Genomic DNA, 144,179 nt, shown 5'->3' with positions numbered 1-144,179 from the left:
CGTGTACATCTATGACCATGCTCGTATTTTGACCATAGACTGTAAAAAAATTTGGATGTAGTGTCCGTGACGTCACCCATAGGATTCTGATGAGCAGTTTTGAAGCGTAAAGTCTGGTCGAGCTGGCCATTGCCATCTTGGTAGCGCGTCATCGCGCGTCACTCCCGGATAATAGAAAATGGGCAAAAAGGCAGGACGTGGGCGGAGCTGAAGTGACGCGATGACTAACAGACAGCAGATAAATGGCTATCCACCTGCCACTCAAAGTGGCCACGCCCTTAATTATGCAGAACTTTAATGCTTTGTATAATGTAAATGAATGAGTTATAAAAAAAATTCACCCCCTCACAGTTGTCATGAAGGGCAAAATTAGCTGTATAAACCAAAACCACAATTTTGTACCAGGCTGTAAACATGTTTTATTCTGCTGTAAAGTTGGGCATTTTAACATGGGGCTCAATGAGATTCTGCTCCCTTCTGGAGCCTGTCCCTAGTGGCCAGTCGATAAATTGGAGTATATGTCCCTTCCGTATTGGCTTCAAGAGAAACTGCGGGAGGTTGCCACTTGATTTTGACCTCACTTAGCGAAAGTTATGGCGGAGCATCAGAGATGATCATGTTCGTCTGATAAGAGGTAAAATAATAGCATAAATACTGCTCGGTTTCTAGCAGAAACTGATCGTTTCGCTAGATAAGACCCTTATTCATCGTCTGGTATCGTTTAAAGCCCTTTGAAGCTGCACTGAAACTGTCATTTGGACCTTGAACCGTTTGGAGCCCATTGAAGTCCATTATATGGAGAAAAATCCTGGAATGTTTTCATCAAAAACCTTAATTTCTTTTTGACTGCAGAAAGAAAAACATGGACATCTTGGATGAGATGGGGATGAGTAAATTATCAGCAAAAGTTTATTTAAAAGTGAAGTAATCCTTTAAAATATGATGAAGGACTTAATGACTTTTACTTTAGGGTGATCTATCTCTTAAATGGTTTGAGAATAAGTGCAGATTCAGAAGTTTCTTTGAAGACGGAAAGGGCATCAGCTCACGGAGTTAGGAAGATTATTTACATTTACAGTAACTTGATGGTGAAAAGTTCAATAAAGTGAATTATTATAATTTTTTTTGCCTCTTTGTGTTAGTAGTACCATGAGCGCTGGTCCTGAGGACAGTTGAGATTGAATGAAAAGTGGAGGGAAAGAGAAAGTGAAATGGGATCAGGATATTATGCAGGCTGGATGAACATGTGAGCATGTTTAATCAAATCTGAGAGAACTGCATGAGAAGAGCATATGTAAAATTGAAAATGAGAAGTGAATATAAAAAAAACAAGGAGAAAGAGATGAGCCATATTCACACTCTAAACCACAAGCCATGGCGAGACCTACCGCTAGAAACGGCCCGAGGTGTGTTAGTCCACAGTCTGAGTGATGTGAGCTGATGTCCCTGTCTTGTAGAAGTACTGCATGAGTAATGGGGTGTGCAGTTTCCCCTTGCTGCAGTAAAAAGAAATGGCAGACCAATCCCACTCTAAACACTGTGGTTTAGCTACCTTATTCTGCAGTTACATCCATATGAATTAGATATTAGCAAGGAAATACACGTCAATATAGTTAACCATTTAAACAGACTTAATGTTTGCATTTAAGATTTCATCCATCATAGATGCCAGTATAGCTAGTTTACAATCACCTGTGGCAACAACACCAACACCAACACCAGCAGATGGATTAGTGTGTTAAGTTAACCCTGTTAAATGGAGAACAGGTAAGGACTTTATTTGCATCGGTTACATGAACAAATCTAATGGAATAAACTAGCTCTAGTTCACATGTTTATGGTGTTAAATTGTTGAGTTAACTGCAATAATGAAATTTGTACCTTTGGCTTTTGGGATTTAATTATTGACCCCTGGACTTTAAAGATATTTCATAATGTACTTGGAATGAAATTGTTGCACATAATCAGGACTTCCACAATGGTCATTTATAGGTACATTATGAAATATATGGTTGACATATAGGGCCCTATCATACACCCGGTGCAATGCAACGTCAGATGCGCCGCAAGTGTTTTTTGCTAGTTTCAGCTGGACGCAGTTATCATTTTCACATTTAGCGCCACATTGTAATTTAATGGGAATGGGAGATGAGATTAGATTGGTTTACTGTACATTACACCCAAAACACACCCATGACTCATTAAGAGTCTACACTCTAAAAAATAAAAGGTTCTATATGGCACAAAAAATGATTCTTCGTCGTCATCATAGATTACTTGAAAAAATTTTTTATTAATGGGATATTAAACCATTTACAATTTTTCGTTGTTCATCGCATTCATCATCAGGTAACTTACCATTAACCTAGTGACCAATTTAACCCACTGTTTTTTTACTGTAGCATTTTTACTGTAAGCAACAACAACAACAAAAATTCTGTGTACTGGCTCTACATTTCTATCAAAAAAAGCTCTGTACTTTTAATAACATCATAATTAACTAAATATACCAGCATATAGCAAGATGAAAAGTCTATCTCCTGCAAAATGATCAATGATCCACCCCCACACCCCCACCCTCTTTATATCTCCAGGATCAGGACGTTTTTGTAAATGACCACAGAAGCGAGTCCACATTAATTTCAGTCTGTCATAACACCATGGGTTTGTTCAGTTCAACAACCTCCTGCTGGGACTGCAGATTCCCCACAGTTTACAGATTTTTGCCACAGAATGACACACTAGTAGACAGACTGACAAAGTGAAGACACAGATACACACTCTTGCTTATGAACGGCTTGCTTATGAATTTCATAAAAATTTTCATTTCAGTATTGCTCCTCTTCAAGAGTGCTTTACTCCACTAGTTGAGATCTTATTCCAGACTGGTTCATGGGTTGGAGAATGTGAGGGAGGAGATGCAGGCATTTGAGTTGCAATTTTCACACCCAATTATGCTAATGTTTTGCACACGTGTCTCTGTGAGCAGGGCTGATGGAGCTGTGTCCTTGAAGTACGGTCCACCGGGAGACACGGAGGGCTAGAACAGACGTGACATGGTGTGCATACTTTACCCAAGGGAATACAACCTCCGGCTCCAAACAATCTGTAAACATGAGGGTTATTCCATGCACAACCTAGGAAGGAGTCTGACGAGACCTTGTCAAATAGCTAAGAAAATGTGTTCTGAAATCAGCTAATTGTAATATTTTATGTAAAATTATAGAATTATTTTATTTTATATATTTGAAATTTGCCTCTTTTTTAAAAAAAATAACACTCTTTGACTCAATGATGAGAGAGAGAGAGAGAGAGAGAGAGAGAGAGAGAGAGAGAGAGAGAGAGAGAGAGAGGGCGAGCTCCAATCAGCTTAGCTGCATCCTAAAGTTCATAAAATATATCTCAACCCATTCAGGTCCACACAACATCTTCACTACATGACGGATATAAGTCTGCTGTTTTTTCCCACCTAAAGGATCCATTAACATAGATGTAGAGAAATAACTCATTCAGCAGGAAAAATCACTATCCCTCCTCCCTGAAAGGGACTGGCAGTGGCATTTATCATTTGAGTTCAATATATTTGTCTTTCAGCAAGCAATTAGAGAAATCTCTCATATAGATGAGAACCTCTGAATTCTTTAATGGAGTTTCTCCTGGGTGAGATCATCTCCCCTAATAATAGGTAATTAGAAAAAAAAAAGAAGTAATTAATTGTCTTAATTTCTTAATATTTTTTTGTCTTGTCTAAATTAATCCAGATACATTTGAAAACTACATTTTCGTTTCAAAACCCTCCCCGTCCACACTAGCGTTTTCAAGCATTTGGTGTTTTGCATCCACACTGAAACATTGGAAAACACTAGATTTACCTTTGCGTAATTTCTCATAAAAGCTCTCTGAGATGATACAGGCGGAACAGACAAACCTCATAAAAGCTTACTTAGATGATACAGATGGAACAGACATATTAAAGTTCTCATGCTATACTTCTAACAGGATCATTTTATTTAGCAAAATATCTCACCATTCACTGATGCGTCCAGGTCGCACTCAGTCACCATTATGTTTGGTCTAAAACACAACTGCCGCAGGACAGCAATTGCAAGTACATTTTCTGTCATCTTTGCTGGACTGCGATATGAAGAGTGTACAAAGTAACATATCTTTAGCAACAAAGGCACAATAGCGGCATAAACACAGGCCTCCATATCTATGGGAACAATATGGGTCAAATGACTACACACGTCATCGTTTTCCAATAGGCATACCTCCGTTTTCATAGTCCACAACACAAAAACGTTGTTTTAAATTTATCCATTTGGGAAAGAGTTTTCAAAAAGCTCAGTTTTCGCAGGACAAAAAAACACTGTCTTAGTGTATGTTTAGATGAAAACAGATGACAACGTTATCAAAACGGTCCCCGTTCACACAAATTTGCGAGAATGACTAAAAAGGCTGTATTATGCATGACAGGCCAGAAGTTGGAGATGTCCAACACCCTGCAAACATGTAATACCAACCCGATCGCATGGCAATTCATTCGTATTTTACGAGGTGGCTAATTCGTACATATCTTGGCTAAATCGTACATATTTGACAAGTTGAACAATTCGTATGATTTCGTACAAATTACCTAACCTCAAACCCTGCCCCTAAACCTAACCATCTCTGCAGTATAGCCACCTCGTACAAATACGTACAAATTGGTTGTGAGATAGCGTTCGTAATACACATGCGCATCATCGTTTTCACAGACTCACTTTTTTGTTGTTTACATGGAGACGGTAAAGGTATGGTTTTCAAAACCTTGCACTTTGAAACCCATTTTCAAAGGCTTGCGTTTTCAGGCCCCCAAAACGCTTATGTCATGTAAATGAACAGCCAAAACTTATAAAAAGTTTTTGTGTTGAAAACTGTGTTGTGTAAATATAATAGTCAAACTGTCAAAACGGAGAGAAAAAGATCTGTTTTCAAACGAAAACTTATCATGCAAAGTTATACCTAGACATCCATTAATGAGAATATCACAAATATATGGAAGAAAATATAATCTTTAGATTAACTTTGTCACAATTGCGACTTTTTATCGCACAATGTAACTTTAGGCCTATATCTTGCAATGTGACTTTATAATAGTTTAAATTCTCATAACAAATTTTATTTTATTTTTACTATGAGATGGAAACTGGCTTTCAAACCAATTTGAGAATTTTGTGTTTTTATGCTGCGTATAGTCTATTTTCCGTTTATTTTTCACACTTAGATTTAAATTTTTTTATAGTTACATTATACATATTCTTATTCTTATTTTTATTATTATTATGAGAGGAGTCCGATTATGCTTTTTCACCCTTTGAAAGAGTCCAACATGGACCGCCCAGTCAAGAAAATATGGATCGCACCAGAAAGAGGCAATGAAATCTGTTACTGAAACCGAGCCACTGACAGTTATGGCTTGTAAAATTTGAACAAGCCTGAAACGTTGCGCATCTGGGAGGCTTTTAACATTTACAGACACAGCAAAAGCCAAACCATAAATGGCTAAAATGCATTGTAAGTGATCTGAATGGGGGAAAGCATTGTTGAGAATTCAAAACAGATGCAGCATACCATTAAACTAGTATTATATGCTAACATTGCTAACATTGTTCACATTTTGTTTATATGAGAGAGACCCACACTGAATCTGCACGCAGATGTAAAGTCTGTCATTCATAAAGTTCTCCTCTCTTGCTAAGGGGCATATATAGTAGATGCTCTTGAACAAGCAAGTGCCATTTAGAATAAGCAGGCTGGAAGGTTGTGAACACTGTTTTTATATGCCCCAGAGCTTACACATACTGTAACACAAGTGATTTAGAAAATGCCAAACTCAGGAGCTGAAAGGTCAAGGTCAGGAGAGGATAACTCATAAGTATTGTACTAATGAAGTACATTTTGCCAGTGGCATGGTTTTCTCAATTTCCCCCCATCAGAATCAGACAAAATTTTCGATATTTAGATACTGAAATATAATTATGCATGCACATTTCTCTTTAATATTAAGTGAGCGTTAGATGACAGCACAGTTAATCTTAAATGAATAAATAATGACTAACAGCCTTTAATGCAATCTGTAAAAAGAAAAAAATAATTTCCATTTTTCATTCTACAATGTTGTGATGCCTAAATTCACTTGATTGATTTTAGTTTTTAGTGTCATTGGGTATTTTAGACAAATTAGTTAGTAATTGGCCATTTATAGCCATAACAAGAAAATAGTTATTGAATTGAATTTAACATTGATGCATCCTTAATCATCTTTTCCCTTGTATACTTTATGATTCACCCAAGTAGGACACATTCCTGGGTCAACATCCCATTTCTCTTAGCTAATCATAGCAGGAAAAACAAAAGCTGTTCATGTTAGAACATGTCCCTTAACAGTGTAAATCACATTATGCCTGTAGAGACTATGTCCTATATCCCTCAGCTACTGTTTATTTTCATAGGCCTCAAAAAAGTTTTTAATTCCTTTTTAAATTAATTTCAATTATACATAATTAATAAATCAAATTAAATTTGATCTAAAATTTGGAATTCGACTTTGTGACCTCCTAGACCTAGAGGATGTGTTGAGCCGGGGCAGAACAGCAGGTGGTTAGAGGACTTACAGCCAAATCTGCAGCCGAGCAGAGATCGATGGTCCTGGTGTGGACGGTGCTTAGGTCAGCAGGATGGACACCTCCCTGCTGCTCCAACCACTCCAATCATTCTCATTGATCCATGTGCAGGCTTGCTTCGCTTTCTCTCTGAAGAGCTCCGCTGTGAGTTTTTCTTCTTTATTTAATGAGATGTCTCCGTAAATGATTTTCACATGCACACAAATAAATGATGATTTAGTCGATATAGAAAGAGAAAGATGATGTAGTGTTGTTTATTTGTTAAATATAAGGAGGATTGCTTGAGGTTCAGTTCTTTTAAAATTATTATTTTAAGACTGCAAATAGATGAATAGGCTTTTTTTCATCTCTGTAATACGGTGTACCGATATCCCATAACAAAATCTGATGTGATACAAATGTGATACAGTCAAAGATTTATTCATTTTTTTCAAAACACCCTGGCCATAACATTTCTGCGGGGTTTTTGTTAGCATAGGCATTTCTTATTTATCATACATTCATTCAGTCCTCTTGGATATTGTGTATGCTTTCTCATCACGCTTGGATTTTTGTTCAGTGTGAATAACATAGCAAATCTATTTCTAAGCTTAACGGTTGATAAAAACAGTATCAACAATACTAAATGCAAACAGATCAACTTAGAGTCTTTTTACCACTAGGCAGATTATTACTAACATTTGCATTAATAATAAAAGCTCAAAAAGGTATACCTGCCTCAAGCTCAGCTACAGACTTGACATCCACAGGCGTCAAATCAACATTTTAATGCATCCACTCCAAATCCAGTTGTCTGTACTTTATAGGGACTAGTCCTTGGGGCTGTCAAAGGGCAGCCATCTGCAGAAAGAGGTTTGTAGATGTAGGTTTCCTCTTTGAGAGCATTCTGCTGATGGAAGACCCTCATGTCACACCGGGCTTCGCTTAATCTTTTATGTTCTCATGTTCTTCTGAAAGACATGACATTACATGCTGGTATCAAGTCTCAAAGCTTATTCATACTGTATATTGTCCAAATTTCAGCATAAATCTTTTTCAAGGTGAAACAATCTAACTCTTTCACTTAAGTTTCAGATATGGTAATGAAATGTTTGTTTGTTTGTTTTTTTCTTATTGATTACCATTTTCCTTTTTATTTATTTACACAATGCCAATCATTTCTTCAATTGTTTGAATGCTGAAAAATTCCTTCAGGTATACAGAGTTAAATTTTGTAATTTTACTATATAAGTATAAATAAGTATATGTATAACATTAATTTTGAACACAAAGAAGTAAAAATATTTGTTCATATTTGTTTATATTTTACTTTTGCAATAAACTTAAAATATTTAATATTTTAATTATTTGTAGTAAGTGTCAATAAATCGATGGTTTCATTTTGTTCAACCATTTTTTTATATTCAAAATATGTAATTCACAATGTTTCATGGGCTTTAAGATGTAATTGTCATAGTCACGTTAGTTTGAACTTGTTATGCTTTGTCATCACTCATTTGTTGTCACAGACACTATTTATGTTCAGCTGTGCACATTATCACATGTAATATGTTTGGTTCTGTTTTCAGTTCAGGGTCCAGTGTCGTCGTGTAAGGATGTGTTGTATGTTGCTCTGTTTGTGTTGATTGTGGATTTATTAAATATTAAAGTTATCTTCATCCTCATGTATGTTTATACAACCAGACCCTGACACTAATGTTCAGTGTGTCTTGTAAAGTCTTGTACTGGTTTTCTTTTTCTTTCCTTTTTTTCGTGTTTGTAATGTTTAAGGAGCTGGTTGGTTTGACTCATGGCTTAGTGTTACAATTCACCAGTGTGAGTGCCCGTGATCACCACCAGAGGGCCCTCCAACCCGGACTGTAATTCCATCAAAGACTACATTACCCATAATCAGTGACGGCGCTACACCGGGGCTAGGGGGGGCTAAAGCCCCGTCAGAATTTTGAATAGCCCCGGTTTAGCCCCCCCAAGCAGTTGAGAATCAAATGGACCGTTTTTTGATAAAGAATACAGAGTGCAGGCCGAAACCCTGTCTCTGATGGGGTCCAAAAGGAGAAAAGAAAGAGGAGTCAGAGAGAGAAATGCCCTTATCGAAGGCCATTAGGCTACAGAAAATACACACAGTGCTGCCGCTCCCACCATGCAACACACGCGATGCGTAGGGCACCACAAGAAAATGCTCTCTCTACCTAAATGACTCTAAGTGATCACGCTTAGGGCATCAAAACGGCCAGCGGCGGGACTGTGTACACACTTTAATCTAACTACCGGTAAATCTAATCTAATCCGTTAATACGACGACGAAGTGACTCCGCAGGATTTGTGACATACAATGCGCATTAATGGCACTTACTGACGACCACTGTCGTTATTGTGAGCATGTATACAAATAAAAGTAGACAATCTAGCCTATAATTTATAATTATGTCTTAAGCACAGTATGGCCAAAAATTATGCAGTAGGCTAAAGTGAGTTTTTCCCGCTGTCATGAGGAAAAAAATCCATCAGAACGTGCCGCCGCTTTCGTCGACCAGAGGGTTAAAGAAAACGTAGGCCTATAGCCTATTTAGTTTCATATTTATGTTTAAATAGTAGCCTATATTATAGAGCCCTGCATTTCTGCCCAAGCCCGACGGTCCCGACTTTTTTACACCCCTATAGGGCCGGGCTTCGGGCCAATTGTCCCGTCATACCTCAAACGCGGGCCGGGCTTCGGGCCTTTTTAGGCTTCTCCTTCATTTTATATTTTAGACATTCAAGAATTAAAAGAAACAATGAGATATGCTGCGCTGGTGGAAACAACATGAGACCATGATATCGCGAGTCCGCAACTGTCAAGACTGACTCGCGCATTAGAGGACGGTGCTATGCCTACACGAGCCCACAAATGAGTAAAGCAAGCCAACACGCAAACTGCCGCAAGTGATAGGCTACTGAAAATAAGCCAAGTCTGAGATGTTCAAAAACACAACCATCTTCATTAAAACTAATGCGACTAAAGGCTCTTACCAGTGTTCAGGTCGCTCTTTCCCATAATGCGGTCTTTGATGTTGAAATGAGCTGATGAATAAAATGCTCATATCTGTTGCTTTCGTTGACATGAACTCCGTTAAATGTGCATATAGCGCTGGAATTGAAGATCGGATTTATATTCATTTCACGGAGAGGTAGGCAAGACAACCATGTTTTTTTTATTTATTATTTGTTTAGATTGTGTAGCCCGTTTCATTTGCGCCCGCCGTTGCGATCTGCCTGCCTCATCTTGTCAAAAAATATTTTTATTGTGATGGTGGTGATAATAGGCTAAACGTTTAAACGATGCTTTAAGTGTTTATATGGATTTTATAAGCAAGAGAAGTCAAGTGTTGATTTGAGAGGCTAAAGTGTTGGGTTAACTCACTGTCGGCCAGGGCCGCTTGGTCGTCACTTTAAATAACAAAAACTTTAATTTAACAAGCAACAAAATGCTTCAAATATTTTTCTAAATAAACTTAATAAAGAAACAAAACGAAATATAACTACTTTGACATTAATAACAAAACTGAAATATTTTAATGGCTGCAACTAATGTGTAATAGGGAGGATAAAAAAAACACGGGATCCAGTCGGGCTGATCATTTTGATGAGCTGTCGGACACGGGCCGGGCTAGGGCTTAGTTTTGAGGCCCGTGCAGGGCTCTACTATATTAAAAAAAAAATATTATTTCATCTATGTTAAAAAAGTGAACAGCTTGAGCAAGATCACTACATCATAAGACTAAGATGCCCAATATGTCGGGGGACATGCGGATCAGACATGATTTTGACTTCATTACGTTTTGTTATGCAGAAAGCCATTTTTTTAAAGTGAATTTCGTTTTGTTTAAATTGTATCTTTACTTGAATCAATAAAGAAGCAAACCAACCAAGAATGTTCGGAATGGATTGACATGCTTAACGAAACCTGCCTGTTTCCGCGGCCTTTAAGACTGAAACAATATGTCTTTCTGTTTTTAATAGCCTACATTTCTTATATAGGCTATTCATCTAAACGCAATCGTACTGCAAAAAATGTTCTTCTTAGTATTTTTGTCTTTTTTCCTAATCTAAATATCTAAACATTCTTAAATCAAGATGCATTTACTAGATAAGTAAAATGACAATATATTTTTTCTTCTTTTCAAAATTTTGTCACCTTTGCATGTAAAAGGTTTTTGTCGTTGTCTTGTGGTCACCTAAATAAAAAATCTATTTTGTTGAATATGCCTATTCTTTGACCATATATAATTTTAAACTACACTTCTGATGAATGTGGTGTGTACCATAGCTGCTTTTATTTAAAAAAAGAAAACGACAATTTCTTTATGAAGTAACTATGACATCATGAATACTGATTATTTTCTTAGCACCCCCACATATTGGTCTAGCCCCCCCTTAGCACCGGTAGAGAAAATATTCTGGCGCCGTGCATGCCCATAATCCTTTGCCCGGACTCATCATCACTCATTGTTTGCACCTGTGTCTCATCACCTCATTACCCCATTACTCCAGCCAATATAAACCATGTTCACTCTGTCATTCACGGCGAAGTCTTGTTAGTTGTATCACTGCATTTCTGAGTTTTACCCTGTTTCTTGTCTCTGGGTTTTGGATTACTTGCCTGTTCCGTGGATTGCCCTGTTGCCTGTCTCTCCTGTCTTGTTTGCTTGTTTGGACTGCTTTCCTGTGTATGACCTGTTGCCTGTTTTTGACTACGATTGTGGATTACCCTTTAATAAAGCTGCATTTGGATCTTCTACCTTCTGTCTCAGAGCTGTACTTTACACTTAGAATGCATTAGTTAGGATTTTGTTGAAATCACAATTGACAGTCATTGTTGTTGTCTATTTTTTCCCCCAGCAAATTTCTTACATATTTGTATGAACATAAAACGATTCAACAACTGAGACATAAACTGAACAAAGATACAGAAGTTTCACAGATATTTGACGAACAGAAATGGAGTAATGAGTCCCTGAACAAAGGTAGGGGGTCAATACCAAAAGTATCCAATGTGGCATCAAGCTGCTTTAAGTACTATAGTGCATTTCCTTCTCATGGACTGTGACAGATTTGCCAGTTCTAGCTGTGAGACGTTTCTCCACTTCCACAAAGGCATTTTTCCCTCAAACATGGGGTACATAATAGTTACTCGTTTGGCATGGCAAGGACGATCAGCTGTTCTCCCTGTAGCACTGTCTTAAGCATCTTAAAATACGGATATTGCTTTAGCCACATCTGCAGTCCTTGTGCCTCCCTGCTGCAGGATTATGGCATTTTCACACAGGTGATCAGAGATCCTTCACATCTTTCACCTATTGAGTCAGTTGACCTTATTTGTCTACCATATGTAAACTGTTTTAAGGACTGTTCCTCAGGTTCATATGCAATAATTGTTTATGTAAGGGATAATTCACGGCTATAGCTGTGCATTAGTGAAGTTATTAAACGTAATTTCGGGAGGAGTACGCCCATCTAATCTTCCAATTAATACCAAGGTATAAAACCAGCAGCTTACCTCTTCCCATTTTTAGTTCCTGCAGCATCCCTCCTCCTCCCCTGCTCCTCCTTTTGTACAATTTTGCCTGTTATAGGGGGGCAATCGGAGCTCGGGTAGAATATCCTCTCCAAGCCCCTCTATAGCAGACAGCAAGCCAAATCTGTTTACCACTTTCACTAAGATTATATGGGCACACAAACTCGTGAAAAAGGTTTTAATGCATGACGTGGAGGCAAAGAACCGCCTGACACGAAGCAATTGAACAATCATTGAACATGCATGAAAAGATCTATAACGATCTATAAAGCTTTTTTTTGGATTTAACAAAATTCTTTAAAACACAGTATCCTGAAAAGTTGACGTTTCTTTTTTGCTGAGTTTAGTTGTATTTTACATATGATGCTGTAGCATCAATTACTGCATACTTCATGTGAACACTCTGTCATGCCCACATTCGAGCCTTCAATGAATCTGTTGTTTTACATCACAAATGCAATCGCTTAAAGGGTTAGTTCACCCAAAAATGAAAATTCTGTCATTAATTACTTACCCTCATGTCATGACACCCGTAAGACCTCTGTTCATCTTCAGAACACAAATGAAGATATTTTAGTTGAAATCTGATGGCTCTGAAAGGCCTCCATTGGCACAATGCACGGTACACTCTCAAGACCCTTAAAAGGTACTAAAGACGTCGTTACAAAGTCCATCTCACTACAGTGGTTCTACAATAACTTTATGGAGTGACGAGAATAGTTTTTGTGCGCAAAAAAACCCTAAATAACAACTTATACAGTATAGTGATGACGATTTCAAAACACGGCATCATGAAGCCGTCGAATCATGATTCGGATCGCGTGTCAAACCGCCAAACTGCTGAAATTTGGCGATCCAAACTGCTGAATCGACTCACTGATTCATAACGATGTCTTTAGTACCTTTTAAGGGTCTTGAGAGTGTACCGTGCATTGTGCCAATGGAGGCCTTTCAGAGCCATCAGATTTCAACTAAAATATCTTCATTTGTGTTCTGAAGATGAGCGGAGGGCTTACAGGTGTCGTGCGACATGAGGGTAAGTAATTAATGACAGAATTTTCATTTTTGGGTGAACTAACCCTTTAAAGCATCTGTATAAGAATGCATCTCTATTTTATATTCTAACCCTGCAAGTTGACGATTAGGCTACAATACAACCTGAAAGATCATTGAAATCCCCTTTCTTTTCAGTTTCTCAAGTATTCATCAGGCAGTCAGATCTTGTGCCATGACTGCTCATTCTTTCAGTACGTGAATCATCTGAAGTGCTCCCACACAACATTTTACTAAAATGATAACCGTTTTGCATTATTCATGTTGCAAGCAGTAAGTGCCCACAAATGCAAAGCACCTTACAGCTGCAATAAAGTTGATCGGTCCATTGCCAATGTTAAAACATTACTCACCTGCCTCAATGGGAACCAGGGGGCCAATATCTACATGTAACGTATACATAAGAGAATAGTCCAGGAAAATTACACCATACGGTGTTCACACTTGTGCAAAAGTACACATACAAACAAATGCACATACTGTGATTTATTTTATTTTTCATTTATTTGTAACCATTAATCCAGACCCAAGATGAAGCATTCTGGGTAACAATTAAGAATGAAAAACACAACATTTTGTTTTATGGAGTAGTTTAGGTTTTCCAGGCTCAGAGCACTAAATATTTAATATCCTTCACCAGAACAAGCTTTTCATCCATAACCTTCTCAATAACTGTTTCCAGCGCAGATGATTATCAGTGCAGATCATTTCTATCTGGCCCTCACAGATGAGGTTTCTCTTATCTTTTTCTCACTGAAAATTACTTAGCACTTATATCTTTACAGGTTATATAAGCACATTTGAGGGAACAGTTATGGAGTCGACTTATAAATAAATCAAGCTCTCCTGGTGCTGTAATGTTTTTTTAAGCATTATTAGTATACTGAAGGCAAAGTAATGAACAATACCAATTCTTAACATATTAAGTTTACATTTAGGAAGCCAAGTTTGTGTTATGATAATTACGTTCATGCAATGAAATTACTTAAAGGGTTAGTTCACCGTGGCATTACCCCGTAACACTGGCATTCATCTTAAACTGACTGACTGACTCTGATCACGACCGTGTGTTCTCCGATCAACTCATGTATTACACACAATATTAAACAGACCCGGGACAAAGTAATTGAAACAGCTGACCATTCCGGGTCAGGTCCCGGGTCCACCGTGAAGATCTCTAAATGGAAGCTCAAGCATGCTTGCTTGACATGCAAGAACCAATGAGGTTAATTCTCGTGTTATGCAGCACATTTGAACTTCTGGATAACTTTCTATTCAATATACTGTACATTCGTGTTGTTTACATTATATGCACTTACGCGCCAATTGCCAACAAAACACAGATGTTTCATGCAGTTTCACTCACTGCCTGGGGTTTCAACTCAGGACCGGAAACAAACAAACACACTTGCAGAACTCCATTGCTGCTCCAGAAAAACAAACTGCATCCACTGTTTAATGCTGAGTTATTTGGGAAGCTGAACAAGGTTATATTTCCCTCACAACCAGAAATACACTTAGTGACATTGTTGATTTCATTGTTGATTTCAACAAAATGCCCGTGATGCCAACGGCTTCAGTAACCTGAATGAAGCTCGTTGATGTGCGTGCTCCCGCATGAGCACATCCGGGAGGAGTGCCCATACAAGCAATTCAGCCTATTTTGACCTCATACAGGCCCATACTCGAAAAAAGATTTCCGAAACTCATTCGAATCCAGAGGGAGTGTTGGCACAGAATACTCCATCATACGTCCAACTAAATTTTTGACATTCTGGCCATGTTTAGCATGAGAATCCAACTTATTTAATAGTATAAATAAGTCGGAATACATGAAATAGCATTAAACATACCCTTTAAAAATATCTTAATTTGTGTTCCGAAGATGAACGGAAGTCTTACAGGTTTGGAACGACATGAGGGTGAGTAAATGATTACAGAATTAAAAAAAATTGTGTGAACTAACCCTTAAAAATTTCCATACTCTATTACAGTTAAATCAACAAAGTGAGTGGCACCCCTGATCTACATCTTATTTAGCAAACTTGCTCTGGAAATAACATCAATAATATGAATGCATTAAAATGATGAAAAAGTATCAGCCTAATGTTTCTGCAGGGGATCTGTCATTAGGGCGGAAAGACATCCATCACAGCTGTCGAAGCAGAACACACTCTGCCGCCCACATGATTGTGTTTTTATCAAGCACTTGCTAAATCAATATGTACCAGATTACTCTAGGATTATCTGCGGCATCAACTCCATCATTACTTCACATTATGGATGTCTGAACAAGTTGGTAATGGATTCATTTGGCATATTGCATGGACTATGGTTTTCTGTTCCAAGATACGTTTGTTGAATCACTGGATCAATTAATCAAGTAGATTAACGTACAAAATCGCACCGACCCCAAATTTATACACAAATGTGTAATACATATATGATTTTATACAAGCTTTTGAAAGTCTCTTATGACTGCATTTGTGACCCTGGACCAGAAAACATAAGGGTAATTTTTTAAAATTGAAATGTATACATCATCTGAAAGCTGAATAATAAGCTTTCCATTGGCATAAAAGAAATATGGATAATTTTGACCCATACAATGTATTGTTTGCTATTGCCACAAATATACCTGTGCGACTTACCGGTCACATTTATTTGATCCTTTCTATTTTAATATATTTTTAAACGTAATTTATTTCTAAGAGCAAAACATAATTTTCAGTATCATTACTCCAGTTTTCAGTGTCACATCTTTCAGAAATCATTCTATAATGCTGATATTTTTGCTGAAATATATTTTTGGTAACGATGTAAAAGTCTTTCTGTCAGGTCCACTAAAGTCAAAAAACACAATAGACAAACATTTAGTAAAAATTTTTAATTGCATATTTTGTAAAGATTTAGATTTGGCGGTATGGCTCTGTTCTAAATTCCCCATCCTTTCATGAGCTCCATGAAAAGCCAAGACAGGGAACAGCAGCAGATTCTGGGGACGACCTCCCATTTAACTGGGAGGGCAGAGCAAATCCCCCAACAGACCATACCAGGCAATCCTCCCTGGCTCTTCCAGCTGATTGAAGAGACAGCAGAGGATACGAAGATGAGAAAATGTAATCTATGTGAAGCTAGCACGAGGAATGTAGCTACAGTTAATGATACGAGTAAATAAATAGTAAATAGGTGATATGGCGCTGTTCTTAGTTTCCCTTCGTTATCATGGTGAGCTCCATAAAATCAAAAACAGGGAACAGCAGCAGCTTCTAGGGGCAATCCTCCTATTTAATAGACTGGAAAGTAGCGAAAATCCCCCCAACAGACCATACCGGGCAATCCTCCCTGGCTCTTCCTTCTAATCGAAGAGCCACGGAGGATCCAAGAAATAAAAAAGCGTTCCGAGAAGGTCGTTTAACTGATTTTAATTGTAAGATCTAATCGATCTACGTGAAGCTAGCATGATGAATGTAACCAGCTAATAATATAAGTAATTTAAATTTATATATGGAGTAGCACTCATAGGTTTCTAATGGATGGCTCACGCGTCGGGCCAAATGTAACGATCATAAGCGGCTGAAGACACATCGCCTCATGGCCTCAATGTAGAGACTGGAGTTGCAGTTGCAGTTGCAGGAAGCTGCAGTTGTAGCAGCCTCTATGCACAGAGAATGAGCTGTATAATGCTCTGAGGGAAGCTTGCGGTAGGCATAGCAGGCGGAGACAAGCAAACCAGACTCTGGGCACAAGCTTTCCCTCCTCCAAGACAAATAATGGATCCTGTTGAACAGCTTGTGGATGGCTCCTCAGGTAGGCTAACATAGATGACAAAGCGGAGTCAGATTCAGAGATAAAACGCCGTTCATCCCCTTATCCTATCGGTTTAGTGTGCTTAGGATTATGCTGAAGTGCTAGGAATAAATTGATACATAAGAAATGTGAGGTCATGTGACCGCGAGTAAAATGTATTAGCAATATATCAGGTTTAAACTACCGCTTTAATAATATCAAATTCCCATAGTGCCTATAGCTTTGAGGAAAAGCTTATTATTTAGGGTGAGTCTAAGGGTGAAAGAGTAATCGGTGCAAGTTGATACACTAGAAAAATAGTGTTGTGGTAATCTTAATCAAATCTGAAAAGTACCTCCAAAGTTCTACTCTAAAGTTAGTTATAACTTTAAGAACAAGTGTGTTTCCAATAGCACCTACAGTTTTAAAACGAGCACGTTTCCAAACTCTACTATAGCTAACGATATCGCTTTAAGACAAGCCCATTTCCAACATCTATAGCTTGAGAAAACGTAGTTTTCCAGTAGCTATATCGCTTTAAGACAAGCATGTTCCTGACACCATAGCTTTAACAACAAGCTATTTCCAATATACTTATAGTTTTACCAAGCATGTTCCCAATATCACTATAGCTATAACAACAAGCACTTCCAATATTACAGCTTTAAGAACACGCATTTCCAATATTAATTATAGCTTTAAGAACAAGCATTTCCAATATTAATTATAGATTTAATAACAAGCACTTCCGACATTACCGTAGCTTCAAGAACAAGCATTTCCGATATTAATTATAGCTTCAAGAACAAGCACTTCCAATATTAATTATAACCTTAATAAGAAGCACTTCCAGTTTTAATTATAGCTTTAAGAACAAGCACTTCCGATATTAACTATAGCTTTAAGAACAAGTATTTCCAATATTAATTATAGCTTTAATAACAAGCACTTCCGATATTAACTATAGCTTTAAGAACAAGTATTTCCAATATTAATTATAGCTTTAAATGACAAGCACTTCTGATATAAACTATAGCTTTAAGACAAGCTTTTCCCATATTAATTATAGCTTCAAGAACAAGCATTCCCAATATTAATTATAGCTTTAATAACAAGCATTCCCAATATTAATTATAACTTTAATAACAAGCATTCCCAATATTAATTATAGCTTTAATAACAGGCACTTCCGATATTAATTATAGCTTTAATAACAAGCATTCCCAATATTAATTATAGCTTTAATGACAAGCATTCCCAATATTAATTATAGCTTTAATAACAGGCACTTCCGATATTAATTATAGCTTTAATAACGAGCATTCCCAATATTAATTATAGCTTTAATAACAGGCACTTCCGATGTTAACTATAGCTTTAAGACAAGCATTCCCAATATTAATTATAGCTTTAAGAACGAGCATTCCCAATATTAATTATAGCTTTAATACAAGCATTCCCAATATTAATTATAGCTTTAAGAACAAGCACTTCCGATAGTAACTGTAGCTTTAAGAACAAGCATTTCCAATATTAATTATAGCTTTTAAGAATGAGCACTTCGAAAATTAATATAGCTTTAAGACAAGCACTTCCGATATTAATTATAGCTCTAAGGACAAGCACTCCCGATATTAATTATAGCTTTACAAATGAGCACTTTCAATATTATATTAATTATAGCTTTAAGAATGAGCACTTCCAATATTAATTATAGCTTTGAGACCAAGCACTTCTGATATTAATTATAGCTTTAATAACAGCATATCCGACATTATAGCTTTAAGAACAAGCATTTCCAATATTAACTATAGCTTTAAGAATGAGCACTTCCAATATTATAGCTTTAAGAACGAGTGCGTTCCCGATTTCAACTATAGCTTAAGACAATATTTCTAATAGCAACTTTAGCTTTAAGAATGAGCACTTTCAATATTATAGCTTTAAGACAAGCACTTCCGATATTAGCTATAACTTTAATAACAAGCATTTCCAATATAAGTATAGCTTTAAGGCAAGCACTCAATATTAGATATAGCTTTAAGAACGAGCACTTCCAATATTAATAATAGCTTTAAGACAAATGTGTTCCCAATCTCAACTATAGTTTAGACAAAATTTCCCATATCAACTTTAGCTTAAAATGAGTTACAATTTACAAATACCAACTATAGAGACAAGAACAATATCCATAACAATATCCATAAGCCTAGCATTTTACTGAAAACGACTAAGCTTAAGCAATGCAGATACCATTGTCAATTACGTTGCCAATGACCTGATAGTTTTAACAGAGTTAAAAATAAACTTAGCTTTGTGAAGACAGATGAATGAGTGTGAAATTGCCAGCTGAGACATAGGCTTGATATACTTAATTTGTGGAGTGCAGATTTCTTTGAAATTGTTCTTGAGTCAGTCACATAACATTAGTATACCTTCAGAGAGTCCATGAAAATAATGCAGCGACGCAAACTCCAAATTAGACAGTTTGTGAACCATGCTACGAAAACGCGAGTTCACGTTTACTACCTGAATGAATGTGAGGTGAACCGTGTGGGGGCGAATTGCTCTCGCTATGTTTCGCACTGCACAATTCCTTGTGATATGATTCTGTTTTGCTTGCCGAATTCCACATTTAATTAGCTCCTGACAAATCTTGTTTTAAAGCAAAACATGCATTTGAGCAGTGAATGATTTTAACTAATAAATACCTCTCTGACGACCACCTCTCAGGATCACGTTCATGACGATCGGCCGCCACCCATCGCTGCAAACACGCTGCAATGGAGCACGTATCCCAGAGCCCGAGACACAAAACCCAGTAAAACGTTTGCCAAATGATAAAATAACAGGCTCAGCAAGTGGGGTTGCTTTCGTTGAGGAAATAGCTTGTAACGTTAGACTTGAACCGCCATACTCGGGTAAGCTGGGAAAAATAAATAAATAAATCATTTGTACGAGACAGCAGTTAGTCTAGTAATAAGCTGACGAAAGTATCCAACACATGGTCATAATTGTTACTGCTCCCATAGTTATGAAATAGTACATGTCCTGGTATAATTCTGATGAAAATGCAGCTGCAGCTCACGTTCATCTTACGCAAGTATGTAAATATTGAATACATATTTGCCAAAATAATGCTCACATTGCGTGATTGAATCATTAGCCAACACGTAGCCTACTTATCTCACTCAAAACGAACATAGAATTGCTGTAGCTCCGTTTGATACATGAATACAACGTGAAAGGCAATTGCACTTTAAAAAGCCTTGTGTATGGTTTGGTGATTTGATAAAGCAGACTGCACAAAATGCATAGATGATAAAGCACAGGAAAACCATAAATTCTTATCCTGGTTGCAAAGCAGCGTGCAGCAGAAGCGTCCAAGCAGGCAGATTGAAGTGAAGCTATGCTTAAGTAAGCCGCCCTGTTTGAGAGAAGCCAAGTGAGAGCATAGGATCAGCTGAAACAGATCAGCTGAAAGAGGGGCGGAGTTAGAATTTCCCAATCAGCTGATAGCGGAGCTTGACTACGTGGCCTGCCAGAACTAACGCTGGCGCTTGATTTACCGACACTTTTGACAATTTAAAGGTGAACTATGTAGGATTTTTGCAGTAAAACATCCAGAAACCACTAGGCCAGTGTTATATATTTTGTTCAGTTGAGTACTTAGAATATCCCAAATGTTTTCAACTATTTGTAAATCGTGAGAAAATTGCTATTTTAACCAAGGAGCCGGGACGTGTGAGCTATGCGTGTGAGGGAGTCGCCTGTCGATTGCGTCATATCTGCGTCACCCTCGGTCTCCGGTTTTATTCAGTGAAACACTTTACTCTCACTGCAGTGTGAACAAGTGTCATAGCAGCCGCCGAGCGAACGTCATAACTTCCTTTTCAACACACTCAGATATATCTAATACGATAAACAGAGCTGCGTTAACTCACACTCAGCACTGGAGAAGAGGAAGTTGCGCCGGCAACCGTGTCATAATAAAAGTCCCGCCAGCGACTATGCCATAATAACAGTCCCGCTCTTCAATCGCTCCTGCGGCCTTGCTCAGCTCCACAACACTCACTCCTGCTCTGCTTCAGACTACAGTAATGTTAATAATCGCATCCATGAACATGATTTCTGCCCGAGTCCTATCCTGACTGTTTTCCACCGGCTGTGAGGTGAAGACCACATGTCCCGAGATTCTGCGCTCAAACGTGGCGTCATCAAACTACGCCTTTGTTTTGAACAGGCGACCTCTAGTGGACGGAAAAGTTACATAGTGTAGCTTTAATGCATCCTTGCTGAATAAAAGTATTAATTTCTCGAAAAAAATCTTACTGAGCCAAAACTTTTAAAATATATATATATTTAAATAGACTATCAATAACAGAAATATTATGGTGTGTGATACACAGAAAAGTGTAAACGTTAATTCAGGATAATTGTCTGTCATCTCAATGGCAAAAAGTGTCCTGAATTCATCCTACCTGACAGATTGTATGGAAGGATAAAAATTCAAGTTAAATCAAATAAAGGATGCAAAACAAACACAGCACCACTGATTCTCCAGTGCAGACTTAAATGGTCCAAAACAGGGGTCAGCACTCATCTACAGAGCTTAACGAGTTGAAACATAGTAACTAATTAAAATGCTATCAGCAATAACATTAGAGATTTAAGCTTTTATCCATTTCAAAAGTAAATTAGCTCTAATTGCATCAGCACTTTTTATTTTTTTTATTATGTGAAGAGACTTGCTGGTCAAAATTACTCTTTAGTTGTTTTTTGTGCGTGCGTGCGTGCGTGTGTGTGTGTGTGTTCTGCATAAATATGGCACTGTATGAAAGAAATGGCAGTCTGGATCTCAATAGAACACTGAGTGTAAAGAAGATCAGTTAGCAGGAATCATGTTATGCATGAAAGCAGCAATTGTGACAGAAATAGAGCATTGTGGGAAAGAGGCTGAAGCCATGTCAGCCACTATTAATACAGCAGGACCACTGGTCAGAACACAGTAGCTATAAAGTGGGATTGAGAGAGACAATAGAGAAAAAGAAGGTATCTGGTACAGAATGAGCTCATTTGAACTTGTGAGTGAAGGAAATGATGAAACTGAAGACCGAAAATTGTTGTATTGTAACGTGTCTATGTTGCTTGCACCCTGAGTGACCTCATAAATGTATAGCCACTGCCTCTGAAAACCTTTTGCACTTTAGCAATGTCATCGAGGACAAGAATCAGATACACTTTGTACCCTTGATTTGCATCCTTCTGCAGTTTATGCACCAGAGAGCCATTGTGAGAATATACAGTGTAAAAGTGGTCTCATACATGGTGTAATGATATGGATGCCTGATGCCCTTCTGGGATGAGACACACACTAGGATGAGAGGCACTGTCTCGCCCCTGCATACAATTTAAAACCTGAGGGAGGCTCGAAAAGAGAAGCACTACAGGAATGGGACGTGGCTTCAGTTATTCATAGAGAGGAAAAAAGTACCAATAAAAGGTTATGCATGAAGTCCATGAAAATCTGTAATTTCTATTCATGGAAGACTGCAGTGGAAACAAACAGGGGCGTCATATTGATATAGACAGTTTGCTAAGAGGCTCTAACACTAGACTGGAGTCCCTGGAGTGGCTGTATCGCTTCAAAAGATAATTGTGTCTGGTAGTTTCTCCTTTTTCCCTGATATTTGTGTATGGTCACATTATTTCCTCAAAGCTGAGATGACTGCTAAATAGGCACTAGAGGTGCACTGTTAGTAAGAAACATTCTTCATCTCTACAGTTTTCAATCTCTTTCTGTTATTAATATATGTATATTTCATGGCTATAAGGAAGGAGTATGTTGTATTATATCCTTCAAAGCTTCTAAATGGTTGAACATTAGATTTTTTTCTTTCTTCCATCTTTCCAGGATAGAGCTAGTTCATACAAAGAATGATGATTATAACTAATTAGCATCCACAGCATCCATTCTATTATCATAGCATTAGAATGATTATTAAAACTTTATAGTTATAGTTATCATTATAGTTTGTGTCCTTGGTGTGAACTGTTATTAGCTTAATGACTCTCGAGTAACATTATGGACTAGTTCTCTCTTGTAGTGTAAATGACAGCTGAGGACTTGTACACCAATCAAACGTAACATTATTTCCTAATATTGTGTTGGTCCCCGTTTTGCTGCCAAAACAGCCCTGACCAGTCGAGGCATGGACTCCACTAGACCCCAGAAGGTGTGCTGTGGTATTTGGCACCAAGATGTTAGCAGCAGATCCATTACGTCCAGTAAGTTGTGAGGTGGGGCCTCCAAGGATCGGACTTGTTTGTTCAGCACATCCCACAGATGCTCGATTGGATTGAGATCTGGGGAATTTGGATGCCAATTCAACACCTTAAACTCTTCCTGAACCATTTTTGCATTGTGGCAGGGCACATTATCCTGCTGAAAAAGGCCACAGCCACCAGGGAATACCGTTTCCATGAAAGGGTGTACATGGTCTGCAACAATGCTTAGGTAGGTGGTACGTGTCAAAGTAACATCCACATGGATGGCAGGACCCAAGGTTTCCCAACAGAACATTGCCCAAAGCATCACACTGCCTCTGCCGGCTTGCCTTCTTACCATAGTGCATCCTGGTGCCATGTGTTCCTCCAGGTAAGCGATGCACACCCACCCGGCCATCCACGTGATGTAAAAGGAAACATGATTCATCAGACCACTTTCTTCTATTGCTCTGTGGTCCAGTTCTGATGCTCACATGCCCACTGTTGGCGCTTTTGGCGGTGGACAGGGGTCAGCATGGCAGCCCCCTACACAACAAACTGCAATGCACTGTGTATTCTGACACTCAGAACCAGCATTAACTTCTTGAGCAATTTGAGCTACAGTAGCTCGTCTGTTTGATTGGACCACACAGGCCACATGCATCAATGAGCCGTGGCCGGCCATGACCCTGTCGCTGGTTCACCCCTGTCCCTTCCTTGGACCACTTTTGATAGATACTGACCACTGGAGACCGGGAACACCCCACAAGAACTGCAGTTTTGAAGATTCTCCAACGCAGTCGTCTAGCCATCACAGTTTGGCCCTTGTCAAACTTACTCAAATTCTTATGCTTGCCCATTTTTCCTGCTTCTAAACACATCAACTTTGAGGACAAAATGTTCACTTGCTGCCTAATATATCCCACCCACTAACAGGTGCCGTGATGAAGAGATAATCAGTGTTATTCACTTCACCTGTCATAATGTTATGCCTGATCAGTGTATCGGTGTTAGGCTACTGTGTTGCAGTTTTGTCTTGTTGCCAGGCTGGTTTTTACAGGTAAAATTATTTAAAAATGTCATGTCTACATATTTATTTATTAGGTTAGCCAGTCATTATCGCAAAATGGTCTACAATATATATTGATGTTGCAAAATGTTGCAATGGGCAGGGGATATAATACAAAGCCACTGAATGTCATGATTGACCAATCAGAATAAGGTACTCCAGAGAGCCCTGTATTTTGCTATGACACTTGGAAAAACAAATTTTCTTATCTTTTCCACTCATGATAGCTTCTGAAGTCATTTATAAACATAAGGGGATTTTTGACATTAAAGGAAAATCCTCTTTTTTTTCAAAGATTCATTGAAAAATCTAGAAAATTAGAGAGACTGTAAATGATAAAGTAACCTGTAATGGATTAATACAAAGCATAGATATTGAAAGCCTGAGAGGGGGGAAATGTTAGTTCCTCACTCTGTGATTCAAGAGAGAGATTATGCGCTTGTGCCAGGTGCGTTAGAATAAAATGTTATTTCCAGCCTTCCAGAGAAAGCTTTAATCATTTTCAGATTGGGTCCAGGAGATCTAATTCAATTTTGTGTTGCTATGGAACGGGGCCATGTGTATAAGTGTGTGTGATAGGGAGTGAGTGAGTGAGAGGATATGAAGAGACAAAGAGGGATTTAATCACACATCATACAAAGCCAGAGAGACAGAACGCGAGGCTGTTTGCCACTATCTCAACAGTTTCTTTGCCAATTACTGCTTCCCCTTTTGTTGTGTCCCGTCACAACGAACTTGTGTCCAAAAACGAGAGATTAATGACAGCCTGTAATTATTTTTATGCAGTTGTCTTGAACAAACTATCATTAGAGCCAAATATAGTAAAGCAACATGAAATGTCTAAAATAATAATTTGTGAGCCAACTATATACAATAGTATTTTAGTATTTTATTAGTGATCAAAAGTATTTTGTATGTATTTTTGTATTTCATATTTTATATTAGTGATTTACTATTCATTATTGGAAACCTGAAGCTGATTATTTTTCTGAAAATGATTTGCAATTCCATTTGATGACACTCAGAAATGTGTGACAGACAAAATGACAGAAATTACACCATACTTCCACTTTAACCTTAATATGATTGTTGAAAGTAATTAATTTAATCTTTTGCAGGTGGGACAGTATTTCCAACTTTTGAAATTCACTGCTTGGTTTTTCATGAGCAAAATATTGTTCTCAAGGTACTGTTATTTTATTTTGTATATACTATTATTATGAATAATCTGAATTAGCATTTTGTATTTATATTTTCATATATATATATATATATATATATATTTGACTTCAGCTTTCAATTAGCCTAACAACATTTTTTTAAATAGTTTTAGTTTACCTTAAAGGGGTACTTCAGGCTAGAGAAAAAAAAGGGCTAAAAGGCCTTCCCTTTTGCCAAATAGATAGGAAAACTTCAACACCCATAATGCACTGGGCATGTCACTGTCCAAGGCCACTCCCACCAGCCTGCTATGGATATGCCTACCAGAGTCAAATACTGCCTTGCTTTAGTAGGAAATACTTCTTAGCAAACTTTTAGTCATAATGGTTTCGACTTGTAGACCTATTGTAGTGCAAGAATTCAAAGAGTAAACGTTTAGTGAGAGTACTACAAACACAGTGTTTTAGGTCAAACTAAGGGAAAACGGAAAGAAACTGCCATTTTGTCAGTTCCTCCCAACTCCCCCGAAGCAAAACGCTGTCAAAGCTGCTTTAAGCAAGCCTTCAACCAAGGTTAGCAAAAAATTGCGTAGCGCTAAGGTATACAGGGAAGGAGACCAGAGGCCATTTTTTGAATGGATGCCAACAGAGGATAGGCTTTGCTCCGCTGAATAAACTGCTTTTGAGGGAAAACGGCTTATAATGTAATGAATCGACAACTTATTGTCCAACCTTCAACATGTTTGCTCTAAAACATTAATTTTGGATTGATATCAAGTGTTGCGTTAGTTCTGGCAGGTCACATTAGTCAAGCTCACTCCTACCTATAGGAATACGACACCTATCACAACATATTTATAGATTGGGTCCATTCAGTATTATCAGCATCTTTATCGCATTGCTAAGTAACGACGAATTTGGCAGGTGAACCGCATAGGAATTGTGAAATCTGGAATTTAGCGAGAGGGATTCGTTCCCCACGCGGATTTCACCTCAGATTCATGTTAGTGAACAGGAATGCGCAAATTCGCTGCATTGATGATAAGCTGGCTGATTGGTGTCCCAGAGTTAGCATTGTTTCTTGCATCACTGCATTATTGACATGGACTCTTTGCCCGCAATCTCACTGAAGTTATACTAACGTGACTGCCTCAAGAACAAAGTTCATGAGATCTGCACTCCTCGCACGAAGAAGAGCAAGTGTCACAGCTGGCTATAGTTACCCTCCATTAAAATCAACGTTTTATCGTGCAGTGATAAACAGGAAAATAACGATTCAAAGATGCAAACAGAATTCAATTCTTCTGTAAAGCAGCTAAAAGACAATTGACCCTTTTCTTATTCTGGATTTCTCAGAAGTGGAAGTCATCACAGTTGGGTAAACTCTATAGTGTTGAACAAAAGACTACATTAAATATATTTTTCGTGTTCCCATTTTCTCAAATAGCAAAGAAAAACAACACAATAGTGTTTTCACAACTTTCAAAAAGAAAAAAAATACAGAGAGATTGATAACAGCAGACGGAAGAGAGAATAAGTTGTCAATGGGACCATGCTTTTCACTTAGGCTTCTGGTGTCATTGCCAACATGCGGTGCTAAGCTTATCCAGGTATCAGCAAATGCTATCGTTGTTATTGGTACCATATTTGTTACTCAAGATATTTATTATTTGCTTGTTACTTTAGGCTTCCTAGTATTACCAACACACTGTACTAAGCTCAGCTCATGTTCGGGTATTGGCAACATGCTTGTTGCTTTGAGCTCGTTCGGGTAACTGCATTTAAAGGGGCATGCTGCTCTTCTCAGCTGCTTGTAACAAATGAGCACCCCTTCTCTGCTACTGCTCCCAGTCTGCTATTTCAGAGGGTCATGCTGCTCCTTCCCAGACGTCTTACTTTTCCAGTACATTGTGTAAAATAATAAAATAAAATAAAATAAAGCCTTTCAGTTTTCACAGTCGTTTTGTGGTTGGGGGTTGTCAGCATATGGTTTTGTTTTGGGGGGGTTATCACTGCTTTCCCTGCTCTTATCCATGCTAGGCTGCATGGGCAGGGAGTTCTTGCCCAGAACAAAACCATACCGTCAATCCAAACTGTATGCTAATTGTCAATCATCTTGGCAATACTGGTCCGAACAGAAATCAAGCATAGCGTTAGTTCTGGCAGGTCACGTCAGTCAAGCTCACATCAGCTGACTGTCATCTGATCATGTCTACCTATAGGAATTCGACACATATCACAGCATATCTATATATAGGGTCCATTCAATATATTCAGCATCTCTATCGCGTTGCTCAGGAGCTAATTACCCTCCTCCAACCAGCTCCTCCTGTCGTCCAGTCAGGATTTGGCCTTCTGATATTCCTCTGGAAATAAGACTCGTTTCTCGAATTATGTTGTTACATTAAATTTTTGTCATTAAGAACATTAAGGACATTGCAATATCTTATTGGTTCTGTTCTGTTCTGTTTATCTTAAGAGGGGTTAGGATAACCTGCTTTCTCTGTATGGGCAGGGAGTATTGTCATCTTGACAATAGTGGTCCTGACAGAACTATTTTTAGAGTTTACACCCAAAAAAATGCTATATAAATGCCATTTTATAAGAGAAGTCACGGACAATTCCGTGAGAGGTATGATTCAGTATACGGCACTTCTCATTCATTATCCGCTAACAGTGTTGACTGTCGCACAACTCTGAACGAAATTCAGTGAAGTCAAGGCTGTAATGTGATCCAAGTTGCCCATTACGCTTTGTCCAATGGTAGAGCCACGGTCCCTTGTATCTCCCAATAATAAGGCCATCTCTGACGCCGTCGCATACAGGGAAGAAAGCTGTTGCCATAGAGTTCAATTTTTACCATAATACTGTTTAGAGTAGACAAAGTACAATTAAATTTTCAGTGATAAATCTACTGTCAATCTACTGTCTGTGTCCGCATACAAAAATGCAAAAGTATAATCAGTCAAAAGTATCAAAACGCATGATCCAGCTGACTTTTGATGACAAATAAACGTGGATTTCTCTATCCAGGTAACACGAAGAAGGAGTAAAAATTGTTCATTTACATATACTACCAACATTGTAACAATACAAAGCAGGTTGAAAATGGGTGAAGTTACACTTGCAATGGTACTGTCATATGTTCTCTGTTTGTCCCTGAACATTTGTTATACTTCCTGTTCTGTCTGCCATCTATTGTTACCTTGTTATCTTGCTAAGCTTGATACCCCCTGTGTATATAGAGCCCTTGTGTTTCTCTTGTTGCTCTGTCGATTGTTGATAGTAATGGTTGCTCCTTTGTTCCCTGTGTTCCTGGTTATGTGTTTATTTTGTTGCTCTCATTAAGACCCCTGTAGTTAGTTCCTCGCCTCTGCCTGCCTTCTCTTCCTCCCACAGGTTACAGGTATGGCTGTGTATAGGATTTTTTCATTTCCTGTAGTGATGTAAAGTCTGATTCATTTCTGCGAACCGACAGTTTGTTTCAATGAACCGCTTCAAAAAAGTATTAATCGGTTCCTTATCCGTCATCACGCAATGAGGTTGCTATGACTATGCATTTCTTTTCTAACAACTCATATTATCAATTAAACATTCAAATAAAGTAATTTGTGTCAATGCACATTGCTGATTATTAATTCACATAAGTTAATGTTGTTTGTGGTCACGGTTAAATTTGCTGATCCTTCATGTCAGACTGACCAATATTGAGTAACCTACATCATCTCAAGTTTCCTAAAAAAAATTCCACCCATAGCACACATTACAGACATTGTTGTACAAACGCAGATATGTTCTACATGTAACTCCTTGATTTAGCTTAATAACTTAAAATATAATCTGCATGCAATAAATCATGGCTTAGTAAAATTCAGGTTTTCCCATGTTTTAATTTAAAAAAAAATTAGGCCTATTTAATAAAACTAGTCATAAGCATATTTCCGGTATGTTTTGTTTGCTATTAAAGAAACTTACATTGCGCACTAGGCTCGTTCAAGTCCTCAGTGATTTGTCAGAATCCTTGGTAATCCTCTGCAAACTTAATATAAAAGACCGGTACCTTCAAAATTCAAAAGTAACGCAGAAACAAGTTTTTTGTAAATGTGTTATTAACTACTGTAACGTAAAAATCAATGCAAGTCCTCTGTAATCCTCGGCAGAAAATATTACAGTACACAATATATTTGAACAAAGTTTTTGGTTTCCAGATTTATTTTGCAGATAGCATTAATGTCAATATTAAAATGTACAACCTAATTCGGGAATTTAGTCTGATTCAGGAGGAATCAGAATGCCAAATCCTGACTGACGAGAGGAGGAGCTGGGGATGGAGGAGGGTAATTAGCTCCGGAAAACGCGATAGCAGCTGATAATACTAAAGGAGCTTATATATGCACGCTGTGATAGGCATCATATTCCTACAAGTAGACGTGATCCTACAACTGACAGGCAGCTGATGCAAGCTTGACTAACGTGCCTTGCCAGACCTAACGCTCTATGCTGGAGAGAGTTTTGTGATCGGGAACGCGCTGCTCACGTGGTCCATAACATGATTGTATGCTGTAAATAAAATGTCATATGCTTGGTATGATAAGAATACATTTTGCCGTAAATAACGGGCCAATTGAAATATTTATGTGCTTTTCTTCTTTTTATTTTTTGAGCGGTGATGAAATATATTGCTCTTGTAAATACTTGCCAGCATTTAAAGAAATACAAGTCTAGAAATGCATCCAAATTACAGCGAAGCGCAACCGCACGGTGCTCTGCAGGGGTCAAAAAGGATATAAACAGTGAATTTTGAAGTGATATATTCTTGAAAACTCAGAGATGTGGATTCGGAAAGCAATTAAATTACCACACGACCTTGGGGTTTGTCAAAAGCAGTAGGTCATTCGGCCGGGGATTTTTACGGGGGGGTTCAGCCAACTCCTTCACCACTAACAGAGCAAGCTGGAAAATCAAACTTTTCCCAAACCCAGTGGGGAGGAGGGCCACAACATCCTGGCCACCAACAAAACTCAGCAAAGATTGTTCTTGCTCCGGCTTTAACTTCTGGATATTCAGCAGCGGTGCCACAACGGAATGAATGGCTTCGCTCGCATCTTTCTCCGCCGCCATTACTGAACTACAACTCAAACTAGCGCACAACATCAACGTCATCGTTCTCAGCCACTCCCTCTGTTCGCTGATTGGACCGGTTAAAATTTGATCTGAGAAAACCTAAGAATATACTGCAGTCCTAGACAGAGTACTGAAGGAAAATTAAAATTGAGCGGAAGTACGTAGGAGGGCGGAGCCAGGCTAGAAATCGCCCCCTATACCCTCGAATAAGGCATTATTTGAAGGGGACAGCCATTTGTAGTGGTTATCCGAAACCATAGTGGACGTTATCGAGTGCACTTATTCTATGACACATTGCACCATAATAACATTTACATTTACATTTATGCATTTGGCAGACGCTTTTATCCAAAACGACTTACATTGTATTCAAGGTACACATTTTACATTTTGTCAATTCTTATATACGAGTGTACCGCCGATGTACACTGAACTACTGAATTCACTCACTCTTTTTCATTCACTCCTTCAAGTGAACCGTATTAGTGGACTAACATAGGGCATAGTGATTGATGGTTTAGGGGGCAGTTGAGGGTTTAGTCAGTGATTCGCTCAAGAATTGGACTTCACTAATTTCCTGAACCCCATGCACTTGTCTATACAACCATTCAGGTGTGTGTGTGAGAGGCGTGTTTATTGTACTTTTTTTTTTGTATTGTACATAGGCTAATTGGCTTTTCCCATACACTGGGGGGGGTGGAATTAATTGAGAGAAAAAAGACTCACAGACTGTAAGCCATATTTTGTCTAAAGAACTTATCTTTCCATCTGCTTCTCAAAACCATATAAGCCCCATTTTCTCATCAACATGTTATTGGCTTTGTTTTCATGAACACACACTTGCAGGCCGTCATAGGACTTGTGCACTGTATTTGAGGTGATCAATGGGGAACGGTAAACAGAATGTCGGCTCAACATATGTATGAAACACCATATGGTTGATTAATCTCACTAATCGCTTCCCTTCACCCAGTCATTGACGAATAGCACCAGCAAATAAAGCAACTGGCCTTGGGTGATTACAATGAATCATCTGAATTATGGCAATGGAAGTTAAGCGTTATGGAATTACAAAATGTAGGGCTTATAATTTGTTGATGTAGTTGTGTATAAACCCGATGAATTGTGAATTTTAATTATATTATTGTAAAAAAAATCATGCAGTATAACTTAAATTCAGCAAGGCCTTAGAGGACTCCAGTCAACAAAGTCCATTCATTATCATTGTGAATGTGTGTGAACAGGAGGCAGAAAATTGCATGCTTTTGTGAAGAAAGCCAATGCTTATTTAATAGTCCAAGATCTAATTATAACAGATCTCTCCACAGAAGCCTGCTTTAAAACATCATAATTGCTCATGGCTTCAGGATAACTAAACACCTTTGGCTATGACTACAGAATTATTCTTCTTCATTATTACAGGTCACTTAGGATAATTTTCACTTCTAACTCGTCAGATCAAAGTACAGTTGAGTCAGCAGTTATGACCTCAGCAGGTCAGCGAAACCGGTAACATATTGTATCGGTACACACTTTATTAGATATGAGACACAGAGACTGAACATTTGCAGACTAATAGAGGAAAACATTGTAAGAGTTTGTCCTGAATCACCTTCAGTCTCAAGCTGGGGAGAAAATTGAGAAAATCAAAGCTGTCTTGTGTCCTTGCTTAATCTTTTTTGGTGCTAATTTATCTTTTTTATTTGTATCAAAATATCCATATAATGATAATAATAATAATTACAAAATTATAAAATCATTGTTTATTTTATAAAATGATTGATAATATAGGCCTATCATATTTGTTATTCTTTATAATTCAGCTTTAATAAATATAATTATGATAATGTCAATCACAACAATATCTTTTTAATTAGCTTATTATTCAATATTATGAATGATAAAATATAATTAATTATAGCTTATTAAATCTAAAGTAAAACATAAATATGATACATGATTGAATTATTTTATAATGTTATATTAATCATATAATTTATTGAATTAATCATTCATCATTTATTAATTAAGAATTTGTTTAATACAATGAGAAAAAAGGAGCTTTTAGGAAAATTAATTGTTACTGCACTGGCATTCGCACAGCTATTGCTCATTGAGTGAAGCAACATACATTATAGTCTTATACATCCTAATACATTCAGCCATCCGCAACCTAACCATAAGCTCTACTCTTCAGCCATATGCAAAGCATGCTGGGAACTAACAATGCATCTCTCAGTTCCAGAGAGGTGATTTCAAAATCATTCATGTACTCCTAACACAAATGGATTAAGTAAACTTCAATTTACCAACATTTTTAAGTGGATCACCCAAAAATTTAAATTCTGTTATTAGTTACTCAACCTCATGTCTTTCCAATATATTTTTGATGAAATCTGAGAGGTTTCTGAACCATCCATAGGCAGCAACGTCATTGCAACTTTTAAGGCCCATAAAGGTGGTAAATACATAATTAAAATAGTCCATGTGGCTCCAGTGGTTCAACCATAATGTTATGAAGTGACGAGAGTAGCCTACTTTTTTGTTCAAAACAAAGAAAAATAACAACTTTATTCACTAATTTCTTCTCGTCTGTGTCAGTCTCCTACTCTGTTGATGTAGTAAACACAGTACAGCACTTTCAGGTTCTACGTCAGAACGCTGATTCACCATTGGCTGATGCTGTTCATGTGAGCACCACGATGCATGGATGTGATGCTGATGCAGGAGCTGGCCAATAATGAGGTGGCGTTCTGACATAGAACCTGGAAGCGCTGTACTGTTTTTATATGTGATTAACTTAGGAGAATGCCGTTGAAGAGAAGAGATTGTTGAATAAAGTCATTATTTTTGTTTAGTTTTTTTGCACACAAAAAGTATTCTCGTCGCTTCATAACATTAAGGTTGAGCCACTGTAGTCACATGGACTATTTCAACGACGTCTTTACCTTTCTGGGCCTTGAAATTTGCAATGACATTGCTGCCTATGGATGGTTCAGAAACCTCTCAGATTTCATCAAAAATATCATTTGTGTTCTGAAGATGAATGAAGGTCTTACAATGACACAGTAATTAATAAATTTTTTAAACTAACACTTTAAATTAGGACAATTGTGTTGGTTTAGCTAATTTTAATTAAGTAATTTGAACAAGCAGCAAATACATATTTTTAGTGTATTTTAGTCATTTATCATTTATTTTTAAAAATCTGAAAATAATGCAGGATTTGAATATAGATTTTTTTTCCCGTCTTGCCTTCTCACTCGCCATGTCTGTACTAAACATGTATCTACCAGAATAGGGAGCCTTTCAGCCTTCATAAAATGTAATAGCTCTGATTAAAATCAAGTCAGAGCAACCATGGATTTACAATCAGCCTTCAATTGTGTGACTACAATAGCCCTTTCTCCTCTGACCCTCTCAGCTCTGTACCTGTTTAAAATTAGCCCCAAACAAATATGACAAAGCATCACAGATGAACGTGGATAGGCTATTGATAAAGTCACATCACATCCCTCCTGCAGCTCTGTCAGTAATGAGTGCCTCAGTGTATGTATGTATCTCTCTCTTCTAGGTCAAAAGAGATTCTCATGATAGCTTTGCACATTAGTAACACTCTGTCAGAACAAAGCCTCTGTAAATCTGAATAACCCAACCCCCTCACCAAACATTTCCACTGCCTTTAATTGTGCTGTTCAGCAAGCTTCATAGGTGCCGCCCATGATTACCACCTGTTTTGCATTCTCAAACACGTGAATCACTGGAGGAGATATTGATCTGCCGGCCTTACCAGCGCATTGGCCTTTATCTATTGTTGACACTCTCCAAACCATTTGCAATGCTGATTGCCCTGGGGTATAGTAACAAACCCTGGGCTTCTGTGCACCCGGGGAAAAGGTCCTAGTTGTTTCTTTCCTACAGTTGTGTATGTATATATGCATGGGCAGCTGTTTATGGGCATCTTGATTGTCAGGATGGTGTTGCAGTCGCTTTAAGGGAATGAATAATGAGAACGGCCTGCAAATTTTTGGTTATAGGCCTGCCATCCTACAAGCGAACACATGATGAAAGCTGACATTGAATGGAATAGAAGGGAATAAGCAGCTCTCCTGGGGTTTCTTAGACTGAACATGAAACCTAAGACATTCATAAGCATCAGTGTGGTTTGCACTGAAAAATATAATAGTTTTGTCATTGAAGTGAGCTAATGTGATTATCTGTGTCAAGTAAGGGCCATATTATGAGAATCAGCTGTGAAAAGCAATTGTTTTGTGTTTGGCCTCTTAAACTCTTTATAAAGCCCCATGTTAGTAAGCAGATGCATCGTCATGCTAGTCAGGTAAACGCAGACGCAGTCCAAATACCAAACAACAGCATGGCATTAATCCCTGCAGCTCCGAGATGAGAGCGAGAGCGATAGAAAGAGCGCGGGAGAATACATATGCTTCGTCCTTACTCATCAAGGTGTAACTATAATAATAGCCCCATTTTCTCTAATTACCGAGTGCAACCACCCCATGGATAGAATGAAATGGGGATGAAGAAGAGTAAGGTCATAGAGGCAAAGTGGTTCATTACTTATGACTGAAGTAAGTAAATTGTGTGTCAATCAGTGTTTCTATGAAAATCAATCTAGTTATAAGTCTTGAAAATTAAACAGTTCATTGCTAGGAATAATCTAAATATGGAAAATGGAAAGTGTCAACCAGGCAATATGTGAGTGTTTTTGTACCAAACTATTTTAAATTGGATTCAAAAGTAAGATAAACTATTAAATAATATGATTGACTAAATAACAACATAACCTATAGCATTCGTAGACAAACTGTATAGTACAATTTCAAAGCCTTAATTCATTTCCTGAAATATAGAATTTCACTACCATTATTCTGATTGACAATTACCATCACACACCTAGGTAGGCCTAATAGATAGGTGTGTAGCAAGGAGGAAAACAAGTTAAAGGAAATCCCGAACACAATCGATACTTGCAAAAGATATCAAAACGTTTTATTTCCAACGTTTCGGTCTCATGACCTTGATCATGACCTTCATCAGGCATATACAAATGTACATAATGAGACTGAAACATTGCCAATAAAAAGTTTTTACTATCATTATTCTGAAAATGAATAATGATACAGAATACTGCGAAAAGATCCAATTAAAAATGGTAACTGTGTTTTGGAACAACATTGTAGCTGGTCTAAACTGGTCTTTAGAAGGTCTATGGTAGTCATAAAGTGGTCCAAGATGGTTATTAGCTGCTACAAGGGGGTCATTAACTGGCAGATCACCTTGGACCAACAAACGACTGGTCAGGCTTTTTTTTTAGAACATGGTGGCAGCCAATGACCAGTTTAGACTGCTTACCAAGTCACCACGTTTTAAAAGACAGCTTGACTACCTTAAATTGGTAATAGTTGCTTTATTTCTGGTCTAACATGATCTAATAATCAGCTAATGACCAGTTTAGACCAATAATGACCAGCTTGGACCAAGCAATCACCAGTTTAGACTAGCCAACAATGTCTGAAAACGCAGCTACCAGCTTAAAGTGGATTTTCCAGCAGGGATGGCAGGTTTGTGGGAGGAGACTCCACCTACTTACTAATATCCTCATTAAAATTGATCATAGGTTCAGAGGTTCAACTATTCCCTCAGCTGCTATATACAGGGTGACACCCCCCAAACCCCCCCCCCCCCCCCACCACCACCACCCCACACACACACACACCTTATGTTTCATGTCCCGCCTGTATTATAATGACGTGTCCCCAAAGGACAGGGCTCATCGCAGCATGGGCTTAAAGCCTCAAAGTGTCAATCAGTTCAGTGTGCTTCTGAGCTCTGACACTGGTAATTGTGCTCATCACATGGGCTCATTAGTCATGACTGGTTTGGGATATTCAGGCATGTCAAACGGCTTCTCTAAATCACTGACAGAACGGGCACTGAGAGACATTAGTATCATGTGATGGAGAAAATGTACATTTGGTCTTACATTTGCGAATATGCATGGCTGAATGAAAGCAGTATTCAGCATACATTTGATGTCAGTGTATATGAATTAAACACATACACAGGCCGAGATTAAACATCTCACATATCAAGTCTCCTTATTCTCCAGAAATCGTCAAAACGTCCTGGGTGAGCCCTTCATAAGTCTTCTAAGGAGGCATTCAACTTTTTGTTAAATTATTTTATTATAATTTTAATATTTGCAAGATACTTTAGCTTTAGGTTTATTCATGTATTAATTATTATTTTCATCATAATGAATACATTTGGTTTATCATTGATAATATTTAATACATTTATATTATGCAACAAACAAAAGACGTATACCTTCTAAGGGCCTTGTCAATCTAAGAACAATGTGACCAACTTGACCCTCCAGGTCAATAATCCAACCTGGCACAGCACAACAACATTCAGCTCTCATCAAAAACAAAAAAAATTGGTGGGATTTTTCTCACATCTGTCTGTCTATGACTGCTGTGGATGTCTGCGGTCTATCTATGTAGCTCTAAATATAGCTGACATAAGTACCTGCAGTCATCAGAGACCACACTTTCACGAAAGTGAGGATGGGCATAAAAGTGCCAACATTGCCTCATTTTTCAGTGTTTATCAGCCTTGACAGAGTAACAGAGAGATGGAGGCTAAATAACTTGGGTGCTATGCGAGCTGTGTGAAGCTGCCTCAGGCGGTGAGAGTTTCACATTCGGGAGAGATTTTCTGCCTGTTAGTCAGACAACAATTAGACGAACGCTGCGTTTTTTTCAGGCTGAATGAAAACGCCTTGAGTTTGTGTAGTTTGCTTCAATTTCCAGTGGAAAAGGGAATGAGGATTGTAAAATGCCATGCTGGAACTGTCTATAAACAGAAATTTCTTTCTCACAGCCATGTTGTTTTACTTACTTGAAGAGCAATACATTATCACACACAGCTATTGATGTGCACTATGCCATGTCCAACACATGATTTCATAGGAACATTGATTATGTGTCCTTTTTTTATGTCGCACATGCTTTGAAATTCCCAATGAAATGAGCTGAATCCAAGAAGGATGGAAATAAATGAGAAAGGCACACTGTATGAAAGTGATATTTCCATTGACCATTGCGAATGAGCTTTTGAGTAATGACAATTGGATATTTGCAGAAAATACATGTTACTGCATGAGTGTGCAGAGATAGATGATTCGAACAGCCTTTGTTGACCTGATCATGTCTGGTTTATTCTTTTGCGCTTTGCATGCTGTCTCTCTTGCTATTATTTACAAGCTGATATTTGACAGCCAATGGGTTTGCAGAAACATCTATTGATTCCTCTGTTGGCACTCTTATAACATGCAAATATTAATAGGTTTATTATGAATGTACTGTAACCCACATATTCCGTATTTAGCAATAACATCTCACTATAATTACACAAGGATGGATTATTTTCTGAGTGTATGAACTTAAAGACAAAGGGTCAATAGATGGTTAATGTGGACACGATTGAACTATGTAAGCCATTACAAGGCTCACTTGCTGTGTGGTTGATTGTGTGCATTTTATTACTTTAAATGTCAGCATATATGCAAGATGGGTCAATGATATGATGTATTTTTTTAAGATTATATCTATTAAAATGCATGCATTCTGAAAATTCATTCATTTAATGACTTGAATACATTTCTTCTCTTTTTTGAAATGTAAGGTTAGTTCAAGATGTAAAATGCCATGTGGTAAACGCAATTGTTGTGTAACAGAGGGACAGACAACATGAATGCAGGTAACGGATGTTTATTGAACAGAGAAAGCAGATGGCAGGCAAGATGGCAGACTTAACTTATAGAGTTTTTGGTATTGTAGGTACACGATGGCTTGAGGAGAAGATAGTGTGATGAAGATGAGTCAGGTAAGTCAATATGCATGCATGAATGACAAAACCAGACAAACTGAGGGTGGCATGGCCATTAGAGGGCAAGCCAGCCACCTTTAGCCAAAAAAGCTAATGCTAACACTGCGGTATGCAGGGAAGGAGACCATAGGCCTTTTTTTTAATGGAAGTAAAATAATAATAAACTGCTTTTATGAGAAAATCTTATCATTATCATAGCTTATCTTGTAATGAATCGACTGCCTGTCCACTAATCTTTAACATGTTTTACACTAAACAATACTTTTGTTGGGAATGATATGTAGATTTTACTATGATAAAAAGGTTATTATAAGAGAAGGGAATGTCGCAACAGGTAATTTACGGCATTACATACCATAGTATTTAATAGATATTTGAGTGATATTGTATAATGTCTAAAGTAAAATACCAATGTACGAAATGATTTATGACAGCTGTGCCTAATGATGATGATGATGATATAATGCTTTTTAAAGAATGAAGATAAAGAAATACATATAATTTTAATGACTTAAATATGTATTAAATTACAATTCGATTTTTAGTGTAATCTTAGATGTAGTTTTATGCGCCCTGCAGTGACTAGTAACATGTAAGAAAACTTGTTATTGCTTTCTACTTGATAGACCATATGACATTTTAAATTTTAGACCTTGGTAACACTTTATTTTGATGGTCCACTTCGACTAACTATAAGTAACTTTGCACCTACATGTCAACTAATTCAGTATGAGTAAGACTGTCTGCTTAATATATGCTAACATTTTATTTTGATGGTCCCCCAACAGACATTCTACTGACTATAAGTAACTTTGCAACTACATGTCAACTTATTCTATTAACCCGAACCATAACACCCTAGCACTTCTAATATGAGTGTTAGTATATATGTAGTTGCAAAATTACTTACAGTATATTTAGTAGAATTTTTAAAGTGGACCATCAAAATAAATGTGTAACCTAATCTTTTATTGAAAATGATATAAAGTTATTTCAAAGGCATATGAAATCAACATGAACACAAATAATATATTTCTGAGAAATTCACACGTGTTTTAAACTAAAAGATTTCAATTAAAATATTTTTTTTCTTTATCGTGGACACTGTCACTGACCCATGTGTGTGTGTTTTATTTTTTTCTGTAGCCCTTGAAGTTGAATAGATTAGCTGCATTTTTCTCAGCACTGAAATAATAACCATTATCAGACTCCAACAGACTTCCCAGGAGCTGTAAGAAAAAGGTGTGAACTGGACTTAAAATAACAGCAAAATATCAAGGTCTCCTAGTCCGCGTATGGCAAGGTATTGATTTTGAAGACAGAGGGGTAAGTGAACATGAAACTGTGAAAACCGTAATGGATGTGTCTGTACCATAGTGTACGTGGCAGGGGCCATTACAGAATCACAGTAAAATTGTGAGCTGCCTTTTGAGTACTGACACCTTTAAAAGCAATTTTCTACCAAATAGCCGTAGTTCTCCCACAAATGGAGGAATTGTGGAAATAGAGTGAGTATTTCTGACAGTCTTTATCCAAGGCATGACATGAGAAAGCAGGAGAGATCAAAAAGAGGGATATCACAAATACACATGAGCAAATAAACACCATCAGGTCTGAAGATGTTGAGGTAATATAACAGTCTCTAGGTCAAAGTATGTGTCCACCTCTGCTTATAACTAGAAGAACCACCTGCATTATTCAGAGGGGTCAAAGCCATACGAGATAAGGAACTTGAGCTCGATAGAAAGTAGATCAGACCCCATGTGTGATAATAGACCGAGAATATTAAGTGCTCAGCCTCTGAAATGGCAGTAGTATTATGTGTTCTTACACTTGACTTCTGTCCTGCTCCAATGGGCACATTCATGAATTCTTCATTAGGTGCAGAAATCTAAGGATCGAGGTTTTCATAGGCTGTTCTTACCCGCAGTCCCAAGCCGTGCTATTTGCTGCAACACAGATCACAACAGTCAATAATTTCCTTCAGGGGACCCTTCACAAACAACCACTTTGTCTTATTCTATTTCTAAAATTATTATTATTTGTACTATGTGAATTCATATAAAAATAAGGATCCTGCTCTTCTGGTTGAAATTAATCTCACTATTAAAACACTTTCATTCAATGCAATTTCATTCAATGAACGAGTGTGAAAGTCTGAAAATATATCAGAGCTGATTAATACATATAAACTAATATATTTCCACATATTTACAGTAGTATTCAAACACTAAATAGAAGTATGTTTTGACTGATTCTTTACACGTCTACTTGCCAAATGAATACATGGACATTAAATATTGATTGGAGGTAAAAATTTTATAATTTTACATGAATATTGTCTTATAGCTTCTGTTAAGAAAAAAAAGTCAATTACAAAGTACAAAACAATCAATGTAGGAACAAGATGAACATTGCAACAATATTACAGTAATAATAACCTTATAATAATAATATAACAGACGAGTGATTGACCAATGAGTATCAAGGATTCCAGACGTGTGAGATGCAGGTAATTATATGCATGGGCGGAATCCACTGTTTGTCAAGATATTAAAATGGAGACTTGTAATGTTCTAGTTTAAATTATAGATGTTAAGGCTCTGTTGTCTGTAATCATGCAATAATTAATTTCAGCGCTGTACTAATTAGTGGATTTCATTCATTGTAACTCCGCCCAGAGCAAAACTGTTGTTTTATCCTTGTTTAATCATGTTCACCTATGGCATTTTATTAATGAGTATGTCTAGCACACAGCACCTAAAGCATGATTCATTGTGCATTGTAAGTATTGTTCACTTTTTAAAATGTTGAATAGAAGTACTTTGCTAAATCAGATCATTTACTGTATGTTCTATGTCCCTATCATATAGAGGTTGTGAAGGGCTCCGTCACTTGTTCCCTAATTTCATTGAGTTTCTTTCCATTCTTTTAACCTCTTGAGACCTGCCATGCAATATTGACGAAATCCTTTCACAATTTCGCTCCAATGCAAGCTCACCTTCACCAAAATGATATTAACAATTCATATCCAATTAAATGAGAACAGACTTGCCAGTGCTTCAGGATAGCCTCCACTGATGTCAGTGATCTTCTTTTCATGCTTATGGTTATGAATAGTCTTTATTTTCAATATTCTCTGTTCCTGAATTTTGCAGTACATAGGCTCAAAGGGAAAACCATTACTGGGCTCTGGAGCTCACATTGTCACGCTGCATCTCTATGTTATAGATTCAATCTTTGAACTTAATGCTGCCTCTTTTGCTACTTGACACATTTTCAAGAATTCAGAAACACAGCGAGCTGCATGAGGTGTTCATTATTTTTAGAGCTAAACTTAAAATTAACCTGCTTCCAGAATAGAAACTTCATTGGAATAAGCTAGTGTAGAAAACATTCATCCTCTCTTTGTATATGGATATATATTCATAGAATTTAGGGGACCAAAATTGCTGTACTGTTTATTCCTGCATAATGCATTGAGAACTTGATAGCTGAATCATTAGGAATTACATCCATTTTTAGTCAATAACCTTTGCAATCTTTCCAGATGAGGATACTGGGGTAAAGTAAAGTGCATGTCCATTAGCAAGGGAATCCTTAATAATCGCATTGGAATAGATGTGAGAACTTCATGCATCTGTGAGAAGATTCATCCATTTATAGCGCAGTGTCAGTAAGAGGATATTTGGTTATATTATGTGTAATTTTGTCTCGGTTATGGGCAAAAATACCTGTTTATTCAGTAGCAGGGTATCTAAAAAATAGGCATTTCCTTTTCCCTCTGAGATAGTCAGGGGCATTGCATCTAAAGGAAGCTTCACTCAATATAGCCATATTATCTGATATAGACACTGCAGACACTAAAGGCTAATTTGATCATCTTTATGAAAAATAAACTATATATATATATATATATATATATATATATATATATATATATATATATATATATATATATATATATATATATATATATATATATATATATATATATATATATATATATATATATATATATATATATATATACCATCAGGTGTTTCAAAGCGTGCTTAAATGTTTGTTCTTTTTTAAATCTTCCAGATTTACACAAGTATTACAGAAAAGGCTTCAGTCTGTCTATGATATTATCAGGTAATGCTAAAGGGATTGTGAAATAGCCTGATAAGTAATGGGATTTTGCTCTGACACCATAGTATTAAGCAGGTTCTTTTTCTTGGTCTCTGTGGAAAATCCGGTTTATAAAAATGATTCTCTATAGTCAAAAGCAGTACAAACACAATTTTGTTTAAAGGAAAAACTACACAGAAATTGCTGTTAGTCATAACCCAATATCATAAATATACAAATCTTGTCCAAATTTGGATTATATGAACGTCAGACTAAGTCTCACAAAAGTTAAAGTATGAATTTTTACATACTTGTTACACCCCAACAAAATTGAGAATTTTGGAACGGGAAGTCTGGTTGAATCTCAACAGTGCGTTTGACCAATTGAAAGCTAATTTGCATTATTTCCACTATGATTTGAGCATACCTGGCGCGTTTGGTACTGGTGCATCTACATTGCGAACAGCTTTCCAATAATTTTGTCTGGAGTTATAAGCCAAGTCTGATATTGGGTGTTTTTAAAGTTAAAATTGCATTCTTTACTACTATTACTAGTGAGGGCCTAGTATGCTTACTAGTATGCTTTGCCCTGTTTATCAGGCTACATGCAATTCATTATATTGACTTTTTGGCTCTAACATGAGAACTTGTTTTGTGTCTTAAATGTGACATTAGCAAAAATTAATCAGTCCAAATTGTTTGTTTTGTCCCGTCAGACGTTCATTATGTGTTTAGTGTTGTATGTCTTTTTCTACTACTCTACATTATTGGCCTCTGGATAGCCCTGACTTGTATCTGACCTGCATATCTGATGCTCTTCTGCTTGCCTACACAGAGATTATCCCTCATGCAGTGAGTGCTGTCTCTAAGCAAAAAATAAATAAATAAATAAATACAAAGACACTGAGCTGATGGAAATCAGACCTCATCATATTCGTCTCGCTTCACTCAGTAAGATCTGAACAGCAAGCCGCTTTTTCTTAGATTGTCAATTAATTAATTCAGTGCTAATGGTAAAGGACCACCCCATGACCCTCTTCTCCACTGGGTTTCAAAAGCTCCTCTGCATCAAGGGATTATCAAGTAAAAGATGTCATTAAAGAAGAAAGGAAAAAGCACATTACCCCTTCCCCCACCAAAAAAAAAAAAATTGGTAGAAAATTTACAGAGAGGTGCATAAGTGTCCTAAATGTATTCAGGGATTTTATCCCACTCCTCACAAACTGAAGCTCTTATTAAAAACGGCAGGAAGACCTTTAAGGTTTTAAAGTGCAATGGCTTCAAACAGGCTTTGGGCAATTCTTTTAGGCTTTGTCTATCTCCCCAGTGCCTCTTGAGCCTCTACTTTTTATATTTTTGAAGAAAATGCAAAAATAACAAAGTTTCGCTGGTTTAATAAAAGAATTGTGGCTGTATTTGATAAAGGCGATTCCATGATGTGATTCAGTAATGCGTTACCACTCCATGATTCCCCACTGATTTCTCTCATAGCAGTCACTCTATAAGTGAAATAACATCAAGTAGCTTTATATGATCAGATTTTATTTTATTGTCTTCATCTTCTATCTAGTTTGTAGGATACCTTTGTTTTTTTAACCCTCTGGTGCTCTTCGTTTAGGGGTTGCATTGGTTGTCTTCCCGGACACCTACTTCCTCCACCTCAGTAAAACCAATGCAATTTATTGTTCTTCAATAATATTTTTTCTTTTTAATTTTGTACTTTGAGATGATTTGATGGTATTTTTTTAATATTTATGCAATAATTATGGTCTATTTTTGCCATTGAAAATCATACAACAATTTTTTTTTGTAATTTTTTTATTATTATTGCAGTATTTCAGGTTAAAATAGAGACTAAGCCTTCAAAATATATTTTTTTAAGGCAGATTAGCGCCCTCTTTTGGAATTATGTAAGAAATCATGCAACCTAGTTGTTTTGAACACATTTCATGATTTTTTTAAATGGATTTGAATATATATTTTAAAAATCTCAAAGACTATTTATTATAAAGTTTTAGATATTTTTTTTGTTAGAAACATGGATTTTTTTTTTCTTTGAATTTGTGTTTTTGCTGATTTCCCATTCATTTCCTATGGTGTTATTTTTGACCGAAGAGCACAAGTGGGAGTATTTTTTTTACAACCACTTAGCATGCTCGAATCATGCCCTAAATTTTTGTGTGTGTTTACATACCTAATGCTAGAAAAGTCCAAAATTCCAAATGTGGTTCATAGATTCAGATTTTCATAGGTGTGTGTGTGTGTGTGTGTGTGAGTGTGTGTGTGTGTGTGTGTGTGTGTGTGTGTGTGTGTGTGTGTGTGTGTGTGTGTGTGTGTGTGTGTGTGTGTGTGTGTGTGTGTGTGTGTGTGTGTGTGTGTGTGTGTGTGTGTGTGTGTGTGTGTGTGTGTGTGTGTGTGTGTGTGTGTGTGTGTGTGTGTGTGTGTGTGTGTGTGTGTGTGTGTGTGTGTGGATGTGTCAATATCACACTCTTGATGTTTTAGAGTGTCACCCCTTTACTGCTGTGTACTTTTTTCAGCATTGTGGCCGATTTGTAGATTGTACACACAAATATTCAGTGAATTTTTGTGTTTTTGCCAATTTCCCATTAATTTCCTATGGGGGTCATTTATGACAGAAGACAATGAACGCTACTTTTTTTTTTACGACCAATTAGCATGCTCGAATCATGACCCCAATTTTTTTGTGTGTTTACCAAATGCTAGAAAAGTCACCAAGTTTCATATCATTCCGATGAAGCTGTGATTTTTAACATTTCAAAACAGAACATTTTCCGGTCAGAAATGACCGAAGAGCACCAGAGGGTTAAATACAGTTTAGCAACACTCCTTTTTCATTTTAAAAGAGTATAAATAGCTCAAATAAACCAAGCATTAATTAATGCAGGGTATCAAATTAGTTGGTCTCACCTGCAAAGATTACAAATAAATAGCTAATGCAGCAACATAATTCTACCCATTCATTTACAGGCTTAACCATATTGTAGTTGGAAATCTGAAAGAAATTGTAATCAGCAGACACAGTACTGTCCGCTAAAATGAACATTCCTATGTTTCGCAGTGCTCAGTGGGTGATTTATTCACACACAGTGTGAGTCAGGCCTCAAATGTTTTTCTGCCCATTTACTGTTTGCCAATGGTGGCTTGTTACACTTCAAGGGGGTTGAGGGGGATTTGAGTGTATCCTTGGTTATACAGTTTTAGTGCAATATCTCATTTTGTATTGTCACATTAAAGCCTGTTGATGGAAACCTGTGGTGCTCGACGTTTTCTTTTTTATGGAGCTTGCTAGACTTTCCATAGCTCACTAATGTAATTAACTTTACCGCCATCTGCTGGACAAGCAATCAAAATTGGAGTTTAATGACTATTACAGTACTTAATGACCATGAAATCAAAATTGAGAGTTCTTATTTTTATGGAATATTACAGAGTTTACAAATAAATTATTTATCCGTATTCATAATTATTGTTTCAAAAATCAGCATGCCCTCATAATCTTTCATTAAAAACGTAATCTCCTCCCACTCGCAATAACCTGTCTTCTGACTACGTGTACATTGGTGTGATGCTGCCTTCACGTGCTATCGGAATTATCGTAAATAGTGTCCTAGTTAAAAAATTGGACATGAACAGCCTCTCAAGTCAAAATTTTAATGCGAAGTGGGAAGAACCAAACTTCCGATAGCACATTATGGGCCCCATCATACACCCGGCGCAATGCGACAGGTGTTCACAGGTGTTTTTTGCTTTCAGCCTGACGCAGTTATAATTTTAACGTCCACGCCATGTTGTTTAAATAGAAAATGCACTCGCGCCCATGCTGGTCTTAAAACGGGTGTTCAGGCTCATTGTTGGCGTTGCAATTTTGAGGCAACTGAAAATGACTGCGCCATTGACCAACAAAAACCTGGTCTAAAGTCAATAGCACAGTATTTTTTGTGCTATTTAAAGGGCACATTAGCAATATGCGCCTATAGGCGGGTACATACCGTGCGTACACTCTGCTTATTACACACACAGGGATGCGCAGCAGCACACACACTTTTTAAATATTAAAAATAAAAGGATTTCTCTCTGGAGAAGCGTTCAGTCTTTCTGCTCAAAAAATCTGCCATGTAAATAGCGAATCTGCCATGGTGCAAGCCCAACTGGCTTTTAAAGGGATGAGACTTTTATTGAGAGATGAGATTTATTGCACGTTACGCCCAAAACACACCCATGACTAATTAAGAGACTACGTACAACCCTTTTGGACCATGCGCCTGGCACGCCGACCGTTTTGTCCACCGTTAAACTAGCAAGAGTGTATTCGGACACACCCTAAGTGCACCTGCGCCCTGTGCTTCAGACCATGTGCTCAAATCGTTAAAATAGGGCCCGAAGGCAGCATAAGGACAGGACAATAATCTCACCTCTCCAGCAACCTATCACTCTCGAGAGATCGCACAATTAGTAAATTACAACAATTTAACCAGTTCCTATGGAAAAAAACAAGCTCCACATTTTTTTCTGCTTAGAGAAGCCGCTTCACTCATATACGTTACAGTAGGGAAGAAAAGACAAATACAGTTTCCGTTTCTTGCCAACACTTTCCCGGCCATTGATGGAAATATAAGTCTTTCCGTGTTTTCACTATTATACAGTAGGGGGCGCTATTATGCATCTTCAAGTGTAGAGAATCTCCGAATCAAAACACATGCAAAAAATGGAGCAGAAACAAGCGATAAAAGCATTACTTATGCACGTTGTAGTCTTTTTTTAAAAAAAAAGCACAAATTGTTCTGCTTTTTGTTTAACACTAGAACCGCAACGGGGTAAAATTTACCCATGGCTGTTTTTCAAATGTACATAACAGATTTCCAATAAAATATCCAAGTCTCCCAGTCACTGACTTTTACTAAAACTGTGTTATTTTCAATCCCCTGTTGTTAAAAATGTATTAGATAAAACCAGATTTAAAAACGGGGCATTTATACCTATAAGCGCCAGCGGGTCAAATTTACCCCTATATAATTCCTCTATTTTAGAGGAATTATACATTACAGTCGGCTTAGTGTAAACAGTCACACAACGCACGGTCAAATAAAGATGTTTTAGCCTATTTATAAATGTTCAAACTTTGGATCAATTATACATTTTTGTTTTGCAATTTTGTATTGAGTATTGTTTGCTACTGTGTTATTTATTCAAGTCTGCCCGTTTCCTGAAAGAAAAAGAAAAAATCCGATATGATGGAATGAATAAAACAATTTTATGATTATCCCAAGTTTATTGGTGTTGTTCTCTTATTCAAATTATAAATGATATAACTATACAAATTAATAATTAATTAGGTCAAACTGTGCGCTTGAATTCGTAAGTTATCCTTATCGTAAGTTGTCATACATCTGATCCAGTGCTGTGAATTATTATTGCTCTTCATTGTCTATTTAGGGTATTTTAGAAATTTAAATAAACATGGGTTATCTTAATATGGGATTAATTATAATATTACACCACCCAAATATGTATTTATTTCCATCTAATTCTCGTCGTCATTGCAGGCTGGTTTAGCTAGTCACCAAAAAGGGATTAGTGTAGCCTGCTTAAAATAGCATAAAACAACAGGACAAAAACATAGTTGATGACTAAAATTAATCATTTCATGACTCTATACATTACTTTGTGAAGACAGTGGCAAAATACAGTGACATATTGCGTTTTTGTAGCCGTATCAATACAGTAATAATCTGCATGGGTAAATTTTACCTGCTGGCGGTTTGAGGTATACAGCGACCCCTGGCGGTTATAGTGTTAAAATGTTGCTTTTTTTTTGCCTGACAAGCCAGACCCACATCAAGATTTTGGGTCTGGGAACACATCATTGGCAGGGCTCAATCTGAGGGGCGGGATAAACGGTTGTCTTTCAAATTCCCTCTGCACGCAATAGGATTCAGCGCTACAACCAACCAGAGCAACGAAGGAGGTGAAGCGGAGCTTGATAGATTAAACTTTTTTCCGTATCCGGTCAGAAAAACTCAGAACATAACTCAGAATCTTCCTTTGATCTTTTCTCAAAGAAAAGCTTAACTCCAAGTCTTCCAGTGTCGCGACCAAAAGCATATTCGAAAGACCGCTGTTCGCCAGCTTCTTTGTTTACGAGTAGCACGCGGAACCAACGCAACTCTGCCGTCATTATGTTAAGCCCGCCCACCGACTCTATACACGATGTGATTGGCCTGACCAGAATTAGTTTTTTCCAGCTCGCAAGCCAACGGAGAGTTGCTAGACTACCCTACCTGCAAATTAGATTTGCTGCCTCTAGGGTGCATCTAGATTTCTAGGCTAGCTTTTTTTATGAATCTCACCCACATTCAAATGTTGATAAAAAGAATGCATGAAACTAGAATAAATCTGTTTTTGTTTGTTTAAAAGCAGAGGCTCTGTTCTTTCTTTTGATATATTGTTCAGATATTAAATATATATATATATATATATATATTCTGGGGGCCATGACATTTTTTCCTGGTGGTGGCTGGCAACTTAAAAAAAAAACGCTGGCAGGGAAAGAGTTAATGTAGAGCGCATATGCTATTACACTGAGAAAGTTGATAAAACACACCATTATCAGATAAATGGATTTAATACAGAATTTCTCCAGGCAAATAATCCAATACATTTATTATTCATCTTTAAACTCAATGCAACTGGCACCATCTTGTGCCTCTCTGTTATTAAAATAAGCTTGAACGACTTCAGAATTAATTTTGCTGTAATTTTGTTCCTGATCACTCTGTCGCTGTTTATTTAGCGATAATGATCGCTGTTGCTGTACAATAACTTTTACTTAAGCTATTGCACTGACTGTAAAACTTGTTGACTGTAAACATTTGATGATTCATGCAACTTTTTAAGCACAGTAGGATCAACAATAAAAGCACTATGTTGATTTTGTACCACAACAACCAAACAGTTTACACCCCAAACTATTAAGCCTCTCATAAGCATAAGTCTAACTTGCATGAATTTACATTTAGGTTGATCTCGAATGCAATTTTTTTTTCCACCCTGCAAATATTACACACTGTCCCAGTTCAATGACCCATTTAGGGATGTGCCATCCTACCTTTACTTGCGTTTTGACACAAGTGAGTCCAGGCTGGCATCCAGGGAGAAAAAAAGCACAGCGCTGCCCCTAAATCACCATCATGTCTCATCTCTTGATTTCCACTAGTGATCACCATAGCTGATTTATCGCACTGTGTCTTGCTTACTCTGCTTTATGAAGATTAAGGCTGCTGTATGACATAAGTGGGACAGAGGTGACTGTCTGCACTTGTTCAGGAATTAATGTGATTTTCACTTCCCCAGAAACAAGCACAAAGTAAATTTGCTTTCACAACCCTATTAACAATCTGAGTCACAAAATGTTCTGTCCTTAGTGAGTTAAAATGTAAAAGCAGAGTGCAAATAGAGCATTTGATTTTCAGTCCATTACTTTAGAGGGGAAAAAAAATGTTACGAAAGGCCAAAAGAACTCAGAAAAGGAGAGATAATTGGACTATCTTTGCATATTGCATATGTGAATGTCTCTGTGTCTCCAAGCATTAACACACATTAACTACATTAACTACTTATATATATGTGTGCCAAACATACCAATCTCTTTTACTTTTCTCTGTTTGTTTTGGCTAGCTCATGTTTCTCCAGGGAATGCATCACCTCTGATAAGGACATCAATTTCATACAGGCCAATCTGTTTAACAAGCGAGCCGCCCACACATACGCCCAAATAGTTCTTATTAGTCTCATGTCATATGCAAGTTTGAGCTTGTCAGCAAAGGTGTGTAAGAGGGTACACTCTATAAAAAAGGCTCGTAATCATAGGGGAACCTTTTTTAGTGCTATATAGCACCAATTTTGGTGCTTCAGTGGTTCTTCAGCGGTTCTTCAGAGGTGCTATATAGCACCTTAGTCAAAGAACCGGTGAAGAACCTCTGAAGAACCACTAAAGAACCACTGAAGCACCAAAATTGGTGCTATATAGTACTAAAAAAGGTTCCCCTATGATTACGAGCCAAGAACCATTTTTGGTGCCATATAGAACCTTTTTTTTTTAGAGTGTATTTTAAGGCGGTGGAGGTGGAGGTGGAGGTGGAGGTGGAGGAGGAGGAGGAGGAGGAGGAGGAGGAGGAGGAGGAGTTTTCACAAAACTATGACAATATCCATCATCACATGCAAAGGAAGTCCCATTGTAAATCAAGATTACATGCTGTGCCTTCAGATTTCATGTTGTGCATCAGGAAATTTTGATGTATAATTATATAGAGCAATTTATTTCAGCTGTTAACTTAATAAATGTCGGTAGGGCCATGTGGAAAATCCATATTTTTAACTTATTTTTTTGCATGTTTCCTGGGGAAATGTATCAAATGGATTTAGGCTATGTATGTTAAAAACAAAAGCATTGAGTACACTTTTATTGTTAGCTAAAAGTGTGTAATGCAAACTCATAAAGGGCTGAACATTTCCAGAAACTCAAGAAATGATTATTCTTAATGTGCTGTATTTTTGTGCTACTTGATTATTTTCTGAATTCTCAAATGAATGGAAGTTCAAAAGAACATTCACTTTAGATTGTGGATAGTTAAGAAGTGTAAAGCTCACAGAGTCAGTCAGACATGATAAAAGTTCAATGTACTTTTCCTAAACAAGAGCAAAAGCAACATGGTTTGTTGCATTGAGAAATTAGTTGTCATCAGATACACACGACAGTGTGAACGGCCAGTGATAAAAGAGGGGTTTCATGACACTTTAAAAAGGAAGCTGTGTATACAACTTGTGGCTGCAAGACATATTTTGTACTTTTATAAACTGTAAGAGAGTATGTGTGAGTCTTTAGGGATTTGAGAAGGCTGTTCAGCAGGTTTTGAAGACAAGCAAAAATCAATACAAACCATTTCAATGAGTTCTATTACCAACTAGCCAATGCAAAGGTATTTGATATACACCAGTTATTGAAGATCCAAACAGATCCAAACACAGGGCAGAGAAAGCTCTGGGTCTGTGGCGTCTCAGTGACTCATGTGGCACGATGTAATGGACCTCTGGCAATGTGTGTAAATGTAAAATCACTCTTCAAATATTTTCTCCTCAGCACCAGAAGGAAGTCAGGCTTATATTATTTAGCTAACAAGATCAGTCAGACCAGAGCAATTACACTCTAATGTCCCTTAAGCAGGAAATAATCCTAATGATTTTAATGCTTATAGGACACTAATGGTGTTCTGGAGAGCCTGGTGGATCTGCATGGTGAATAGCCAGACTGTTCATTTGTGGGAATTCACCAGAGATTGGACTGTATATGAGAAAAGCACAGTTGTGGTTTAAAAGATGAATATTCATCAGCCTGATTTTGTTTGTCAGTCTTTCATTGCTGACTATTTTATTAAACTTCTTACAAGACTGTATCTAGCATCTACTGAAGTATGTTTGGTAAAGTACACATTTTAGGAGGCAATACACCTGCATATTTTCTGTTAAAGAATATAACAGAATTTAGGCTATATATAAAAAAGTAAGTATAAAATATAAAATATAAAGTGGGTTTATATTGCATCACTATTGCCCAGTTTCACAGACAAGCCTAGTCCTAGACTAAAATGTTTGGGCTGTTTTAACTGAAAGCAATTTGCACTGACAGGCCTATATCTGGATTCTGGAGCTTGACTCGTTTGTGAGGTCACTTTCATTGAAAGCTAACACGATATTGCCCCCTAGTGGTCATATAAATTTTAGTTTTAGTAGTGGTCTTCCGTGTCACGTGATCCTTCAGAACTCGTTCTAATATATTGATTTGGTGCTCAAGAAACGTTTCTTCTATTTCTTCTTCTTCTTCTTCTTCTTCTTCTTCTTCTTCTTCTTCTTCTTCTTCTTCTTCTTCTTCTTATTATTATTATTATTATTATTATTATCAGTGTTAAATAAAAAACAGCAGTGCTGCTTATTTTGGTGGAAAATGTGATACTTTTTTATGATTCTTTGAGTAGACAGTTCAAAATGTATTTTGCAGGGGATTTTAAAAAAACAACTTTATTATAAGTACATTAAAACACAGGATGAGAGCCATTTATGTCAAATTCGTTTATTTTTTTATGTATTAGAGATAAAATTGTTGGTTGTCGTAACAATTACACCACATCTGGGCAACAGACACAATTAAAAAAAAATTAAATGATGTATTTGTTACTTGTTCAGTATGAAGGCATGTGTAAAAAAGAGTGACCCCCCCCCCCCCCATATACAAATAATATAAACAAATAATTTGCCAGAAATGTCTTGAATAAACACCCACATTATGATTAAATTAGGCTTAGACTAAATTACTTTGCTAAAAACTAGAACTAAAAAAGAAATGGTCAAATCTACAGAGGACATTTCTCAAAGTTGTTATGCAACCATTTCTCACTAGAGGGCGCTAAAGTTAACAGCAACAAACCGTTTCGTTTCTTTTTTGAGTCAAGTTTTCTGTTGACATTTTCTTTCGAACAACTTATGTGAGATATGTGATATTATGCATATCTATTAAATCAATGTATTTCTTACATTTAGTTAGGCGATGTCATAAATGCATTATTAAAGACTGAAATCTTTAATACTTCAAACTTGCAAAGTGAAAGTTTAAGACACCTCACCTAGCCGATATCATTTCAGCATCATGGCAGAAATGCCTTAAAACAAACAAATACTTATATGACTTTGCTGGCAGCACAAACTGTAAACACAAAAATCAAGTGTTTACTTCTCTGCACTCGACTCCTCCCAGAGACTGTATGATTGACAGCTGTTTTGAAGACTTTAGTGTCGGCTGCTTACAGAGACGTGAGAAGGAGGGTCTCATTTGGAGATCACATGCTGGAGTTCTTTCGCAGGCTCAGAGTCCCAAGAATGCTCCTCTCCCAGCTCAAAGGATCCCTGATTGGCTGCCTGGCTCTTTGCTAAGAAACAGCCCACTTCCTTTACAGTCCAGCAGTTGTATTTTAACCTCTTTGGCCCCGTGCAAGCTTTTTCCGCACACCATGTGGCTGTTTGATTGAGCTTGTCTAAACTTTGCAGCCTTGACAGGGCTCCTTTATCAGCTTACTTCCCCACTCATATTGGAATAGCCTGGAATGCCGCAGCTGGATCCAGTGATAACACTTTGGTTTGGGAGCTGCGCATGCACAGTTTCCCGTGACAGCAGGAGACGTTTGCAGAAAGCAGAGAGCGAGAACTTGGTGTGCAGACAGTTTTCACACAGGACAGGTGTTGATATTTGTAGAATACCGAAGCATCTTTATTTTAAAGTTTTTTTTTTCTGTCTATAATGTTTTCCTACTAACTTTGCCACTTTGTTGTGCTCAGTAGCTGGATATGTTTGCCCTTCTCACAGCCTCCGTGCTCCGGCGAGGAGCTTTGGGGTACCGGGGCAGCCAGTGCACCATGGCAACCATTGTGTCCGGAAACAAGACCTCGCAGTAAGTTTGAGTGTATTTGAGGGGCCCTTCAGATGTTGGAATCAGGTAGATCAGGTTTGAAGGGTTGATCTTTTTGATGGGACCCCCTTTTTTGGATATAGAAATGTTTTATCAAATTGAGTGTTGGATTTTAAGCCATGGCCATATGTTCATAATATAATGATTTCAAGGATGCATTAAATCGTTGAGAATTGAAAGTAAAGACTTTTACATTCTTTTTACACACTTTCTACAAAAATATTAAGCATCACAACATTGGTAATAATAACAATATATGTTTCTTGAGCACAAATCAGCACATTAGAATGATATCTAAAGGATCACATTGCACTGAAGTGTAATTATGCTTTTTTTTTTTTCAGATTTAAAATTTCAGATTTACCATCACAGGAATAAATTACATTTTAAAATATATTAAAATAGAAAACAGATATTGAAAATGTTTGTAATATTTCAAAATATTAGTGTTCTTGCTGTATTTTTTAACAAATAAATGCGACCTTCGTGAGCAGCAGACTTTTTTCAAAAACATTTAAAACATTTTTATTTAAGTAGCAAAGTATTTGTTGATATTGTAGATTTCTACTAATTAATTAGAAATTAGTTGTATTAATTCTACTTAATACACTTTGTGAGAAAGACATTTAGATGAGTTCAGTTTCTTGACATTGCAGCTTAAAATAGTGTTTTTGTTTAATGTATATTTTAATGTATTATTTGAGCAACAAATTGATCTAACAATAAATAAAAAATACACATTTTTAAGAACCTGGTGGTGGATAAAATGCCGTTCTTCTCTTTATGTCCAGACAGGTGAAGGAGCGACTGAAGAAGGAGGTAGCAGAGATGAAGACTCAGCTCCCAGGCTTCAGGCCAGGCCTGGTTGTGCTGCAGGTCATTCTGGACCTCTTGCTCATTATTTTGGCCCGTATAATACACCTTGTGGTGATAGCTAGCTGTATAATTTCATCTCTCTTGATATTCTGACTCATCTTTCTTCTTTTCTCTCACTCTACTCCAGATGGTCATTTGGTAATGTGCCATTTTCTTCTCTCTCACGGTTGTGGGTGTTGCGTTAAAATAGATTATCTCCCTATGGCTTCATGGTCATGTGTTGATAAATGCAAAAGTGTGCATTGCTGTGCAACATGATCGAAAGGTGTGTTAGTGTAAGGTCACTGGGATAAGATAACATTGATATGGCACGTGACTCATGTCTTGATTCATAACAACCTCACTGCTTGTAATGTGTTGTTGTGTTGTTCTTTTGATAAATACATTTGTCCATTAGATACAAATAACTAGATTTAAAACAAAACATAAATAAGATGCATTTAAATTTGATCAAAATGTAATAATATATATTATAAATGTTTTTGTTTAAATATTCATATAATTTCACAAATATTCTATTTAATAAATAAATAAAAATTAACATGCAAAATAGTTGTACTTAAATATATTTAAATATTTTTTTCATTATGTTTATCTATTCATATAATAAACTATTATAGACTATTAAGCATAATTTGAAAAAATAAAAACATTTTCTCAGAAATATTAAAATAATTCGAGAATACAGCATTATTTAGTAAAATTTTTACCAGTATTGTGAGATCATAGATATATTAGACATATTAGATCAGTGAGTTGTTTGCTGATTCTGTTTTTCGTGATGTAAAAAAAAAGCACTATCCTCTGCACACTCTCATGTAGCCTGTGGTTTGTTCTAGGTCGGGGACAGAGATGACTCAAACCTCTACATCAGCATGAAGCTCAAGGCAGCGGCTGAGGTTCAGTGAGCTGATTTAATAAACAGAAATCATGTTTATCATAAACCTCTCGCTGACACTGTCTCTCTCCCTTACATAGATTGGAATCAATGCGAACCACATTAGGCTTCCCGAAACAGCCACAGAAGATGAAGTAAGAGAAACAGGCCTCAAACAATAACAAATGTGTGATTCGCCTCGTCTCAATTTCTATCCTTTCTCCTTTCATATATACATGTGGCATTGCTCACAATTCATTATAATGAAAATCAGAGGCGTGTGAAGCCTTCTGTTCATATCAACTTTGAATCATGCTGTTGAATTTCATCTGGTTTTGGTCATAGATTGGAATAGATCAATAGCATTCTAAACTATTGATCAAATGTGGCACACAGCAAATTAAACTTTGTTTTATGAGAAAAAGTAGGTTGAAGGCTGATCCCACTGATTTTCTTAAGGTCCTACAAAGCATAGCTGCAGTGAATGAGAACCCAGCGGTTCATGGTCTCATCGTACAACTACCTCTTGACTCCATCAACCCAATAAACACAGAGAAAGTGACCAATGCTGTGGCCCCAGAGAAAGATGTTGATGGGTAGGTGAAGTCTGTTTTTTTCTTCAAGAAAGATACAGTGCAGTTGTCAAATGTATGTTTAAGGAGTACAGAGAGAATGGGAGAAATAGTGGATTTTATTCTTATTAAACTAACTGGAATCGACAGGTAGTGCGAACTGCAGAGTTTTTCTTCACAAGCTCAGATTGTTGTATCTTACACACTTTTTCCCATCGTTTGATCCTGCTAGTTCTAGTTTCCAGGTCTAATCACTCTACTTTGCTCTCTTATCTGTGTTTTTCCACCCAAAGTCAGAGAGTGAAGGTCTTCGTTGTAGATGTATGTGAATATTGGCCATTTTTACTGATTTCAGATGAGTTATCCATGTAAAAGTAGTTTTGAGGGACAACTGAGTCTAAAATCTGCACAAATAAGCAATATCCACCTCCAGGGTCTTTACCCTCAAGATAGTTTCATCAGCTTTGAGCATAGTTACCGTATGTTCCTCACAGTGTTTACTGTGATTACTGAAGGGGGAACTAAGCTATATTGAGCTTTTTAGGCTGAAAACTGCTGGTAATCATTTTAAAGTCCCCCTGTAGTCAATAATTTTATCCCTTAAAACTCACCTTTGATCTTTACAGCTATAACAACTTCAACTCTTTTAGGAAGGCTTTCCACAAGGTTTAGGAGTGTGTTTATGGGAATTTTTGACCATTCTTCTAGAAGCGCATTTGTGAGGTCAGGCACTGATGTTGGACGAGAAGGCCTCGCTTACAGTCTCCACTCTAATTCATCCCAAAGTAGGAGTATGCGATTTATATCGTCTGCGATACTATCGTAATTGTTGTTTTAACGAGTATGTCCTTCACACACACCCAGAGAGTGCATGCATACAATATGTGTAGTCTAGTACGTTAAGACTAGAGAACATATTTAGAGTGCACACTTTCACTGTGTGATTTAGTCTATTAAATAAAATGCTCAAATGCCCCCAAAATTCAAGATATGGCAGCAAAAATGCCCCTGTATGTATTTGATATTTATATCATTTAATATAGTTAATCAATATCACATGTCATTTGATTGAATGACAGTCTGGGGTGGAGTACTCTGGTGGTAATCAGGGGCACTCTCACTGGTGAATCGTGACATAGCCCCCCTTCAAAGGAGCGGCTTCCAGGCGCTCCTAAAAGTGTCCAGAAGGAAGGTGGAGTGGAGGCGGACCCAGGGGCTGGATGGAGGGCCAGGTCCGCGGAACAGGCCGGATAAATGACCAGGGAGGCGCAGGCTGGACAGATGAGCAGGCGGGGGGGGGGGGGGGGGGGGGGGGGGGGGCATGCCAGACAGGCGGCCAGGGCAGAGAAGGCTGGGCAGATGACCAGAGCAGAGCAGGCCAGGGTAGAATGGCTGACCACCATGGCGGAGCAGACGACCCCCAGAGCAGTGCCGATGGGCTTGAAGAACCCCATGGTGGAGTAGATGACCACCAAAGCAGTGCAAACGGTCTTACACCCCATGGCGGAGCAGATGACCACAGCAGGGCAGACAGTCTTGAAGACCCCCACGGCAGAGTAGACAACCACCACAGTTGTGCAGAGGGGTTTGAAGACACCTACGGCTGAGCAGGTGGCCCAGTCGGAGTCCACTCTGGACTCGGGACAGGAGACGGAGTCCTCCCTGGACTCGTGACAGGAGGCGGAGTTCTCCCTGGATTCGTGACAGGAGACGGAGTCCTCCCTGGACTCGTGACAGGAGGCGGAGTTCTCTCTGGATTCGTGACAGGATGCGGAGTCCTCTCTGGACTCGGGACGGAAGGAGACGGAGCCATCTCTGGACGATGGTCAGTGGCTAGAGCCATCTCTGGACGCTGGTCAGTGGCTGGAGCCATCTCTGGACGCTGGTCAGTGGCTGGAGCCATCTCTGGATGCTGGTCAGTGGCTGGAGCCGTCTCTGGACGCTGGTCAGTGGCTGGAGCCGTCTCTGGACGATGGTCAGTGGCTGGAGCCGTCTCTGGACTCTGGATAGAGACAGGGAACGTCGCTGGACCCTGGACGGTGACTATGACAGGATGAAATTCTGGACTGGTGGGTACTGCTGGAGTGCAGTGTTCCTCTTCTGCGACTCCCACAGTGAATGCAGAACCACTCAACTGTAGGGCATAGTCCAGAAATCAGCAACCTTCGAGGACCATCACGGAAGAGTTTAGATTGGTAGTAATCATTGAGTCCATAACAATAAAAGTCAATGAGAGCAAAATCAGGAAAGTCTACAAAGTATGCAAGGTCCAGAAACTCTCTGGTGTGGTCCTCGAGTGGTCAGTTACCTTGACGGAGTCGAATGAGGTTTACTGCTGGATCCATGCAGGTCCTCAGACACTGCCAAATGCGCTATTCCTCGGCGATGCTGGCCCTCGGGCCCAGACTGTTGCACAACCACCGCATCAGGGAAAACATCCCCTAATGGAGATCCCTCAGCAAACCGGCCTGGTGCGCACGAAACACCACCATGGTGTAAGAAGCATCGTTTAGCTGGCAGGGTTGGAGCTCTCAGCTTCCCAGATGCGAGATCAAACATCCCGTTAATCGGAGGCGACGACACATACCCATATTCTCCTTTCCTCCCGACATCAGCGACATACAGCTGATGTCACACTGCTGATGTCAGTGAATATGAACCAAATATAGGTTATTCCATGCCCTCTTGATCTCATTAGGAAGATCAGGAAGGAATGAAAGCCCAACTGAGCCCATGATTTATGGCTGGGGAGAAAATCGATTGTTTAGTCCTACACAAACAATATCTCCTCTAAAGCGCTAACACAGCGGCCGCAGCCCGCCTGCAGCGCGTTTCATAATTCAATGGCTCAGCATACACGGTCGGGATAGCTGAGGAGATTAATCCCCTTCTCACAGCCATCCCTAGAGCATTTGCAAACAAGTCTCGCCAGATCGTCAGAGGGAAGAACGCCTTCCTGTGACAATCTCAGCGAGCTTTAACCGAGAAACCCGTGACGTGCGTCCGCACTCAGCCTCGGCATGAGTGGGACCGCATCATCAGTCTCGGATGCCAAACCGTCTTCCCTCAGGAAGAGAACCAGACGAGAGCAGAGCGATCTCTGATGTCAAACCCTCTTCCCTCAGGAAGAGAACCAGACGAGAGCAGAGCGATCTCTGATGCCAAACCCTCTTCCCTCAGGAAGAGAACCAGACGGGAGCAGAGCGATCTCGGATTGACAAACGCTCACATTATACAAACAAACAAACAGCTCGATAAGAGCTGACTGTGCATGCTCTTGATCCCAGGCAGAAACACAGCTTGTGTGTATACAATAATGAAATTGGATTACCTTAACTCAAAGCATTCAGACAGAACAGTCCCTGAAGACGAAAAAGCGGTGTCATGTTTGCAAGGCGCCCTTATATACTTCCTGGTCGCACCTTGATGACATCATAGGCTGTCGCCGGTCAATAGGATCGCTGTGATTCGATAGTAGTTCAGACACTTGTCACGCTGGAGGCGTTCCCCGTAGCGTCAGCTGACGCAGCGCGAGTTCCCTTTCGAAAGGGAATCTCTGGTTTGGTGGGTACTGTGGGATTGCAGGGCCCCTCATCCGCCATTCCCACAGTAAACGAGGAACCACTTAAAAACAAGGCATGGTCAATATATTCCTCCAGGGACCAGTGTATTTTCCCCCAGGAAACAGTGAACAAATGGGTTCATTCCAGGGGAAGATTACCTGGGGGTAGATGCAGGAGGCAACAAACACCTGGGTTCATTTGGCAAGGTCTTATATAGGTCTTAAGTATTCTGTAACATTGGCAAGTTGCAGTTGAACCCATGTGGAGTTTATTAGAAGTGTACAAAACAAATAAGGACTTGACTTGAACTGACTTACCAACAGTGGTACAAGGCAGAGTCCTGCACGGGTCCGATTTTAAAAACCCGCACCCGCCCGTACCTGCAGTGCTTAAACCTGCATCCGACCCGTTTTCCGACAGCACCACTAAATAAAATCCGCACCCGACCCGCTTAAAATAGAACCGACACCTGACCCGCACCCAGAATAAAATCAGTTTAGCATGTCACATTATAGACACACTTACAAAAATGTTTATTGCCAGCATACAGAAGTTATTACACGACCATTAACACAAGGACAACTTCTGCCGGGAGCTTAACGTGGCTTAATGTAGCTACTGTTATTAAGAGACCAAACTCAGTGAACATAATACTAATAACGTATACTATGTACAAAAAATCAGATGAGCCCAGAATATGAACGCAACACGTATAATTACACGTTAAACGTTTTCCTACCATAGAAAACCATTATAAAAAAAACACTTAACGTGGCTTAATGTACTAAGACAGTGTTATTAAGAGACCAAACTCTGGAAACAACACAAATACTGTTCGATAGAACTGCTTGTGCTTGGTTTGTTACCACAGTTATCTGCGTGCTTCCTCAGCGATGAAGTTCCACATTTGCGTCTATGTTTTCTTAAACTCCTCATGATCCATCTCGACGAGTGCAGGCAGAGCGCACGTGGTTGTGATTCTTCTGTGAGGGCACGCGCGGCCACAGATAACCTGATATGGATTTGAAATTTTTATCAACTTGGAATACAGGCAAGGCATATTTTTGTATATGCATATTTTTAGGAACACATCTACAATATACATGCATATATTGTTTATATATAGGCCTATATTCGTTTGCACGTGACTGTTTAAAACCCGTGTTTAGACCCGTGTTTCTCCCTTGTCCGACCCGAATCGCACCCATATTCGACATACTAGGATGTTTTTCACCCGTTTCAGCAATATTCGCGGGTCACCCGTCGGGTACCCGCACCCGTGCAGGACTCTGGTACAAGGAACAATACTAGACCAGGTAACAAGGCAAACATGAGGGCTCAAATACACAAGGACTAAATGACTAAAGACACACCTGTGAACAATCAAGAAAATGAATCAATGACAGAACTGAACTAAGAACCCACATGATTAAATCAACCAATGACAACAAGAGACTAGGAAAGCACATTACATGATCACATGAGGGCACAATGGAATCACATGACAAACCAGGAAACCCTGAACATGAAACAAAACACTAGACATTACAATATGATATTAGGCTTGTTCGACTTGATACAGCGATGCGCAGACCGATCGGCGGCTGACTTGAAGCAATGCATGCCGGTTAGAAATGTTGTCCGACTTGAGGCAGCTCCTCTAGAGTGGCTGCACGAGACTGCACGGACTCTGATGATGAGACAGCTGTTCTACGATTGGCCAGATTCACGTATTACAGCTATCACCTGTGTTTTGTGTTTATTCTAAAATCACTAATGCTCACAAATCAGTTTTTTATAACGGTAAAACCTCTTTTCATGTTGTTGCGATGTTATATTGTTATGTTTATCAAAATAAAACTGATAAAAAATGCAGACCCCACTTCATTTCTGCCAGAAAGACTCGGGAGATTAAATACTATGACAATAATCCATTTATTAACAACCCAGCAAGCAATAAAGTATATTGGCATAGGCCCCGTCCGTAGCTAGCAATCTGAGGGTCCGGACTCTGCTTATCCTGCCTGAAGACGAAGGCAGAGGCGCAGCTGACCCCCGTGAGGTATGGAAGGGACCATCCTGGTGGTGGTGGGGTGGATGTAAGGAAGGATTTAACTTGGAGGTGGTGGGGAGGATGGCGGTGAATTTGAGCGTCAGCATCTGCGAACTCAAACATGCTTAAGTACCGATCTTTTATACCCAGGTATTTAGCATGTGATTGGATAGATAAAATTAAAGTGACATGACAATTAAGTCTTCCCGGCAGAACTTATGCTAAAGCTTCCATTGATAGTTTAGGCTTATATGTTGATCTTTATTCTTGTACACACAGATGCTGTATTAAGCATGCAATATTGAATGAAAATGTCTCTGAAACGTCTGTGTATTTGACAAATATTGCATTTATTTCACTTCAGCTGTGATAAAGTATGCAAACACAGCGTGAGCGTCACTGCAGGAAGCAGAAAGTATCCGACTTCACGTCTCCGTTTGCAGCTCCTCCCCGCCTGCACGCGGCTAATATCGCCGATCGGTTGCATCCAGCCGCAGCCGATGTCGAACACACCTAACCTTTTGCTTGACTACATTATAAAACAGCTTGTAATGTGTTGCTAATGTTACACAAACCATGTTGCCGTTCGCCATCTCAGTCTGCCTTCTAAAAATCAGTATCCTTAGAAACAACTTATAACAGCAGTGGAGAAAGGCATATTTCATCATAACATTGTCATATACATAATTCACCCTCTATGTTGCTAAATGTACATGATTTTTCATATCAACAGAAAAATATACCAGTATAACCTGGCTTCTCTTGAGACTCTCCCTCATACTCAGCAATGGGGTTGACTTATGAATTTGCACATGGTTTGTCTTAAAGCATATTAAAACACCACACAGACATATAAACAACATTAAAAACTTGATTTTCACCACAGGGGATCTTTAATAGCCTACCTTGGTGAGGGAGGAAATGGGATGTAGTTAGACTGAAATCTTCAAAACTGTTTGTCAAGATTATGTCTCAATAATTTAGTTCAAATCAATAATACATGCTCACAACGATGGTATGTACTTTTTGCATTTTTAAATCAAATCACACTGTAAAATACTGTATTTTTTATGCTGATGCAGCAAATACTCATGCATGCCCGACTCCCGAGATACATTTTCAGGAGAACTTCCTTAATGCATGGCATATTTAAAAACAAACCCTCCACAGAACATTGGAACTGTATAATGTTTGATTTGTCTTCCTCCCAGCTTGACCAGTATAAATGCGGGGAAGCTGTCTCGTGGAGACTTGGGCGACTGTTTCATCCCTTGCACTCCTAATGGCTGTATGGAGCTAATCAGTCAGACCGGTGGGTGGAAATCATGTGAACCTCTACCCATGAGCTTTACCTCTCATCAGTCAGAATCATAGTATGATTGTCTTCATACTATAGCACAATCAGTGTGCAGTGTCATTGGATAGGTGTGAAGTCTATATATACATACACACAGAGCAATGCAGTCTAATGACTGGGTGATGAAATGAACTGTCACCCTAAGGAAAGGAAAGAATCCAGAACAATCTTTCTTTTTTTTGCAGCACAAAGGTGAGTCAGAAAGGAGCTCTGATCCAAAACCTAGTGAGCTTCCTTATTATCTACTGCCTACATGGACAGCATCTCTAATAAGCTTAGAAATACACCAAAAAGATTTGTTAAAATATACAATTTTAATTATACAGATCTTTTTTTATTGTTATTTTGTGGTCTTTAATGAAATACACCACCGTTCAAAAGTTCGGGGTCTTTAAAATGGTTACTTTATTTTACGTGTCATTGTTACTGTGTAATTATATATTTAAGTACTGAGTAATATAATTAGCTACATGTCCATGTACCTACCTACAGGGTAGGATTAGGGGTTGGTTGATGGATTTTTTGGTAAATATAAAGTTACAAATGAACAACATTTTTTAAATAGAAATTTTGTAAGATTATAGATGTCTGTACTGTTTTTTAACTGCTGAAAAAAACGTACAGACCTCAAATTTTTGAACAGCAGTGTACATTTTTATGTGCAATTAATATTTTTATAACCTCATCGACCATCTTGTCTTTTTAACACTGAACTTATTGCAATGCATTCTGCCTTCCCGACAAAGGATACATGTGTTGCTGCTTTACAATTTGACACAAACAAGGCAGGACAATTTAGATAAGAGCTTTTAGAATAATCAGAAAATGCTTCCTCTCTAGGCAGCTCACTAGCAAGTGTGATTCATGTGTGCAGGTGTGAGTGTGATGGGAAAGAATGCTGTCGTGATCGGCCGCAGTAAGATTGTTGGAGCTCCAATGCACGATCTGCTCTTATGGAACCACGCCACAGTGACCACCTGTCATTCAAAGACCCTCGATCTTGCTGAACAGGTTGGTTTCATCTGCTTCTCTCTCCCATTACATTCTAGATCATCTTTACCACAAAAAAAGAGCTCATGGCTCGGTTCTTTAAAAAATTGTGAGATTTATTTATTGTTTGCTTTATCGTTGTTGAGTACCGTCCTTGACCTGGTGTGTAGTTTGGTGTAATGAATGGAGTGCTGGAGTGAATGCAGGAGTAACATTCAGTATCTTGTTTTCTTTAGGTGGGCAGAGCAGATATCTTGGTTGTGGGTGCTGGCAGAGCTGAGATGGTGAAAGGAGAGTGGGTGAAGGAGGGGGCGGTGGTCATCGACTGTGGTATCAATCATATACCAGGTCTCTCTGCTTGACTGTATCTACTTGTTTGAAGCAGTTATGGAATATTAAATAGCTGCTGGATTTAGCTCACATGTTTACCTTTAACTCGCACACAGATGGCAGTAAAGCCAGTGGGAAACGAGTGGTGGGAGATGTGCACTACCCCTCAGCTAAAGATCGAGCTGGATACATCACCCCAGTGCCTGGTGGAGTCGGACCCATGACTGTAGCTATGCTAATGAAGGTATCATTTCAGGAGCAAATGGCTTTGTAAATACCTCTTTGTAAGGTGTGCAGCAATTGTGCCAACAACAATTATTCAAACAAATGAATGCAGTAAAATGTAGGCCTACTCTGCATTTCCCCAAACAAATGCAAAGACTGGAGTGATTTTTTTGAGGAGAGTATTTACTGCATGTAAATTTAAGGAATTGCAAAGTCTGTGAATATTTAATCATTGAAAAAGACTGGCATTTTGAGTCTTAGTTTATTTCATGCTCACTAGCTAAAATTAGTGGAAAGTTTGAACTGCTTTCCTTGAACAAGCTTTCCGTAAAGTACTAAACAATATTATTTCTCACAAATTTAAAAGTTTATATCAGTCAAGTCAGTGAGAAAACAGTGATGTCATCGTCCAGCTCAGTTCAATTCTCAATGCAATGGTGTCAATGCAAGCGGATCAGAAATACAGTTGAATATTTAGTGTTCCCAGCTAAGCAAGCCTAAGGGGACAGATGCGACGGTGGCAAGGAACCAAAACTCCATCAGGTGACAGAATGGAGAAAAAAACCTTGGAAGAAACCAGGCTCAGTCGGGGTGCCAGTACTCCTCTGGCCAATGAACGAACAGTGCATGATTATGATTCAGGCAGCATTACAAGTCAGAAGTCAGATTAGATCAGGACATTCTGAATATTTGTCCAGTTCCATCTGGTTAAAAGATCGAAGTCATCACGCCGGAGATGGGCTTGTTAAGGATCAGTGCCACTGGCTGCTGTTTCGATGAGGCCTTCCCAGTGCAGAGTCTAGGTGACACAATCTCTGCAGACACTTCAGGGATGCATTGTGGTCATGTCTAGACGCAGGTCCACCATCTGATCTGGATACGGCCCGGATCCGGCTGACTCGATATAAACAGAGAGACTAATATTAGCGTAGATGCCATTCTTCTTATGATGTAAACGAGTACATCAGGTGTTATGGGAAGTGTTCTCGGTTTCGGCTGATCTAGTTAATGCAGCCTAACAATCATTTAACTGATTTGAATAATATAAATTGATAATGTTCTATGTGTATGCCGTAGTAAAGAGATGTGTTTTTAGTCTTTTAGATGTGTTTTAGATTTAAACTGACAGAGTGTGTCTGCTTCCCAAACAATGGTAGGAAGACTGTTCCAAAGGTGCTAAATAGGAAAAGGATCGACCGCCTGTAGTTGATTTTGATATTTTATGTATTATCAACTGGCCAGAATTTTGAGACCACAATAGACGTGTAGGACTATAATGTGTTAAGAGCTCGCTCAAGTATCAGTTGTAGTTGATACTTATGGAGCCTCTAAGGGGACATGGTGTTTGAAAAAAATATGAGATGGGAAGACAAATTAATGTCACTGATTTTCCGCTCTCATGCAAATGTTTTGCATTTCCCAGAGAAACTTTCCCCCGCCATCTCATATTTTTCTTCTTCACCATGTCCCTTTAGGGGCTCAGTAGATAGTGTATTAGAGATGGGTTGTTATTAAAATTCTGGCCAATAGAAATAAGCATATAATTTTTATTTTATGGCTGATATTGAAATTCTTCTAAATAATAAAAAATAAAAGACTAAAAATGAAAGCCAATAATTTTAAATACTACAAGTGTATTAAGGCATCAAAACATTATAATATACACCACTGTTCAAAATTTCAGCAACACTAAATTCAAATAAAAAAAATTTAGCGTTTCAACAAAAATATTAAGCAGCAAATCAGTTTTAAAAAATCGATGATAATCAGAAATGTTTTTGAACTCCAAATCAACATATTAGAATGATTTCTGAAGGTCATGTGACACGTAATGACTGCTTGAGAGGCTTATCAATTAATATATTATAAATCTTAATGACCCCAAACTTTTGAATAGCATGAAAATGGATGTACATTTGATGACAAAAATGTCATTTAAATTTAAAAAATAAGGGGAAGTTAGCTAATGAAAATTAATATTTTTTTCAAATCTAATATTGGCTGATAACTGATATTATTTGCTTTTACAAATGCTTATGTTATTCTCATTTGGATATGTATTAGAATACAGTTGAAAGTGCAAAGCGGTTTCTGCAGACATATACTCCAGGGAAGTGGAACATAGTGTACACAAAGAAGAAACCCCAAGAGCCTCAGCAGAGGTACTGTCGTGACTTGCTTGCTATTATAAAGATTGTTTTATTTAAGCTTATTCTGTGACGTCATCATGACTTGCTGACCCATGTGATGCCTATTGCATTTCCTAGTGATGCTGCAATCTCATATTCATGCCAAAGCAAACCAGTCGGTCAGCTTGCAAGAGAGGTGGGCCTGTTTTCCGAGGAAGTGGAGCCATATGGCAGAAGTAGGGCTAAGATACGACTGGATGTTTTGAAACGCATGGAGAAACAGCCTGATGGGAAATATGTGGTTGTCACTGGGTAAGATGCATCTTAAAATATTATTATGTACATTAGCATAATCTTATAGTGTAGTAACTTTCCACAAGCACCAAATGCGATCTTGCAACACTCCATTAGGCCTGGTTGACACACTGCATTCACATCCAGCTTAAGCTCTGCCTCTGAGCAATTCGCCAAACGAACTAAATACATTGCTTTCAAAGTCTATCCATTCTGTGTTATTGTGACCAGAATTACTTCTACTCCATTGGGCGAGGGAAAGCGCACCATCGCTCTTGGACTGGCTCAAGCTTTAGGGGCTCTCCTGAATATCAACGCTTTTGCTTGTGTGCAAGAGCCTTCCCCAGGATCCTGTTTTGGTGCTAGGGGTGAGGGACAAACATTTGTTTTTTCTCACGTTTCCAAGATGATTACTGTAGAAGGAAGCTCATTTCCCCCACATACACTCTAAAAAATGCTGGGTTAAAAACAACCCAAGTTGGGTTGAAAATGGACAAACCCAGCAATTGGGTTGTTTTAACCCAGTGAATGGGTCGTTTTAACCTTGTGGTTGGGTTAAATGTTTGCTCCAATCGCTGGGTTAAAACAACACATTTTTTCGAGTGTAAGAAAAATAAAACCATGCTTTGATAAATCATAATTATGTGATATGATGTGAATAATGTGAATAAAAAGTTAAATGTGATTACATACTCTCATAATGAGATACATTTTGACTTTATGAGATTATAAAATTATTATGGCATAAATCGGAATTATGACAAAATGTTGAAATGATTAAATTCTATGTCATAATGAGATAAAAAGTTTAAATTATGAGACTTGTGGAAACTATGGAATAAAAGTTATAATTATGATAATTACAGTATAGTTAGTTATAGTTATGACTTATCTAATCATTTTGACGTCATAATTATGACAAAAAAGCGAAATTATGAGATAAAAGGTTAGCATTCGTAATAATTCTAACTTTTTATCTCAATTTCGAGTCATAAAGTCATACAAAGTCGAAATTGAAAACACAAGTTGAAATTGATTAAATAAAACTAAAAGTTACATAAAATCCACCATTATCACTACATATCTCACAATTGAAAATTGATTTCAAGCTTATTTCTCATAATTTCTTGCCACGCAACTTAATATCTCACAGTGTGGCTTACTTCTTATTTTCATTTACAGAACTCACAGTTACCCATGTTAATTTAGACTGAGACAAAAAAAAAAAAACTTAAATGGGTCAAATGATTTGTTGGTTGCTTTTTGTTCACAGGGCTTGCTGTTGGAGGTGGATACTCTCAGATTATCCCTTTGGAGGAGGTATGTTTGAGTTCCTCTTGAAAACAGTTCCGATAGCATATTTCATCAAATGGAACGTGAATATCTTCCAACACATTGATCCCAGGTCAGCCTTCAGCCTTCAGGCCAGAATGAGCTCATCTCTGCTGCCAGTAGAGTGGTGATGGACACTATTAAAGCACATGCTCACTATGAGACCACGCTTTCTGAGAAGGTCAGGTTTGTGTTTGATATGTGTGTGTTTATACTCGTGTGTTTGTATGGCTTGTATTTGGTATGATCTCATATTCTTGTATCTTACAGGCTTTGTTTGACTTATTGGTTCCTCTCAGAGAGGGTCAATGGTCTGTCTCCCCAGCCCAGCTCAACCGGCTGAAGGTAAGTCATGGAAAACACAGTCTACAGTCAGATATTAATTTCAAAACAACTGCAGAGTTTTGATGACATGGTCACTGTGTCCTTTATGACCTGTAGAAACTGGGCATTGAGAAATCTGACCCCTTGACCTTCACAGGGATAGAGATAAGACGTTTTGTCCGATTGGACATTGACCCAGAAACTATAACAGTATGTATCAGTATCACAATGTAATTTTGTCACTATATTTGACCTAGTGCCTTTCTTGATGATGTAATTCAGTTACATTATCAATAATGTTTTTTTTTTTTTCTTTTCTGGAATGTACAGTGTATTTTCATAGTACAATACTTTTATTTTAAATGAAATGGTATGCAAGTTTTTTGGAGGGTGATTTGTTTACTTTAAGTGTATCTGTGCTATTAAGGATTCTGGCTCTTTGGAAAATGAGATCATGGCTATACTGTCTCTCAGCAGCAGTGAGGAGGAGATGCATCAGAGGCTGGCCAACGTAGTAGTGGCTACAAACAAATCTGGAGATCCTGTTACCACAGAGGATTTAGTCAGTATGTGTGTTCATGTGTTTGTGTGTGTCTGTATATGTGTGTGATCTAATCTACACAACTTTGTCATCACAGAATGTCAGTGGTCCATTGGCCATGCTATTGAAAGATGCCCTTAAACCTGTCTTGATGCAAACTGTAGAGGTAAGATTCAATAGTGCAGAATGTTGCATGGTCACCGAAAATGTCATTGTCATTTTTCAAAATAAATATTTTAGAATCACTGCGCACAGAATCATTTATTTCAGCTCTGTCAGATTCTATCTCAGCACATCTCAGTCTTTCTCTCTAGGGTACACCGGTGTTTCTTCACACCAGCCCATTAGTTGACATTGCTCAAGGCAGTACTTCCATTCTGGCAGACAAAATGGCTTTAAAAATGGTCGGATCCAAAGGATTTGTAGGTGAAGAAGAAATACACTTACTGTTTTATATAAAAAGGATTCATTAAAAAGTTTCTTAAGAAGCACAACTGTTTTCAACATTGATAACAATAATAAATTTTTCTTGAGCACCAAATCATCATATTAGACAGAATTCTGAAGGATCATGTGACACAGAAGACTAGAGTAATGGCTTCAAAATTCATCTTTGCCATCACAGGAATAAATTAAATTTTAAAATATTATTTATTGTTTGTAATAATTATAAAACAGTTATGTTAAATTGTAATAATATTCACGATATCACAGTTTTTACTGTACTTTTGATCAAATAAATGCAGCCTGGTAAGGATAAGAGACCTCTTTTAACAGTAGTGTACAATGATTCACATGGTCTAGGTTTCTGGAATTTAAATTGCAAACACAAATTAAAGGGATAGTTTACCCAAAAATGAAAATTAGCCCATGATTTACTCACCCTCAAGTCATCCTAGGTGTGTGTATGACATTCTTCTTTCAGACAAATAAAATCTGAGTTATATTAAAAAAGTCCAGGCTTATCCAAGCATTATAATAGCATATACAGGGAGTGCAGAATTATTAGGCACGTTGATTTTCTGATCATATTTTTTTTCCAGGCACATTTGACCAATTCCAAACCACAGTAATCCTAATAACTACTATTGATTTAGTATTTAATAATGTATAAGTGATATATAATTGTTCATGAAGGCTGGAAATGAAAATCACCTTATATTCAGGTGTGCAGAATTATTAGGCATGTTTTCTTTTACAGATAAATTGAGCCAAAAAAGAGATTTAACTCAGACTGAAAAGTCAAAAAGTATTAAATGCCCATGAGAAGTATGCAATACTAATGCAATACTAGACATTGCAGTTAAGGCGTGACCATTGGACAGTGAAATGCTCGTTGGGTCAGCAGGGTCAGACAAAAACAGGTGGTGAAGAAAAGACACCTGTTAACTGCAAAAGAATTAAGAATTAAGGTGAAGAATTAAGGGTGAAACCATCAGGAACCCTTTAGTCTCCAGCGCCACCATTTTCCAAAGCTGCAACCTACCTGGAGTCTCCAGAAGTGAAGGTGTCAGGATCTCAGAGACTTCAGTTAGGTAAAGAATCCTAAAAAATGACCCCCACTAGATAAGAATCACAAGCTGAAGTGTTGTAAAATACATGAAGAAGGTTTTTTTATAGGCTTTTCACTGTCCAATGGTCATGCCTTAACTGCAATGTCTAGTATTGCATTAGTATTGCATCCTTCTCATGGGCATTTAATACTTTTTGACTTTTCAGTCTGAGTTAAATCTCTTTTTTGGCTCAATTTATCTGTAAAAGAAAACATGCCTAATAATTCTGCACACCTGAATATAAGGTGATTTTCATTTCCAGCCTTCATGAACAATTATATATCACTTATACATTATTAAATACTAAATCAATAGTAGTTATTAGGATTACTGTGGTTTGGAATTGGTCAAAAGTGCCTGGAAAAAAAATATGATCAGAAAATCAACGTGCCTAATAATTCTGCACTCCCTGTAATAGTTGCTCTGTTTTTGAAGTCCATAAAAAATGCATCTGTCCGTCAAATAACGTGGTCCACGCGGCTCAGGGGTGTTAATAAAGGCCTTCTGAAGGCGAATCGATGCGTTTGTGTAAGAAAAATATCCATATTTAAAACTTTATAAAGTAAAGTTTCGGCTGACCGCCTTCCGTATTCAATTTATGGAAAAAGTGTTGAAAGTACCTAACCGAAAGACTAACGCGACCAGGTACGCATCTTGAATTGCGAGAAGGAACTTTCAACACTTTTCCACGGAAGGCGATCGGCTGGAACTCTACTTGATAAAGTTTTAAATATGGATATTTTTCTTACACAAACACATCGATTCGCTTCAGAAGGCCTTTATTAATTGTTAATTTATTAACACCCCAGAGCCGCTTGGAGCACGTTATTCGATTGACAGGTGCATTTTTTATGGACTTCAAAAACAGAGCAACTATTACTGCTATTATAATGCTTGGATTAGCTAGAACATTTTTAATATAACTCATATGAAGAATGTCATATACACCTTGAATGACTTGATGGTGAGTAAATCATGGGCTAATTTTCATTTTTGGGTGAACTATCCCTTTAAACTGGCACAATATCTAAATCATAAAATAACTAAAGCTACTTTCCTGTCTTTTCAGTTACCGAGTCTGGTCATGGGGCTGACTTTGGCTTGGAGAAGTTCTTCAACATTAAATGCTGCTACTCGGGCCTGCAGCCAGATGTGGTAGTGATGGTGGCCACTGTTCGTACCTTGAAGATGCATGGCGGTGCCCCCCCTGTGAGTCATATATGCACAAATCTATAGATAGATTTCCATTTTAGGATTCACTTGAACAAATAACACATCAACTGTTTATTAAATAATCAATCTTGTGCTTGTGACAGAGGCAATAGCTCACATTGTGCTTTATGCTTCTATTCTTTCTTGTTTATAGGTTCAAGCAGGTTTGCCCCTTCCAAAAGAGTATTCACAAGAGGTAGTGCAATCTTTCAGCTGCCACGTTTTGACATATTTTTAATCTCTTAATATTTTAAACATGTTTATAATCTATAACTTACTGAAAAGTGGTGTAACAGTTCTAAATGTTGATGATTGTCAGTCAGCTGTATATGGAAGCTTGTTTCCTCCACAGAATAACATTTTTTAAAAGATAATTGCGACAATCTTTTTACAAAATGTATCTTACAATTGTGATTACATCTCACAATTCTGAGATTCTCCTTATAACGGAGTGTCTATTTACACCAAGTGTAAATACCTTGCCTTGTTGGAAAGCGCTATTTACACTAGCTCCGCCCAACAATGCCTGGTTGGGCCACACAAGATTAAAAAGATGCGCATGTTACAACTTCTTCAATGGTGTAACCAGTAGATTGTTAGGCTCATGGATCTATGTTTTGCAGAGCTCTTCTCCCTTTTCCCATCACATATAACATTGGAAAGGCATTTACTTTCAGTAAAAATTAAAGAGTTAGTTCACCCAAAAATGAAAATTCTGTATGTATGTGAACCACTTGCAGAATCTGTGAAAATGTGAATAATTTTAACTAAATAAAATAGATCATACAAAATGCATGTTATTTTTTGTTTAGTACTGTCCTGAATAAGATATTTTACATATTTTTTACATATAGTCCACAAGACAAACAAAAAATAGCTAAAAGCTGTTAAAATTACCCCGTTCAAAAGTTTATGAACCATTCATTCTCAATACTGTATGTCGTTCCCTGGATGATCCACGGCTGTTTTTTTGTTTTGTGATGGTTGTTCATGAGTCCCTTGTTGGTCTTGAGCAGTTAAACTGCCCAATGTTCTTAAAAATCCTCCAGGTCCTGCACATTCTTCAGTTTTCCAGCATTTTTTGCATATTTGAAACCCTCTCCAGCAGGGAATGTATGATTTTGAGAGTCATCTTTTCAAGGACAATTGAGGGACTCAAACACAACTACTAAAAAAGGTTAAAACATTCACTGATGCTCCGAAAGGAAACACGATGCATTAAAGGGTTAGTTCACCCAAAAATGAAAATTCTGTCATTAATTACATACCCTCATGTCGTTCGACACCCGTAAGACCTCTGTTCATCTTCGGAACACAAATTAAGATATTTTAGTTGAAATCCGATGGCTCAGAAAGGCCTACATTGGCACAATGCACGGTTCACTCTCAAGACCCATAAAATGTACTAAAGACGTCGTTACAAAGTCCATCTCACTACAGTGGTTCTAAACTAACTTTATGAAGCGCCGAGAATAGTTTTTGTGCGCAAAAAAAAACTAAATAACAACTTAAATAGTGATGACCGATTTCAAAACACGGCATCATGAAGCTTCGAAGCGTTATGAATTAGCGAGTCGAATCATGATTCAGATCGCGTGTCAAACCGCCAAACTGCTTAAATTTGCTTGACTTTGGCAATCCAAACCGCTGAATCGACTCACTGATTCATAACGCTTCGAAGCTTCATGATGCCGGGTTTTGAAATCGGTTATCACTATAGAAGTCGTTATTTAGGTTTTTTTTGCACACAAAAACTATTCTCGTCGCTCTATAAAGTTATTGTAGAACCACTGTAGTGAGATGGACTTTGTAATGACGTCTTTAGTACCTTTTATGGGTCTTGAGAGTGTACAGTGCATTGTGCCAATGTAGGCCTTTCTGAGCCATCGGATTTCAACTAAAATATCTTCATTTGTGTTCCGAAGATGAACGGAGGTCTTACGGGTGTCGAGCGACATGAGGGTACGTAATTAATGACAGAATTTTCATTTTTGGGTGAACTAACCCTTTAAGAGCTGGGGGGTGAAAACTTTTGAGCAGGATGAAGATGTCCGAATGTTTCCCAGAAGACAAATTGAGTACAATTTACCTTGATCTTCAAATTCAATAGGTTTTCACCCCCAGCTCTTAATGTATCATGTTTCCTTTTGGAGCATCAGTGAATGTTTCAACCTTTTTTAGTAGTTGTGTTTGAGTCCCTCAATTGTCCTCAGTGTGAAAAGATGGATCTCAAAATCATACAGTCCCTGCTGGAGAGGGTTCAAATATGAAAAAGATGCTGGAAAACTGAAGAATGTGCAGGACCTGGAGGATTTTTTTGAAGAACATTGGGCAGTTTAACTGCTCAAGACAAACAAGGGACTCATGAACAACCATCACTAAACAAAAAAACAGGGATCATCCAGGGAATGACACACAGTATTGAGAATTAATGGTTCATAAACTTTTGAAGTACTATATAAAATATAACAAGCATTTTGTATGATCTCTTTTATTTAGTTAAAATTATTCACATTTTCACAGATTCTACAAGTGGTTCACACACTTTTTCTTGCCACTGTAGTATATATCTGCCAAAAGGAAGTATAAATAGCATCTAATTACTATTTACACATATTGCAAAGAACTGCTACTTTTACATGGTGTAAATAGCATATAGTTGCACTTAGTAATAGCACTTTATAACACGCAATTGCGAGTTTATATCCCCCAATTCTGACTTTATAACTCGCAATTGCGAGTTTACATCACGCAATTGCGTGTTATAAAGTCAGAATTGTGAGATATAAACTCACAATTGTGATTTTTTTTCAATCGTGAGTTTATATCTCACAATTCTGACAAAACTCGCAATTGCAAGAAAAAATTCAGAATTGTGAGATAAAAAGTCGGAATGACCTTTTTTGTCTTTGGAACCAACTGCCCCTGGACATCCGCCTTGCACCTTCCATTAATATTTTTAAATCAAAACTGAAAACATATCTATTTTCTTTGGCATTTTAATATTACTATACTTCTGTCAGATTGTTTGTTTGGTCTAGCTTCACCTTGTTTCTATTCTATTTTATATTTTATATTTATATTTCCTTTTATAATTACTCTGTTTGGATAGTTCTGCTATGTTTAAATGTGCTATATAAATAAAATTTACTTACTTACTTACTTACTTACTTACTTACTTACTTACTTACTTACTTACTTACTTACTTACTTACTTACTTACTTTTTGTTTTTTATTCTGTGGCGGAAACAAGCTGTATTATTCCAAGAAAATTAGAGAAAAATTCGAATTGCATGCATGACTGTGAGTAGATGAGTTTATATACCACATGACTTGAGATATTTTCTCCAATGCAGAATCTCAAGCAGCTGGAGAGAGGCTGTTGTCACCTGAGGAGACAGGTGGAAAATGCACAAGCATTTGGTTTGCCAGTGATCGTTGCTGTCAACAAATTCAGGTACAACATCAAGCAGCCAACATCAATATGTACCATTTTTATACATTATCACTAATATATCTAATTATATTCTAATAGTCTCTAAAGTTCTTATGTTTTTATCCTTTACACTAATCGTATGCTCACAAGCCAAACTGAACCACACACAGTACTCCCACTCTTTGAGTGAATGTGTGTGAATATGGGCTCTGATTGTATTTGGCGCAGTTCTGATACTGACGCTGAGCTGGAGCTGGTGTGTGGCCAGGCGGGGCAGGCTGGTGCCTTTGATGCAGTGCAGTGCACTAACTGGTCTAAGGGGGGCGCTGGAGCACTGGCTCTAGCCGAAGCTGTTCAGAGAGCAGCAAAACTACCTGGACGGTTCAGGTTCCTGTACGACTCACAGGTAAGAAGTGGCGAAGTGGGTAAAATGTGCGCTGGTACATTTGCATTTATGCATTTAGCAAGCGCATTTATCTGAAGCGACTTACAAATAAGGTAGCCTAGGTTTAAATCCCACAAACATCCACTAACGGTAACACTTTATTTTAGTGTCCTTGTTACATGTACTTACCATAGTAATAACAGTAAATTATTCATAATTACATGCAACTAACCCTAAACCAAACCCTAATCCTAACCTTAACTCTGTAGTAAGTACATGTTGTTAATTCATATTACTCAGTACTTAAATATATAATTACACTGTAACAATGACACCTTAGAATAAAGTGTAACTCCACTAACTTTTACCACTGAAACTGATGCTAAAAATACTGTGCTTTGTGTAAGGCAAGGTAAGTTTATTTGTATAGCACATTCCTACACAGTGGCAATTCAAAGTGCTTTACACAGAAATGGTATTAAAATATTCGTAAGTGAATAATATAAAATAAAAAATATAAAATAAAAATAAAAAAACGATACAGGTATAAAAGAATGAAAAGAGTAAAACGATTCAAAGATGAAACAGGGTTAAATTGAAACATAAAATAAAGTGCAAGCAGTTCGGACAAAGCACAGTGCTTATTCAGTAAATGCATAGCTAAACAGATGTGTTTTGTGTCTGGATTTGAAAGTGGCTACTGTTGGAGCACATCTGATCTGTTCAGGAAGCTGGTTCAAGCTACGGCTGGCATAATAGCTAAACGCAGACTCTCCTTGCTTTGCGTGAACCTTGGTATTTCTAACTGACTTGATCCTGATGATCTGAGTGATCTGTTGGGTTTGTATTCTATCAGCATATCTGCAATGTATTGAGGTCCTAGGCCATTAAGTGATTTATATACCAGTAAGAATACTTTGAAACCTATTCTAAATGTAACTGGAAGCCAGTGTAAAGACCTGAGGACTGGTGTGATATGGTCATATTTTCTGGTTCTGCTCAGAATCCTGGCAGCAGTGTTCTGTATGTACTGCAGCTGTCTAATGGTCTTTTTGGGAAGGCCGGTGAGAAGACCATTACAATAGTCCACCCTACTGGTGATAAAACCATGAACGAGTTTCTCTAGGTCTTGTCAGGAAACAAAGCATCTAATTCTTGATATATTTTTGAGATGATAGTAAGCTTATTTAGTTATTGCTTTGACATGACTACTGAAACTCAGGTCTGACTCCAAAATCACACCCAGATTCCTGGCTTGATCTTTAGTTGTTTGACCCCTAGCTTCAAGGAATGCATTCACCTTGAGAATTTCATCTTTGTTTCCAAATGCAATGACTTCAGTTTTGTCTTTGTTTAACTGAAGAAAGTTTTGCCACATCCAGTTGTTAACTTCATTTTATTACCCAAGGTCCCTTGCTGTTCTTTCCCACACATATTCTGAGATCAATTAACACTTTATATATAGAGCTGTTTCATTACCAGCCAATGACTTTATCATGCATGAAATCGTTTTAATTGACAAGGCTTAAATATAACCAGCATGAAAACTTTTCACATATTACACCAATTAAGGCAAGGAAGAAACCTGTGTGTATATTAAGTACAGAAAGTAACTCAAACTAATGCATTATTAAACACAGATAATTATTATTATTATTTTTTTTTTTTCAGATTCCAGCTGATGATAAGTTAAGGACTGTGGCACAAAAGATGTACGGTGCAAAAGATATCAAGCTGTCTTCAAAAGCAAAGGAAAAACTTGCACTTTATACAAAACAGGTAAGCTTCCTTTTACACAATAAAGCCCTATTTGGACGGTAATTGTTTCTCATGTGGATGTCCGTAAAAAAAAATGTGCATGCCATCTCAGTGATAAAACTCGTGCATTCGGATGGCAATTTATTCACGGTGTAGGAGCGAGTTTTCTGATCATATGAATCTGGGAACGCGCTGCTCACGTGGTCAATAACATGATTGTATACTGTAAATAAAATGTCATATGCTTGGTATAACAAGAATAAATGCATATTTAATTTAATGATAGGAAAATAATATCCTAATTATTATTTACTTATTTAAATCTGTTTAAAAATATGACGATATATAGACGCACATTATAGTTAAAATAGTTTTCTGTCTTGTATTTTATCTCAAAATAAAGGATATAATTTTATTACACATGGAAATGAGCCGAAATAAGTTAATACTGCTTCTTATTTACATAAATAACTGCTTGGTTATTTTAACATACTATATATAAGTAATAACGGACCATTTCAATATATGAAATATATTGCTCTTGCTAGCATTTCAGTAATAAAAGGCTAGATCTTTAAAATGCATCCAAATTACAGTGAAGGATATAAACAGTGAATTTTAAAGTGATATATTTTTGTCAAAAAACAGTAGGTCATTTTTACACGGGTGGTGGGAGAAAAACACTGATATTCTGGATTCAGACGGCAATAAAATAAAAGACTAGCCCCTGTAAATGATGAAAATACCTCACGACCCCATGAGAAACAACAACCGTCCTAATAGGGCTATAGGTTGTTTAATTGCATGTACATGCAGTGATTCGCATAAACTTCTGATATTTGCTTATAGAATAAACTGCATTAATGAGAAGTTCTTCATCAAATGCAGTATATACATGTACTATGACACAAATACTAATACTGTAGGTTAATTAATGTGGGTTGGTGTAATTAATGGAAGCAGCTGTTGTAAGTTAATGAGAGTTTAAAAAAAAAACATTGTATGACATATTGTGGATACTTTGGGCCAGATTTACTAACAGCTTGCGCTAGCGCAAACCCTCTTTTGGTGTTAAAAAACTACTGTCAGGATTTACTGTAGACACTGAAAGACACTGAAAAGGAGTGGACAGGCTTATTTTTGCGGCTGACCTTATTGCATAAGCATTTGTAAGAGTTTCCATTTCAGACCTAAAATTTTTGGGAGGAGAGTATTTAAATGAATCATGCTAGGTGATTTACTAAGGTTTGCGCTTTTCAATTTACTGGTATTTGTGCTATTATTTACCAACCAAAAAAGCACATCTTAAACCGGGCCCTAATTTGCATTGCTCTTGGTAGATTGCATTGGTCATTATGGAAATTAATGTATTTTTTGCAATTGTGCTCTCATTCTAACTTGCCCTGTTTAGTAAATCTGGCCCGTAGAGTGGAAAATCTACCAGAATGTTGAAGGAATGGGTTTGACTGTTGTGAATTTGTGTGTGTGTGTGTGTGTGTGTGTGTGTGTGTGTGTGTGTGTGTGTGTGTGTGTGTGTGTGTGTGTGTGTGTGTGTGTGTGTGTGTGTGTGTGTGTGTGTGTGTGTGTGTGTGTGTGTGTGTGTGTGTGTGTGTGTGTGTGTGTGTGTGTGTGTGTGTGTGTGTGTGTGTGTGTGTGTGTGTGTGTGTGTGTGTGTGTGTTTTGTATTTTGTGTGTTTAAAAAGAAGGGGTGGTCTTGTTATTTTGGGAAACTATTTGACTTCTGTGAAATTTCAATGGCTTACACTAAAGTATGCATGTATGTTTTCCTCTCTGCCTGAGGGAGCATAACATTCTCTCTTATTTTACTTTCTTTCATCTCTCTTAAAGGGCTTTGGGAATTTGCCGGTTTACATAGCCAAAACACACCTGTCCTTTAGTAATGACCCCATGATGAAGGGAGCGCCCACCAACTTCATGCTGCCCGTAACCGATATCAAGGCTAATGTTGGAGCAGGTTTCCTCTCCTGTCTGACTGACTCCGTGAGTTTTATACTCCTTTATCTATCAGCAGTAATATTAGAGTTGTCATTTTCTACAAATAAATGCTCTAAATGACAATATTTTTATTTGAAATTTGGAAGAAATGTTGCAAGTAGTTTGTAGAATAAATGAATTTTTTAAATTGTACTCAAACAGGTACATATGTATAAATTATAAATCCAGAGAAAATTATAAATTTTCTGGGGTCTCTTAATTTAATCTTAATTTTTTCCAGAGCTGTATATATACACTACCATTCATGTTCAGTTTGGGGTCAGCAAGTCTGAAAGAAATGAACACTTTTATTTAGCAAGGACACATGACTTTGCTTAAAACTGATATTAAAGACATTTAAAGGGCCCTATCATACACTCGGCGCAATGCGACGGCAGGCGCGACGCAAGTATGTTTTGCTAGTTTCAGCCTGACACAGTTATCATTTTCACGTCCAGCGCAACGTTGTTAAAATAGCAAATGCACCTTGCATCTGTTCGCCCATGGGTGTGCTGGTCTGAAAACAAGGTGTGTTCAGGAGCATTGTTGCCGCATTGCTATTTTGAGGCAACTGAAAATGACTGTGCCATTGACCAACAAAAACCTGGTCTAAAGTCAATAGCACAGTATTTTTTGTTATTTAAAGGGCCATTAGTAATATGCGCCTATAGGCGGGTACACAGCGCAATACACTCGCAGCAGCACACATTTTTAAATATTAAAAATAAAAGGATTCTCCTCTGGAGAAGCGTTCTGTATTTCCGCTCGCAAATTCCGCCATGTAAATTGCAAATCCACCATGGTGCAAGCGCAAATGGCTTTTAAAGGGAATGGGAGACTCTGGTTGGTTTATTGCATGTTATGCCCAAAACACACCCATGACCGACCATTTTTTTCCGTCGTTAAACTAGCAAAAGTGGAATTCGGACACAGCCTAAGTGCACCTGCGCCATGCACTTCAGACCATGCGCTCGGGTCATTAAAATAGGGCCCATAATGTTCTAAAATATTATTTCAAATAAATGCTGTTCTATTGAACTTTCTATTGATCAAAGATTCCTGTAAAGGAATAATTAAGTAATTAAGTAAATCTTTTCAACACTGATAATAAGAAATGTTTCTTGAGCACCAAAAATCAGTATATTAGAATGATTTCTGAAGGATCATGTGACACTGAAGATTGAAGTAAAAAATCCTAACAATACTAAACTTTTGAATGGTAGTGTATGTAAAGGCTATATTTCTCACACCTTAGTGGTGTAGGCTACATTAAAAAAATACATAAAATGAGCCCAGTCACAATAAACTATCTTCCCATGCCTGAAGAAGGAAAAAACATAACAGTAAAGTGATTGTTGTCTTCAACCATGTCCTCAGTGTTGATGATAACCGGCTGAACACACTAATGGAAGATGAAATGATGAGATTACATGAACACTAGGGTGGTTAACCTCTAGTCAGATGATGTCATTGACTTATTTCTGTCCCCTTCAGTCAGTCGCTCATCGGGTGAGTGTACAGAGCAGAAAAGAAAGAGAGAATATTTGGTCACACATGTTGTGGATATTTTTATCCAGACACGTTGCTAGGCTGCATGCTGCGCTGAACATGAGCTGTTCAACAAAATCCACTGGTGGTCCAAGTGACCTTATCCAACGTTTATGTTCATTACAGATTAAAATGTAACTCGATTTTTTTTTAACTGCTCTTCAGGGTAGCAGCCATATCCATATCCAGTTATGGTTAACTTGGCTAAGCATGGTTTTCTTTAGCTTGTTTTCTGTTCATTGCTTGAGCCAGCTTTTTTTTGTCTCAGGGAAACAAAACATAATGGGTGTATTATTGAGGTCTCCTTCATGATAACGCCAGATTGACTAATTTCTCCAAACTCTCCAACAGACAAATACAGAAATGGAAGATCCCATGTGGCCCTGTTTCCATGGAAACAACCTTTACCATGACAGCAAGTAGCTCAATGGCTACTCTCTAAGGTGGGAAAGCTGAAATTGGTTTAATTAATGGTCAATCAAACTTTTAAAAACTGGAAAGAAACACGTTTCTTTTTAACATGGCTAAATTATTTTTAAAACCTACAAAGACTCTTCAGTCAAATAGCTAACGGCATAACATTTTTAGCACCAAATGCTCAAAATGTAGACCATTGTCATGTTTTACAGTAATTTGCTATAAAACATCCTATATGTACAAACAGCTAATTATCAAAATCTTTGTCACTGTATTATCTGTACATTTGTAAACTGACGAACAATGTTGCTCTGTACTGTATTTTAATTCACTCCAGAATTCACAGTTATTACGCTGTCCTTCTTGAACCATAAGATATTTGTTGCCGTGACCAATTGTCTGTCAGTATTTTACGCTGCAGTTTGACAGTATTATTGAAAGTCCCATTTGATTTTATAGATTGCGCATTAATTCTATGAGATAGCTCCCATGTCTATACATTGTTATCTTTTATGCCTTGAATAATATCTTGGCTTGGCCTTTAATGAAGTTTCCAGTTGCTATAGATACTAAGCTGACAGCCTGATTGTCAAATATAATCAGATAATTGTATATTTGTCCAGCTTGTTAGTCCAGTTTATTTTTATCCTTTTCTTCAATACATGTTACCCAGCAGCCATTGCTGCCGTCCAGTAGTCAATGATCACTGTCAATATGTCCCTTACAGTTATCTGGTGCTGTGTTGCTAGACAAACATTCAGTTTTTATTGGATGAAACCCATGTGTGTGTATCGTTCCAACGGTTGAGGACAGTATGATTCCTTAAATTATTTTTGAAAGATGTTTCTTATGCTTACCAGTTTGATGACAAATACAGTAAAACTGTAATATTGTGAAATAATATTACAATTTAAAATATCTATCTGTTTGATTTAGAATATATTTTTATGATGTAATTTATTCCTGTGATGGTACCTGAATTTTCTGCATCATTACTAGTCTTCAGTGTAACATGATCCTTCAGAAATAATTCCAATATGCTAATTTGGGGCTCAAGAAACTATTATTATCAAGGAATTATTATTGTGTGAAAACAGTTCTGCTGCTTAATATTTTTGTGGGAACTGCTACATTTTGATTCTTTGATAAACAAAACATTCAAAAGAACAGCATTTATTTGAAATAGAAAGCTTTTGCAACATTAGCAATGGCTTTACTGTCACTTTTGATCACTTTAATTCATTCTTGCTGAATATAAGTATTAATTTCTTTCCAAAAAAAATCATACTGACCCCAAACTTTTGAATGGTAATGTGTGTACAGTGCTGGGTATATTACTTACAAATTGTAGACTGTTACTGATTCCAAATTACACATTACACATTTTATGCAATATAATCTGACTACTTTTTGGTTTATCACATTGAAAGGAGTAGGATTGTATTGATATAGCTATGAAAAATGTATCTAATCAGTTACTACCCAGCATTGTGTGTGTATATGTATGCTGGTGTGTGTGTGTATATATATATTATATTATATATATAATATATATATATATATATATATACAGTGAGGAAAATAAGTATTTGAACACCCTGCTATTTTGCAAGTTCTCCCACTTAGAAATCATGGAGGGGTCTGAAATTGTCATCGTAGGTGCATGTCCACTGAGAGACATAATCTAAAAAAAAATCCAGAAATCACAATGTATGATTTTTTAACTATTTATTTGTATGATACAGCTGCAAATAAGTATTTGAACACCTGTCTATCAGCTGAATTCTGACCCTCAAAGACCTGTTAGTCTGCCTTTAAAATGTCCACCTCCACTCCATTTATTATCCTAAATTAGATGCACCTGTTTGAGGTCGTTAGCTGCATAAAGACACCTGTCCACCCCATAGAATCAGTAAGAATCCAACTACTAACATGGCCAAGACCAAAGAGCTGTCCAAAGACACTAGAGACAAAATTGTACACCTCCACAAGGCTGGAAAGGGCTACGGGGAAATTGCCAAGCAGCTTGGTGAAAAAGGTCCACTGCTGGAGCAATCATTAGAAAATGGAAGAAGCTAAACATGACTGTCAATCTCCCTTGGACTGGGGCTCCATGCAAGATCTCACCTCGTGGGGTCCCAATGATCCTAAGACAGGTGAGAAATCAGCCCAGAACTCCACATTGGAGGAGCTGGTCAATGACCTGCAAAGAGCTGGGACCACCGTTTCCAAAGTTACTGTTGGTAATACACTAAGACATCATGGTTTGAAATCATGCATGGCACGGAAGGTTCCCCTGCTTGAACCAGCACATGTCCAGGCCCGTCTTAAGTTTGCCAATGACCATTTGGATGATCCAGAGGAGTCATGGGAGAAAGTCATGTGGTTAGGTGAGACCAAAATATAACTTTTTGGTCATAATTCCACTAAACGTGTTTGGAGGAAGAAGAATGATGAGTACCATCCCAAGAACACTATCCCTACTGTGAAGCATGGGGGTGGTAGCATCATGCTTTGGGGGTGTTTTTCTGCACATGGGACAGGGCGACTGCACTGTATTAAGGAGAGGATGACCGGGGCCATGTATTGCGAGATTTTGGGGAACAACCTCCTTCCCTCAGTTAGAGCATTGAAGATTGGTCGAGGCTGGGTCTTCCAACATGACAATGACCCGAAGCACACAGCCAGGATAACCAAGTAGTGGCTCTGTAATATCAAGGGTCTGGTGTGGCCTAGCCAGTCTCCAGACCTAAACCCAATAGAGAATCTTTGGAGGGAGCTCAAACTCCGTGTTTCTCAGCGACAGGCCAGAAACCTGACTGATCTAGAGAAGATCTGTGTGGAGGAGTGGGCCAAAATCCCTCCTGCAGTGTGTGCAAACCTGGTGAAAAACTACAGGAAACGTTTGACCTCTGTAATTGCAAACAAAGGCTACTGTACCAAATATTAACATTGATTTTCTCAGGTGTTCAAATACTTATTTGCAGCTGTATCATACAAATAAATAGTTAAAAAATCATACATTGTGATTTCAGGATTTTTTTTTTAGATTATGTCTCACAGTGGACATGCACCTACGATGACAATTTCAGACCCCTCCATGATTTCTAAGTGGGAGAACCTGCAAAATAGCTGGGTGTTCAAATACTTATTTTCCTCACTATATATATATATATAAATATATATATATATATAAATATATATATATATATATATATATATAAATATATATATAAATATATATATATATATATATATATATATAAATAAATATATATATATATATATATATATATATATATATATATATATATATATATATATATATATATATATATATATATCCTTATGCTCATCAAGCCTAAATTTATTTAATCAAAAATACAGAAAAAACTGTAGCCTATTATTGTGAAATATTATTACATTATGTTCTTTTTAACTTTTTATTAATCCAACAATCTTGAAAAAAGTATCACAGTTTCCATCATTGACATTAAATCCTCATATTAGAATGATTTCTGAATGATCATGTGACACTATGCTGAAAATCCAGCTGTGATCACAAAAATAAATAATATTTTAAATTATTTTAAAATAGAAAACCATTATTTTAATATATTTCACAATATTGCTGTTTTTTTATCAAATAAATGCAGGCTTGAAGAACATAAGAGACTTCATAATGCAGCATAATATTCAAAAATGTTAACGTTAATATAATAAAGTCCTTTCACGTAACCATTTCGCCAGCCTACACTTCACATAAAGGCCTGTAGGTGCCGGTGGCACTTGGGTTTTGTTAACTTTGATAGTTTCATGAAATAGTAAACGGTGTATCAATATAGGCTACATAAATACAAGTGAATTTAACACTACTTACCATTAATGCGACTTTTGCTGCTGCATGGTTTTGTGCAGGGATTTGTTTGTTGTCAGTTAAAATCCATTTAGCCCCGCCCACAAAATGTTTTGCTCGGGCAATTCGGTCTGGACTCGCTCCATAGAGGAGGAATTATGCCCGAACAGAAACTGTTCGGACCAATGAAATTGTCAGGGCGGGCTTTAGACGATGATGGACAGATGATCAACAGTAACGTAATCATCCACGTCATCGAAGGCTCTTGGGTTGAATTTGCTCTTATCCTAAACGGAGAACTTGTTCGTATATGCGTTCACCTTTACTATTTCTCTCAGAAACGATGATCGTGTTGGTAAGTACTCTGTGTATCCTTAAATGATTTTATTACTGCCAAAGATCGTTTACACTCATCTTTTTCTTGTAACGTTACTTAATCCAGCGTGCGTGCAGACAGGGTTTCCAAGTGTTTTTGCAATGTCGCGCACAATTGCTACTCAAAACTATAGCCCAAAACTATAGCTTTCCGGGGGGCTCTCCGGAAAAAAATGGCGTTTGGTTGGCAAAATATGTTATTTTGGCAAGGTTGCCTGCTAAAATTCGCATTCCTGGGTTTATATAATCACATAATTGGGGTCGCTTCAACCCGCGGACATGGAGAAAAACACGGACTTAGTAACAGTGCAGTTGAGTTCTGTTGACATTTGACAACTAACGTTACGCGTCGCTCCGTTGCTCTGATTGGTTGTGGGTCTATCCAATTGAGGTCTTTCCTGGCTCGGTTGAAACACGCCCCATAATCAAAGCTCAATGGAGCGGTACCAGACTCAAATTCTGACTAGAATTGAGTATGGCCACGCCAGGCTAGAAAATTACCGCTCCACTTCACATCGCCCATTGGAATTTGAACTTGCTTTGCCAGATCACGATTGGTTGGTATATTACACACTAACAAATGGGCATTGGTGATTGTGTAATACTTTAAAATATATAATATATAGATGTGTAATTAAATCAACACATTAGCTCTGATTATGGATGAAAAAAAAAATATTGGTTTACTTTTTCCCCGTAAGGCCACACACTCTCTGAAAGGACCATATTTGGCTCGAGAGCCGTTTCCGAACAGTGGAAAATCAGCTGTCAATCAAAACGCACGCAACCCATAGCAACGCATTATAGCAACGCCTCAACAGAAATTGTCCGACTTTTGAGCCGTCCATTACTATTGTATACATTGTCATGTTATAATAATCACATTTATTTAGTTTTATTGACCACGATATTATCATTGATATTTGTCTGAGAGGGGCACTTTTGATTCATTTTGAAAAAGGGCAGGGGCTCGAGCACCCAAAGCCCCCCCCTCTGCACGTGCCTGATATATACATACATACATACAATTATTTCATGCATGTTGTATCTGCAACAAAAAAAAAACCGTTGCATTAATTGCTGTGTTGATACTGTTGAATAAATGTTTCGGAGGTTTATTTTAACAAATTATTGCCTTCTTGTTTTTATGTTTTAAATTTAAAAGGTTACAGGTTTCATGGAAACCTACATTCATGCATAGAACTGTTGAACTCCTTTGTATCCAGATGCTGAAGGAATATTTTAGCACATTTTGCTTTGTAAACGGAATGTTAAACGGGTCTTTCACCATGAAAATAGAGCCATATTTGCTAAGTAAGATACTGAGTGCTCATCTGGCCTGTTTCATTCAGGGGTTATTTCGGTACATTGCCATGAGGCAGCCCATTCAAGTGAACCTGAATGAACTGCCAGGCTTAAATAATCTAATGTGGTAGCTTTGTCAAGTACTTTTTTTGTTTTGTTTTTCTGGTGAGGCTTTCAAGGGCATATTTTGCTCAGACCTCTGGGACCATTTCATGAATGAGATGTCAAGATTTGTTTCTCATATCCGGAGTGAAAGAATCAATCCCTCCTCTGAACAAAGTGTACAGCTAAAAGGTCCATAAGGAAATATCTGCTACAGACATGACTATAAAGAAGACCCTTGGAAAATGAGATAACAGGTCATATTTGCACATGTCTTTTGCAAACATCAAGCAAGCTTCCAAATGAGAATTAATTTCTGTGTACCATCTGCTCATCATGGATATTTAATTTAACTGCCAGATTAAAGATTTTTGTGGGTCAGTAGTCACTAAACTGACAAAGTGAATATATATACGCACACATTTTTTTTAATACAGTATAGTGAGAGAAAGAGAGTTGTGTGTATGTGTGTGTGTACGTAGTTGATAGAAACGCATCGGACCCCATTAAACATGATAGGCTATAATTCACAAAAAGGTAAAGAATGAATTACCCACCACATTAAATAAATAGGATGGTTCTGTAGCCTATTATTCATACATGACAAATTACTGAAACTGATAATAAATACAAAACAATCGTATAAATAAAAGCAGAGAAATTCAGAAACATACACTGTAGCACAGTAACACAGCTGATGACATAGTGTAAACATTTGCTTCCTAGTTCTACGGCAGTACGACTTGTGTGCATGCGTCGTGGTGCTCAGGTAAACAGTGTCGGCCAATGGTAAACTGGTCTTCTGAAAGCGCTGCACTGTTTACGTTACGTCAACAGCGCACAAAAGTATTCTCGTCGCTTCATAACATTGAGGTTGAACCACTGGAGTCACACTTTTTTTTAACAATGGTCCTTGAAAGTCTATGAGAGTGCTCGGATTTCAAAATGATCTTAATTCGTGTTCCAAAGATAAAGAAAGGTCTTACGGATTTGGAACGACATGAGGGTGAGTAATTAATAACAATTTTTTTTTTGGGGTGAACTAATTCTTTAAGTTAATCTGTAAGTTCTACTACACATGTATGAAGTAAAATAATAATAAGCTAGTTGTAACGGAGTCCACTGTAGGCAAGTTGCTGAACCCAAGTGCAGTTTTATTTCCAAAACAAGGACGTGGCTTGGCAAAACAAACAAAAAAGACTTGGCTTGACTAAATTAAACTTGACTTGCTAACAGACTTGACTATAACAAACTAACCAACAGCAGGTTACAACATCAATACTAGACAAACACCATGACAAACATGAGGGCTTAAATACACAAGGACTAATGACTGGACAAGGGACACCTGTGAACAATGATGAGACAATGAACCAATGACAACATGACACAAGAACACGTGAGGGCATGGGAGTCACATGACAAACCAGGAACCAAGACAGTGAACATGGCAAATTGAGGCCCTGTCCCAAATGGCACCCTAAACCCTCACGGTCTTCCTCTGAGTCTGCACTTTCACAACTTAATACCGCTTTGACTGCCGGGAAGAAGTCCGCTGCGTAGCTCGCGCCAGTGCGGGCTCGGCAGAAGTGCGCAGAAGGGCGCATATCGACCTCAAAGGGGACCTTCTGAGACCTAAAATGATAAATGGGAAACACTACGGTCTCGTGGACTTAACGGACACGCGCACGCAGCGGCCATTGTGCACAACACCGAAAGTGCACATGAAGTGTGCCATTTGGGACAGGGCCTAAATGGGTGCATCTCAATCAGCTCCCTAGTTCAGTAGTCAGGGCACTGATCAGTACACAAGTCAATGGGCCGGCTCCCTGATCAGTGCCCTGACTGCTGAACTAGGGAGCTGATTAAGACACACCCATGATAAACCAAGAACATGAACATGAACCAACACCCTAAACACACTGTGACACTAGTATTAAATAAGTGTTTTTTAGAGTGTTTTAATATTTTACATAAGTATGTTGAATGTTTTTAACTTAATACGAACTTATGAACATATTAATGAAATTGTAATTTTATGTGCTTTCTTGTCAAGTTGCTATTTCAATTTTTTACACCAGTGGGGCCAATTTTCATGATCTCGCCTATAGGGCCCCACAACCCCATGGGCCGGCGTGTGTGTGTGTGTGTGTGTGTGTGTGTGTGTGTGTGTGTGTGTGTGTGTGTGTGTGTGTGTGTGTGTGTGTGTGTGTGTGTGTGTGTGTGTGTGTGTGTGTGTGTGTGTGTGTGTGTGTGTGTGTGTGTGTGTGTGTGTGTGTGTGTGTGTGTGTGTGTGTGTGTGTGTGTGTGTGTGTGTGTGTGTGTGCGTAATGATTATCTAGCAAACCATTTTGATATTATGTGAAAATTATTCAATGGGGTACAGTGGGATAAAACGCCCGCTTGGTACAAATTTCATTTTGTTTAAAAAATCCAATAATATGAAAACTCTGAACATTTTTCATACTTGGTTTATAAATTGTCATTGTCTCTGAAAACTAGACATATTTCTATTCTATACACATTTAACTTTTGTTTCCCTATACGTTTTTACAGAAATTAAAGTTGCCCCTCAGTTTTACAATCATCTCATTTCATCTCATCAGGACCAACAATTTTGCCCCCCCAAAGACAAAATTAATCATGTTCAAGATGAAATAAAGACATTTGATAGGCCTATGTGAAAAACAATGTAGGCCTAATTGTCACATGAATGAAATATTGTATTAATCATTTACAGTACAAAAAGTATTAAAATAATGTCAACTATCAATGACATTGTTATTAGATAGGCTAAATTAAACTAATGAGAGTGTCAAAAGTGTTCCAAAAGGCCAAAAGTAGACTACTCGTAGTTGAATAAATTGACAGTTTCGTGTATTTTCGACGTTTAAGTGTGGACAAAAAAGGCAAAATAGAAATTGTGTCAGGGAATCGTGTATGTGGTCGCAGTGATGGATATCAATAATATCTTCACTTTAGCAGAGCCTTCGCCGTGTTGATTGGATGGGTGACGGGCACGCTCACATAAAGCGTCAATCAGCTGGTCGTTATGGAAACAGATAGGCGCGTAACCTGCTGTGCTGAGTGTCGGCGCAAGTCTCTGCGAGTGGATTTATAAAAGCTCTTTGAATCTCGTCGCCCTCCACAACAGTGACAAGTTTACGTCGTGCTCTTCACTTACAGGTAACGTTAGGTGTTTTAACTTAACATTAACGCGTACGTTGTTGTACCACTTTTTAAATCTAAGTTAGCCCATGCCGTTCTACGCATGAGTTATATTTGTCATCATAAAGATTAAGATGCAAAAGTAATGGCCGTTTATATTTGTCTCAAACTTACAAACGTCACAAACAAAAAATACGTTTTATCGAAGTAGTTGTGACTGAGATATTCACGTCGCCTATAATTTATAGATAAAGTTGTTGTTTGCTATTGATGGTATAGTTCGCTTTTGCTGTTAGAACCTGTTAGAAAAACGCCTAGTCTGTTGAATTTAGGATGTTAGAGACATCACATCATTGGTGTCACACCCATTATGCGAGTTTGTTGTATGTGCTGTAAACATTACACCGTGTGTCGTCTCTGAGTATGAAATTTATATATATATATATATATATATATATATATATATATATATATATATATATATATATATATATATATATATATATATATATATACATATATATATATATACATATACCTAAAGATACACATTCTAAATGTGTGATATAAAAACATAAATAGATTTTTTCAACCAACAAGTGAAATACCTTTAACTTAAGCAATACAATGTTTTCTGTGTTGGTTTGCAGCATCTCCACATCTTTAAGCTGACAATATTGTAAGTGGAGAAAACACCCGCTTATGTAATTGATCCAATATTGCCAGTGAGAACCATTATTGACTTTGGTACTGTTTGATTAACCATGTCCACACAAGAGACAGAATTACCAGACTGTCAGGAGAAGGTGGGCTTGAAGAGAAAACTGACGGGTCCGCCACGACTTTTGCTGGGGAAGTCAAAATCAAAGGATAAATTGGAAGGTAAATCACAGAGAAGGCAAAGACAAGCTAAATGTTGTGATGGCACAGTGGAGAATAATGATCAAGAAAACAATGATGGCAAAGACAATGAATCCTCACTTATTAGCCATCACAGCCCTCAAAAAACCTCAGAGGGGAGGGAAACCCAGCCAGATGCTCCAGGAGATACCTCAGGAATTCTCGTAACACTGGAGGAGAGTGAAAGCAAAGATGAACGTATGGAAAGTAAAATGAAAATGACCAGAAGCACTTCAAAAGCATCCATTAAGAGGACATTTTCCTCACTCCTCAGATGTGGCAAGATGAAGGAATCAGACAGAACAGAAAACAAAAACAAAGCTCAACACAACATGTGCAACTCCGTGTCTCAGAATAAATTGAGTGATGCAAACAATAAGGAAGTTCAAAATGGAAAAAGTAAAAGGAGAGTTTTCTTCACAGTGTGGCCCATTTCTAAGAGATCTGCCACATCCAAAGATGTCAGTCTAGGAAGGGGATGTAAAGAGCAAGGCGGCGGCGTGGTTTTTCAGGAGATAACGGCACCAAAAGATTTGACATTTAAAAAGATCTTCCGCATCTTTCCAAGAAGGAAGAAAGCACCTCCTATTGATCAGTTTGAGTGTAGTGCTCCCAACGCAACACAAAAAGACGTGGCTGATCAACAGAATCAATCACCTGTGGCTGTTATGGACATTCCCAGTATCAAGAAAGAACAGAACCAAAAGGAAGAAATACAAGCGGAAAGCATTCCAGAAACATTTACATTCAGTGCAGACGTGAGCATTAACATAAAGATGGAGTCTGACCACATGGATAAAGAGCAGGAAATGTGTCCTGACCAAGATGTTAGTATGAATGAAGAAGAAGTCAAGGTCTTACAAACTAGTGGTCTTTTGGATTCAGAGGTTCCTCTGACATGTTGCAGTGGCTGTAGTTTAGAGTCTGGGTTTCCGGCCACATCATCAGGTAGTGATCTGCTAGTCTTAAATAAGGAGTCTATGGAGAATAATGCAAAATGCAGGCCAGTGATTACTATAGAGCATGCATACTTATCCGAGGAAGAGAACACGGATGAGGCACCACAGTTTGATGGTATTACAATGAATGGGTCCTGGCAACATTTAAAAATAAACAGCCTAACAAACAACACACTACATCCTTCTGACCTAGATGTTGACCATGGCCGATGTAATGAGACTTTACTGATTCAGACGGCAGTTTCAATGGTGCGAGCAGCCATCCGTGGTGCTGTGGAACAGCTCGCAATCGAGCAGCAGCACAATCAGATAAGTTTGGACCATGCGTAACCACACATAGTCACGTTTATTCAGAGAGGGTAGAAATAAGCTGCATAAAAGAGGAATTTCGAGATGACATGTATAAATATGTTTGTAACGATAAAATGATTGATGTCAGATTGTGGAAAAGTTTGTATTCATAGTGTGATTTTAAGGCTGTAAATTTGTACTTGCATGATTATCCTCTTTTCATGATGTTTGTACACTTTTTATTTAACGTTACCTTCTATTGTTCATATTTTTTATACTGCAATATGATTTCCTATGTTACTGTCTAGTTTCTATAGAAATTAATATCTCATCCATGATTCCAAGAAGGCACTGAGCCACATGCTTATGATATATTGTGTAAAAGTTAAAGGATTAGTTCACCCAAAAATGAAAATTCTGTCATTAATTACTCACCCTCATGTCGTTCCAAACCCATAAGACCTTCGTTCATCTTTGGAACATAAATTAATATATTTTTGATGAAATCCGAGAGCTCTCTGACCCCTCCATAGACAGCTATTTAATTAACACTTTCAATTCCCAGAAAGGTAGTAAAAACCACTCCAGTGGTTCAACCTTAAAGGAACACTCCACTTTTTTTGAAAATAGTTGAGTTTTACCGTTTTTGAATCCATTCAGCCGATCTTTGTATCTGGCGGTAGCACTTTTAGCATAGCTTAGCATACATCATTGATTCTGATCAGTCCATTAGCATCTCATTCAAAAAATGACCAAAGACACTTTCAATATTTTTCCTATTTAAAACGTGACTCTTCTACAGTTACATCGTGTGCTAAGACCAACTGAAAATGAAAAGTTGCGATTTTCTACACCTATATGGCTAGGAACTACTTTCTCATTCCTGCGTAATAGTCGCGAATCTTCGCGGCCGTACCATGGCTGCAGCGGCGCAATGATTCGTTGGTATTCTGTGAAACATGGTGGTATTATACACCTTCGACTTACTATCACAGCCCTTTACAACACACAGAACCATGGCTAATCACACAGGTAAATCCACAACACAATTTGTCGGCTGCAAGCCTGAAACTTTCTCTGCAACTACACGAACTTAGTGCCGGTCACATTGAAAGTTACCTAGCTGGGGGCTACTTTCAGGCGCTGCGTAATATCATTGTGCTGCTGCAGCCATGGTACGGCCGCGGAATGAGAAAGTAGTTCCTAGCCATATAGGTGTAGAAAATCGCAACTTTTCATTTTCAGTCGGTCTTAGCACACGATGTAACAGTAGAAGAGTCAAGTTTTAAATAGGAAAAATATTGAAAGTGCTAAGCTATGCTAAAAGTGCTACCGCCAGATACAAAGATCGGCTGAATGGATTCAAAAACGGTAAAACTCAACTATTTAACTCTAGGGGACTTGTAAAATGAGCCTATTTTCAAAAAAAGTGGAGTGTTCCTTTAATTTTATGAAGCAACGAGAATACTTTTTGTGTGCAAAAACAAATAAAATCTAGCCTGTGCCAATCTCCTACGCAGTTTATGTTGTAAAAACAGTGCAGCTCCCACATCATCATCACACAAATGCGTCGTGGTGCTCACGGGAACAGCATCGGCTGCCGTAGAACTCGAGAGCGCTGCACTATTTACAATGTAAACTGCGTAGGAGACTGACACAGACTAGACCGAAATTGTTGAATAAAGTCATTCTTTTTGTTTGTTTTTGCACACCAAAAAGCATTCTCGTCGCTTCATAAAATTAAGGTTGAACCACTGTAGTCACATGTACTATTTTAACAATGTTTTACTACCTTTCTCAACCTTGAAAGTGTTAATTAAATAGCTGTCTATGGAGGGGTCAGAGAGCTCTTGGATTTCATCAAAAATATCTACATTTGTGTTACTAAGATGAACGAAGGTCTTATGGGTTTGGAACAACATGAGGGTGAGTAATTAATGACAGAATTTACATTTTTGGGTGAACTAACACTTTAAGGCAACATATGTATTAAAGTGAGTGGACTCAGGTGTGTATCCGTTGCTCAATTCATATTTAAATGAGACCCTAGCCTACAGTGACGTCGTTAGATGTTATGTTAAGTAACCGTATACTGTACATGAGTAATGCTTGAAGATAATGATTACACAGAGTTGGCAGCAGGGAAGATGTTTGCTTTTGTGACTACATGCTACTCTCTTGTGGCTCGAAGATGTTACTACAAGATGGTCAGTTACAGGATAGTTCACCCATCATTTACTCACCCTCATGCTGTTGCAAACCTGTATAATGCAAACCACAAAAGAAGATATTTTGAAGAATGTTTCAACTGTTTTTTCCATGCAATGAAAGTCAATGGGGACCAAATTGACTTCCATTGTAGAATGTTTTGTGTTCAAAGTTGTAGGATATGCAGCCGGTTTTATAATGATAGGGTTTGAGGATGAGTAAGTGAAGCACCTTCATTTTGGGGTGAACTATCCCTTTAAAGTCAGTTCCATTGAAACCAATGACAATTATTCAACCAAAGTAGATGCATTATAAATCACAGTTTATTCCATGTGCCATTTATTTAAAAATAAATAAATAATTAAATAACCAAACACATAATCACAATGGCACTATGACTGACGATGAATAAAACTAAAAGGGACTGTTTAAATGCACTACACAAGTCACACAAATAACACAAATGCCAGTTTTGCTGATTTAAAATACTCATCACAGTACACCAACCTCAATTTAAGTTTTCAATGAGTATAACTGAAAAAGTGGTGCTTTGACAATTCAAATACAGCACAAAGAAACCATGTCTACCATCAGTGATGTCTTAAAGTTGATCAATCATTCTAAATAAATCATTTTTTGTCATGTCTTAGTGTTTGAAAGAAGACTGGAAACTTTGTCCCATTGCTGTTTTTGTGTCATGTTAGACATTTACAGTGGCATTATCCCATCTTGTTATGAACTGTCCCAGTTTATGTAGTAAGATTGTTAGCAAACTTGGATTACACTCTTTGTTCCGTACACAATATAACCATGACAGTCCTTCAATCAAAACGCTTTTAGAAAAGCACCGGTTGCTCACATTCATTTGATAGATTATTCTGATTGTGTAGATGTCTTGGACGACTTTGCACAAATAGGCACTGTTCACTGTTAACTTGAAAATGAAAAACAACTGGATTTGGTTCAACTGGCTGAGCAATAGTTTAAGTGCTTTTCTTTACAGAGATGTTTGGCAAAAAATATTCTAAGGCACTGAACCCGTTTTGTAGGAAATTCGATTTAGAGAAAAAATCATTTAGACTCTTTGCACAGTCAGTTTTACTCAGGCCACAACCCAAAAATAAACAATAAATAATCTCATATTATTAGCTTAAGCTGGCCTCTAAAAACAAATATTATGATTGCTGTCATTTGTCAGATGTGGCACTTTATAGTGCTATTTGAGTTTCATGCGCATGTGCTTGTCGATTTAATACTTTCTTTGAATATATAATTGATCCAACAGTGTTCAGTCATCCAAGAGTCAGCAACATCATTATACATCAACACTACAATCATCAACACAAAATTATTTTATGTTTTAACACTGACAGAGACTTTTGAGACAGGACAGAAGTGCTGAGTCAGAAAACAAAATTCAATAAAGGAATATTCTGGGTTCAATACAAGTCCTACCCAGTCGACAGCATTTATGGCATTTTGCAATAAACAATTTCAACTTGTCCATGTTTAAAAAAGCAAAAATTGACATCATGGTAAGGCACTTTGAATGAAACTTAAAAGTCATTTTAAAGTTTTAGGGTTTACAGCCTTAAGCCCAATGTGTACTTCAGTTCACATGAGAATGCTTACATACAGCCGAACACATAGCCTTTCTAAGGATACTCCATTTGACAGCGTGCGTGAACACGGTCGACACATGCGCACTAGAAAAGGTTTAGTGAAATGTTGGAGTGTTATGAATCAGTGTGTTAAATCAAGATTTGGATTGCATGTCAAACTGCCAAACTGCTGAAATCACTTGACTTTGGTGCTCCAAACCGCTGATTCATAACGCTCCGAAGCTTCATGAAGCAGTGTTTTGAAATCGTCCATCACTATATAAGTCGTTATTTCGTTTTTTTGGCGCTTTATAATATTAATATTGAACCACTGCACTCACATGAACTGATTTAAATGTCCTGTTCTTCGTGATCCCATTTTTCAAACTTTAGTTAGTGTGTAATGTTGCTGTTAGAGCATAAATAATACCTGTAAAATTATAAAGCTCAAAGTTCAATGTCAAGCGAGATATTTTATTTAACAGAAGTTCCTTTTCAAAGCCTACAGCGAACGGCCGGGTTGGACTACATCCCTGTACTCCCTGCTTTAATGACGTCAATAGAACAGTTTGTTGACTAACCTCCGCCCACAAGAATACGCAAAAAAGGGGGCGTGGTCTTGTTGCTCTCCCACGTGGAGAAGAGGAAGTGTTGCGTTTGTAGAGTGTGTTTGTCGCCATTTCGTCGAGACGCTGTTATTTTCATCCCGGAGTCAAATCACCTTTGTTTGGCCTTCCCAGGGACGCTGTACTTTGAGCGCATGCATCTCCCCGTTATGGTAAGAGGCGTGACCTTTCCGGGCAACGTGCGCTAAGCTGCTGTCGAATCACAACACGGGAACCGCTGGCACAATCAGAACTCGTTACGTATTTCTGAAGGAGGGACTTCATAGAACAAGGAAATCATCAAGCCGTTTTTAGGACAGTGAAAACAGCAGTATACAGATAAGTACATTGTGTGAAAAATACTGTGTTTTTTTACACGCGAAACATGAACACATGTTATATTGCACACTGTAAACACAATCAAAGCTTCAAAAAAACAGGAAAAACGGGACCTTTAAATACGTTTTTAGTACATTAATGGATCTTGAGAGAGGAAATGTCATTGCTGGCTATGTAGGCCTCACTGAGCCATCAGATTTCAACAAAAATATCTTAATTTGTGTCCCGAAGATTAACAAAGGTCTTACGGGTGTGGAACAGCATGAGGGCAAGTAATAAATTACCTTATTTTCATTTTTGGATGAACTTACCCTTTAACCCCACACAAGCGCTAGTCAAAATGTGCGCCTGTCGTTGTCGACTTTGAAACAATGGCCTGGATAGTGGATATAATATAACTTTACACAGAAAAGGTTAGTAAGTAATAACTAAAATCACGTTGACATGTCATTTGTTTACATCTTGTGGCTGTACTATTGAAACAGTGAGTATTTAATTTGTTTTAGGGATCGACCCCATTCACTTCCAAAGTGTCTCCCTCTAACCCAGATTTTTGCTCTTTTGTTTTTAAGTAAAGGAGAGACAGGTGGAAATGTATTTTTGTGGTCATCACAATTATGCCACAAATGCTGTCGATTGAGCTTGAACTTGTACTGAACCTGGAATATTCTTTTACCATACATTGTGTTCACATGAATATTCCAGTCATTCCACAGTCACTGCGTCCACGCTCTCCTGAGACACCTCAGAGTCCAGTGAGTAGCAGGAGCTGCCATTATCCTGAGTGTCCTTGGCTGCCTCCTCTCCTGTGGCTGCGGTAATATCTGGCTGACCCTCGCAGCCATGGAGCAGCTGCCCGCAGAAGCGGCTGTAGCGATGGTATCGCAGTGGCTTGCCCACATGGGCGAACATGTGCTCCTGCAGCTGGCTTTTCTGCGAGAAACGAAGATTGCAGACGGCACATGCCATCTTTCGCTTTCGTGTGAAGGCTCCCAATGGGCTGCCACTCCGCCCGGTCCCGCTGCCTCGCCTGAGTTCCACAGCCAGCTCATCTGCCAGGGCCTGGCTCTGCCGTAGGGCCTCCTCCAGACTACCAGAGTCTATGCGCTCCTTATGAAGCCGCCTCTCCTCCAGGGACGTGTGCTCCCCAGTTTTGTCCTCTGAAGGGCCTTCCATCAGACCGCTAGGCTCGAGGGCACAGGCTGCATGGGTAAAAAGGTGCTCTTGTAGGCCTTCGGGTGACAGACAGCGTTCACCACACCGGGGGCACAAAAGCGCTAGAGGGCCATCTTTGAATAAACCGGCTTGACAGGGGCTCACCTGTGCTGGGGAGAGAGAGCAAGGCTCCTTGTCGCCTTCCTGTTGTTCTTCCTCCTCTACCCGTTCCTGTTTGATCCGTGCCGAAATGTCAGAGTCATCCCCCGAGGCCACAGAGGACGCGGTACGGAAGCTTTGAGGTTGTCGCTCAGACGCAATGCCCTCCAGCCCTACAGCGAGAGCTAAACGACCATGTGCACGATCAGCCCTGGTGCTGGAGCAGCTGTCCTCAGGGTCCCGTGAACCACCAGCCTTCAGTCCCGAGTTTTCTTTACTTGCCAGCTGCGAAGAGATTTGAATGCCATACAGATTGGACATACGGATGGCGTCAGAGGATGCATCGGGGCCACCCTCGCCTGTTTTACGGCAGAGCTGGTACGCATGAAGGAACTTGATGCCTTCCTGAAGTCTGCCCTGGTCTACAGGTTGTTTGGGACCCATGCCTGTGTACATGATGTGTAACAGGTAGCTGAAGACATCTGGTTGAATATCTGTGGGCTGGATCTTGATGCACTCACTGAAAAAAGCCGGACAGTCAAAAACACAATTAGCAATTTATTAATTTCCTTTCAATTGTGTTTAACATTAGGTCTATATTTAATACTATTAGTAATATGCAACAACTTTAAAAGTTTATCAATCAAGCTATTTTGATTTCCTCCACATTCTTATTTGAATATCAGACTATGTAAGCAAGATGTGACCCTTCAATTATGTTTGAACACTTCAAGATCATTTAAACAGGTGGTAATTTCAAAAGCTTTAGTTAACCTGGACTGGTGGATAAAGATCATTTTGAAGTAGTTTGAGAAGGCAGCGAGGACTGCACGATGAGCCTTGAAGTATACATTGCCAATGGCAACAGTGCAGTCACACAGAAAGCCAAACTCCCTTTGGACGTTCAGCTGCTGCAGGAGGAACAGACTATGACCAGACACGTCCATCTCCACCTGTTACATAGAGCATACATAGGTAGAAGACAAATTTCAACCACATAAATTCCTATGCATAACCTGAAAAGCCTACTGTCCTGCATGGTATGCTGGTATAATGGCTTTTACCTATATTAATCAGTGTAGGGTAACACTTTACAACAAGGTTCAATGGCTAACATTAGTTAACTACATTAGTTAAAGGATTTGCTCACTTTTAAATAAACTTTTACTGATAATTTACTCACCCCATGTCATCCAAGATGTCCATGTCTTTCTTTCTTCAGTCGAAAAGAAATTAAGGTTTTTGATGAAAACATTCCTGGATTTTTCTCCATATAATGGACTTCAATGGGCCCCAAATGGTTCAAGGTCCAAATGACAGTTTCAGTGCAGCTTCAAAGGGCTTAAAATGATACCAGACGATGAATAAGGGTCTTATCTAGCGAAACGATTGGTCAGTTAAAAAAAGGTGTATGTTTTATAAGCACAAATGCTCGCCTTGCACTGTTCTGTGATGCACGTTTGTGATGTCACAAGCATTGGGCATACAAAGATCTAACGAGACGTGGTGGTGCACATGTGGCAAATGCCAACCATTACCAACAGAGGAAGCATCTCAATGCTGTCACGACTGGCCCATTTCAATCCCGCCATTAGAATCAGTCATTGAGTAAGCTGGTGATACCCTGTTTCCCTGCTGCATTACCGAACAAAATGGATTTCCACCGTTACTGAGCAACAGTGTTTTAGAGGTGTTTTTTAGTTTGCCCAAAATTAACTGAAGACGCCGTCCGAGGCCCCAAGCCCCACCCTTTTTAACGTAATTGCGTATTACGTGACGTCACGAACGTGCATCACAGAACAGAGCAAGGCGAGCATTTGTGCTTATAAAACGTAAAGTTTTTATTTTTATTTTTAATGACCGATCGTTTCACTAGATAAGACCCTTATTCATCGTCTGGTATCGTTTGAAGCTGCACTGAAACTGTCATTTGGACCTTGAACCGTTTGGGGCCCATTGAAGTCCATTATATGGAGAAAAATCCTGGAATGTTTTCATCAAAAACCTTAATTTCTTTTCGACTGAAGAAAGAAAGACATGGACATCTTGGATGAAATGGGGGTGAGTAAATGATCAGCAAAAGTTTCTTTAAAAGTGAGCTAATCCTTTAACATGAACTAATAATGAACTGCACTTATAAAGCATTTATTTATCTTTGTTAATGTTAATTTCAATATTTACTGATGCATTATTAAAATCTTAGTTAATGAACTGTGAACTAACATGAACAAACCATTAACAGCTGTATTTTTATTAACTAACATTAACAAAGATTAGCCTAACTAATGCTGAACAGAGGTGTTGCTCATGGTTAGCTCATGTTAACTAATGCATTAACTAATGTTAACAACCTTATTGTAAAGTGTTACCCAGTGGGGTTTATTTAGTCAACATTTCTAGCTACATACATTTTTGTATATTTTGTATTTACTGAGTTATTTAAAAAAAAAAAAAAAAACTCTTCTATAATGAACATCTTTTACATCTCGTTTCTGTCTCATGTCTTTTTAAAAAAAAAAATTCAATGCCACATATTTTGAATTTTTATGAAAATGTGTTTTTTTCAGGTCAAATACAGCAACCTTAAGATTTTTTTATATTAATGAATATTATTTAAAAAAAAATACATATATTATATATATTTTCAAAAACATGACAAAATATTATTAAAAATTAATTGAAAAATACATAAATTATATGTATATTTAAATTTTAAAAAAAATCTAAATGCATGGCTGCAACAGGAATAAAAAGATTACATGTGTAAGGACTGAGCACATACTTTTAAACTATATTTCCCTTGTCTATATTTTTGTCTCGCAGTATAACATGATAGACCAGTGCCAGAACCAACCAATGAAGAGTATCCCAGAAGAGCCTGAGTTTACTGAGCAACTGGCGACATCTATCGTTCAACATGGCCATAGCCTATGACTTGAACACATTTTGAGACATACCAGATGTTTACATCTGGATAGGATTGGCATTTCTTTACATTGAAACGTGTGTAAATTACGTGCTTACATTATTTATAGGTATTATTGGGGGATTTTATAGGAATAATTTTCTTCCGAACTGAACGTTCTTCTGAATATAGGCTATAACTTAATCGAAGAATGTCATGGATTATTGTATCAATTATAGCCTACTTAATAGGCTACCTACGGAGAAACAGCGACGACTGGTTTGTAGGCTATGTAATGGTTACAGTGCAACATTTTAACATCTTTGCATGCACACCTGACCAGACAATACCTGACAGCGATTCTTAAATTCATTACACAAAAGGACATTTACAAACAGCAAACGTCGCATAGGATGGATAACACACAAATAATCGTGTAGGAGCTATTTAGTTCATGCTTCTGTAATATGCATGGTCTGACTCCCAGCAGATTTGTCCGCGACAGAATCATAATTTTTAACACGTCTAATCCACACCGATCAAGTGTTGTCGAAGAAAAGGTGTGCGTTTTCATGCACCTTGGCCAACAAAACATGCATGTACCAAAGCACAGACATAATGCATTCACACGGTGCCCAAAAATGCAATCTTACCAACTATATGAGAGAAACGGTTAATAATTTCGTGTTTGTTGCAGCAGGAAAATTCTCTTATGGTCTCGCGGTTCTTCATGCGATTGACGGCTTAGCTTGTTATCCGTCACGTGACCGTACTGTAGGCTACATTAGCTGATCCAGGCGCTGAAAACATACAAAGCAGACGCTTTGCTTATATGCTCGTTCGTTGCGTTTTTGTTCTTTTATATCGAAAGATCACTCAGGCGCAGTAAAACTAGACAATAGTCGATCTAGTGTGGGATAGGACTACTCGCTAAATGAAAATGCTCATGAACATTTGAGAACTTGCATGGACGAAATAGCGACGCCAGTTTTGCAAAAGAGTCTGACAGACCATCTGAGGCGCTCATGAAATTGTTTTAGTTTTACACACATACATAGGGACACTTCTAGCCTACTTGAAATATGGTATGGCTTTAAATGTGTAAAAACATGATGTAGCTAGCCTATAACACATCGTAGCCTATTATACATTTAAAGTTATCTAGCAGTCAATTGATTTTGAATGTAGCCTATAAACATATTTGTATTATTGTTTTTTTATTATTATTATTATTCATTTTAGAGAATTATATAAAACTTACATGTGTAGCCTAATATAAAACTTATGACACAGAAAGCTATGTGATGTAGCAATAATAATAATAATAAAAAAGAATCAAATAATTTTTGATTAAAAACAAAACAAAAAGTCTTTATTTTACAGATCGTCACTTCTCATTACAATCATAATCAGAATTTTAGAAATTCAGTTCCCCAAAATGCTTGCCATTTTATTACATTTGTATTATTCATAGGCTATAAAAATTACATTATATAAAACTACTAACAAATTTAATCGTGCTGGAAAAAGTGCCAAATATAAGCTATATTACATAATTATTTCTATTTCGTTTTCAACACTAATGGTACCGCATTTGTCCTGAAGAGCATATTTTCATAGCTACATGGTTTGGTTGCATTTTCACTGTGCTGCGCGTGCTGGGGCGGGCTGGATTTGCGTGAGCGGGGCCGGATCTCAGTGCGGTGATAGAGCTCGCAGAGCGGCTGTGCGGAAGTTCTTTCATCCGCGCTGCACAGAAGGGGCTTCGCCCTCGAGATTAGCTATTCTCGTCCCAAGTTTTCGCTTGGACGAAGGCAAAAGAGGTGGAACTTCTTCGCTCTGTGTTTTAACTCGAATTCTGTCGTTCGCTACAAGTTAGCGCCCATTACCGTCGGTGAGTATTTTCCGTGTGTTTTGCGTGTAAACACGAGCTGCAGTAATGTGAAGCTCATAGCGTATGTGCGGGAAGCTGCGCGGGGGTGGCACTGCATGCTTGCGTGAGAGATCTCCCTACGACAGTGGTCAGATATGTTCTGTTGCGCTGTCTCTTGAGTAACAGATCCTTTTAAAACTTGATGTTGTCACTATGGGCACGCGTATGGTCTGATCTTTAGTGTGTTGTCCAAGTAGTTTGATTTTACTTTTAAGTGCGGTGTATGATTGACAGCCACAACGCCCGCATGATTCTGTCTCTGAAATAGGCCAATGAGAACGCGGGGGCGGGATATAAACCTCTCTGTTGACTTTATGATGGAGCTGAACGACGGAAACGAGCTAAATTTGAAGCTAATCATACTGTAGATTCCATTCATTATTATAACCAGATCAATTGAGTTTATTGCACCTTTTAAGGATTTTTTACCTGATGAATTGCTCATTTAGTTACAATACAGTGCACTATATCTGTTTACTTTAGTTTTACATCTAGGTGTGAGTGACTAAGGTCGACTAGCTGTTCAATACTGACTAGGTATCTAGTTGATTAGAGAGTTTGACTATGTTATCTATTTTTATCTTATACACATTACTGTCCAAAAGTTTGGGGTCAGTACTAAATCAGCATACTAGAATGATTTCTGTAGGATCATGTGACACTAAAGACTGGACTAATGATGCTGAAAAAAAAATCCAGCTTTGCCATCACAGTAATAAATTACATTTTAAAATGTATTCAAATATAAACAATTATCTTAAATTGCAATAATATTTCATAATTTTACTGTTTTACTCTATTTTTGATCAAATAAATGCAGCCTTGATTAGCAAGAGACTTCTTTCCAAACCATGGAAATACTATCATATTTGCATAATATAACCCACTCATAGAAGTTGTTTTTTTATTATTCATAGGCGTAAAAATAGTTCAACTTTTAAAAACGTATCTAGAGGCACCTGCACTGGGTTTAATTTCAAAAGTATGTGTTGAACATCCACAGTTTGTTTGCAATACATTATGCATGCATTTTCTGTAAAGCTACTTTGAAACGATATCTATTGTGAAAAGCACTATACAAATACATGTGAATTGAATAATCATGGTCATGGCCAAAGGGCACCTGTGAGAAAGAAGATTCCTCAAACTTGGGTCTTACTATGTTTTTCTTTATGATTTTTCTCAGGGTAATGGCAAGGCCAAGCCACAGTGAGCATGTCCTGCAGCAGCTCAACAACCAAAGGGAGTGGGGTTTCCTCTGTGACTGCTGCATTGCCATAGGGGACACTTATTTCAGGGCCCACAAGGCCGTGCTGGCAGCCTGCAGCTCTTACTTCAGAATGATGTTCATCCGGGATCAGCAGGGGAGTGCACGGTTTGATCTCAGCAACATGCAGATCAGCGCAGAGTGCTTCGATCTCATCCTGCAGCTCATGTACCTTGGCCGAATTGTTGTGGATCACTATGAGTTTGAGGAGCTAAAATCATCTATGACCTACCTACAAATGTACTACATCCCAGACTCACTCGAGGACCTCCGAGACATTCGAACGTCCAATCTGACTCCCTCGTCATCTGCGTCGTCCTCTTCATCGTCCAGTTCCTCGTCCTCATCCAGTGTGGTTGGAGGCAAGATGATGTTTGGCGTTCGAATGTTTGAGCAGCAGCGGCCGAGCCCTTCTGAGAATGAACGTACAGCAAAAGCCTCAACCACAACTGCTCGTCAAACCATTAACATCTCAACTGTCAGGCCTGCTGAAGATGTGGTCATACCACACCCTCCGCCACACTCCGTTGAAACTGTTGTAGACCAGCCATGTGACTTGAGGAAGAGAACTTCAGGCCGAAGCTCTGCCATGAAAGAACGTCCTCGGTTTGGACGCACATACACATGCGACGATTGTGGCTTTGTGTTCAGCTGTGAAAAGCTGCTCATCGAACACATCCTCACATGCACCAATCGCAAAGCTTTCCAGACGCCCAAAGTCGGCAAAGAGGGTTACGGTGATACTGGCAAAGCCGAGAGTTCGAACTCCGAGGGTACAGATGAACACAGAGCAGTTTGCAAGGGTGAAGAGGACTGGCCAGACCACAAGTCGGATGCAGAGACCGTGATCAGGTCCGTCGCCACTGGCATGGACAGCGAAGCTGCCTTCTCCAGGAATATAACCATTAAAATGGAACGAGACAATGATTCCGAGAGCGATTTGGAAACTATAAAAGTCGTGAAGGTAGGGAACCATAACGTAGGGAGCTGCAAAGTTCGTACCAGGGCATACAAAGACAATCTTGCTGACCAGATAAAGTTTGACAGCGAGGAAGAGGCTGGAGTATCCGCCATGGATGCTCTGGAGGGCCAGAGCACAGGGTTAGAGACGGAACCAAAGGTGCACCGGATCAAAGAGGAAAAGCAAGATGGTGCGTGCATTCCATGCGAGTTGTGCGGAGCCCTGTTGACGGAGGAGGATCAGTCTGCTCATTACATCGCCAGCCACATGGGACATATCTGCGCCTGTGGAAGGTGCGGCCAAGTGCTCATTAAAGGCAGGCAGCTGCAGGAGCACGCAGAGCGCTGTGGTGAACCCCAAGGGGCCGAGACGGACTCCCCAGGTGAGGAGTCGCTTCTACTTGAAGATGCCGAGGCTATGGAAGAAAACTTGCTGGAAGGAGCCGACCTGGGCTTTCGCTGTCCACTCTGTGGGCTGATATTTGAAAGTGAAAGTCTTGCGGTGGAGCATACGTTGTCTTGTCCAGAACAGGAGCCCTTCCGGCCTGTCCTGTTGGAAGACAGTGGCGAGCCAGACCATCGGCGCAAGCATTTCTGTGCAATTTGCGGCAAAGGCTTTTACCAAAGGTGTCACCTACGGGAGCACTACACTGTGCACACCAAGGAAAAGCAGTTCACCTGTCAGACCTGCGGGAAACAGTTTCTGCGCGAACGACAGCTGCGGTTGCACACTGACATGCACAAAGGGATGGCGCGGTACGTCTGCCCTGTGTGCGATCAAGGTACGTTCCTTAAACACGATCACGTGCGACACATGATCTCTCACCTATCTGCCGGAGAGACTATCTGCCAGGTGTGTTTCCAGATTTTCCCCAGTGGCGAGCATCTGGAGAAGCACATGGATGTGCATCTGTACATCTGCGGCGTTTGCGGAGAGAAGTTCCGCCTCCGGAAAGACATGCGGAGCCACTACAACTCCAAGCACACCAAGAGACAATGAGAGGCCTCTCTCTGCAACCTTTGAATCTTTGAAATAAGCCATACTGTAAATGTGAGAAAAAATCTATGCACTTAGACACCAATTGTAACCTTTACAACTGCACTTTCTATGTGTATGCAAATTCTGGATGTGTTGCTCAATGTTTTTTGGTGGGATATAGTGCCTCAAGCTTTTGTTTTCATTTTACTAAATCACACTAGCAGTGGTGTTTCAGTTGAAAATGCTAAATAGGTTTATAGATATGAAACTGGCCCATGGCTAATAGTTTCACATCCAATAAATAATATCTTTTCTTGAAGCTTTAATGATGGTGCACATTGGCTTGTTAAAGTTTATTTAACATAATTTCGTCAAAGGGGTCATTTGTTTGTTATTGGTGGTGCTCTTTTTTTTAGTGAACACAGAGATTCAAGCACATACTGCTACCATTTCATCATTATTTCAAGTAGCTCGGGTGTCATTAATAGTATAGACAAATTATAATTCTGTCATCATTTACTCACCCTCATGTCATTCCAAACCTATGTGACTTTCTTTTGACTTCTGTGGCATCACAAAAAAAGATATTTTGAAAAAGGTTACAGACGGCTTTTGACAGCAGGGTCTAATCTTATTTTGGACTGCAGTCCAATGGTCTTGTCTATGGTCTACAGGTTTGGAATAACACAAGGGTGAGTAAATGATGACAGAATTTTCACATTAGGCCAACTATCCCCTTAAACCAAATAGATGATAAAGGAGAATAGATTGCTAATATTATGCGGCCACTTTTCTTTCCTTGCACCAGAACACTAAAAATATGTAAAAAGCAAAGAAAAAACACTCTTGTTGATGCCTTTCTGCTAGTTGTACATGCTTGACCGTCACTCATACAAAACCCAGGAATCTATGCAAACTGTTGTAAATTCAACCCTAATTTATTGTGCATTCACAGAGTTTCATTGAGTAAAACAACATTTATCGTGTGTAGTTATTTCAGTATCCCAAAGATATTCATGTAATATTCATATATCAACAGATTTATAAAATCTCTCAGTTTCTAATAAGGACTATTGTTCAGAGCAATCAAGCTATGTGATTTTGTTTAGGGTCCAGCTAAAGCTTAAATCGGCTTATAAGAGGTCTTAACATTTCAAATATTTCACACCTTGTAGAATTATTGTGGCTTGATGTGAACTATGTGGAAATGCCATATAATGCTTGCACGGGTGTAGGGTAAATTATTAAGTTTGTATTAAGCACTTCTGCAATCGTTATCTTGTCTGAAATAACCAGGATGGTTTATTTTTGGTTTTGTGTTTTTAAAGTTTAATTATATTCTGTTCATACAGGCCAGAGATTAGATTTTTGGAGCTGTGATCAATGAGAACCATCAACTTGGCCATGAGATCATAAAGATTAATCTAGGCGCAAAAAAACGATTGGTTTATGAGCAGGCAGTCTGGCTAAACATTGGACAGTTGGTGCTCCATGCTTCTGTTTGAACTAAGTTGCCACATTCAAGTAAACTGGCCTATTCAGGCTAAGGTAACTTAATGACTTAATGTATTGATTGTGTAAAAGTATATCAAGACTGTGTTACAGTGGGGTCTATGCAGCTCACATCTATTCTTCATCAGTAGTCACATTTGATATGAAACAAATAGGGTATGAGGACCAAAGTAATATTAATTTACAGACAAAAAACCCAAAAAATTGGGTTGTGTTGTGATCTAAACCTAGTGAACAAAATGTGGTAGAAATATTGCAAGGAATATATGCAAATACTGGTTTTTGTTCATATTTTAAAAATTTCCTTTAGTGTTTCATACGTTCTTGGATTTTAAAAAGATGGATTGAAATAAAAGTTTGAAAATTGGTGATTTGTGTGATGTATTTGACTTGAAATTCTAGCAAACAGGAATGCAAAACACATGATAGTATAGGATTGATGTATCATATTAAGTTTTTTTTGTAGTCAGACTACAGGCTTACTGCTGACTGCTGTATTATCATAGCCTTCTGACTGTTGGATAATGGCAGTGTAATATTTGCCATGCAAATGATCACTCCAAGCCCATCCAGGATATTTCATCCCTTTATTTAACCAACCATATCAAACACAATAACTTGCATAGATGAATCCTCTACCAAACATATAATAGTTTAAAAAATAAATAAGTGCATTAAGAAAGTAGTTGGGAAAGATTTCCCTTTATATTATGTATTTATCATGTCAAGATTTATAACATGATACTACTGCTTTCTTTATATAAAGGGTTCGACTTGTTTACATATGCAAGCTTCATTTGTTAAGCTTAACATACAAGATCAACATGCATTTCAGATGACATGTCACTTTTCTGCATTGTGTGTGAAAATGGCTTGCTTTGCTGATTTCTTTTGGCTGCATTGTCATGTCAAGTGCTTTGGCAATGAAATGTTTTATTGCTCGTGCAGTAGCTGCATTTATATACCAATCATCCTACCTGTGCCCTCAAGAAGTGTTTCCAAAATAAAAGTAGAAAGCCAAACTCTTATTTTGAAATTAAGGTGCAAAGTTGGAACAAAGGAGTGATCTGTGTAGGTCTGTAGGCAAATAAAAACATAGTGAACTAATCAAACACATGATTGAACAAATTGAACCTACATTAACAGTGTTTGTTTGTTTCCATGTATTGATTAGATTAGATCTTTATTGTCATTGCAAATGTTTATTCAACGAAATTATGTTGGAGCAATCTGATTTGCAGCATAAAAATAAAAATAAATCATCACTAACCTCTAGATGGTGACATTTCTGTCATAATATTTGGCGTGTAATTCTAGAGGTGCATTTTAGACATAATACCACTATCTACAGGTTAGGTTTAGGTGAGATGATCATAAGGATTTATACAGATTAATTACAGTCTTTTTTGTCTAGAGATGGTTTCCAAAACCACAAGCTCATTGGCTTCATAGGCAGGCAAGCTGGAACATGTAGCATTAAAAGGCTTTTAAATGATCTTTTAAAATCATTTTTTTGGATTGTATGACTAAATGTCATTAGGCCACTTCAATGCTGAACTCTAAATATCAGCACAAAATCATCCCTCCCATATCCTGTATTTTGCTATAATTATCTGTGTAAAATGCCCAAACAGGCCCTATCTGAGGCTCTCAAATGAGTTTATGTCTGGTTAAAAGACTTTTAATGCCTACATGTTCCCCTAACAGCTTGACTGCCTTTGCAGCCAATAAGCTTGTGGTTTTGGAAACCATCTCTAGATGCCTTGTGGTGCTCACTGTGACGCATACAAACTCTGTATTTGTCCAACAAAATTAGTTTAGCATGGAAAGGAACTTTTCGTTCTCTTTGGGGAAATACCTGACTAAGATGGCAGAACGTGTTTAATAAAAAGACCCTTGATTAGAGATGAGAAATCCATCTATTGTCAGACAAAACAAATTTTAAAGATTCATAGTATATTTCCATTCATATTTCATGTAAAAAAAAAAAAAAATGTTATGTAAAATGTGTTACTTTTCTATTAACTATTTTTTTATTATTATAGGCTTACTTTGCAATTCTTAATTTAGAGACATTTTTGGCAAGTGAACCTAATGTACTTTGTCCCTGTTACAGGGGACAGCTTGTATTTCTTCTGCATGTTTGTTTACTGGAAGCACAAAGCATGCTGCCTGCTCTTGTTTATGTGTTTTCATTATATTCTTTTATTATCCACTTGGTGGCACTGTTTCATTCTTATCTATGCGTTTGCAACTTCTATACCACATTATGAACAGGTTATGTACTCAAGCCTCATGCGTGCATTTAAGAAGCTTGTTGTGTCTGCTTGGTTGACAAAATTCAGTCTAGTACTAAATAAGTAATAGATTACAAGGCTTGGATATGTGTTCGCAGATTACATTATGCAGGGTTGCCAGCTTTTAAGTTCAGGCTGGAGTGAGATTTTTTTGGGGGGTAATCATTTTAAATTGAAATAAAAATGTAAAGAGTGTACAAATACTATAAAATCGTGAATATAAATAATTGGGAATCATGTGTTTAAAAAAAACATAACGTTTATGTTGTTTCCTTATAAAGGTCCACGTCAAGTTTTTCGCCAGGTGTCTTTTTTTATTATACGATGCCATTGCGTTGCTGTCTTGCCGCCAGCCAATCGCTGCATTGCTGATTGTGGTTTCGAGTATCAATACATCTGCCCTCTTCAGGGAACACAGGAACTCGCAGTTATCTCAGATAATTTAATCCAGATATTTTAATCCAATCCGCAAATTCGTTTGAAGAACCAGATTAGCCAGAGATCCGTTATCACGATTAGAAGATCTGGGATCAGTCAAAACATCTCAGATGTATTAAGCGACGTACGAAGAACGGACCCCAGGTCATGCTGGAGGATGTTGCACTTGGCATAACATTCCCCACGGCATCTCCAGAATATTTCATGTCTGTCATGTGCTCAGTGTGAACCTGCTCTCATCTGTGAAGAGAACCGGGCGGCAAGGGCAGATTTGCCAATTCTGGTGTTCGCTGACAAATGCCAATCGTGCTGCATGGTACTGAGCTGTGAGCACAGGTCGCAAAAGAGAACATTCTGATGCTGGGTTGTTGCCCTTCTACGTCTAATGAAAAAGTCTCCTGGTATCTCCTCCATGCTCTTGAAACTCTGCTGGGAGACACACCAAACCTCCTTGTGATGGCAAGTATGGATGTGCCATCCTGGAGGAACTGGAATGCCTGTGCAACCTGATTGGGTTGCAGGCACTGCCTCATGGTACAGACAGTGACAGGGACCCTAACAAAACCCAAAACTAAAGACAAATCAGTCAGGAAGAATAAGGAGAGAAAAATTGTCTGTGGTCACCACCTGCGCTCCGCAATGTGATTTGATTCTTGTGCAGGCCAATGTGCAAAAACAGAAACTGAGACTTTCTTGCTGTCTCATGGAACACCAGTTGTCAATGGTGACAAGCAGTTTAGCAGATGGTCTTGATTCAGTGTACTGGTTGTAGGGCCATATCATAAGGATGTGGAGACTACTGGCAGTTACAAATCCAAGGTCCTTCCTGTTTTCTATGCCTTCACTGGCTGTGACACAGTATCTGCATTTGCAACCAGGGGCAAGAAGATAGCATGGAATACCTGGAATGCAGATGACATGACAACAGAGGACAAATCCCCCGAACCAAGGATGTACTGGTGCAGCACTTCAAAAGAGCAGTGTACCAAGGAGAACACTGTTGAGGGAAAGCACTTGAGGTGGCAACAGACTGGGGTTGGTCGGACCCAAGCATTTGAAGACCATTGTGGTCAACTCTTCCACAGCCAAGCCGGACCATCCTTGCGCTTTTAAACTGTGGCTGCAGAAAAGGCTGCCGGTCGACACTGCAAATGTAAAAAATAAAAACAAAATAAAACTCCTTAAAGGACACTGAATAATAGGTTAAACAACAGCAACAACAAAACAATCAACAGGTTTCTGAAATAGATTTTTTTGAAGTAAATCTTTGTTTGACATTCTTTTTAAGCTATGTTGCTAAGGTCATATTGAATATTCTACTCTTTACAGTCAATGCATTATCAGGGTTAATGAGCAAAAGGATTATAAGCTTTTTGCATGTTACACAACATGCATGCAACAAAGTCTAGGTTCTCAAATCCTGTGATTTCCTTCTCACGTTACTGAATTCACCATTAACTATTCACCTGAACAGTTTATTATGTTTTATATGGTATCATTGTAATACTTTACCATCAAAACATAGGGGTAGACATTCACTTTTCTGTGTTATGATTCAGGAGATATGATACAAAATACATAATTTGGTAATGGCGGAAAATAAAATGGTCGCCATTGCAACCACGAGGCATTTTTATGATGGCTCCATTTCTGAAAAGGTTCAGGGTCCCAAACTGTACAAGTGTACCAAGTTTCATGCTTTTATGAAAAAGTAAACATATCACCTCAGATTTTGCACATATCATCTGGACTAAGTACTGTTAACATTTTTCCATAGTATTAAGCATTAAATATTTGAATACAAAAATAACAGATAATATTTTACTCTAAGTTTCAAATTTTACTGTAGTAGTACACTAAACTGTGTAAGAGTCTCTGGACAGAACACAACCTCAAACATACAACTAGACAGTTTATACCCAGCCAGGAAAAGAGGAATGATACCTTTCACTAACATTATGTAATAGTTATGTAAAAAACGTTCCTGAAATAATGTTTCTAGAACAGTCTTATAATTTTTTTTATGATTAAAATACATTCTCGTAATGTTGAGAAAAAAACATTCTTATAACAACGTTCTTGTTGAATGTTGAGTGAAAACGTCCTTAATACGTTAAAAAACGGATGTTTTGAACGTTCAGAAAACATTTAGAAATAATGTTTTGACATTTTCTAGGCAAATACCAGGAGACGTTACACGAAAGAGTGCTGGACAGGGACGTAGAAGGGCAACAACCCAGCATTAGGACCGGTATCTGCTCCTTTGTGCAAGGAAGAACTGGAGGAGCACTGCCAATACCCTACAGAAAGAGATCCAGCAGGCAACTAGTGTCCATGTTTCAAACCAAACATTTAAAAAATGATAGAATTAAATGTTTCTTTAATGTTCACACTAACCAAAAAAAAAAAAAATATTAATACATGGAAAATGGAAATCTTCAACATTTAAAAAACATTCAGAAATACTGTATTTTAACTATTTAAACTAAACCCACTTTATTTAAACTATATAAATATTTTAACTTAATGGGAATGTTAGCAAAACATTCTAAGAACATGCAGTGTATTATTCATGCTTGCCTGTATAAAAAAACTTGCATTCATTGTTTTTTCCTCATGCATGTGTCTTGGGACTTCATGTTCTCTTAAATTCTCTTTAATGATCAAAGTAGTAACGTTTAAAAAATGTTAGATGAACGTCACACTAAACCATTCCATAGAAACATTTAGCAAATTAATAACATAAGAACGTTTTCATTCAACGTTATGAGAACATCAGTCAAGTACAAATAACATCACAAGGACGTTCCGAGAGCGTTGTTATAAGAATTTATATAAATTTTACATAACGTTAGTGAAAGTTATACGTTCCCTGTTAGCTGGTAGACAAGTGAAGAATATTTCCCTCATGGATCCCAGCTCATTCAGGCATCCATGAAAGAGCAGACAAACTGGCAAAAAAAGCAGTCAAAAAGAAAATGTAGAAATTCATAATACGTTATCAAAATCAGAAGGAAAAAGCATATTGTGGAGAAAAATGTATCAAAACTGATAGTGGGAGAATGCAACAAAAGAAAGACATTTATACTCAATTCAAAGCAGCATGTATTTTAAGACAAAAAGGGAATGAATCAGAAAGAACAAGTAATAATAAGCAGGCTTAGAATTGGACATTGCAATCTTAATATTAGTCTTCATATTATGGGAAAACATCCAACAGGTCTGTCCACTCAATGTCAGGAATACAAGACAGTTGAACATGTTCTTAATAATAATAATAATAATAATAATTTGTTACATTTATAAAGTGCTTTTCTAGGCACTCAAATCGCTTTACATTGAAGGAGGGAATCTCCTCAACCACCACCAATGTGCAGGATCCACCTGGATAATGTGACGGCAGCCATATTGCGCCAGAACGCCCACCACACACCAGCTTATTAGTGGAGAGGAGACAGAGTGATGAAGCCAATCGTATATATATATATATATATATATATATATATATATATATATATATATATATATATATATATATATATATATATATATATATATATATATATATATATATATATATATATATATATATATATATATATATATATATATATATATATATAGGGATGATTAGGAGGCCATGATGGACAGGGGCCAATAGGCAAATTTGGCCAGGATGCCAGGGTTACACCCCTATTCTTTATCGAAGGAGATCCTGTGATTTTTAATGACCACAGAGAGTCAGGACCTCGGTTTAACGTCTCATGCGAAGGACTGTGCTTGTTAAAGTATAGTGTCCCCATCACTAAACTGGGGTGTTAGGACCCACACAGACCACAGGGCGAGCATCCCCTTCCGGCCTCACTAACATCTCTTCCAGCAGCAACCTAGTTACAGTTGGTTTCCCATCCAGGTTCTGACCAGGCTCAGCCCTGCTTAGCTTCAGTGAGAAACCAGTCTTGGGCTACAGGGTGATATGACTGCTGGCTATACTCTTATATCTTGTGAGAAATTCATGCAGGAAAGACAAGAAATGGTAAGTCAATTACGGAAAACAGGATGAATAGACAGTGTGCAGAGAGTAGGCAAGGGAGTACGTCTATTTAATTTTGTAAAAGAAACCGGACTGGACAAGTAAACAGAATCTACACAGAAGGTGGCAGTAATTCAACAAATTGGATGCCAACTGCCATTAAACCCCAATGAAGAAGAAGAAGAGTATCAGTTAAACTGTCATGGTGGAGCAACGGATTGAAGAGAATAGGTACATGTTTATTGCAACTAAAATACGTCCGGTTTAATGACAGAAGAGTTTTGTTTTGTTTTCTTCAGAAAACGTTCTTTAGAATTGCTTAAAACCAGAAATGACTTAAACCACATATTTATTTTTCTCACAATCTGTTTCCGTTACACCCAGCTAATTTCATTTCTTTATCATTATCCCTAATTATATGTTCCAAAACAGCAGAGTTCTGCCTTAGATCACAGACCCAGTCTCTCATTTCGTGCCCCTCTGATTTAGTCTGGTTTTCATGATGTCCTTTTAAGGCAGGTCTGTTTGTCACGGCTGTGGGTGTCTGGTCCTCATGGGAGCTGGTCACGCCGACTTCAGTAATGGAGAGTCTTTCCATAACACATCATCCACCCACTCCAGTCATATGTTTACAGGCATGGTCCTCTTGAAGGTGCACTTTACAGCACTTCCCAGCCACCTGGTCCTTTTGTAGTTGCTTCATTACTTGTCATTTAGCACAGGCATAGGCTCTTACCCTTCTTGACAGTATTAATCTTTCATGAGTATTATAAGCTCAGATAAATGTTAGGCATTTAACAGATGCCTTTCTCCAGAGCTACTTGAACTCTAACTATGGTTTGTTTAAAGATCATTCGGTCTGGGCTGACCTTATATAATCTTTGATTTTCTTGCTGATTCATTATTCCAGTCCACCCACACTCTAATGTGTCATGTGTGGCTATATTTAAGAAAGACACTCAGGTCATGCCTAAGGAAAAACACTATATTTTTATTGTATTTTATTGATTTATTATTGTCATGTGATGCTAGAAAACCCCAAAATAAGTTAAAATTTTGATTTGGCTTTTTCCATTTTCTCATTATCTGTTACTCCCACCATCTGTCCTTTCACACAAGAGACAGTTGAAAATACTGTGTATAAAACCTTAGAGTTAAAAGCTGTGTAGAGTCAAAAACTCATGTGGCTGATTAATGTACTCAATGGCCTTTAGATAAATAAAAAAAAATTAAATAATATATTTTTTTAAATAACAAATTGTTCCCTTGACCCACTTTGTGGGTGTGAATGTTCACAGATAGCCTCTGTGCTATGTGAGATATAGCTTTTAGAGCCTCATGCCTTAAAAGGACATAAACAATTCTTGAAATATTTCAAAATGACAACTGACCCATCTCTCTACGACATGACGCAAAGTGCCTTACATTTACCATCTGGTTAAAAATGTGGCTGACATTATATGCCAAGAACCTCAGCTGCTGTGGAAAAGTATACACAAAGAAAATCATGTATAAATTGGGCTAAAAATGGGCTATATATTTATTCCATAATGATGTGGGGGGGAAATGCAGCTGATGTTGGCAGATTTATTTTATGACATCTTCACAATCATCCACTGAATCAGTTTTTGACAGAGATAAAAGTGTTAAAACTGCATTTTGGCCTGCTTGACGAGTGTAGATATTAATCAAGGATGGCTCTTGATGGTATTTGATAAGATTAAACGTGTGCGTCACCAAATCAATTACTCCCCTTTGTGAATGGCCTTGACTAAAAATTGTTTAGACAATTACTTTTGATCACCAAATGCAGGTTGGATCCTGCAAAGCCTGGTTATGTGATGTGCATCTCTGTATGATTTAAGATCAAATTGGGAGACTAGTTTCCAAGTGTTAGAGCCATAACTACATTAATAATGTTGTAATATTTTGCCTTATATTAAGAGTTATGTTTTTGATAAATGTATATTTTGTGTTATTTGTATGTATCACTTGATTTTCACTAGTTTATACATATTATGTATGGAAACAATGTACAACGTACAATGGAAAATGGCTCATATCGCCATTACACCATGTTTCAAGCCCTTTGATTGGTAAGGTGGTTGTATTTGTTCTCATTTCCTTTTTTGTTATTCAAATTATGATTATTAATTATGTTGAGGTCAAATATGTCAGTCATTCTAGCCCTATGGGTGATATCCAAATACTTTCGTCTGAGGGTACCTGTCCTGCACCCCTTGTGTTTCTATATCCCACAGTGTTTGTGTGGTTTGTCCCGTGAGACCCCCCGTGAAATGTCAGATAGAAACAACAGACAGATTCTCCACAGGATATCCACAAAAGGTAAGGAGAGGCCAATCAAGGTGAACTAATACTTTTTAACAGTACAAACTCATGGAACATATACCATAATACAATTTAAAAAGTGACTCAAAGGACAAATCATTTTAATCTTTGAGATTAAAAAGATTTTAATCTTTGAAGAGGATTGACATGATGCTGCAGGTGTAATCATTCTATTGTTGATAGTGATTTCATACAGTCACCCCATCCACAGTCACCCTGACACAATAAACTAGGCATATAACATTCAGCTTAAGGTATAGCTACAAGTATTATGTGGTTAAATTTCAAAATAACTCTAATATCTACACTAGTGTACATATTGAGTAGACTCGTTCCCTCTGTCAAAATCGAGGCGTCGATGGTCTGTCCAAATAAACACTCCTCGCCCACTTGACAAAGTTGAACGCACTTCAAAATGGCGGTGGGGATTCCCCTGAGGGGAAGTGCTTAGGGATGTTTGTGAGTGTATGTCTGAAAGTGGAGTTAAACGCAGGCAGTATTTACAAGCAAGTACTGTAAGGTGTATTTAAAATGTTGGTGTGTTTAAAATGCACGGCTCATTGAATCTGTTTGCTTACAATTTTAACCACTGCCATGTCATTAATCAATTATCTCTGTTCAGTTAAGTCTATTTAAAAAGATCATTTGCTATTTCGCTTTTATAAATAGTGGTACATTCTCTCCACTTTTTTACTGTCAAAATCCACCATAAACTTTTGAAATTTTCTCTCAATTCCATTAATGGATTCAGTGTATTTTTTCATTTTTTTTTACCAACAGGACCATCTTTTTAAATGCAGGGAATGTCCAGTTCCTTGTGTTTTAAATGGGGCCAAGAGGTGAACCCATTTTAAGTTGATATTTCTATGGTGTAAACACTCTTTGCTCATCTAAAACTAATGGGAATCTGCTGAGAGGCAGTGCTGTTTGCTTGGTTGACTGGAATGCTGAGGCTTAATGTGATGAAGAAGTCCCCATGGAGAACTGATGGCTGGAGGCTACAGAGTGAGCGAGGGATACTTCAGGTCACTTTAAAACCAGGAGCAACTCATACGATTTTCAATATCAGTATGGCTTGTCCAACAGGAATTCTAGAATTTTTATTAATTCTAGATATTTGTTTATTGGACTAGTTTGGTTTGAGGCCAAATGGTTGAAAGATGTTACAGTCTGTGTTAATTAAGCTAACAATTCCCTTTAGACACTGATTAAATGCTTAAATGCATCATGTTCCTAATGCACTATCCCTCGATCCATTAATTCCCTGTAACAAACGTGAATTATATGACATCTTACTATGAACTTATTTATATTGTTTGACATGTTAACTTTTAGACTAAGCATATATAATTATCTGAGACTGAGTCTGCAGGGTTTGGTTTACATTTCATGCATTCTCAGAGAGATTGATGATTCAGAGATGAAAATAAGCTTCAGTTTTGAGCATTGGTCACTTGTGCAGACATCTGGTTACAGTCACTGTGAGTGTCCTGCTGCTCTGACATATTTCAAAGTTAACTGGGTTAAATCTGGCCAAAATTATTAAATAAATGTTAACTAAATAATTATACGTAAATGGTCTAAATAAGAGAAATAAAAAATGACTATAAACTGCTTTGGTAATGTGTTATTCTTATTGATTATATATATATATTCCCAAGTTCAGTATCTCAGAAAATTAGAATATTACTTAAGACCAATACAAAGAAAGGATTTTTAGAAATCTTGGCCAACTGAAAAGTATGAACATGTACAGCACTCAATACTCTGTTGGGGCTCCTTTTTCCTGAATTACTGCAGCAATGTGGCGTGGCATGGAGTCGATCAGTCTGTGGCACTGCTCAGGTGTTATGAGAGCCCAGGTTGCTCTGATAGTGGCCTTCAGGTCTTCTGCATTGTTGGGTCTGGCATATCGCATCTTCCCCTTCACAATACCCCATAGATTTTCTATGGGGTTAAGGTCAGGCGAGTTTGCTGGCCAATTAAGAACAGGTATACCATGGTCCTTAAACCAGGTACTGGTTGCTTTCGCACTGTGTGCAGGTGCCAAGTCCTGTTGGAAAATGAAATCTGCATCTCCATAAAGTTGGTCTGCAGCAGGAAGCATGAAGTGCTCTAAAACTTCCTGGTGTACGGCTGCGCTGACCTTGGACCTCAGAAAACACAGTGGACCAAAACCAGCAGATGACATGGCACCCCAAACCATCACTGATTGTGGAAACTTTACACTGGACCTCAAGCAACGTGGATTGTGTGCCTCTCCTCTCTTCCTCCAGACTCTGGGACCCTGATTTCCAAAGTAAATGCAAAATGTACTTTCATCAGAGAACATAGCTTTGGACCACTCAGCAGCAGTCCATTCCTTTTTGTCTTTAGCACAGGCGAGATGCTTCTGATGCTGTCTGTTGAGTGGCTTGAAACAAGGAATGTGACAGTTGAAACCCATGCCTTGCATACGTCTGTGCTTAGTAGTTCTTGAAGTCCTGACTATATATATATATATATATATATATATATATATATATATATATATATATATATATATATATATATATATATATATATATATATATATATATATATATATATATATATATATATATATATATACAATAAATATAAAAATATGGGGGGGAAAAAGTAATTTTTGTCTCTTTTATTCAAAATCATTAAACAATATTCACTGAATTTATAAAATAAGGATGACTTTACAAAAAATAAATTAAATAAATAAATAAAAAATAATAAAATTACAGGAAGAGCTTTATTCCCAAATATGTGCCAGTTTAAAACAAGGGCGTCATAACCACTCCACTTACAAAAAAACTGATTTAAACAGTCTAACTAATATATAAATGTTATCGGGTGTTTATAGGACCATTTAGTTTATAATCACTTTATAATTCATAAGGCAGACACATTATAATCTAGTTTAATGACACAGTGCACTGAATGGAAAATATTTCTTTATTCATACTCATCATATTCTGCTTATTACATATGTCGTACCCACGCTGGTTTATAAAAGACACTTTTCATGGGTGAGTTTGCACAGTGTATTCTTCCTACTAGCCAGGTATTTTGCATTCAGATAAATATTCCATTCCTGAGCATTCCTGAACTCTAATGGCAAAGTGTTTTAACTTGCTTTAAACAGTGTTGCTCACATTTACTACACAATGAAATAGATGCTACTGAAGGATGCATGTCCAACGTTGGTGATGTGAATGGCTCATTTTCCTGTTGTTCCAAAGGAACCATAATCCTATCGCTCTTTGTATGTAAAGGCTATTATTATCATTTATAATCCCTTATACAACAGTTTGTTCTTGTTCTTAAATTTGACTGTCCAAGCAGTGTTCCAAGACATTATATTTAGTATATCAGCACTGTGATATTTGACTTCATTTGTCTATGTTTGGAAAATCTTAAAAGTGAAAGTGGAGCTCTGTCGCTTTGCTCCGCTTCATTCACATATGCTGCTCCAGACCGCCGTTTAGTCTGTGCTGCTTCATGGCATCTATCCTACTCTACACGCTCGGACGGGATTCAAACTAGGGTCTCCGGAGTAGGAAGCGGGCGCACTAACAAGGATGTTAAAGACCGCAGCCTCTAGCATCACTCACTAACGTGCCTCTTGAGGCCAGGGGAGTGAGGTTTACACACACAGATCTTACTGGTCTACGTCCGCTTCACTCACCCTGATAAACCTCACTCCCATACGGGTCACGGCACCAAATGTAACTGGTCCTACTGGTCCCGCTACGAGCAGGATTTGATCCGGTGTCTCCAGCGTGGGAGGCAGGCACGCTAGCAAGGATGCTAAAAACTGCAGCCACTATTGCATCAGTCACTAACGCACCTCTTGAGGCCAGGGGAGTGAGGTTAACACGCACAGCACTTACTGGCCTATGTCCGCTACACTCACACTCACTACAATCACTCCATTACACATGCAAAGATATGATGCTTTGAATTCTCTATTAACTATTTTCATTGGAAAGAAATATACAAGCTAGCTGGTCAATTTTTGTCTAAAATGTAAGTTACTGGATATTAATTTGCACGTTTATAGAACCGTTGTACAAAAGCAATATAATCCTACTTTGGTTCTGAATATCAGCATGGCTGTGATTATTATAGAAATAAAATGAATTATAGAGTGCAGCAGTGCCCAGAGACTTTTTCAGCGGCCTTAGTTCTAGATGTATTTTACGTACGAGATTTTGTTTTGAAGCAAAAAAGCATTTGAAAAGTGGACAAAAAGATCAAGGTACATGACTGTGGCTTTTATGAGGGAAAGAGCTGCAATCTCATGAAGCACTGCAAATGACATTACTGAATTAAAAATTATGGAGAAATAGGTCTAATTAAGGGTGTTGATTGTATATAGCAATACACACACATTTGAGTAGTTTTAGAATGCAAGAAAACTTACTCTACACATCATTCTCAGTGCTCAAGAGCTCTTTTTGCACAATTTGCTTGTTGCAATTCTCAGAGTGGTGGAGATTTCAGGTAATGTAGGTAGGCTAATGTAGTTTTTCAACAGGAATTCTGCTGTTAAACACGATTATTGAAAAAAATATAATGTACGATCTGAAATAATGTGGGCTCGTAGTTTCAATAAAAGCAAATACCATTACTTAACAACCTTGTATCTCACAATATGTCGGTTTTTATACGTTTATAAGTTACCATTCAAAATGAATTCCCCTTTGGAGAAAATAAATTAGATTTTTACTTCAGGAACCTGACTGTTGCACTCTATAATGTAACAACCTTTATAAGAGCTTTCAAAAGCAGGTAGGTCAACACAGTTTCTGTCCTTGAAGAAGAAACACAATAGAAACTGTATGACGTTCACGTTCACAGTTGTTATTTCTTTCACTGCACAGTCATCGCCGTTAATGTCATATAATTACATAGCACACAAATAATCTGGTGTCACACTCCAATTGCTGCATTCTCAGTGTCCTTGGAAACCAACTCCTCTTGCAAGGGTGACGAACCCTCCATTAATTCTAGACCATGTTCTGTCAAAGATGAGACGTCAGGACTTGCACTGTAGCTTGTCCAAGATGCTTGGTCAGTTGTGGGAGAGGCTGAATTCTCTGGGGCATCGAACCCGGAACCGCCATAGGTGTTTTGTTTAGTAGAAGATGTGGCTCCATTCATCAGAGGATCACTTGATGCACCTGCTGCTAGAATACTAGTTTTCGACTCATGGCTAACTTCTGCTGTACTGAAACGCCCTGGTTTTTCGTGAGCAGGTACCGAGTCAAATGTTCCTATTTGGTCCGTTTTTGTTGTGGGGATATTTGGAAGGCCTTCATGACCTTTGTTGTCAACCCAGTGCAGTTGTCCCTGTGGAGACGTGGAGTGGGCGTAGGTGGGAGTCTGAGTTGATCTCAGGCTCACCGGTGGAGTATTATTCATCTTATTAATTATTGGTACATCACTTGTTGTGATATTACTTGTGTTAATTGGCACAATTGCGGCCGTCCCCAATACATCTGACCGTCCAGACACAGAGGCAGACGTCGGTTTCCATATCAAACTGTAATAAATTGCCAGTATTATAGCAGCCAGAGACACTGACAAAACATATGCGAATACAGTAGCCAGTCTCACCCACTTTTTATTGGTTTTAGCAGCCATTTTAGCCTTTTTATCTCCCGTGTATGTAGCCGGTTTGCCCCGTTCCATGTTTGGCATAAAGTCCCGTTCCCTCATGTTCGCGCGGATTCTCCCTCTGTGCCCCTGTACGGCGTCCGTCTTGAACGCCTGTTATTGACGGCTAATTCAAGAGAACTGCTGACGGTTTAACACACAGCTTGTCGATTATCCACGTCGCTGTTTTTTTCATTCATTCATCATTCCTCCAATTTTACAAATCCACAATAGCGATATGTTTCCAGCATGACTGTAGCGTGTGTATTCCCATGGAGAGATGCTTCCAGAGCGATAGATGACCGGTAGCTAAAGCAATATAACCCCGTCTAAAACAGTGTGGAGATGGGCTTCATCTGCTGAATGACATGATAACTAACATACAGACAGCATCTGTGTTTATGCTGCGAGGGGACCGTGTGCTATAGAGCTAAGATGAAGGGAGGTGGGTCTTACTAGTGCGCACTAACAAGTCGCTGCCCACAGCTAAACGTCATCCTGTCAGAATCCCTCTGACCGCGTTTGGGTAGCTGACAAATAACATAGACAACATGGTTTGGCTACATTTAAAGGGAAACTGTATCATATGTGGCTATAAATATATTTGAACACAATTTAATTTATCAATTAGCTTTAATAAGCTTTTTAGGCCTGTAAGCTATTTATATAGTTATAAAGTAAGGGTTTATGTTTTTTTTTTTTTGCAGGACACTGTCTCTGCTTGAAACTTAATGTCAACCACCAATTGTGATTTTTACTAACTTTATAAATCATTAAACAACTAGGCCTATACACAAATAGACATTTTGACAAATTTCAGTTCACCGGTCTTGATTTGGTTAATATGTTGTCTTATTTGTTGTATTCTGAAACGCTGGCCCAGTAGCCTACAGTTGCTTTCATATAGGCTATATTTAAAAATATATTATTATATTTTGAATAGTTTGATTTGGATGTTTGTTTGTTTTTTAGTCAAAGATTTTACTGGATATGTCTAACACTTTTTGCCCATTTCAGAGAATGGTTAATACATTTTGCTTTGTCAAATAATGCTTTTGCTGTACAGTGAGTGCCTTGGTTTTGACACATTAGTCATGGATGCCACCAGCTGGGCAAACAGCTACACTGCACTATGACTGAAATAACTACCTGAAATAAGATCATAGTGCCAAATTGATGCTAAATTTATATCAGTATTTGAATCATTTAATACTTTACACCTGTAACTCCCAACCCCCCCAAAAGCGTATTAGAAGTCAATGGTTGGTTAATTGATTGGTCAAACAAGGTACAATATTGCTGTTGGTTATTGTGATGATAAAAATATATCTGAATGTCTCTGAAGAGAGATATTTGAAGATGTTTAGAGAGAAGAGAGAGTTGATATGTCTCATTCTGTGTACTCCTAATATAAAGCAAGCTTGTAATTTTACTTACTGTCCGTTTGACACCTCTCAACATGTTTTTCACACAGCTGATTTTTTTTCTTTTTTTCAGTAACCAGACAAAAGAGCAAACAGAGGACAAGTGTTGCCACAAGCTGGCTTAACTTTTAGCAATGCAGGACAAGAACAGACAAGTATTGAGGACTTAACCTCCGTAACGTGGACTCGGCTGAGGGTGCTGAATATGGGTATAAATGATGGGTATAAAAATGAATCTAGATGCCTGTTGGCAGATGGCGAAAAGCACTTATTATCAAAGATCAAATAAAAGCTTCTTGCATAGTCATGAGCTAGCAAGTGATTCTCGTCTCTATACCATTTTTACGTTTTATACAACAGTTTGTTCTAACAGAATACAAATGCCAGAATAATTTAAAGGGATAGTTTATCCAATTTAAAAAATGTTAATAATTTACTCACCCATGTTGTTCCAAACCTGTATGAGTTTCTTTCTTCTGTTCAACACAAAATAAGATATTTTAAAGAATGTTGGTAATCAAACAGTTGACGGCAGCCATTGACTTCTATAGTAGGAAAAAATACCATGGAAGTCAATGGCTGCCATCAACTGTCTGGTTACCAACATTCTTTAAAATATCTTCTTTTGTGTTCAACAGAAGAAAGAAGCTCAAACAGGTTTGGAACAACATGAGGGTGAGTAAATGATGACAGAATTGTAATTTTTGGGTGAATTATCTCTTTAACCCTTTCATTTATAAAGGTCACTTTAAAAAAGCTATTCAAAAAGCCTTTTCTTGCATAAGTATGGGTTTTGATGGCATAGCTGCACATCACCTTTACTGTGGAACGTTGTGCATCATCCTATACATTGTCACCAAGTGGCAAGCCGTTGTATGTCGATCCCCGATGGAGAGATCTTTGATGGAATCACATCCTCTGATATCAAAGATACATGAAGTTCAACTTTTATGAAGTTCAATTGCGTTTGCAATTTTTTGCATTTATATTTTTTTGCATATATTTTATAGTATTCGCATGATTTCATATAATTTTATTGATTGACTTGTTAAATACAAACAATATCGCTGTGTTATTATTGTACTATGTTTAATACAGTATCTCTTCAGTTTAAACCATAAACGCATGCTGTCCACTCAAGTGGACATCTGAAAATTTCTTTGAAAAATATATATGTAAAAAAAATTACATTTCAAATCTTGTTTTTCATACTCCAAGAGCAATAAAAAAAATTTTTTGTGTGTGTATTATCACTTTTGTGGTGAACGTATTGCACAGTCTGAGGAAGCGATGTCAAAAGTCAATATATATATAAGACTGTGGGAACTGAGTGAAACCTGCTACTAAAAGAAGATAAAATGAATCTACTCTTGTGCCCATGTCTTGGATTGCTGTTCAACTTTTATTTTTTTTATTTTTTTATGCATCATGTAAAACAAGAAAACGGTAGTCAGACTTTGGTTATTATTTATTACTCCAGATTGCTTTAGCAGGTAACTAAATACAACATAATCTGTGCAGGAAGCAACTGAACTTAGTCTATATGAACAATGCATGCTGTAATGAAAAATATCTCAAATTGAGTTGTTTACTGCTACAGTAGGTATTTGCTGTTTATGTAATCTTCTTTTACACATTAGTCACGTATATTTAAAACAGATTTTCATCATTGGTTGACCTCTTTTCTCAACTGAAATTATATTCATTTTAAAGGTAAAAGTGATGTATTTGTTTACATTAAAGTGCTGATATGCTTGAAGAAACAAAGGCTATCTTCATTGGAGAGTGTGTGACCTTTCCATGCCTTAATCTGGTCAGACAGAAAAAAAAGCTGTAACGTTACATGGCTTTCTAAAGTCACTGAGTTGGTCGTAGACGCAGGTCAGAGAGAGAAAACATCTACGCATCAATGAGATAGAGCTGGAGATATGGGATGTTACACCTGCCGTCAGTATTCAGGTGTCAATGGAGACCAAATTGAAAATAATGCCAGAATTTGCTTGTTTATTAATAAAGGTAAGCTAAAATAAGATTTTTTTTAACGTAAATGCTCAAATTCAACAACCTTTATTTGACCTACACTGCAATTTCAGAAATTACTAGTTACTATTTTTTTTCTTCTTCCTTTGTGCTCTTTCAAGCACTACTACCACAGAAAACAATGGTAATTTGCTTAAACTAAATCAAATTAATTTGAACCTTATGCAGTATATTTAATAGTATTTATATTTGTAATATAATATGTTTAGCATTACATTTCTATATGATCAAAATATCATCAATATCCTAACCAACATTTTTTCCTGCAAATTTAAAATTGATAAACATCTACAATATATATATATATATATATATATATATATATATATATATATATATATATATATATATATATATATATATATATATATATATATATATATATATATATATATATATATATATATATATATATATATATATATATATATATATATATATATATATATATATATAATTCTTTTTTTCCTGTAGGAAATCATCTGTAGATAGCATCATACTAAAATTACATACATTTATAGTGTATCAAGACACAAAAGCGTATTGAAATAGACCCCAGATTTACAAAATACTGTTTACTGTTTTCTTTAAAAAGAACGGTTGATGATAATAATTCCATCAGAATCAGAATCAGAATCACAATCAGAATGAGCTTTATTGCCAGGTGTGCTTACACACACGAGGAATTTGCTTTGGTTACAGAAGCTTCCAGTACACAATGTAAATTGACAAGACAAGAGACAAAAATAAATTTGTAAGTTAAACACACAATGGTGGAAATGCAATGTGACAGAAGCGCTTCGGATGGAATAGAATATATACAGATGTTTTGTAAATATAGGTACTATATATAAGTTATAAGGTGCTATATGTGAAATGTCTGAGGTAAAGTATTGCACACATTTATTGCACAGTAGGGTGTATAATATGTATATACGGGTGCTATAGGATCTACAGGTGTTTTAAATATACAAATTTACACATTTTTAAGGTGCTATATACAGAGAGTCTGACGGAAGTTGTTTATTGCACACATTTATTGCTCAAGGTGAACATTTAACTGTTCATGAGGTAGATGGCCTGAGGAAAGAAGCTTTTTCTGTCTGGATGTTTTTGTTCTCGGTGCTCTGTAGCGCCGACCAGACGGTAACAGTTCAAACATAGAGTGTCCTGGGTGTGAGGGGTCCAGAGTGATTTTGCGTGCCCTTTTACTCACTCTGGATGAGTACAGTTCTAGAAGTGTGGGAAGAGTAGTGCAAGTGATTCACTCAGCAGTCCGGACTATTCGCTGTAGTCTTCGGAGGTCAGTTTTGGAGGCTGAGCCAAACCAGACGGTGATGGAAGTGCAGAGGATGGATTCTATGACAGCGGAGTAGAACTGTACGAGCAGCTCCTGTGGCAGGTTGAACTTCCTCAGCTGTCGGAGGAAGTAAAGTCTCTGCTGGGCTTTTTTCACAATAGAGTCAATGTGCGCGTCCCACTTCAGATCCTGAGAGATGGTGGTGCCCAGGAACCTGAATGACTCTACTGCAGCCACAGTGCTGTTCATGATGGTGAGTGGGGGGAGTACAGGGGGGTTTCTCCTAAAGTCCACTATCATCTCCACTGTTTTGAGCATGTTCAGCTCCAGGTTGTTGTACCTGCACCATAGAACCAGCTGCTCCACCTCCTGTCTGTACGCAGACTCGTCACCATTCCGGATGAGGCCGATAACAGTAGTGTCGTCTGCAAACTTCAGGAGCTTGGTGGAGGGGTCTTTAGAGGTGCAGTCGTTGGTGTACAGGGAGAATAGCAGTGGGGAGAGAACACATCCTTGTGGGGCACCAGTGCTGATGGTGCGGCTGTCGGACATGATTTTGCCCATTCTGACTAGCTGTTGTCTGTCTGTCAGAAAGCTGGTGATCCATTGACAGACAGAGCTAGGGACAGAGAGCTCGGTCAGTTTGGTCTGAAGCAGTGATGGGATGATGGTGTTGAAGGCAGAGCTGAAGTCCACGAACAGAATCCTCGCATAGTTCCCTGGTTTGTCCAGATGTTGTAGGGTATAATGCAGTCCCATGTTGACTGCATCATCCACAGACCGGTTTGCTCTGTAGGCAAACTGCAGGGGGTCAAGCAAGGGGTCAGTGATGTCCTTCAAATATGCCAACACCAGTCTTTCGAATGACTTCATGGCTACAGATGTTAAAGCCACAGGTCTGTAGTCATTGAGTCCTGTGATCTTTGTTTTTTTGGGGATTGGAATGATGGTGGAGCGTTTAAAGCATGATGGGACTTTGCACAGCTCCAGTGATCTGTTGAAGATCAGTGAGAAGATAGAAGCCAGCTGGTCAGCGCAGGTTTTCAGACAGGCTGGTGAAACAGTGCCTGTCATGGTCATGGTCAGTGCTCATGGTCGGTGCTTTGTCAGTGACCGCACTCATTGCTTGGCTTAGATATCACAGGAGAGCACAAAGTCATGGTCATTCTCTTTCTTTTAACTTACCAAATCGAAATAACTTACCAAGTTAAAACCTTGCAAATGCGCGACTTTTCTTTCTTTCTTTTAGTGAGAACCTGCAGTTGGAAAACAAAACATGTTCGAAATTAAAACCCAAACAACTGAACATGAATGAACACAAGAATGTGGGTAAAATGCCAATGTATGACTCAAATATATTTGTTTAATTGGTCTGTAATTTACTCATTTTACAGAATTCTGTTCTTATTGAACAGGTTGAAGATGTGGTGAACTACACTTAAACCACGTGAAACCAAGGAACATCTATAAAGTATACCAAGCCAAAAACTGAATATGCTGTCATAAAACTTCCCTAATTGCTATAAACATGTTATGCTAAATAACCCCTCATTTGAACTGCATAAAATGTTTTTTTCCATCGAGTGCATGAGTCATGGCAGGGATGATCCCATGAGAACATTGTCTGTGTTTTTGGTTCTCACAAGTCACAAGTTTATGTCATTTCATGGATTTTATGTCTGCTAAATGAATAAATGTAAACATAAAAACCAAGCCCTTCAGATTATATAGGACTGTATTCCTACGAACAACTAAATGTGGACTGTGAAAACATATTGATATTGTATAATTCTTGTCATGTGTTTCTAATAATCGTCCTATGAATAAGTGTTCATTTTGTCAGAAACTGGAGAAATAATAGCCATTGTCACAATTATTTTTCCATTTGTTTCTTTAGCTTCTCTTTATTTGCTTCATTACACTATTTTGTGTACATTTAATGATTTACTCAAACTGTTTTATATGAATTTGTTGATTTAAAATAGCTTCAATGCAGCATATAAATTGATGATTCTTTTATATATATATATATATATATATATATATATATATATATATATATATATATATATATATATATATATATATATATATATATATATATATATATATATATATATATATATATATATATATATATATATATATATATATATATATCCTTAAATGCTTCTATATTGTAGCTGCAAACCATGTGGGATCAAATCTGAAGACAGGGAAATATGTCACCATGGAACATTACCCATATTTCAGTTTGCTAGAAACTACACACTTGTAACCACAACTATGAAGCTTTACACAACTGCAGTGTATCATACTTCCCAAAAGATCCGTTCAGTCATGAAGTCAAATCGCAGGCCCACTCAAAAGAATTTTCCATATGGGAACTTTTTGGGGGGAGGGGATTTATAAGGGTCTGTGGTTCTTTCAAATTTTACATTCTGTTCATAACATAAATGTGAATTATTAAGCTGCTTTTTTAAATGTAAGTTGTTAATACACAAACAAGGTGCTATATAAGGACCAAAGTGGTTATCCAATTCCCCAATCACATAAACTCACCTTCATGAGCTAGTTGTAGTCCTTTTAACAAGTGTGCCTTTCTGTCTTGGTCAGGGTGAAGTTGTGTAACCACAGAACAAAACAATCATAAAACGTTCCTGAGTGACATAAAAACATTCACAGACTGTTTAATTCCACCCACAATAAATGTGTACTTCAGTTCCATGGCTTAAAACATGTTTTTATTTTGTTTGTAATTTATATTTGTGATAACAAACCCCCATTACAGGAAATAATGATCTCAATGAAGGCATTGTGTGTGGGTTAAAGACACAAGACCAACATAAAGATATAGTAAAAACAGTAAATCTGATGACAATAAATATAATAGTAATGGCAAATTAATTTAAAACACTATATTTTATAAATACTAATATTTTAATTAAGCTCATATATATTCAAATAGCAATATTAATAATAATACTTTTGTTTGAATAGTTTACTTTGCCCTATATTCAGAATATTGATCGTGACATGATGGCACATTTATTTTCTTTTTCATGTATTATTTTTTTCCCTGTGTTTTTTCTTATTTGATCAAATAACTTAATTGTTGTTAAGTCACTAAAGGGATAGTTCACACAAAAATGAAAATTCTGTCATCATATATTTCCATAGTATTTTTTCCCCCCATACTATGGAAAGCAATGGGTTCCATCAACTGTTTGGTTACCCATATTCTTCAAAATATCTTCTTTTGTGTTCAGCAGAAGAAAGAAATTCATACAGGTTTGGAACAACCTGAGGGTGAGTAAATGATGACTGAATTTTCATTTTTGGGTGAACTATCCCTTTAATTGCCATTTCAATAGAAATTAAAACCATTAAAGCATAACCGTACATGATAAAAATTAAAGAAAGTGCTGATAAATTTTCAACTTTAAATAAAAGTTCATATCGCCTGAGCGAATGTTTTTAACCAGATTGTTTGGTAGAAAATCAGGATAATAGTGGTATCTGAAATGTTTTCCTTATCTCTACGCACCTTTAGTTTGTATTTGGCAGCTAATGAGGCGAACCGCTGTTTAGAAGCAAACCCTGACCGACTGCCTGTGCTCTCACGAAAGCAGAACCCATGTTGAGATGACCCAATAGGTGTCAAGGGCCTGCTCTTGACTGTGCCTGAGTCCACACGGCCAAGCTCAAGAACAAAAGGTTGCAAGACTCTCCTTGTCTGTGTCCCACAGATCTTTGACGACCCTCTTCAACCCCCCAACATACACAAGCACGGCCCATACCCCAGCACATACATACAACCTCAGCATGTGGCAGACTACCGGAGCCGACCCAATGTTGCCCCATTTGCATTTTAAGCACAGGATGGAAAGAGAACACTTGAGGTGTTGTAGCACACAACGGCTCATCAACATTTCAGCAAGAACTTCTGTTATCACACTTATCAAGTGAGTTTTTACATTACAGCTCCTCTCATGCACGATTCACCCAGATTTTATTCCATAACAGCATGATACTTTAGTTCAAGGTTGTTTGACTGGCCGTTTCAGACAATTGAACCAATTATTATGTTGTTTTGGCATAAGAATAAATAAAAACATGCTACATTCATCTTTTAAGCCTGGCACCAAGCTCTCTCCCTTCAAAAAACTGGACAGAGTAAATTCAGGGGGAGAGATGTAGAGGTCAGGCTGATGTGGAGGGGGTGTGTGGCTAAAGGAGTACAAACAAAAGGTTCTGTGAAAGGCTGCAAAAGGTGGACAGGCAGAGGTGTTAAAAGTGATACCCTGAAGAAACAAGTCGGCAGATATGCACCTTCTCAGATCTCTCGCTCTCTCTATGCCATTTGCACATACTGTCTGCTCTAGCACAACTCCAATCAACAAATTTTTGAGCTTGACCTTGTGCGGCCTGCAGGTCTGATTTGTCTTTTAGTGAGATAACTGGAGCATGAGCAGCACTCTGACTAAAAGGGAAACGTTTTTTTTTCGAAAATTGCATACCTGCTAAATTTACGGAACTCTAAGAATGGTGTGTTCAAGGGGTTCAAATGGAAAACAAGGTCTTTCGAATCCATTAAAAGAGAACACTACACTAAACATCCCCAGGTACACAGCAAAATCTATCTACATCTGATTGAAACTGGACCCCAGGCTTTGGCATGGAAAGAAAACACTTCAAAGCCATTGTCTGAGGGAGTTCACTTTGAGCTATGGAAATGGAAATTTCCAGCATTCCTCAATGATAATTGGCTAACTCCAAAAGTGCAGTGAAGCTTAGCTTTAATTACTAAGGAAGTGGTAGACCCTATTCAAACATCGTTGTCCATTTAAAATCTTTGTAGTGTTATTGCTGATAAAAAATGCAAACATATAAGGCTTTGCAACAAACTTTCTATTCGAACTTTGTGTAGAGAGAGTTCATTTTTAGGCCTTTTCTAAACAGTCACAGATTAAATAAACAATTAATACAGTTAAAATGTGTACAAGCTACGCGCATATTACCATAAATTATGCATATTTTTTATATCATAAATCTCAATACATTTCCTAATTTAAAATGCAGGACTTTAACATAATTTGCAGATAAGTAAAGCATTGGCCTTTGTTTACACTTCACAAATTACCTGGCAGAAGCGTGTGTGTGTGCACAGGTTTGCAGTGTGGACACAATTATTTGGTAAATATCCTCACAGATCAAATGAGGCCTATGTCTAAATGTGTTTTGTAGGGACATTTGGGTCTTCACTATTTATAAGGCTCCTGTGTTTTACTTTAAATGTGCTACTATTAACCGTTTTGTAATGTTTAGATATATGGTTTAATAAACATTAGTATAAAAACCATTGTGTCAGTGAGAAGTCCTCATTATATGTGTGTGTGTGAATAGGTACAACGCAACCCAGTGATTGACAATTTCCTGGAGGGAGGTCCCTCCCTTATCATGTGAAATTTCCACTGCTTGGGTTCAGATTGCGCTCGTTGTCACCTATGATGAGCACGTTGTCCGCCTCACACGATGGATTAAACTTGGAGTTGTGAGAAAGTCACAGTTTTGCCATTCCTGACTGCTTAACGAAACTGATTTAAACAGGGAAGCAGGGGAGCATTAAAAAACAAGGTACGGTATCTGCGCGATAATTTTGTGCGTTTTTTACTCTGAACGATAGGTGCTGTTTGGAATAATTAAGTCTTACATATGACTGCACTTTTATTTTCTCAAGTGTATGCTTATTTTATTTTCTCAGTTGCTTAATTGTGTTAGGTCCACTTAATTTGCATTACCGTGCTCGCTAAAAAGTAACGAAAGTGCTAAGGTTTCGTCTAACTGAATTGTTTTCAACGTAGTAGACTCGTCGCTGTTGCGTTTGGGCTTCACTGCCTCGTTAGTGAAAAGTATCGGAAAGTATCGATAGGCCTACTTTTCTTGTGACTTGTCGTTTTCTTGTTTCTATAAAACATGTGTAGCTATGTATTTACCTTGTTTTGATGGCCCCAACAAAATAAACTATGTCTATTAAAAAAAGGTTTGATAAAAGTCAGGGAAAGAATGGTTGGGAATCTACAGTACAAAATTCTGACTTAATAGAAAGTTGCAAATAAAGTAACAATTTAATATTTAATTTACCAGACAGCTGTGAGGAAAGTTGATCGATAAACTAAGAATAAATGTATATTTCCTTTTCACTTAGCATAAAAGGTTTGATAAAGGTCAGGAAAATAATGGTTGGGAACCTACAGTATAAAAAAATAAAATATCAGACTTAATAGAATCTTGCAAATAAAGTAACAATTTAATATTTAATTTACCAGACAGCTGTGAGAAATGAAAATCAATCGATAAACCAATAATAAATACATATTTATAACGATACATATAAACCTGCTATTTTTTTTTATGTAAATCACTCAGCTTCTTAATCAAAATGGGGCTCTGTGACTACTGACATGATTACATCTATTGTGATCATGATTTCTATGATGCAGAGAAATCTTAATAATAGACCCAATAAGTGTTGTAAGCAATACTACTTTTTCTGGAGCTCCAGCAACTTTAAGAGGAGCGAACTGGAATTAAACAATGTAAAATGTCCACATGAAATCAAGACAGTATTAAATTCCTTGAATAGTTGTCAATGCTGCGTGAAATACATTGGTAGGGTAAATGTACCTATTAAGCTCAAGTACCCATTAAGAACACTACTATCTTTGAGCTCAAATTATAAAAAGAAGAAAATAATTGATCATCCCATTTGATGTTTTAACCAATTTATGCGTTTGTTACTATATACCTCCTGTAATTTCAAGCTAATCAGACCATTGTACACTGAGATATGCATATCAATGTGTTCGCACTGTCTGGTGGCCATTTTGAAAACTGTCTGAAAACTTTCACCAGAAGAGGAGCCCCTTAAATGTGCATTTTTTTTAGATGTTTAATCCTTTATTTTGGACAAGTCTAACTTCTTACTGCAAAATTAAAAGATTATTGTTTAGACTTGCATATTCTAACCTGGAACCTGGATGTGGGAAATAATTACAGTTCGATCCAAAAGATTGTTTTTGCAACATAGCGCAGATGCTACAGAACATTGTTAGCTTACTAGCTGTATAAGATTGTGTGCTACACTAATATATTACTTCACAGGCATTACTGGCTTGCACTTTAAATCCATTATATTATAAATTTACAGTTTATTGATGTTCTGTTGTTTTATATTGCTGTAATTTTTAAAGACTTCATAGTATTGTAAGGTGAGCTTAAAGGGTGCACTACTATGAAAATCACAGCTTCAGTGTGACATCAATAAGAAAAACTATAATTTCATAGATATTTTCAATAATAGCTGTTCATATTAAAATATGTATGAACTTATTACATGACCTAGATTATTTATATAGCAAAATTTCCCTTTTAAATTTAATTTAATATGTATTAATAAAAAAAAGGTTGCTGTTCCAATAAAGCTCAATGTGCTCCCTTTAAGCTCATCCACATTGAACATCAATACTTCATAAACAGACTTTAAATATTAACTGATGGATGTCACATCAAGTTAATCTTTATAAAATTATTCTTTAAAAATTTTGTATAAAATAAACAAGAATTTTACCAAAAACATGTTGTGAGCTTAATGGCAACAGGGATGTGCTTAAAGGGTACAAACATCTTTACATTTAATGATGAACATCTTAATTTAAATGCTTTTGTCCTTTAAAATCAAATTAAATATTATTGTGTGAGAGATTAATATTTTATTTTAACATAACTTCTTGTACTGAAACTAATACCCTGTGCACTAAAATGTCTCAATGTAGACTTTGGTTAGCTTAATAAGTACGTTTACCCTAATTGTTTTAGACCGTTCAAACCGAAAAGTAAATTTTGGCCACAAAAATGGGTTAAGGAATTAAATATATTAGTTATCACATCCCCGTCTTTACAAGAGCACTGTCATTTAACACATTACTCAGCATTTTTATAGTTCTTCCTGTTATTATCACTATTTGTTTAATCCAAAAAACAAAATTAAAACTAATTTCATAAAATTAATTGTTTTAGATTTTATCAAAATGCTGATGTAGAGATCTCTTCAAATATGTTTTACATCCGTCAAAACATTTGGCAACCCCTTCATATATAGGTCTGCTGATGCTAATCTTGTCTCCCTTTGTTTTGTTTTTTTTGTCTAGGCATGATTAGGAGGACGGAGGTGGTGCTCTCAGTCTTGGGGGAGCTGCAGGAGGCCACAGAGTGTGTGGGTCTTGATGCCCTCACTAAAGTTGCTATGGAAGTGGAACAGGCCCTGGCCTCTTTCTGTCTTCCTACAGCACTCTGCTCTGAGATCTCCTCATGGCTTGGCATCGACGCGGTGGCTCACAGACTGTACCCGTCAGACGCCCCGGTGGGTTTACTTCCTCTGGTCTGCAAAGGAGAAGGAAACATGCTGTTTGATGCAGCTAGCATGCTTCTAGTGGGCTCTACGAGCCTGAGTCTGGAGCTGCAGGTCAGGACTGTGGTGGAGATGCTTCTCTGGAAGCGATACTACCTGTGCGGTATGATCGACTCAAAGGTGATGCTGCAGGCAGTTAGGTTTTCTCTCTGCGCCGAGGAGTCTCAGGACATGCTCAATCTGCCGATTCAGGTGCTGGAGGCCATCTTTGACGCAGATGTCAAGGCCTCCTGCTTCACTGGGTCTTTTGCGAACATGTGGCACGTGTATGCGCTGGCGTCTGTCCTGCAGTGCAACATTTATTCGGTTTATCCCATGTACAATTTAAAGATTCGGCCCTATTTCAATCGACTCATTCGCCCAAGGACATGGTCGAAAGACTCCGAGCCCTTGACCCTTCACATCATGTGGTCGGGCGACCTGGAGGCAGGCTTTGTTTTCAAACCCAACAACTTTGTAGCTTTGATTCATGCGAGCGACCTCAAAATCGGGAGTCCCAACAGTGAGCAGCGAATGCCCTCGGTAAAGTCCCTGGAGCTTCTGACTCAGGATGCCCATCTGTCATACTCCAACCTCAAAGACAAGTTCAATATCACCAAGAGCACCTTTTACCGCTGGAAGAGGCAAAGCATCGAGTACCACAAGAAATCGGTGGCCAGGTATGAGGCCAAACACTTCTTCCTGACATCTTACAAGCAAGGAAAGCTGATTCCCCTCAGCCAATTTAAAGGGCTTTTCCCAGAAATCCCAAGATCCACGTACTACGCATGGAAGCAAGAGCTTGTGTCTACTTGCAGCGTCTCAGGCGGCTCCACAGGGGAGCTGAGTCCCGGAGACAGCACTGAACAGGACTACTGGTCCTCACCAGAAGTCAAGAAGAAGCCCAGCCAAGGGAGCTTTGCTAGCATGTTGGCGTTCAAGTGCGAGAAACTGGAAGGAGAACGGGCCCAAAACGTGGCCTTGATGCAGGAGGCGAAGAAGAGCTTGCAGAACTGTATCGTTGCAAACACCTCGTTCCCCTACAGAATTTTCAAAAGAAGTTTTCCAGGCATCTCCAGATCCACATACTACAACTGGAGGAGGGAAGCCATGCTGTTCACGCCATTCAAAGAGCTCTCAGGTAGCAGCGAGGAAAGCTCAGATGCTGATAAAACCCAGAGTCCCAGAAGTCAGATGTCCCCTGCTAAGTTTGACAGACAGAAACTATCACCAAGAGTGAAGATCTCCAGACGCAATCAAAGGAACGTGAGGCTGGCATACCACCAGAGGAAAATGTTAAGGGAAGAAGCCAAAATGCACGTCCGGAGGTCAAAGATGTCCTTCATTAAATTCAAACTCAAGTTTCCTTCAGTGTCCTCCACTTTCTACTGGCTCTGGAGTGGTTCTTTGAATGGGAAAACCAAGAAGCCCGTCATGATGTCTGAGACGGAGGAATCCCAGAGCTTGGCTGTCTCGCCAGAGGTCTTTGAAAAGATGAAAACTCCAGGAATGTTTTCTTTTGATGGGAACATGGATTGCCTGAATAGACAGACGGTCAGTCCCTCTGAATTCACACTGCCTGAATATTCTTTGCCTGACCAGTCCAGTAATGAACATATGTTTGTGATGGATGTCGTGGCACTGGCCAATTTCAAGGCCCAAGCAAAGCTGTTTTTGCAACAACGCTTTGAAGAGAAGTCCTTTCCCACATTCAAAGAGTTCCGGTCTTATTTTCCTCTTACTCCTCGTTCCACCTACTACATGTGGAAAAGGGCTCTGCATCACGGGGTGCCATTAATTCATGGCTGAATGCTGTTATTTTCTTCACCACTGTAAAGTCCAGTATTTGCGACCAAAACTGACGCTAAAAATTTGTATAGTTCACAATGCAGTGTTTCTTTTCAGATTGACTGTTTTTTTGTTTTTGTTTTTTGAGTAACCCGCATAATTGCAGTTCACGCATCTTAATTATTTGTTCTTTTCCCTTATTTGACCACTTGGTTCTAGCTCAAGGACATTTGCGTGTGTGTGAAATCAGACAGTCTTTGTGTCCACCTACAGTAAGGGCTGATGGCCCCCAGGCAAAAGGCAGTTCAAAGACATTATCAGGCTCTCTTTTGAACCCCACCCCCTAAATATTTACAATTTAAATGAGTTCTAAGTTCTTATTCGTTTTATTTCATTTTCTTGTCTATTTCTTTTTAATTGCTTTCTTTTTATTTTGTTTTATACTTTTCTTTTCTTTTTTTTTCAATTTGAAAAAGATACAGTTGAGGATTTTTCTTAAAAATGTATATTATTTTAATTCTTACATTGGAGGGTTCTTTATTTCTTTTTTATACATATATATTTTTATACTGACAATTGAATGTGATCTCTGCTCTGGAAAACTTTTATGTTGCCAATTTAAAAAGGATTCCTCACAATTGAATGTTACAGAATTGTTGTTTTGCACATTGTTTTTGACCATGTTTCAGTTCACATATATTCCTTTTTTTTCTTGCTGCTAAAGGTGTAAATATTTGACAATCTCGGACTTATGTTGTAGTGTTTTCTGAAGTTGTGTTCAACTACCTAGCTGATTTTTTTTTTTTTCAGCTTCACGTTTATGGTGTTCTGTAAATTTCTGTTAAACTTGTCTAAAAAATTACACAAGTTCACAATGTGCTCCTTGGATAATTTTGCTGAATGTGAGCACAAAGCAAATTTTGTTAATGTCATCATGTGGAGCATCTCATGTATGAGACCAATTGTGCAATAAAATCTGGTTTATGTCCACTGTTCTCTCTTTAGGTGAGTGTTTATGAAGTATTAGAAATGTTAACCACCTAGTGTTTGGTTAATTTGTTAATAAATATCTGTTTTAGAGTTAAGAGAAGATGCTCTGGGGTTCATTGACTTCAAATTAGGCAGATCATTTAGTCCAACAGCACTTGGGAAGAAACTGTTATGGTTTCAGATTTGGACAGTAACAAAGTACATTTACTTGAGTACTGTAGCTAAGTTCACTTTTTGTGTATCTGTGCTTTACTTGTTTTTTTTTTTTTCTTACTGGAAACTTATGACTTCACTACATTTTAAAAAACAAATATACTTTTCACTCCACTACATTTCTATCAAGGTCCTTGAAGTCGAAAGTCGTTTCTATGTAGCTGCTTTGAAAGTCAGTGGATGATTTCTCCCGCCCCCCCACAGCCTATCAGTAATCACTCTTGTAGGGTCACATGAAGTTCAATAATTTCCAGGCATTCATTGAACACTGATCAATTGATGGCAAAATAGAAGGCGATTCCATTGCGCATTGCATGCACACATGGCCATACTTAGACAGTAAGTTTCAGTTTTCTGAAAAGATTAAATAATCTTTTTAAATGTTTGCTTTGTTTGCCTAAAACTAACCATATCACAGCCTTCAAAAACTTGCAGAAGCATAATGAGGTATCTAAACTTTTAATTTCTGGTGCAAGCTTGAAATGGACATTTTCTGTGATTTTAGAGATAAAGTTTGTATGAAGCATTGTTAATTTTGTTGACAAATAATTTTTGTCATGATTTTCCCCGATGATTTTTTCACTGACGAAAACGAGACTATACAACTAAATAAGAAACAGTTATGAATGACAAACATGATAAAAAAAATAAATAAAAAAAAATTAAAATGATGTCCTGTGTGAGATGCACAGATTTGAATTGTAACGTGCTGATCTTATATAAGGTATAGCATACACTTGCTGCATGTCTCATTAAATGCTCAAAAATGTAAACGTCTGGGAGAAAGAGAAGAACTTATGGATAAGTCTGAAAAAGGGTGATGACACGAAAGAGAGCTCAACTCAATCCGGCTTTCTGTGCGCACAGAACGCTGCTTCTCAGAAGCCTGTACTGAAGTACTGAATTTTAGTCGATTTCATCTACGAAAATCTTATATTTGGTCAACTAAAACTAAAACAATTAAGATGTGACTAAAACTAAATGGCATTTTAGTCAAAAGACTGACTAATACTACATATAAATTTGCTGTCAAAATTAACACTGGTATGAAGTATGGTATCAAAGAATTTTTTATGGATTTGCCCACCAAGTTGCCATAGCCTTGTGGATACACCGCTAATGCATAGGTAAAGTTCGACAATGACGTTAGTTAGCATGCAAAAACGTAGCTAATAATGTTAACTGAAGTCATTTCAGAAATACGTTTTAGCATAATCTCAAATAAACACAATGTAGAAACTGTTCTATGATTTTGACTTTGATAAGAGCTTTGTAACTTAATTTTTTTTTAAGTATTTAAATGAGTTCAAGTTGTATGCTAGCATGTCAGATGGAGCATCACTGACTGGCTTAAACCACCATGAAGGGTTCTTACAACAATGCAAAAATAATAAAATAATGCATTTACTTTTACTTATGATACTGAAGTACTTTTAAAAGCAAGTACTTCTGTACTTTTACTTAAGAAAATATCCATCTTTACAATTTTCACTTGTAACAGAGTAGTATTTGACCAGTGGTACTTTTACTTTAACTCAATGGAGTTACCTCTGTATGGTTGAAATTTATGGAATGCCAAGTCTTCCAAAATTAAAAATAAATAAATACATAGATAAATATACAAAGAAATGTAAAATATATATATATTCATTTATTTCCACATTTATTAATTTCTACATTTATTTATTTATACATTTATGTATTTTTACATTTATGTATTTCTACATTTATTTAATTATACATTTATTTATTTATTTTTACATTTATGTGATTTTACATTTCTTGGTCTGTAGGGTAATGAGGAGGGCGTGGTTTACCTCAGACATAGCAATGGAGCTCAGAGTAGGTGAGGGTGAAGCGTTGAGGCCACAGTGACACCTTGTGGTGTGGCCAAAATACAATAAGTATAGCCTACTGACATTGATACTGTAATTAATGACTTTTATAGGTATATGGCCAAAATCTTATATCACGGGTTAAGTCAAAGGTCATAAGGTTACCCCTGGACATCAGTTTATGGGGGTATAAAGACTACCACCGCTTAATAGAAAATACGTTTGTTTGTGTTGCTGTCAGTATTGTTATTGGAAGTTACATTAAAATGCAGTTAGCTCAGCAAAATTTTCTACTGTAACGACGCGTCGTTCTTTAGGATCTTTGAAATATGCATTGTATTTTAAGCGTTTGTCACATGTTGTCCTTGTAAAAATAGGAAAAAATTAATGTGAAGTGAATTTGTGGTCTTGTTTCAAATGCATTAATCAATATGTTTGCGTCAACTTCACTGTAGCCTATATGTCCGCTGCTTCCTTTCCCTGTGTTCTGACCGGTAATGGAAAATATCAAACGCCTCCATTTCAGAGTCCCTCAGATCTGTTGAAGATGTTGCTGTTCATGTTTGTTAGCCCAGGACATTTTACAAATCCAGACCAGACGATGTTCTACGGCCATTTCCGGAATAAAGAGTAGCCTATCCATGTCACACACAGTACAGTTAGGGAGATATGACTTAACCCGTGATATAAGATTTTGGCCATATACCTATCCAAGTCATTCATCACAGACAGTATCAACGTCAGTAGGCTATACTTATTGTATTTTGTCACTGTGGTCTCAACGCTTCGCCCTCGCCTACTCTGAGCTCGATTGCTATGTCTGAGGTAAACCACACCCGAAAACCACGAAATGTATAAATACATAAATGTAAAAATAAAGAAATGTATAAATACTTAAATGTAAAAAAATAAAGAAATTAATAAATGTGGAAATAAATAAAAATAGAAATCAATAAATGTATAAATAAATAAAATAATACATTTGGAAAAAAATAAATATATACATAAATAAGGAAATAAATGTAAATATATATATATATATATATATATATATATATATATATATATATATATATATATATATATATATATATATATATATATATATATATATATATATATATATATATATATATATATATATATATATATATATATATATATATATGTGCATGTTTGAGAAAATCTTTCCATCAGCTTGACATTTTTCTCAAGGTGTAATTGGTTTTAAAAATGGCAAATGTTGTAGGTGTGATTCATCAACACTATGATGTCTGTCTTATTTTTCTGGAGCACTTTTCAGACAGGTTTTACCATATCTGCACCGTAGAAGTGTTTACCTCGCAGTAGCATGAAAATAATTGACAGGTGGGCCAAGCGTTCAAGGATGAGCATCAGGATAAAGGAGTTTTTTTATGGATGCCAGAAATCTGCAGAAATAAACACGTCTCTGTGAGTCAGTTTTGAAATTGCACATATTTAAAGGACAGATGAAAGGAACAACAGATCTTCATGAGCATCCCAAAATGACTGTATCTAGAAAATCCATGAGTTAGAGCAAAACCTTTTAAAATCCAGGAATATTTTCTTCTTTTTCTTTTTTTTCACACGTCATGCAAAAAATCCAGAAGAAGAGTTGGCCTATATATACAGATGCACTAGATGGCAGTGAAGGGCTTTTGTATAAGCATTATTCATCTTTTTTTCTCCTTTTTTTATAGAGCTACAGAGTTCTCCTTTCAGCAATCTTTTGCTGAAATTCCCCATATTGTTTGTTAATATTATTACTTCTAAATCAAAATGCACATTTTTAATGCCATATATATTTTTTAGTTACAAAATCAAAAGAGGTCTTCATAGTTGCATTCAGAGTAGTATTCAGTGTAGTGGTTTACATATAGGCTATCATATGGGGTTTTCAATGGTTGATTCTTAAATTATTACATTATGGCTTGGTTTCACAGACAATGCTTTGGTTAAACCAGCGTTAGGCCTTAGTTCAACAGGGATATTTAAGTATCTTTTATAAACATGCCTTTAAAAAAAATGTACTGGTGTACATCTTGAGACAAAACAATGGTACGGACATATTTTAAGATATGTCAGTGCAAGTTGCTTTCAGTTAAAACAGCACAAACATGCATTTTAGTCTGGGATTAGCCATGTCTGTGAAACCGGGGGTAAATTATACATTTTGGCCTGTTCCTTAAAGTGTTAATTCACCCAAAAATGAAAATTCTGTCATTAATTACTTACCCTCATGTCATTCGACACCCATAAGTTCATCTTATCATTAGGTTTTTTTTGCACACAAAAACTATTCTCGTCGATTCATAAAATTATTGTAGAACCACTGTAGTGAGATGGACTTTGTAATGACGTCTTTAGTACCTTTTATGGGTCTTGAGAGTGTAAAGTAGATTGTGCCAATGGAGGCCTTTCTGAGCCAACGGATTTCAACTAAAATATCTTCATTTGTGTTCCGAAGATGAACTGAGGTCTTACGGGTGTCGAACGACATGAGGGTAAGTAATTAATGACAGAATTTTATTTTTGGGTGAACTAACCCTTTAAGCGTTCCGACATGTATGGCTTATAATAATCATCATTAAAGGAACACTCCACTTTTTTTGAAAATAGGCTCATTTTACAAGTCCCCTAGAGTTAAATAGTTGAGTTTTACCGTTTTTGAATCCATTCAGCCGATATTTGTATCTGGCGGTAGCACTTTTAGCATAGCTTAGCATACATCATTGATTCT

At 37.7% G+C, this 144,179-nt stretch overlaps 5 protein-coding genes across 6 annotated transcripts; 3 read left to right on the top strand and 2 right to left on the bottom strand.

Moving 5' to 3' along the window:
* Positions 1–53,730: 53,730 nt before the first annotated feature.
* Positions 53,731–105,109, top strand: mthfd1a (methylenetetrahydrofolate dehydrogenase (NADP+ dependent) 1a, methenyltetrahydrofolate cyclohydrolase, formyltetrahydrofolate synthetase). 2 transcript variants are annotated; one of them, XM_079831464.1, is made up of 27 exons: positions 53,731–54,012; positions 54,112–54,224; positions 55,034–55,118; positions 55,958–56,017; positions 56,097–56,150; positions 56,455–56,591; positions 63,395–63,495; positions 64,415–64,551; positions 64,767–64,878; positions 64,977–65,104; positions 67,150–67,247; positions 67,353–67,526; positions 67,740–67,876; positions 68,782–68,828; positions 68,914–69,021; positions 69,111–69,185; positions 69,282–69,374; positions 69,592–69,726; positions 69,803–69,871; positions 70,020–70,131; positions 72,328–72,467; positions 72,625–72,666; positions 75,828–75,928; positions 76,136–76,313; positions 77,964–78,071; positions 79,899–80,051; positions 81,945–83,284. In XM_079831464.1, exons 2-27 carry the CDS (start codon positions 54,121–54,123, stop codon positions 82,014–82,016), a joined length of 2,760 nt encoding a protein of 919 aa, XP_079687590.1. In that variant the 5' UTR covers positions 53,731–54,012; positions 54,112–54,120; the 3' UTR covers positions 82,017–83,284. The 2 variants fall into 2 exon arrangements, with proteins under 2 accessions (XP_079687590.1, XP_079687589.1); XM_079831463.1 differs by lacking the exon at positions 81,945–83,284 and adding an exon at positions 105,058–105,109 and having other exon boundaries at positions 53,880–54,012.
* On the bottom strand, positions 95,481–102,682 carry zbtb25 (zinc finger and BTB domain containing 25). Its single transcript, XM_079831466.1, has 3 exons — positions 102,592–102,682; positions 99,808–99,986; positions 95,481–99,553 (listed from the first exon to the last, which is right to left on the bottom strand). The coding sequence occupies exons 2-3, from the start codon at positions 99,978–99,980 to the stop codon at positions 98,425–98,427; spliced, it is 1,302 nt and encodes a 433-aa protein (XP_079687592.1). The 5' UTR covers positions 99,981–99,986; positions 102,592–102,682; the 3' UTR covers positions 95,481–98,424.
* Positions 105,044–108,957, top strand: zbtb1 (zinc finger and BTB domain containing 1; the record flags this gene model as incomplete). Its single annotated transcript, XM_079831465.1, has 2 exons — positions 105,044–107,564; positions 107,775–108,957. One exon carries the CDS (start codon positions 105,044–105,046, stop codon positions 107,096–107,098), a length of 2,055 nt encoding a protein of 684 aa, XP_079687591.1. The 3' UTR covers positions 107,099–107,564; positions 107,775–108,957.
* A 13,696-nt stretch (positions 108,958–122,653) lies between these two features.
* LOC307134557 (uncharacterized protein) lies at positions 122,654–123,442 on the bottom strand (the record flags this gene model as incomplete). Its single annotated transcript, XM_079830367.1, has 1 exon — positions 122,654–123,442. One exon carries the CDS (start codon positions 123,440–123,442, stop codon positions 122,654–122,656), a length of 789 nt encoding a protein of 262 aa, XP_079686493.1.
* Positions 123,443–136,355: 12,913 nt separating this feature from the next.
* Positions 136,356–138,401, top strand: vrtn (vertebrae development associated; the record flags this gene model as incomplete). The annotated part of the gene is made up of 1 exon (XM_079831701.1): positions 136,356–138,401. The coding sequence occupies one exon, from the start codon at positions 136,356–136,358 to the stop codon at positions 138,399–138,401; it is 2,046 nt and encodes a 681-aa protein (XP_079687827.1).
* Between the last annotated feature and the right edge of the window lie 5,778 nt (positions 138,402–144,179).

This window comes from Gobio gobio (genome assembly GCF_949357685.1).
Source record: "Gobio gobio genome assembly, chromosome: 12".
In the NCBI taxonomy this organism is placed as follows: domain Eukaryota; kingdom Metazoa; phylum Chordata; class Actinopteri; order Cypriniformes; family Gobionidae; genus Gobio; species Gobio gobio.
This window is presented reverse-complemented; position numbering and strand designations above follow the sequence as displayed.

Coding starts and splice junctions, on each gene's coding strand:
- mthfd1a (XM_079831464.1), top strand. CDS start 54,121: ATGTTTGCCCTTCTCACAGCCTCCGTGCTCCGGCGAGGAGCTTTGGGG. Junction 56,151..56,454: donor AAACAGCCACAGAAGATGAA/GTAAGAGAAACA, acceptor GATTTTCTTAAG/GTCCTACAAAGCATAGCTGC. Junction 67,527..67,739: donor AAATATGTGGTTGTCACTGG/GTAAGATGCATC, acceptor TATTGTGACCAG/AATTACTTCTACTCCATTGG.
- zbtb25 (XM_079831466.1), bottom strand. CDS start 99,980: ATGGACGTGTCTGGTCATAGTCTGTTCCTCCTGCAGCAGCTGAACGTC. Junction 99,554..99,807: donor ATCTTTATCCACCAGTCCAG/GTTAACTAAAGC, acceptor GGCTTTTTTCAG/TGAGTGCATCAAGATCCAGC.